Below are 124,525 nucleotides of genomic sequence, written 5' to 3' on the forward strand. Positions count from 1 at the left end.
TACAGGAAAGATGCTACAACAGCTTTTGAAACCACACCCCATCTGATTTATAAACAGTGAAACTCAAATTGACGCACTAAAGGAGAGAATCTGATCAAAACATAACATGCAATACCTCACAGATAAAAAAAAAAAAAAGATCAAGATCACACCCACACATTCAAGAAGAGTAAACATCTAGAATCAGAAGCATCTGGTAAACGGTTAGATGTGTATGTTCTTTCATAAGAGCAGATAAGGAAGACACCATGAAGAGAGAGTAAATGTGATTGTTCCCCTGAGGGCGAGCAGACCTCTTGTGTATATTGTAATAATAATGTGGTATTTGCTGTCACGCTCTGATCAGCAGATTTCACACAGGTCTGACGAGTTACAAAGAGAGATACCCTGAGAGAGATAACAGGATTTCTAACACGAAGCTTCCGGAGAAAAAGCACTGATTAATAGGCTCAGATACAGGAAATGATTCTAAGAACTTACTGGAACATAAAGAGATATACAAGAAAACTGTTTTCAGACACTCTGTATAGACAGAAAACTTTCTGCATCAGAGAGACTTTCCTGCTCACCTGTCCACTCCCCAGTGGCTCACACGCCAACTAAGAGCTGGGACAGATGAAGGGAGGCAGGGCACATATAGGACATAGCTCTTTTGTTGCAGAGGCTTATTCATTATTCACCTGATCTGAAAAACAGACTGCAAACCAACTGCACAGCTGTCATCAAGCAACAAGGCGTATACACAAATTATTCATGACTCTGCAAAGAAAAGGCAGCAGAATGAGAGGAAAATAATAACAAGAGACATCAGCGAGGCAGCTGACAGGCTGGGGAGAGCTGACAAGCTTCCTCCTGAAGTGCCAGCCGCTGCTACACCACACTTCCCCCGGACCGCTTCCACACGCCGTGTGGACTTTCACAGGGTGGCATGTTTGCTCATGACTTTTGTATTGTTTTAGAGATTTTTCACAACAAGAAGCATTTTATTTTAAAAATGGGCTTAGGTGACTTAGTTTAGTATCTTGTGATGTTGCAGTAGCCTGTCTCAGCACAGTCGCCAGAAGACAATGTTGGGATTGGGTGTTTCTGCAAACCACAGATATGTTGCATTTGCTTCATACGAATCATCTTTTTAAAAGTGACTTGGTGATTGAGCTGACTTTGTCATTAGGAGGTGGAGGAGGTGGTGGATGGCCTGACACCTTGGCGAGATTCCTGCCAAGCTGCAGACCACTGTTCAACACCAACAAAGTTTTGATTTAGCAAGTGTAGCAACTCCTATCAATGAAATAAGCTGCTAAGAGGCTGAGTAGGCTGGAAATCCATACTGAAGTCCAGAGATGTGTTTTATGGTGTTTATGAAAAAAACAACTGAGATAACTAAAGCAAAACAAGATGACAGTTGTCAGTCAAGCTCATTAATGAGCAAATGTAAGGAGGTATTGTGTATTGTATACGGTGTATTAGCACCTTAATGTGTACTATTTTTTGTGTATGGTGTATTAGCACCTTTATGTGTACTAGCACCTTGATGTGAACCAGCACTTTAAAGCAGCTGTGTGGAACTTTTTACCATTTATAAAACTGTCCCTAGTTTGTATCACCCCCCCTTGAAGATCCGCATATTTATTTGAACCCAACAGGGACAAAAAAGCCTTTCTCTATATGGCTATTTAGCGTAGCCTCGGTCGGGTCGGACACAGCGGAAGTCAGCAAACCAGAATACGGCACCTGGAGGCAGAAGTAAGTCTGCACGCCCGCAGCGGCCCACAGCCATTAAACCACAGAAGAAGAAGGAGCCGTGTTTACGAGTAAGATTTAAGAAACAGGCTAAATGACACGTAGTAGGGAGTACTGAATGATTTCGGACACATTGCACACTCTTGTACAGTAGGTGGTGGTATGCACCTGGAAGTTGTTTGTGATCCGCCAATAAATTGAGAGAAGAAGAAGAGCCGTGTTTACAGAGAGTGTTCTTCGAGTGAGTGGTACGCAACAGGCATTGCTGAACACATAACAGTTTTACCAGATGTGTCTATAAGGACTTGGTTGTATTTTCGATTTCATGGCGGATAAAGAAGGAGCACCATCTAAAAGAAAAAGAACAAAAGAACCGAAGAAGGCTAAACGGGACAGTGATAGGGCTTGAGCCCAAACGCGTGTAAACCTCGGTCGGGCATTCACCAAGTGGAGAGAGCTGTGAGATTTGAAAGGTTTTAAAACTGATCCCAAGTCGGCCCTTTTCCTAATCGACAGGTATGTAATTTCTGTTTTTATTTAGAGAATATACCGCAACTTGTTAGACGTTGTTTCACTTCAATATATGACGACATGGAAGTTAGAAGCAAGCTAAATGTAACGTTAGCTGATGTGAACCGCTTTTGTCTAGTAACGTTACAACAAATGCCACAAAATTATCTGTGACTGTGACCATGAACACAAATATACAGCAGGCAGTTGTCCTCAGTTTATAAGAAATTCAGAGCACCACCAGAACATTTATAATTTTCCTCTCGCTCTCCAAAACAAATGCATGCGGTAATTGCCGGTTGCAGTCGAGATTTTACGACACCAGGCTGTGGGTGTCATACCGCTTCAACCAAAAGGGGCACTATAATCAACGAAAACGGAAAGTTCCGCATAGCTGCTTTAAATATGTACCAGCACTTTAATATGTACCAGCACTTTAATTTCAACTAGTAGGCATGGCAAATTGCACAGCTCAGATGAGCAAATATCTTTTTGCACATTGGTCCCTATCTGGTTACCAGTATGTTTTTAATGCTGAATGTTTTACTGTCTTTTACGTATTTTTGTTTGTATGTTTCTTCCTGTTTATGCAGCAGTACCCTGTCTCTAAACCAAATTTCTCCCAAGGGAGACAAATAAATGAACTTTTACTTTGAAATGAAATATTACATGTGTGATTACGGTCAACAGAATATATCAGAGCAAAAAAACTCCCCCTCTTTGTCTAAGAGCCGCCACGCCAGTGAATGAACAGGTCAAATAATGAGAAACTACACCCCTGTACCTCTGCATATGTAGCATAGCTGTGGTTTGCAGAACTGTACAACACCATGTACAATCCCTCCGTGAATGTGAACAGGATAAGCAGTTCAGAGAGGTGATTAAAAGTCCAGTGTGTCGGAATTGGGAGGATATATTGGAAGAAATGGAATACAACATAAGTTGTTTTCTTGTGTATAAACACCTGAAAATAAAAATCATTGCAGTTTTTTTTTTACCTTTGAATGTGTCTTTTATATCTGCATAGGGAGTGGGTCCTCATCTACGGAGACTGCCATGTTGACTATATATCGGCCACCACAGGTAGCAGCCTCTCCGCAATGAGTGGAGTCGAAAAAAGGTGAAACTGCTCAACTGTTTTCACTGATTGTTATGGAGAGAAAGAGACCTCTGTGGATAATCTGGCTCTCAGTAAAAACCTCCTGAATGTATAGAGGAGAATACAGATGAACACACATTAAGTTACAAAAGAATAAAGGTGGGCACCCATTAGCAGGTGCTTGGGTAACAGCCTGTCTCTAAGGTGTCGAACGGCATAGGATAAACACTGATTTGTAATGTGAAACTGCTTTGTTCAGTGTTTTCACCATTTCATTCACCTATTTGTTTCAGACAGGAAGAAACCTCTGTGGATAGTTTACTCCCTCTTAGTAATACCACGAGCTGAGATGGCTAATTTAATTTTCATGCGGATGTAGCTGTCCTCTTCACTGAGCTTGATATGTGGCACTCATTACAGAACTGTTTAGCTGGAATCAAAAACTGGCTAACAACCATTTTTCTCCAGTTAAATCTGGACAAGACCAATACAGTCGCCAGAATAAATGTTGTCGGAGTACATTTCTGCAAATCACAGATAAGTTACATTTGTATGTGTTACATGTGATGGATATGTTGAAAGTTAACATTTCTTTACATTTAAATTTTTAATTTTGTCTTGTGACAAACTTGTGGTTAATGTGTGGTTGGGAAAATATCATGTTTGAGCTTGAAATATCTGCTTTGGTCGCTACAAACACGGCTGGACATGTCCTAAACTGGTCAAACTGTTAAAAAATACCCACTTTTGTCAGTCTCAAACAAGTGGGAATCTCAAGGGCTGAAAATATGAAGCCCAGACAGAAGTGCCAAAAACTGCAGTTCTTTGAACGGCCAATTGAAGCTGGCTCCAGAAGTGGGTCAATCCTCAAAGAACTCCATGTTAAAATTCATACAAAAATGGTTTTGGTCTCTGCATCTAATTTCCCTCTTAATGACAGCTGTAGAGGGGGTGAAATGTTGTATAACTTTCCCCATAACATTTTATCAAGGTTTAAAGTTACGCATAATTAAGGGTGGGCTGCTTTGAGTGACAGGCTGTCTGCTCATAGTGACCTCAGATCCACCCCTCACTCCTCCACAGTGCCAGCATCTCGCCCTAAATATGGTCACCTCTGGCTGGTGACGACCGTAATGCTGAACTCGAGGCTTCAAAAAGGGAGTCCACAAACAACATGCCGAGGTGCAACGCCTTCCAGCATCTCCTCCTCCTGATGAGAAACTCAAAGTACTAATGTAACATATCCGTGGTTTCCAGAAACGTATAATGCCAACATTTATTCTGCTGACTGCCCTGACAAGACAAACATTCTTATTAACTCTCACCACATCTGACCAGGCACTGTAGCTACAAAATGTGGTACAACATGTGATCCCAGGCTAAACTTTATCATCACCAAGTTTCTAAACTAGTTCAGTCATGATTTTATCAAATGAGCAACAAGGCAAAGATGTCAATCTACACTTAGTTTTGAGGACACAGAAACACTCATACACACCGTCAAATTTTTATCTTGAGTTTTGCAACAGAATTATCACCTGCCTTAATCAGAAAGCCTTCGACAGCCTACATACTGTACAGACCTCGGGCTTTTAAGTAGAGCTAAGAGACGGGCTTATTACACCTGTTTCAGCTTCTCTGCACTGGCTGCCAAATTATAAAAGGAAAATAAGGAATTACAAAGTGTGATGTGAACTTCAGGGTTTTTAGCATATTTGCACTGACAAAATTTCAAAACCTTTCCATTAATTTTCAAGGATCTATGATAAAATTCCCGTGACCTCTCACAACATATATGTACATTAACCAAACTGCACAGTGTACTAAACTCCAAATGTCATATGAAAATTTAAAAAAAAAATCGTTTTAAATGTCTAATAGTTGGTTATGTTCTTATTCGCTTTAACTACAGGCACAGTCAATACATATATATAAAAAAAAGCATTTATTTCAGTCTGGCATTGGCTTTCAAGCATGAGGGGAAACAACCTGTTGTCGCATGTGGTTGGCTTTAGAAAGAAAAACAGGGTATGGCTTTACAATCATACAGGAAGCAAACACAGGCCTCCTGGGTGAAAGTCAGTGGTTATTGGACGCATCCACCATCCCTCTCAGCCACCCTGCTCGGACTTTAGCCCCCGTTACTGTACGTTCAAACCAACAGCAACCAGAGCTTCCAAAACAATGGAAGTTATTAATTTTCAATGACAGCCCGGCGACTTGGGGGACCTGGTCGTCAGCCGCTTGTCTTGGGCAACCAAAGCGACCGGAGCAGTCCAGAGGAGAGTTAAAACTAGTTTAACTTTATGGTAATGAGCTCTGATGTGGTTCGGCGACAACCAATCGGAATGCTGACGTGCTTCGATGAAGCGGGTCCCAGAGAACAAGCCATGGAACTTTGGTTCCTGCAGCACACAATATCGAGAAGTTTATTACTTGCGTTCGTGCCCACTTAGTCCTTTATAATGTGTCGCTGTTCAGTTACAGAGACCAAAATAAAAAGAATGAGGCTTGGGGCTGCATCGCGGAGGTAGTTGGTTGGTCTGGTGAGTTTTAAAGTGTGTAATGTTAGTAATAGAGGAGAGAATTGTAGGCTTTATTGTTTAACTATGAGGTGTTCTATTTCTGTTTTCTGTTCTCATTGACCAAACATAACTTTCTGTAGGCCAACTATGAGCTTTTTGACTGGACAACCGCAAGCAGCAACTACGCTGCTTTCAAGCCAGTAGTGCGCTTTGCGGCTCCTTTAAATTGACAAGCACGATCATACGTTCAATGATTCACGTGATGAGCGACTAGAGCGACCAAAGCTGCCACAAATATTTTTGACAGTCGTGCTTCTTGGGCGTCCGCGAGAGACTTTGGCTCTTTGGAAGCTTCTGGTTTGAACATACAGTTACACAACAATGACGACAGGCTGCTTGTCATGCAGACGTGAAAGGGCGCCTTTTGTCATCAGTGTCTGATGCTGGAAGTCACTGCCAAAGCCCTGGTATGCGACAAACTTCGGAATGAGACTGGGCTGTGAAAACGTAAATGGCGCTATCTAAACCATTGTTTGTTTTGTCTGTTCTGGGCTACTATAGAAACATGGCTGTGAAACATGGCGATCCCCGTGGACAAGGACCTGCTTCCTTTGTAGATATAAGCAGCTCATTCTAACGTAACGAAACTACAATGATCCTTATCCAAAAGTTTTAAGGATTTTTATGAATGACTTTTCCAGGTCTGTACAATGAGATTTAGAATTTCGATGACTTTTCCAGTTTTTCCATGACTGTGGGATCCCTAGGACTTGTAAAGCATCACATGTCCAGGCAACTTACCACTCTATTAAATTTTGCAAAGCTCTTTTAAATTGCTTCTCAAATCACAGCTTTTTCATACAGCTTCCTTTGATTTTACCGATTCCATCCCCCATTGTCTTTGAAATTATATTTCTATTTTGTATTTTTGTTTTGTACTTGTTTGTTTTGACTCTATGTTGTAGGTAATTGTTGTTTAGAAAAGCGCTCAAAAACTTAAGTTGATCATAATAACTACTATTGCTTGTAAAAATGATAATAATCATCATCATCAATAATAATAATAATAATAATAATGTTCTCAGCCCAAATGACACATACATGTAGGCTAATGCAGATGTGAGTCTGTGTGTGGAGGGGATGGACACTGTTGATGTTTTCAGTTTTCAGGCCTGTTTATAATGGCATGTCCCAAGGTGTGCATGTGTGTGTGATTCTATGACCACACACACACACACACACACACACACACACACACACACACACACACACACACACACACAGACCAGTGACATCAGAAAATGGTGAAGGCCAAATGAGAGCCGACATTTTTCTCCGGCTGCCTTGAAAGCTTTCCATTAGCCAGGCTCTGTTCTGATGGTCTGGGGCCCTGAACAGCATGAGTCCATGGGGGACGGGTGGTGGTGTGTGTGGGGGCTGGCTGGGATGGGGACCCACCAGTTTGATGAAAGAGGTGGGGTTGGTAAGGCTGTCCGCTCATTTAAAGACATGTTTATCTGGTTCATTAAGCATTACATATCACTAGACAATTTGGATGTGAGCTGCCACTCAGGAACGAAGAGGCCGCTCTGCAGACACTCAGTCAGAACTTGTGTCTGTGTCACTCCCTCCTGCTCTCTGGGAGGTTTTACACATATCATTTTATATTCTGTAGCTGAACAAAAAGAACCTGTGTTCAATCCTTTTACTGCCTCTGCTCCTAAACCGCGCTCTCGCCTTGCTGGCCTGTTTCGTCTTTTATCTGAAGCGATGTCTAATAACATATGAATCCTGAAGGTGACATTAAAAGGATCCACTCTTGCTAAAAGGCTTGATAACAAAAGATTCTCTTCTCTTCAGGGGAAAGAAAACACATGAAAAGGGAATCTTCAGTGACAAGGAAGAGAGCTTTGTAACCTTTTAGTGAGCAGTTGATATTCTTGTTCGCTCATAAAAGGTTTTTCATCGCTGGGAATTTGATGCGTGGAATAAGAAGCAGTGAGATCTATGCACAAATCTTTGCATGCTATACAGTTAATGTGAGCATACAACTGTGTGTCACTGTAGAGCAGCAAACTACTCAACTAACTGCAAACTAATATGATAATCCGTTTGGGTATTTTCTAGTTTTCTTACTCCTCTATGACAGTAAACTGGATATCTTTGGATTTCCGACAAAACAAGACACTTGAGGATGTCATCTTGGACTTTAAGGAAACAGTAATCAAACGTTTTTCACCATTTTCTGACAGATTACCAACTGAACAACTTACCAGTTAATCAGGGAAAAAATAGACAGAGCGATTGACAAGAAAATAATCTTTAGTTTCAGCCCTAAATTATTAGAATTAGAAGAGACTCTTAGGGCTGGAAATTGAACCCAAATACTGTCCATAGCATTTAGTATTAAAACAAAACAAAACAAAAAAAATCCTGCTCAGATTTTCACTTTTTTTTCCTTATTCTTTCATCAGAGAGGTTTTGATTTAATTAATAATTTTGCAGATTTTAGATAGCATTTTTTAAGGGAAGTACTTGTACCACTACTGCTTGTGTTCAGAAAACAAACCTTTGAGAAGTGTGGCTTCTTTAATGACATGAAAAAGGATTTTGGGCAGGTAGAAAAGTAACATTTTAGTATCAGTACTAGAAGTGAGGTTCTATATCTCCAATATGGAAAATGAACAAATGACAACAAGCCCTGAATACACTGTGAAATTCAGGAAAAACTACTTGAAAGCACACCCAATATGGAGCTCTCAGTAGTGCTGGTTACTCTTATCCTACCACTCAAATGTTTAAATGACCATGTACATGTAAACTGATATTGATTTTTTTTTAGGATTAGTTATTAGAATCAGTTATTTTGAAGAACGCAGATGGAGTCGACCTTTAAATCAATTACTGAGAAATGGACAGAGGATGACAGCTGTAAATCTGCCAAGAACAGGCCGTTCTCAAAAACTACACAGGAATGGCTTAAAAAAAAAAAAAAAAAGCAATGTTGATGTCTTGTTGGCCGGATCAGTTCACAGTCCAGGCCTCAACTCAATCGATGATTTGTGGCTGGACTTGAAAGGCCGTTCACTTCTGATCCCTATTCAAAGTGACAAAGGTTGAGCACTTTTGCAAAGAGGAAAAACCCAGTGTCCAGATGCATAAAGTTGATAGAAACATATCCACACAGACTTAAGGCTGTAATTGCTGCCAAACCTGTATGTACTGAATACTGACTCGGAGTGTGTAAAAACTTATGCAAACATGTATTTTGTATTTGTAATGAATTTGGATCACTTCGTGGGGATCAGTTTTCTGGTAGAGTTCAAACACATACGCTTGCCCTGGCGTGCTATTTGTCCATGTGTGAGGTTGTTTAAAAGCATTTTAAATGACAAGGTTCTACCAAAAATGCATGTATTGGGGACGTTCTGAGCGTACATCTGGATAAATGAGACTTGGATCATACTGCACAAGTTGTGTAAGAGTTCGTAAATGGATGTTTTAATATAATTTTGTGGTTGTTGTATAATTTTTTATCCCAGTAAAGGGTTTTTTTGGGGAGTTTTTACTTATCCACTGAGGGTCCAAGGACAGAGGGATGTCGTATGCTGTAAAGCCCTCTGAGGCAAATGGTGATGTGTGATATTAAACTTTATAAATAAAAAAGAATTGAAGTCCCCCTCGCACTCCAATTCACCAAAATGTTCTCAATTTTTGGATTCACGATAGAGGCATGTGAGAGAAACAAAGTTTCTTTCACAAATTCAACATAACGTGGGGTGAGTAACTTTCACAAAGAACTTCCACAGAAGTTAACCAACCAGACAACCAGAACAGGTGTCTAATTGAGACAGGTGTTAATTTGTCAAAATGTGTAGCTACACCGGGCTAATAAAAGGGACTGGGCGTTTAATTGGGACTAGGCTTTTAATTGAAGTTTTATGGTAAAATGATAATTTTGTGGCATTTCTTTGATTCAGTGTTGTAAAACAAGAAAACATGAACACTTCCAAATGAATGAATACCTTAAAAGGGACTCTGTGCATAAATAAATAAACAAATTATGTACAGAACAACCTACTGTTGTGTAGCCAAAATGTTAATGAAGTAGTAAGATGTGTTAGAACAGAGGGATGTTTAGTGCCTCTATCAAATAAACATTGCGGCCTATATTATCTTTGCAAACAGCATATGATTTGTGAGTGAGCATGGCAGCACGGCATGTTACTTTGTGATACAGTCATCCCCTTAACCAGGCCTGATTGCGGCTATGAATCTTCCTAAAAAATTCATAAGATCCATTTCACAAATGACCAAGCCAAGCATGTGCCTGTATCCAAATAGCAAAGAGAGAGCGAGGCGAGGAAGATCTATAAGAGGAGCCCCGCAGCCAGAGGAAGGAGTACAAAATGACAAAGATTTATTCTCAGCCATGATCAAATATTTATGCTGAGGCATTCAAGTAAAGTTACTTTTTGTGTTCTGATTTAATGAATGATTTGAGCAGTGGCAGTGCTGGGAGGCACAGATGTTGGGTTTGCTGAAGCCTGCGCTAATGCCCATTCAGGGGTCTGTGTGGTCATGTGTCAGACTGCAGCAGGATCAAAGCAGAGTAATGACATTGTGGGGATCACAGCATAGAGGAGTAGGATGGTAAGTACTTCCACAGCCCCAGAGGTCTACACTGGGCCACGGCTGGGGAAGATGAAGCGAGAAAGGGGGGAATAAATACTAGATTAATATGTTGTCTTTGCTGGAAAATCCTGCAGGAGAAAAAGTGTTTTTATCGACACTTTTTAGTTGATTACCTCGTTTTTTCCCATTAATTAAACATACTATAGCCCACATATCTTTAAAGCATAATGTTAACCCAGTATCTCTAAATCTTTTTATCGCGTGCCAGTACGTTGCCAATCACTCCATTAGACCGAGCAGCTTTACAATACGTCTGCATTCGGCGGGATTGATCCAAAATGACAAAGCCACAGTCAAAGGAAATGGATCCCGGCAGTGCAGTGACTCTCCCATTCTCCCTCTGGCATCCTCTGAAACATTAATGACCCCAAGCTGAATCTGATCTGGCCTCTTTGCTCAGTGTTTTATCTTTACTCAGAACTGTCTGCCCACCAATAACATTCACCTAACATCAACTGAAAATAAAAATAAGGAAACATTTAATCAGTTGCATCAAAAAAAGATGAACAATTCTTGAGAATTGGGATTAAACCTTATTTTTGGGGATTTTTTTTTATTTTCATTCTTCAATTAGCCTGGGAAAATATATTTTAAAAGATCAAACTTGTGATGGGCAAACCTCCCACTGATTTATTGTTTTCTTACATAGCATACCTAATAAATGTCAGAGGTAAGATCTGATGGAGCTGACGGTTTAAAGAGTTATACATTTATATATTATTTACTGATTTCACGGCAGTCATTTTATTTTTCAAAGTTGCTAAGAGTTCTGTCAATGATTATTAAAATACTTGATTTTTAAACCATAATTCTTATTGGTTTTGATTGAGAGTTGACGTGTTATGGTTGAGACACACTCCATAGCAATATTATTTAATTCATTTATCATTAAATAGAAAGCTGACCAGCATTCGCGCCTTTTTGGAAACCAGGAAGTGAGACAAAAGTCTAAGGACAGGAGTGATATAGCTAACTTTTTTTAAATTATTATTATTCCTGATCAAATTATTTTTTTATAGAAGTCTAACGGAGTTGACAAAAATCTGGGACACATCTTCAAAGGGCCAAAATGTTAATTAAAGAAACAAAGATGATTATAGCAGTGGAATTGTAAATTTTTATCTGGTACAAGAGTATTTTCTGACACAGGCACTGACAAGCTTAGAGGTTAAAAATGAAAGCAGGTCAAAATATTTTAAAAATCATATTTATTTCATATAAACTAATCCTTTAAAAAAAATATTTCACCCCAGAATTCAAATTTGTGTGTTGATATGAATGGGTGTGCTTGTAAACGTCAGGCCAATTTTTAGGACCAAAATTGAAATTACGGTAGGTTTAAAATGAAAGACAAATAAATAATATAGTGTCTCAAAGACATTCATAACTAGTAGTGAAAGAAAAGATTCCACATGAAGTTGTAAAGTCTGTAAATTCAAAGAAGGGTCCGGATCAGATGACCTGAAAGGAAACTGTGTGGGGGCAGAATGTGCCAGGAGACATCTGTGGCAGGTGAAATAGAAGTTCTAACACTTGAGTGAACACTTAAACGGATAAAGGGAGTTTTTAAAAAAAGGCTAAAAGCTTCCATCACGTCCAAACAAGACATTGGTACCCCAAACACAGTGTGTCAGCATCTTTAAACACCGGAGAGAAGGGGGGATGACAAAATCGTTTTGACAGCCAGTTCACATGTAACATCTCCGATTCGTCCACCTTGGGGAGTTGCTGGGCAGTTTTACCCCGCTGCCGGGGGAAACCAAGCCCCGTGTGTGATAGCAGAGTGGGCAGGGCTGAGCTTGTGCGCCGCGCCACGCGCTGCTTATTGATCAGAGTCAGACAGGGTGTCAGTCTCCACAGCCCAGAGATACAGCAGGCAAGCAGTAGTTATCTGTGTCTATTAAGGCGTCCGCTTTGTGTGTATTGATTGGGAACAACTCGACACTGGGAATTGTCATCAAAATGCCGATTTACAAAAGGCTGAGCAGGCGGCGGTGAAGTCTGCATGGTCCAGGCAGTATGGATTTGTTGCTGCAGTTAACCCCAGCGGTGCTTAATGCCAGACAGATGCTGCAGCTCAGGACAGACTAAGGCGTCCGGCCTGGGCCTTTGTCTCACCTTGGGAGCTTTCACCTCACAGCACACTGGTACATAAAGCAGCTTTAAGCCATGTTGAAAGATGTGAAAAAGACTGCACTACATTATCCCTACAGCCTTTCCCAGAACACAAACAAAATGTTCACTAAACACGCTCACACACTCAGACTGCACCCGCACAGCCCCTCCCTGCAATTGTTTGCTACAGGGGCAAAGCTTTTACAAAAAGGGGCCAAGGTCAAGATTTTCCCTTGTGAGACCCCCATCTCCATTAGCTCTCAGTTCACTGGGGTATCTCTTTCCCCCTGAAGATATTAAGATATTCCACCTCTAAGACGCCACTTCCAGACTCGCACCATCGGTGAGAGAAAAAGAAAAATAAGACAAATGCCTGATGTAAACACATCCATGTCACTAGGACACAGACTTTCCCACTTACTGCTGTGATATCTAGCCACACAGATTCAGTTTTATCTGCAGATGCTTCTTACTTGAGAGTAACATCCTGATCCAATTATTCTATATGGGAGACATTCTGTGAGAATGTAATTAAGTCAATGTTGAGTCAAGAGAGTTATCTTACATTATCTTCAGTGTCATAACTATGTGCAGTACAGAGGCCACTTCACTAACAAAGACACAGGTGAACTCATTTAAATTAGCATTGCGCGTAGCATGGCAATCACATATTTCCTTAGCAACAAATTCGCATTTTTGGCAGTACGTGGGATATGTAGACAATGTATAGTTTCCTCATCAACAGATCATACCATAACTCAAAGTATCAACATGAGAATATAAAGAAAGAAGGACTTACACAGAACATACAATACTAAAACCGGTTGTGGAAAGCATTCAGGTACTGCATGCAGTTTTGTGGTACTTGTAATTTACCAGTTACATCCATTTATAGCTACTTTATGCTTGAAAAACATTTTGCATTCACGGCTATGTTACATTTGTACATTATTATGTAGCAAGTATGTTGAAACTTTATGTTTGTCTCACTAAAAAACACCCACTTTTGGTGGCACAATCACCTGGCAGCCGTGTCACCTACAGTAGTTGTCACGCCATCCACCATGCCCTCCACCTCCCATAACAAAGTCAGCTCATATACTACATATACTACACTTTAGAACCGCTGATATGATAGGTATAAAATGTACAAATATAACGGATCTGTGGTTTGCAGAAATGTACAATGCCAACAGTTTCTTCTGGCGATTGGGCTGATACAAAACCTACGATCATCCTATAAATATGATGCAAAATGACTCAACAGTATGTTAAGTAGTTGAAATTAGTAACAATCTAATAATATAATAAATAACTTTTCCCAATGATACTCAAGTATTTCTATCTGATATTTGTGCTGTTAAGTAAGATTTTGAACGCAGGAGTTTTGACTGTAATGGAGTATTTACATAGTGAGGTACTGCTACTGAATCTGAATACTTCTTCCATTACTGCTTGTGGATATATACACTTACAACTTAACACCATGATGGCTTGAATGATATTAAATGTAAGGTTGTTTTTTTTTTAGAATTTAATAGAAAGCTTTTTGTGGCTTCATAACAACTGGGGTAAATAAGAAAATATCTGTTCTGTGTTATTTGGCTGAACCGAACATTCAAATCCATTCGAGATCCTTTAGAGCAAATCGTAAAGCAGCAATCACAAAGCAAATCTGGACCATATAAAAAAATATCTTGAAATCAAATTCATGCCCGGCTCAGAAAGCAGCAGTGAAGCTGAAGCAGGACCCGAGGGAGAGGCCCTAAACATGGCAGTTTTTCTTGACAAGCACAGCGGGGCCTGGGGAGGTTTTTGGGCAGACAGGAGAGCTTGCAGCAGTCTGCAGAGGCCTCGGGGGGAAGCCGGCTGGATAAATAGTTCACTTAGAACCTCTTGCTCTCTAAGAGGTCACCAAGGAAATATGGGATGGAAAGGGGAAAATGGAGAGGCTTTATCTCGCTCTCATAGGATTGCTGCTTGTTTGTATACTAGACTGCTCCATAAATAAATACTGCACTATCTGCTGCACGACTGAAATGATACAGTCAGCCTTGTTCATTCCTGCTTTTTTTTTTCAATAAAAGAACAAACTAATGTATCATGTGTTCTATAAGGACGTCACCACGTAATAAACCTTAAGATAAACCTCTACCTTCAAATTTCATTAGAGAGACGTACATTAAAAACAATTTAAACTATGACCCTGACTTCATCTACTCGAGCTGGAACTAATGCAAGACTGTCCTACACACACCTTGTTACACTGTGTTGTTGTCGTCCAGCAAATTAAATATAAATGGAAATGTGATATCAGTGACCTGAGATACACGTATGCCTCTGAACACTGCCGACCGCTCCCCACATGCCTGCAGACTGTCATACAGTATCTTCACCTGCCCTGAAGATTGCTCAGGATATTCATTCATGGAAATCGATACTTCAGTCAGAGCTTCCAAATAAATTTACCTGCTACTCTTAAGATGAATTACAGGTGTAAAGCAGCAGATAGTGAGTCAGATTTCACACTGGAACATTTTATCTCCTGACACAATGATACAGGTAGCAATATAGATTAACAGTCTCACTGTATGTATGCCATTAGCCACTGTTGTGTTGCTGTTTGTTTAAGTGTTTGTTGTGTTAAACAGGGACTTCACAACACAACTAACAACTGTGTGAGCCAATCGGTGGGCTCACATTCAGTGGCGCTGCTCACGATTGGGCAGACGAGTGTATGGGCAGGAAATTTGACACCGTGGAGATCACTACTGTGCAGACTCTAGGCGTTTCTCAATATGCGTTCTTGCCTGTACTTGTGTTCTTGCTCTGCCCGCTCCATCGGGGATGCATCAGGAGGTGACTTGTGTGGACTTTTGACAGCCAGTTATCCCAGAATGCATTTCTCACAGACCAGCGGGATTGGCAGCCGTCCTTGGGAGTTTGTACTCCCGAGTCGAACTTGCCAAGTCCGAACTCCCAAGTGCGCAAATCCGAACTTGGCATACTTGGTATTGAGAAACGCCTTCTGGCTCCAAATGACGTCACCAAATCAAGATGGCAGCGGCCATATCCGGGATATTTTAGCTTCACTTCTATACAGTTGGTCCATCTTTATATACAGTTGGTCCATCTTTATATACAGTCTATGTTCTGGACCCTAACACCTCACCCATGGGTCATTTCAGACGACTGAATGTAGGCAGTATTTTACTCTTACTGTAGATTCTTACAAAAAAAGCTAGGTTTTTATATTCTATTTTTATTTTGATCATTACTGTGAGCAAGTTCTTATATTTTGCACCTTACTGTTATGTAGTTTATATTTAGGTTCATATTTGCTGTACGTTGCCTTTCCTACTTTGCTTCAGTCCTTGTATAATGCATGCTTTGTATCTGCACTCCTCTATCTTTGTGTTGCAACTGCTGCACAGCAATTTCCCTCTAGATAAATAAGGTTCTGTCTTATCTTAACCATATGGGATCTGCCCTCATGACTGCATAGATTGTTTTTCTTGACACATGACTGAATGCTTGATGAGCAGCAACCCAAACATCATAGATGTAAGACATTGCAAAAAATACATATGTATTGTAAATTCATTCTAACTTTGATGTCACTCATGTTTTTGTTTTCTGGGATTTGGGCTGTCTCTAAAGATGTGACCAGAGCTCTGTTTAAAGTCCAAAACTGACAACCACATCTGGAACTTCAATTATCTCGTTCCCATGCATTGAGAAAATCGTGGCCATGGAATAGGATCTCATTTTCACACACTATTTATTTATGGCCATGTAATATTTTATTTTTTGCAGTTGTCGCCAGGTGGGTCTGAACTTTTACCCCTACATGTGCAGATAGTTCTTGTACTGAAGTAAAATCTTGAATGCAAGACTTTAACTTATAATGAAGTATCTTTACATAGTGGTGTGCCAACTTTTACTGAAGCATAAAATCTTAACACTTCCTTTTCTACTGTCTGTGTGTCCATTAGATGATGAACCCACAGATTCACCGGCCCTCCTGACAAACAGTGCCCTCCTGAGTTGGACATTGGTCATTGCTTTTACTCATTCATTCAGGCACTTGGATTCCTTGTACTGAAAAATAAAAATAAGCCAATCAGGGAGCCAATACCTTTGCTAAGATAACGCAGTGATTTTAATGTAAAGCTGAACTGTCACTTTTTCTGGCTTGTTTTCAGTATTTTGTAACCACCACTACAAGAGCAGCAGGAGTTAGATTTCAATGAAAATGATTCTGATAATGATAAAATACAATACATTTTTGCCTTTTTTTTTTTTTTTAATTTACATTGTCAAATAATCTGTCCATTATTTTCTTGAATAACTAATTAGTTGTTGGGTCTATGAAATGTCAGAAAATGGTGAAAAAATGTCAATCAGTGTTTCCCAAATCCATAGATGACATCCTTAAATGTCTTGATTTGTCCACGACTCAAACATATTTATTTTACTGTCATAACAGAGCAAAGAAACCTGAAAATATTTGCATATTGAAGAAGCTGAAATCAAAGAATTTCGGCTTTTTTTCTTTAAAAAAAAAAAAAAACTCAAAACGATTAACAGATTAGTTTGCTTTTTTTTTCTTCTTTTTTTTTAAGTCAAAGCCTACTTACAAGCTTTTTTCTGGGCTCTGAAAGGTCTTCATCTTCTCAGTAAATTCAATGAGCAAAATCTAATGAAATGAAAGTAACTTGTATTTTAACTTCATCAACACAATTACAAAATAACTTGTCTAATTTGATGTATCAGATAATCTGCCCTGTATAAAGCAATTGAAATTACAAGCAGACATAAATAATATCATAAACACATACTGATCCTATTTACTTTGGTATTTCCTCCACTGTCGAAGCAAAACCTCATCAGCCAGTAATTAAGAATGACAAAATCAGGGACAAACATGGAGTGAGAAGCAGTGTGTGCAGTGTTTGCTTTGTGGCTTTTGTATAAGGCTTTCATCACACAGCAATACAGAGAGCAAACCTGATGCGGCAGATGTTGGCTAAATCCGACCGTTCAAACACGCTTCTCTCCCTATTCATCTAAAATCAGGACTTGAGCTGCTCCCTTACTGAGTCTGTTTGACTGGAGCAGGAAGTCAGTGATTGTACTTCTATTATATTACGCACACACACCCGAACGCTGGGAGGGAAAAGATGATCCGAGCCTTTGAAGCCTTTGTGTTTACACAGAGGAGCAATGTGTTGTCATTAGACAATCATGGAAAGGCACTCTTAATCCTTGTGCTTCTCTGTACAACAGGCTCTTCCATTTAATTATAAAGGGGAGTCAGCATGCGTCACAGGTGGATTTATTTATTTTAACTTTGGATTAGTTCAAGATCAAGCATTGAAATATTACTCCCTATACTAAATAAAAAGTGACGCAGCCACAAAAATTTGAGTTCCACAAATATTCTTTTTCTCTTTAAACATCTTAAAATATTTTCAATGCAAACAAAATGCATTTTGCATATTCAGTATTTACAGTTGGTCAAATAAAATTACCCTTATTAATTATCGTACAAACTGGAGCACTTGCCTGAGAAACCCCTGGATGTCAGATGCACTTTCCAGGAATTAATCGAGCACTTGTTATCGTGGAAAAAAAGTTTAATAATTTTGAAATGGCCATATTTTAAAGACCTAATCAAAAATATGATCAAGTAAACCTTAATAATGTAATTATAATCCAATTACACATTTCAAATGTTATCCGGGTTGATTATAAATACTTATTATTTGTCATCTCATTACGTGATCCTGGCTACATGTAATCTGTTACAGTTAAAGAATTTAAATACCCCAGTAAAATAAGTGGCATATCCCCACCTACAGCACAGGAAATCAGTCACATATTTCAGTGAGTGGATGTGTTAGTGGGTAGCAGAGCGTGCTAGATACAAACACATTTAGTGCACTTTCACTGGATTACTCAGCTATTTAGAGACGGGTCCCTGGTGCAATATATTTGGGGTGTTTCCAAAGCGTGACCACCTCTGCGCTATTTATTCTACAGAACTGAAAGCACTATTGGACTGGATCCTTCCAGACACTTCCACGTTTTTCTGTGACCACACAGAAGCGCTCTGGTTTAATCCTATTACATGTCAAGCACAAAGGGAGATAAGAGGTTTATGTTGGGGTTCCATACAGACCGAATCTGTCTCTCTCCCTCGGGACACCGAGAGCTTCACATTTGGTCATTTTGATACTGCCGTTGACACTAGTTCTTACAGCTGCCACAGCGTCTGTTGTGGAGCGTTAAGAATAAAGACATACTGATAATAGGATTGCCTGCGCGTGGAGGGGAAACACTGATGATGATGAACGAAGATCAGGTGAATGACATGATCCAGAGATGGGTAAGTAAACAATATTCTATCACTGTAGTGCAATTTATCACCTGTCATAATGATACCTCAGAGTGTGACCTTCACGTGAGGGGAACTTTTGAAGGGTACACTTTTAAGAAATCCATCACCCATTTCGATAAATGAGTTGATGGTGTCACACTCAACAAGAACTGGTATAAGATTCTATTGAATTAAAGCGGGGGCAGGCAGTTTTGGGGAAAAGGCCCCTCCCACCAGACGAGCACAGGCATATGCACACGCTTCATACAGTAACCTGCACGAGTACTTGTCATTCATTTCAATCGTTGCGATGCCGTTCTAAGGTAGCAATGCTATGAGAGATACCATGCTGTTTTCCTTGCAAACTTGTAGGCCTGTAAAGATCTTTCAGAGAACACATTGTGATTGAGTCTCTTGCTAGCTACATAAACATGAACTTGAATTAGCTGCAGCCACAAGCCTTTGGCTTCGGTTAGCAGAAGGCTAAGCTATTAGCAATAGCAACCCCAGGGTCTGAGCAACAAAGCCAACGGCAAAGTGCCAAAAACTGCAGTTTCTCAAATGGCAACTTGAGGCTGGCTCCAGAAGGTAAATTTGTGAATCCTAGGATGGTGAAGGAATGGCCCTTACTCTGCCTCTGACTGGCTTAGCCTGACATTCTTACCCTAACCTAACCAATCCCACTCCAAACAGCGAAGGCAATAAGTACAAGCCAATCATAGGGAGTGTAGGGTGGGTCATTCCTTCAGTATCCTAGGAACTGCAAATTTGCCTCCAGAAGCCAGTCAATCCCCATAGACCCCATGTCATAATTAAGGGTGTGGCCACTGTGAGTGACATCATCTCGGGCTCTAAGTCAGATCCATCCCTCGCTCAGCCACAGCTCCACCCTGTTGTCCAAATATGTTTACTTCTGACTCCAAAAATCCAAAATGGTGAAGGCATATCGAGGCTTTAAAACAGGAGTCCACAAACTAATTGGTGATGTAACAGTGGCGATGACATTTTCTTTCATTCAGTTGATGGTTTCATTAAGTTCAATGTCAGAGTCTCTTTTAGATCATTTTTAGTTTGAACTGAATCAGACTTTCACCATCTGAAGGGACACGCACATGCATCTGCATTTGTAGAACAGCCAGTGGGTGCGCAATCTTTCCAAAATGACCGGTGATTAGCCAAAGTCTCCCATCAGGGGCTAGATTTTCTAAAGCCTAAAAAAGACAAGCCAAGACAGCATGCAGAAGTTTTTTCTCAGACCACTTTAATTACAATATGCTCCAAGTTTATTATGGAGTTTTTGCCCAATGATGCCCAAAACACTTTCTACCCCAGCTTTCAAATTTTGTTTCATATGGTTTATGCTCAGAATGAAAATCTGCGTGATAAATAACAGGTGTCCTGCCTCCATCTCATATTTAGCGAAATACTCCAGAGGACAAATTGAAGCCCGAGGACTACCAGCAGTTCAAGAATTTAGGATCTGCCTGTCTCACCCAGGGTGACAGCGCTCAACTACTGAAATTCCTTCACGATGAGAAAAACCAGGTATTTCTCCTCTGCCAGATCTGCTTTATTCTCCACCTCGACTCATAGAGCTCACACCTCACACATATGAAGTGACAGTGACAGTGTTAATCTGTCATACAGCGCTTAAAGCACATACACAGTCACACAGCAGCCTCCTGAGCAACAACAGCCACATACTGTATCTACCGAAGCGAACAGCAGCAGCCACTTCCCCACTACCAAACTATGCTAAACATTAAAATGCAGCCACCACTCTGTGCCTCTTGACCCGAAGGTGTGGGGAGGAAACAAGCGGATATTCAGTCAGATTTCTCGCTCCACTGATAACCCTCTTCAATATGGCACTCCTCTAAGTGCCCTTGGTTGTCCCATCTCTCCACGCTTCACGTAGTCGTGTGCAACGTACTTTTAGAAGTATGCGTCATTTCATACACCTTCTTCTTTTTGAGGCCAAAGCAATCTCAAGAGGTTCGAATGATTGATTATCAAATGAGAAATCCCTGGCTTTGAACGTAGAGAATAAACCCTGGACATTGGGGGAGATACTTTTAAAAGCCAGAGCACAACCAGTAAACTGCACAACCCATCATGTATGTGTATGTGGTTCTAACTTTTCTTTTCAGCAAAGCATCGGAGACTCTCAAAATGTAAAGTCAAAAATAGATATAGTGTTCTGTTGGTACATTTCAAATCAATAAATTCTGCTCTTGTAACGTGCGGAGACTTTCATTGTTTACTCTTTTGTACTTAGGGGATTGTGAAGTCTATGGGCTGTGTGCTCATTGCGCCTCTTGTAAATGAAGTGGTTCAGAAAGAGAAGAGTCTTGATCACTGCCAGGCTGCCATCACACATCTGACCAAGGTACGTACCAAAAATTCACCTATACAATGTGACATGATCCTTTCTATACATCGTGTACATAATGTTTAATGTCTGTTCTGTCGTCTAGACATGCAGACCAGATGAACTCCTGCATAGCTTGCTGGCACTTGTTGAAGACATTGATCCAGGCACCATTTCTGAGACCATTTTAGCCCTTGTTCCACATCTTCAAACAGGTGACAGAGCTCTTGATTCAATGCTATTACTTACTCACACTCGCGCTTTCTATGACACCTGCAACTCTTGAATAATGCATGAAAACAGTTTACATTGTCCTATGTCAATACTGTGTATTATACCAACAATTTAAATACTTTACAAAGTGAAATATTGCATTTGCTCATAATCTCTATATGTAAAGGACCATCATGCAAAAACTATCACACTCGGAATTTCTGAAGACAGAGAGACATAAAGAAATGTACGAGGGCCTATAGCAACTCTTATAACGCATACTGCAAGTGCTTATACTGCTTAAAAAAAAAAAAAAAAATATATATATATATATATACATATATATATATATATATATATTTATATTCCTTGATATTAGCTGCCAAAATCAAAAATAAATGACTCAATGAAAAAAATGTAAATGCCAATACATGTCCCGAAAATAGTATGAAAAATAAATGTAAGCATTGATGAAATGTAACATAAATTGATTATGTTTTAATTTGCGTCTTTATTTATTTATTTACCGTATTAATCCCCTATTGGTGTACCTTCCTATTTTAATTGTTTATTTATTTTACATTCTTTTTTTATCTAATTTAAAATGTATTATTTATTATCATCATCATCATCATCATTATTATTATTATTATTTTATCTATAATTGTATTTATTTTTCTTGCATGTACCACCTATCATGTTCCTAAAACTTATCATTTTATTTATACAATTCTTTTTGCATTTCTTGGTCATTCAAAGTTTGGTCAACTGACAGCAATGTTTTCTTCGAAGGGCAACTTTTCCCCAGTTGGTTGACTGACAAATTCTTCCTTTTTTGGGGGGGAAAATAATGTCATATTACTCTATTTATCAAGTGATTTACTAATTTATTTCTGCAACAAATATATCTAGGAACATTATTAATCATGCAGCTCAATGGATGCACTGTAGTTGTAATAGTCAGTTGCCAGTTTATTAGGTAGAGGAGATGTGTTTCTGGTAGTTAAATGTGGTGAACAAAATAATAGACACACCTGTCAGTATAATGCAATACAACTCACCAGCAGCACAAACTGCAGCCTCCAACATGACCATTCAGTTGAATCAACACCTTTCAACAAAAACTAAACATTACGACATTCATGAGGGGAGGAGTGTACCTAATAAACTGGCAACTGAGTATAAGCTTATTAAACATCTATATGTGTTCATTGATAGTTTACTGCCAATCAAGAGAATACAGTTGTTTAAAATATGGGGGTTGGCTCCCCCTGCTGCACACTGACACTAACAACAGCCTTGTGTTTTGTAAAGTGTTGCTTCAGCTGGATGACAGAAAGGCAGCGAGTGTGGGTTTGGTTCTGGCCGCCCTGCAGAAGCAGCTGACTCGCCTGCCTGTGCCTTACACCCATCGGCAGGCGGAGGCTGATGAGCACGGTCTGTGTCGCTGCTGTAATGCCTTGGCTGCGTTTACGAAGCCATTCATTGAGGAGGTGAAGAGGAAAAATGGAAGCTATGTTGCCACCTCTGAGAATGAGGAGCTAAGGACTGAGCTGCTCAAGTTGTAGGTTTTTGTCTCGGTTTTTTTTTGGGTTAAAGGCAGAGTAATGGGATGTTATTAAATTATTATTGGAGATATTTCATTTGTTTGTAGTTTTTCTATCTATGTGTCAATCGTTGTTCATTTTTAGCAATGTTTTAGTTTATTTTTTTATTTTTTCTTCCAGCTATGGTAAGGAAAAGCTAAACGAACTTGACCACTTTTCATATGAAGTTAAAATATTAATCTTACAGTAGAAGTGTCAATGACAAAATAATTAGAAAAGGCTATGGTTATGATTATCTGCAGCTGCATGAGGAGCTTGAGGGACCCTCTGCTCGAGGCTGAACTGAACCGAGACAGAAAATCGTCACTGTGGCTCTTTGCAACAGAGATAATGGTATAAGCGAGTTTTTCCTATTTTCTATCAAAGGGCAGAAAGCAATTGAACAGTAGGTGGTGTTTCAACAGGATTTTGGCACTTAATTTCACTGTGCATCACAGGTCACACTACCTGCAATCCAAGAGTCTCTGTCAGAGCTCCTGTTCTTCAGCCCTCTAAAGAAAAGCCCCCAGACGGACGACAGTCAGTCAAAGGAGTCTAGAGCTTGTCTGGCTTATCTACTGTTTGTCCAGCTTATCACCATCGACAGCTTTCCGGCAGTATTCAGGTGAAATACTGAAAAGCCATAAATGTGGTCAGCTTGATGTTCATTTTGTTGTCCTGTGACAAACTATTTACATGACACTGTTTCCTTCTGTTCCAGTCCTGTATTCGTTCTTCAGTGCAACATGGAATACATCAATCACCTCCTCAGCATGTATGCTGTCAGTACAATATGAACTGAATATAAATTCCTGTTTCAAAATGACTGATTTCATCGTGTATTTTTGTTTCTTTAACAGCAAAAAGGAATCACATTTGCTCAAAGGACTGGTAAGGCCACATCAATGTGCAGAAAGTTTTAGAGATGAATGAAAGCAGAAAACTGAGGGCTTACTTGGGCTTAATTGTGTATTTTCACTCAGGCGCTGTATTCAAAAAGCCTGGAGAGCGTGCAGGACAACAGCCTTCCCGTGAGTCTACAGGAACTGAAGAGCTTCTACAGTGTACCACAGGTAAGACAACCACACCAATGCAATGTGGGCCAGCTGGCACACTGATGTACAGGTGGAGATGATATGAATTCATAAACTTTATGAGTAATTTTGACCTATCTGTGACTTGATGTGTGCTTGAATTCACAGAGCCTGCGGCAACTTCTTACTGACTGCCCAATGCAGCATTTGGTGAGTAGAGGGCAATTATGCTTGATGAGAGGGATGTACTCTACATCTGTGAAACACAACAACTCGTTGAGTTTTCTTTTTTTTTTTTTGTATGATCACTGCTTCCCCAGAGAGAATCTGGACTACAAGTTCTCCAGCTCTTCATCAATAAATTAGATCTCGAAGCAAAGCACAAGTTCTTCAGGTGAGAGACCAAATCTAACATTCATGCATATGAATAAGACTACATGTTCCACTTCACATTTAAAATCTACTATATTTTGATCTTTATAAGTTATCAAACTTACACAGAATACTTTTTGGTATCTGTTTTATATTGTATTTTTAATACATTCTTCCTAGTTTAAACTGCAGCTGTTTTTTTCATCATGCTACAACCTATTTTCCAACTTTTCAACAATACATCACATTTAAAGGGTGACTTTTTCCAACCTGGACCCTATTTTCCCATGTTCCTCTGTCAAAGTGACTAAAGTACTATTCGGACAGGATTAGTTTTACATATGGATGTGGACTAATGTCAGTTTACCACAGGATGTCTGTAATATAAATGTCTGATTCGCACGGGACAAGAAATCTCCGTAATTCTACCAGAGATGGGAGTGGTAACTGCGTCGCGTCACCTCCCTGTCGGCATGTGCGTGCTACGTTGCTTCCTGTATGTGTTACATTTACGATAATAATAATTAATGATTAGCCCAATGTGAAATATTGCCCATGATCAGGATTGTGTGTACACAACGATTCGCAATATGGATTTATATTAGGCCTACCTAACACAACCAGAAGTCTCGTGGCTCTGAAAAGTGCTTTCTTCTCGACCTTTTTGATTCGTCTCCCACGTAGGGCTATGCGATCATTAGAAGAATGTCCACTATCACGACTGTCGACAACACTGAATGCTTCTTCAAGCGCCTCCATCATCAAAAAAATGCGGAAAACTAGTTGTAAACACGGGAAAATGGTTGTAAACAGGACGCGACAAAATATTTACATACATTTTTACAGAGGATTGCGTTCGTACAGGATTAATATTACCCAAGGTGTTTTCTCCAGACCGTTTTACAGAAGGTAAAAGTAATTTTTACTGACATTATCCATAATGATTACAGACATGGCGCATTCGGACAGGACTAAAATCCCTGGTAATAATTACTTAACCCCACGTCTCCACGTTAAACTAATCCCGTCTGAATAGGGCTTAATGGGAACAACAGTTTTTTAAACTGGTCTAGTACTGAGTGAGACAGCTGCAGTCAGCACCTGCAAAATAGGCTGCAATCTCTGCGGACATTGAGCACCATCAATTAACATCTACTAAAAGTGCTTGTTTTTGCCACTGACGGGCTCGGATTGTTGTTGTAAGTGTCCGACATCAGTATGGAAGGGATTTCTACACAGATAGATCTTTCTGTTAGAGTAAGATCCTTTTTGTTTCAGTCATTTTAGTGTTGAGAGCCAGCACATTATCACCTCTAACTGGGTGCATTATGGATTTATTTCAACCAAACCACAGTTGGTGACTGCTGGAACAGTGCAGAGACAAATCAAGACAGCTTTCAAGAGTTTCATTTCGCATCTGTGGACTTTGAATGAAGTGTGTTTTATGATGATAAAATTACTGTTTATTTCAATAGAGTCTGGTGGGTTTGACAATAGCGATTTCAGGGCCATTTCTGTTTTTTTAAAAAAGCATTGTACTCTTTAGAAAAGAGGTCTATCTCTGTAGAGATACGTCCATAATGTTGTTGGACACTTAGAATACCAATTTGAGCCTGTCAGTGACAAAATCAAGCACTTTCAGTGGATGTAAATGCCCCGAGTTGAGACACTGCAGCCTGTTTCGATACTGCTACTGCAGTGGTCTCGCTTACTACTGGACAAATTTTAATAGCTGTTGTTACAATTAGTCACTTAAAAACAAAAAAACTGTAAAATAGGGTCCAAGCTGAAGTACACCGAAGTTACCCTTGATTGTGCTCCAGTGTTAAGCTGTTGGGCATGTTTTAACATAATTTGACAGATTTACCTATATGTACATTTCTAATTTATATTCTATCTTTATTTGCTGTGTTCTTTTTCTGTACCTACATCTTATCTTACACTGATTTGAAAACTATTAAGGAAACACATATTTTCCGTTGCAGGTGCATGTTAAAAACCAGCAACCATGCGGGAGTAGAGAGTTACATAGTGAAGAACATCAGGAGTCAAGTTGAATTTTCTATGGAGGTGAGGTGAAAGAAGACTTGGGCTTACAAATGTCACATGGCTATATTCTGTAAGAATTAAGAAGACCCTGCCTTTGTATTTGATGATTTTATTTGGAGGTGTTTAATCTTCATTTGCTCCTCCAGCCGGGTAATGCCAATAAATGGTTCCTGGGGGAGGAGTTTCTCTCGTTGCTGGGACTGGTTTTCTGTTTGCCGCAAGGTGCTGAGACTGATTTACTTAACAATATGGACAGGTAAGGAACATGTACAACAGCTTAACATTCAGACATGCCAGCGCATTTGTTACTTTTAAGTCTACACCAGGTATAATCCATTAACTACAGAAAACATAGAGTTACCATTTTCCAAAGAATGCCGCAAATTTTGGAGGCTTTCTGGCTATCTGAGACACGAATTGAGGACAGCCACCAAAGTCAGACATTCTTCAAATTTTACACATAAGTATTTTTATTTAGTCAAATCACAAACCACATACATGAAAATGATGCCAGCTCTAAATATGCATCTCCAATATGTTTCGTTCTACGTTAGAGATATGGAAAATCAAATGTACAACTAAAATAAAGGCTACATTTCATGTCATATGGAGCTAAATTAATGTAGATTTGGATGTAGAAACGTATGTGGCACTATCCATTTCAGCTTTATTTAAAGGTCAACTCCATCTGCGTTCCTTTGTGGGTTTTTCTAATGGAAACACCCACTCAGCCATTAACGACAAGCAGCTATATAAGTTAGAGTGCTGATAATTATGGTAACTGAAAGGTTAGTTCAGATTATTTGAAATGGGGTTCTCTGAGGTTCTTATCCATTGTCAGTGTATTACTTTGAGTAAATGGCAGTCCAAATGTTCCCAGTTTGGAAAGGTGGAGGGAACTGAGGCAGTTATATTGCTCTCTTTAAATCCGCCAGACTCCTTTGACAGAAACAGTAATTTTAACTCACAGAACATGGGAGTTGCTGGTCTGCCGCTGCCTCGATTAATTAGTTTGTTAGTGTTATTGTATTACTTTCGGATTCAAACTTGGCATCAACAGCTTTCGTGCCAGTTACGGGGTCGGAGGAATATAGCTAATTTGGAAGACTGATAACACACAACTCTTAAAGAAGACTTGGCTTAGTGACAAAGACGCTAAAACAAGTACTTCAACCACTTGATTGTTCAGATTTGAATACATAAGGAACACTGCTGAGGAGAAACAGAATGGCATTAAAACCTCATAAGAAATAAACAAAAAATAATGGACCTACACTTTAAGTTACAGACCTCCGTGGCTACTTTTACCATTTGCAAAACAATCTCGACTTTCTAGCAATTTTGCTTACTGAGACTTAAAGACAAAGGTCTGACATTGTGACAGCTGGGACACTTCATCCAGACTGAGCCATGAAGCAATGCCCTGTCTTTGTTCATCCAGGATAATGGAGAGTCTGAATCTTCTACGCTACCTCGTCATCAGAGACAAAGAACTGAGGAGCAATGTAAGTCAGCCTAATTCAGTACTTTCACTGCCAGCCTGGTTAATGCAGAGAGCTGATGATCTACTCCTCCTACCTACAGACAGCTGTGTGGGAAGAGCTGTGCAGGATCAAAGACGAATACCTAAAAATGCTGCGTGTGTGTATCAGCATATCAAGAGGATATCATTCGGCTGAACTGAAGGCACTGAGGGAGGATCAAAAGCTAAAAGCAAGAGGTAGGCATTAGCTTCTAATCTGTAGAACAAAATGACTTTGGAGTAACCTTGCACAAATGGTGGAACTATCTCTATTTCCCTCCTCAGAAGCCAGAGATGCTGCCAGATCCACCAGATTAGTCAAAAGCATAACAGTGAAACATGAGAAAGTGTCCAATATGTCCCCAGAGGTCCAGAACCAGGTACGGAAACGTTCTCTCCTATAATTTATATTTTAATTCTGGCCTTTGTAGAACCAGCACACTGACTATTCTCATGCCTTGCAGGTGTTGCAGAGTGCTTTGGTGACATTTGACCTGATGGAGAGTCTTATAGTCCGCATCGAAGAGATCGCAGAGGAAAAGCTGAAGATCCTAAACTAAATCGAGGTGCTCAAGTGTCACTTCAGACCGCTGGGCTATTTTCAGAAATGCTGTTTTAATATATTTGCTGTTACAAAAAACACTTGTTGAATAAATTCTTTTTTCTACACCAAAGTTTTTGTAAGAATATAAAAAATAGATTAAACTGTGCTAACATATTGAAACACATCTTTTAAACCTGCTTTTGTATATTTTCCAAGTAAAGCTTGTACTGGTTAGCATCAAATAAAACAACCCAAGTGTTAAGTGTGTGGAATAAATGCTGGATCATATGCTTAGCTTTAAAGAATGTCTCTTAGCATCTCCCACACAGGACTGCTTTCAATGATGTGAGCCCGAGCCAGAGACATCCGGTCACGGATACTGTCCACGTGGGGCTTACTGGTGGCCTGCAGATAAATGAGCCTTGGCTTACTTCAAAGTGTCATCAAGTAACAACAGCATGCCTAATTTGTTATCCAGAATTACCAAGTAACTTGTGTGCACTGCCTGCTGCTGCTATCTTTACCTTGGCGATTGTCAACATTCCTTTGACAATCTCAGCATTGTTTCGCACAGGCAGGATCCTGAGATTGCTGCCAAAGAATCTGAAAGAGAAAAAAAAAATATTATAAATCTAAGAATCACTATGACTATGTAATGTTTGTGTACATCAAGCAAAACAAGGGTGACAACTTGAGGAAGTGAATTCGTAAAGACACAGCACAGCCATTTATCTACCTGTGCTGAATCACTGACAAGATTTCCAACTCCTTTTTCCCATTAAAGGGGGCGTACAGAAGTAGAAAGCTGTTCCGGTGTACTTGCACAAAAGTTTTGATCCTCTCAATGAGTCCAGGTTCCTCAAAATTCTCCAGGAGGTCTTGAGGGTCAACCAACAGAAATGCCGTACCTAGGCAAGTAATTAATAAATATCTCAAATTAAAAATGCAAATTACAGCTTAAACGGATCATAAAGAATATGCACCATCTAAGTTTTGAGAAGGATGCAAGGGCAGCCTATCGAAGTATTACTGTATGTTATATACTGGGTTTAATCATGTGAGGCAAGTGTAGTGGAGAGGGTTCTATAGGGCAGTGGTTCCCAACTGGTGGGTCGGGGGTTCACTCTTAATAGACCACAAGTGACTCACTTGTGAGGTCTGTAAAAAACACACTTTATTTTGAAGTACATTGAAAGAGAAAAAGAAACTAGAAAGAGACATAACAACAACACAGACAGCAGGAGACTCAAAACAACCACAAAGACAAATGAAACACACAGAAACATAAAACCACCACAAAGACACACCAAACACACACAAAAATCACAAAGACACACCCAATGACTACAAGACACACAAAACAACCACAAAGATACACCAAACAACTACAAGACACACAAGGACACACCAAACGACCACAAACCACACAAAACAATCACAAAGACACACCCAATGACTACAAGACACACAAGGCCACACCAAACGACCACAAAGACACACCAAATGACTACAAGACATGCAAAGACACACAAAACGACCAAAAGACACATCAAACAACCACTAGGATATACAAGATGACTATAAACGACGCAGTTTTGTGTCTCCTCCAGACTGGGTGTCTTGCTCCTACATAGGTGTGCTGGGGGCCCCTTAAACGCCTGTGCCCAGGGGGGCCCCTTGCCTTATAGTCTCACCATGAGTTATCTACAGCAGGTTTACCTGACAGAGGGAAAATGAAGGCTCCGGACTCAACACTGTCTGAGAACCTGATTCGGTGCTGCTGCGCGCTTAGCATCCTGCCCGTGCCATGGCTCTGGAAAAACGAATACAGATAATTTTACTAACGCAGATTCTAAATTCAGATAAAAGCCAGAAAACGCTGAATGAGTAACGTTAACATTTCACCAGCTGTCATTACCTGTACTCACGTTGTGTTTATGGTGGTTGTGCGTTAAGCTAGCTAACGTCAGGTAGCTAGCAAACATTGTTCACGTTAGTTATTGAATCGAACAGTGTTTGAGACGTTAGCCCTGTAACGTACCTGGAGAGAGGTGCTGACTATAACCGTTGTTTTCCACTGAGGAGTCGTTTCTTTGTGTGTTTCCATCACCAACCGCTCACTGGAAGGGAAATTAATGGCGCAGTTCTGATAATGACAGCGTCAAACTCAACAAACTGTATTTGGCTTTGAGCTCGCGCTGCATCATTCGCACGAGACACCTGTGTACGCAGCACGAGCGCCTGTTTTGTTAGTTTAACAGAAATCCACTAGAGGTCGCTGTGGTTTAATCCAACAATGTTTATCTATCTATCTATCTATCTATATATCCATCTATCTATCAAATAATTCAATTCAAATAGCTTTATTAGCACGAACAAATATATTTTTGCCAAAGTATGTCTTAAAAAAATTAAGATGAAATAAAAATAAGTAAATAAATACAAATAAAAATATTAAATATGTATCTATCTGTCTACCTACCTATTCAGTTCAAATAGCTTTATTGGCATGAACAAATATGTTTTTGCTAAATTATTTCATAAAAATTAATAAATAAAAATAAAATAAATTAGAAATAGAGATAAATAAATAAATAAATACAAGTAAAAATATTAAATATTTATCCATCTTATCTATTCAATTAAAATAGCTTTATTGGCATGAACAAATATGTTATTGCTGTAATTGTTATTTTATTCATTTATTTATTTTTTAAACAGACCGAGTTCATTCATAGTTATTATGTTATGGAGTAATTATAGTTTCTTTTTTTATTATTTTGTTTTTTATTTTTGTTCTAGTTTCAATTTAGTGTTCCAGATTGGGTTTGCTCGTTTCAGTTTAAATTTTGTTGTTTAAAAATATTGGTTTTAGTTTAGTTTGTAATACTTAAAGTACTAGTTTTATTTCATTTTTATTTATTTATATTTAAATAACAAAGGGTCAATATGTTTTTAATTTTTGTTTTCAATTTTGTTCAATGCCCTTCACTTTCCGGAGTGTCTTTGCTCATTTCAGTTTATTTTTAACATTTTTAAATATTTAGTTTTACTTTAGTTTTCATTAGTTTCAGTATTAGTTTTATGTATTGAATTTTTTTATTATAATATAGGAGGTATTTGTCGGGGGGAAAATTTAAGCAGTTCAGAATAGGCATTACAATACACACACAACACTCTGTGAAGGCCACTGACTCAGTCATGTAGACATCCCATTCTCAATAAATACATGCAGCAATTCCTCCTCACTGTTGTGTTGACAGATTAAATGAAATTGTCACGGACTAAAATACAGATCTTTCTTTCGTAGATGTAGATTGTGGGGGGGTGCAGGGGACACGTCTTTCTCAGTATTTAAAATGTGTATCTGTCTATGCAAAAGTAGCAGAGGATTTTTATTTTGACAAAATTGCAGACATTTACAGCATAAATTGATGGGCTACTATGACATGTCAAAGTGTCTGCTGTGAAAAAGGTCAATGTTGAAATGAAACCTATATCAGTGCGGAATGTCTGTGTCCCCCACCCCTTAAAAGACAACTCCTCTATGACTTGACAGTGAGGACCACGTTTCATTTTTTCAAGAAACACAAACCTTTATTTCCAATATGACACTAATGCAAGCCAGTCGGCTGATATTGTTTTTTCTTTAAGAAACGTCAGTCCACCATATTATCAGAAGACTGCCATGAGAAAGAAATGATTTTTCTCTTACTCTATTCTTTTCTAGAGCTTCGAAGCAACATCAATTAAACAGTCAGACATACAAAAATATCAGCATGCATAACAGCCCACTTGTGTCAGGAAACAGTCCACTGAGGGCATCATGAGGAATGCAAATAAGCTGCTGCAAAGTCCAGAGTTTTTGCAGAGTCCAGGAAAAGAGACACGTCAGGACAGAATATGGTTATAAATTATAATAAATTAAGACAAAGTTGATGTAAATACGTTTAAAGTTCCCAGAGAAGGTGTCAACTGTCCGGCAGGCTCTCCTCTGTGCAGTCAGTGATGTGTTTCCAGTTCCACGATGGTCCACTCCCCCTGTGGAGATGCAGCGTCTTCTGGGGAGAAGCTGGTTACTGTGATGCTGGTGGAGGAGTCCTCCATGGGTGAGATGAGCTCCGCCCAGCGTTTGAAGGTCTCCTTCTCTGGGGACAGGAAGGCCTGCGAGTCCAGGCAGTCACGTGACAGCGACAGTGTTTGCTTGATGAGATACTGGGCCAAGTTGAGCTCCTCAGGCACGGGGTTTATGACGCCCAGATTGGACTCGTGGTCCGAGAGGAGCTGCCTGAGCAGGCTCCAGTCCCGCTCTGCAAACTCATTGCTTTTGTCATCGTCCTCTCTCTGCTTTTCTTCCTCTGCCTTCAGTTTTACATTCCTGTCCTTGTCCGAGCAGTGCTCGAAGGCTTCTCCCACATCCATCTCGTAAATGGGAGAGAGGGCTTTGGATGGCCGGCGGTCATGTTTGCAGGTTTGATCCAATCTGTCACAACCATTGTCCCCTAAAAACAATTGACAATACTGCAAAATGACAAACGGATTCATTCCTCCACAGTTCTTTTTCTTTTTCATTTCAGAGACTAGTCGCTGCCTACTACAATAAAACACTGATTACTGAATGTTTACCCTTAATGCAACTGTGTCCCTTAAAAGATATTCCATAGGGAAGTTAGGTGAGGACAGCAGTGTGAAAGCAGTGACGTTATGGTTGGTTAAATGGCGATGCCAATTTTAAATTCACCAGTTTGAAATTCACCAATCACTTCAAATATGGATATCAAGGGTATATAGTTGCCTTAAAGGCAAATGTGCACAGAGGAATGCATCTCTTTATCCACCTGTTCAAACAAAGTAAGCCATGCATTGCCAGCACCAGTGAACGTTGCATTTTGTCAGCAAGTAACAGTGATATGTTTTGAGATTTACGTGCAGGTCTTTGAGCGGGCAGACCTAATGAACAGACTGACATACTGTCACAGAAACCTAAAAAATGCAAGCAACAGTGCTTTTACTTAGTAGCACAAAAGATGGCACACCACCATGTTTCTTTTGACATTCTTTGTGTTTTTCTATTTTTAACAATTTCAAAAAAGGCAAAAGATGAAGTAACTGATCACTGTTTGATACTGAAAACAAAATAATTTACATGTCTGCATGGGGATAGACCCTCAGTAATGGTGCAGCAGGATTTCTTTTTCTGAATATGACAGTGAAAAAAGAGAGACATGGCAGGACTATGAAAGCTGCTCTAGAGACACATCACACACTTCACAAAGAAGGCTACTGACACTACACAAACCTACTGAACAAAAGCTTGTAGACAACAAAACACGGTTCTCTTTAAGAGTGGATGTCTATGCATCTAGACATAAGTCTACTGGGTATGACAAAAGGTGATGGATAATGGAAAAAATAAACAAAAATGAAAGAGGGGAATGACAAAATAACGTAAACAGCATGCATGTGTGCAGTGCAAAAATAACAACAAACAAAAAAACTCAGGAACAAGTACATTCTCCAGTAGAAATAAAAATAAACAGCAAGGAGATGCAAGGGGAAAGTTCCCCAGTATAACACACTTTTCTGAGAAGCAGTGGCAGTTTAGTGTCATCTGTGTTGTACCATGTATTTTACCTTGATGTCAGGTAACAGAAATCTCAAAGAAATCATCACTAGCTTGTAATTTACCTGAACACAAATTTAAAAAGGTGCTACATATACACTTTAACATCAACACATCTTTTAACATTTATTTTGACATGTTGATATAATTACTGTAAACTAAAGGACCATCACTGAGAGGTCGAGCAGCATCGAGTGACGCCACCTGACAACTGACACAAGGTCCAGCTTGTGTTTCTTATCATGTTTGTTTTTCGATATGGTTTAATGAATGAAAAGCCAAATAGATTTATCCTTTAAAATACAGCAAAAGGAAAAGCAACAGTCGTAGCAACATTTTCTGAGCAATGCAGTTTATGGAAAACCCAGTTGCTAGAATAATGTTGACGCTGTATGTTTCTGCAAACCACAGGTTCCTTACATTTGTACATTAGGTGACGGATACGTTGAAACTTTATTTTTAACTTCATTTTAATGTGTGATTTTGTTTAGGCACAAAAACCACTTGGTTATGGTAAGGGAAATATCATGTTTTGGCTTAAAATACCAAGTGGCGGTAGCACAATCCACACTGGAAATGCAGCAATGACTCGGTAAAAAACAACCATTTTTCGAGACACTATTACAGAAAACCCAGCGATGAGTTGGTAAAAGCAGCCACATTTTGTGGCACTATCCCAGTCAGAAACGCAGTGTTGTCTTTGTAAAATACAACCGCTTTTTGTGGCACTATTCAGGCTGAAAACAGCATTGTGTGTGTAAATAAAGACCGCTTTTTGTTGCACTACCCCAGCTGGAAATGCAGCGATATGTCAGTCAAAAACAACCACATGTATGGCATTATGCTGGCAGGAAATGCAGCAATGTCTCTGTAATGCCAGCCAGAAACGCAGCAATGTCTTATTAAAAAATACGCTTTTAATGACACTATTCTTGGTGGAAACACAGCTATGGATCGCTTAAAAAAGCCATGTTTAATGCCTAAAAAGCTGCTGAAGATGCAGTGATAACTTAAGCTAAAACACAACCTCTTTTGGCCCGGCAGGAAACGAGTGATGTCTCTATAAAAAAAATGATTTTCCTGCCACTATTCTGGCTGGAAATGCAGCAATGTCTCTGTAAAAAACAACCGCTTTTCATGACACTATCCCGGCCAGAAAAACACAGCCAGAGGTCCCTCAAAAAAAACTTGTGTGGTGCCTAAAAAGCTGCTGGAAATACAGTGATGTCTCTGTTAAAACAACCACTTATCGTGCCACTATTACAGCCTGAAACACAGTGACGTCTAAGTAAAAAACAACTGCTTTCTGTGACACATTCCCTGTGGAAACACAGCTACGGGTTTTGTTTGTTGGTCTTGAACTTTAATCTGCAGTTTGCCCACATACTACGTACTTTAAAAATGTTGATATGAAATAAAACATACAAATGTAACATATTTTCTTCTTGCAACAGGGCTGAAAATTTTGTCTAAATTTCAAGAAACACAAGCTTCATCACAACACTATGAGACATAAAGTGATCTCAACGATGGTCACTGTTAAAGTAATTATACCGACGAACCACATTTAATTTGGCGATGATATATTGATGTTAAAATTATATGTAAAGCACCTTTAACTATGTCAAATTATCTATGGCTTAAAAGGGCCAAAGACTGTTCCACTGCATAAAAGAAATGACAAAAATAATCAAAAAATCTTATTTTTATGTACATAAAAGTGCATTGGTATATCTATGTCACAGGCCTTGTCACAAGGCAGATTTCTTTTTGACAAATACAATTCTATGATCAGTCTTAGTGAAATGTACACTGCTTTCCCCTTTTTTTGTGTAAACTGAGTTACCGTGGCCTAAACGCCTCTGACTAAAGGTAGTTCAGTTGTTTTAAATGTACACTTTAGGTTATTTGTTATGATGAGACCAATCGCCATCTTTAAAAGGATATGGATGTTGCAAATTCAAATTTACAACAGCTACACAATCGATGGGTTGAAATGAGAGGAAGCTTCAGCTATGAAAATATGATGATTTCATTTGAATTTGAACTTGTATTTTTAATTAGTTACTGCACTATATCCTTTTTTCTGAAAGAGGGATAGGTTTATGTTGGATGTAGGTAAGGTCTAGGAACCAGAGCAGAGGAGAATGAATCTTGCAGGGATAAGCTATACCTTCACTGATGGAGTTTGGGGGTAAGAGATGGCTTTGGGGTCTAGGAAGGGTCCGTAGATCATACATTACCTGCTGGAGATTGTGCAGCATGTACAGGAGAGTCCCCTGTCAGCTGAGGCTCATTTAAGTCTAGATGTAAATCAGCTTTCTTGCTTTCAGAGGGATTGGGGTGATTTTTGCGCGGCGCTCCGTTGTATTGTTCAGTGTGCCGCAGATCCAGGTGGCACGGGCGCTCCTGGGGAGGGAGGTCTCTAGTGTCAGCATCCAGGAGAGGACCACTGGACTTCACTCCATCGGCCTGGATGTGATTACTCTCCTCTGGCATGGGCTCCTTGATCTCTGTGAGGAAGATGGAGGATTTTTCTTCCTGTTCCTCATCGTGCTTTGTGTCTGCGCTTTCCTGATGGCATGGTAGATGGTTCTGTTGGTCACCTGAAGGGGCACAATTGGACTGAGGAGCTGCGGCGTCAGACTCGAAAACATCACAAGGAGTCACAGCGTCGTCAGGCTGCTGAGGTGGAGTTTGGATGCCGCCCTCTTCTGAACCCAGCTCCTCACACTCGTCAACAGAGAGCAACACTGAGCGACGGAAGTTGGAACTCGACTGGTAGTCGGGCTGGTCGTTCTCCTGGTCCACACCGTCGTCATCAAAAGCAAGATTGACGATCCCCTGAAAGTGTGGCGAGGGCTCAGTTGGCGGCACTGAAGCCTGACCTGGAATCACCTCAACTTCAGACCTCTCATCTTCCGTTGCCTCTTCATCTTCGTCTTCCTCTTCCTCCTCAGAGGAGAAGAGCTGGTGGTCGGGGACGCTTTTTACAGTCACAGTGGCCTCCACCTCTGAGTGCTCCTCCTCCACAGGGATCTCGTCTCTGTGCAACCAGGAACGAGGACGCTGCCTAACTCCCTCCTCCTCGCTGGTGGTCTCAGCGTCTCGCCCACGCAGCCGCACCTCCACTCTCAACCCTGCGCCGCTTTCGTACATCTTCAACTCCTCTGGGGTGCTTGTGTCGCTGCTGCTGCGGCCCAAGAAGTCGTGGCAGCGCATGGTGCCGCACTTGGAAACGCCTCTGTCGTTGGAGCAGTCGTCATCTTGCGAGCCTCCTGCGTCATAGTCCTCCGAGCGGGGCTTGATGTCATCAGAGGAAGTGGTGTGTGTGCTGCCAGTCTCGGACTCCGGGCTGACCTGATGGTGAATACCGCTCCAAGAGTCTTCTATGGGAGTGTCAGTGCTTCCCATGCTGCAGGGGGTGTCTATGGGGTGTTCGGTGTCTTTTGGAGAATTTGGGGAGCTGACCTCCTGAACCTGCCCTCCACTGATGTGAGCAGGGATGACATTGCTCTGAGACTGTTTCACTTTACTCCCTTCAGTCTGTTTGCGAGTGTCTGCATTGGCAGCTTTGACACGGGGGATGCTGTTAGCTGCTGGTGCACTGTTAGTGTTTTCTGACTGTACTTCAGTCGTCTGGAGACTCTTCTTCGGGCTCGATTCTACCTGAAGGCTGAGTGAATCGCCTTCGCCCTGGCTTATTGGCTGTGCTGCAGGCTGGTCAGAGAGCGCTATCTCTGTACTGTCTTTACAAACTTCAACATCACCAGTGTTTTCAGTTGGAGCAACTTCAGTTTTACTGTCTGTATTTTTACCATTCGCTACCTCTTTTCCTTTAGTTCCTGATTTCTTGGAGGCTGCTGAGGTTTTGGAAGCTCCTCCCGATTTTGGAGAAGCTCTCTCCGCAGATAATTCAGTAGTACTTTTGGGCTTTGGTCCAGACTTGGCAGCTCCTACGCAAGATTGCTTGGCGGGGGCAGAAGAGGCTTTTGGTGGTTTAGCACTGGATTTAGTCGAGGCTCCAGTCCCCGGAACGGGCTTTGTGATCTTCTTTTTAGGAGCTTCACTGGCTGCTTTGTCTGGTGCTGAGGATTTCGACCCGTCCTTGCTGTCTTCTTTCCTGGGGGAAGCTGGCTTCTTCATAGAGGATCCATGCTTTGAGGCTAAAGCAAAGACAGAACAAAACGTTAATACACTGCCTCCGTATACTGACAGACGTTTGCAGACGCTGAACATCTCACCATGGTGTTCTGGTGTGCCTCTTCCCTTGGTGTCTGCTCTCGCTGCTGCACCTCCAGTAGATACTTTCTCTGCAGCACCAGACTTGCTTTTGCCACCGTCTCTCACACTTGACTTATTGGTAGGACTGTGGTTGATGAAACAGACAGGAGACACCATGAAACAACAAAGTGACCACAGATGCTTTCGCCACAATATCCCCAATAATTAATACCTCTGGGATTTCTGAGAGTGTTGCAGGGAAAGTAAATCGTGAATTAATATTTAGCACCAGCGGGGGGCAGCAAAGTTTCTTCTCCCATTTTGTCAAGGACAAGCCTCTGAGACATGAGCTGATTATCAAAGAATTTCGAGTTGTTACTTGTGTCCTTGAGAAGGATGTTCTACCCTGGTTTTTAACAAAATATACCAGAGGAACAAGAGAACAGAGAGCACGTTTTCTTACAGTTTGAGATATGCTGTGTGCCCAAGGTTGATGGATTTTTTTATTACCTGACATCTTGGTGAATTTATCCAGGGCAGGATCAACCTTAGATTATGATGATAGTTTATTTAATACTTGACATACAAACGATTGGTCTTGCTACCTATATTTAGGTTAGAGGGTAGTTCAAGGTTACCTGTTCTCCCAGAGCATCTTCATGTACACAGCCAAGAGCTAATACAAATCCTGAAAAATTAAATTTTGATACTATGCATATACATATATATATAATCTGTTAACTGCACCATCTGCTTCTTTACAAAAGAAGGCTTTCCAGAGATTCAGCCGAGATGTGTTTTGTTAGGCTAGCAGCTATTTATTGGCTCACTTACATGGTTGCTTTCCAGGGAGACTGTTAAATATTGATGTGCTCCCACGACAGATGGAGTTTGGATGATGCAGATTGTAAAACGGATATTTTTAACGTCTTTGAAGGACAGATAAGAGGCTTGTCAGGAAACGCTACACAGCTGCTTTTAACCTCCTGACAGCCACATGTGGCCTAAAAAAACAAGCCGGTGATGCTGTGCTGCCACACTCATCTTAATTGCCCTACATTTACATCACTGAAGATGCGGTCTGAGGTGTGTATGTTTTGCCTCCTTGGCCCTGAATGCCTAAAGCTAATGGAGCTGGGCATATCGGCACTGAGCTCATATTGCATCTTGGCCTGGTCATGTTAAAAGGATGGATTGGATTCTCATGAGCTCTCTTTGGGTTACTAAAATGTTTTTGCCCTTCTGATATATATTCTGTATTTTGAAAGGTGCAAGTCAAGTTCAAGTCACCTTAACCATCCTACATGTTTTTGTAGGCCACATTTTCAGTCTCATGTGGGTGATTTACTGTCCAAGTATTATCTATACGTAACTATACAATGCTCTTAAATTATTTGGGCTTGTGTCGGGGAAGTTATTAACAACCAAAATACGCGCTGGATCATTGACCTGCTCCTTAAACCCTTGAAGACGATCTCCCAAAACTTCACTTGGGTTACATTTTTCAAAATGCGGCAGAATGGCTCCACCCCACAGGAATATTCAAGGGAACGTTGACAAGGACATCACTTGCAATTCACTGAATGCGCAACAAGTGATGAGAACGAAGAAACTCACCTGCTGATCTTTGTTGCATCTGATTTCTGAGGAGGTTTTGTCAATGGGGATTTGTTCACCGCCTTAGCCTGGTGTTTGGGCTTTGCACCTAAAACACAGAAAATGAGCCACATGCACAGAACAGATGTTTGTCAGGGCACACAGTTTACACAAGGATAAAGCAAATACATAGTGGGATACATGTAGGTTAGAGTAATATGTGCTGTTATTGTGTGAGGTCACATCGCAGATGTATAGTAAGCCACTTTCAGGGTGGGGTACAGGGACATATGCTGTGCTGAGGCCCAGTTTACCCATGAAAACTATGCTGGATTTCCACTGCACAGTACAACACAGCTTGACTCCACTCGCTTGAAACCGTTCTATTTTTGGTTTTCCCTGGGCAAACGTTTTGGATAGTACCTGGATCTTTTTTTGGTACCACCTCAGTCGAGTTTCCAAGCGAGATACTACAAGGTGGAGTTAATCACTAGAGCGACACGGGACATCCTGCACAAACCCGCCATTTTAAACAACCAAGCTACCGCCGTTAGCGGTCACAATGTTTTTAATCACTTGACCCAGATCTTTTAAAAAAGGCAGCTTCCAAAACTTCACAGAGAACAACTGACAAAATACACACGTTATCTGTTTGGTTGCTGATGAAAGGATCCAGCAAGAGAATACACTGTGTATGTGTCATGTTGAGGATGATGTCACAACAGTTTCACGTGGGTTCGTGATCATGATCAGCTGGGCTTGTTCACAGTGGACGCGGAAGTTCTACAAAGCACACCACACAATTTTCCACGGAGCACTGCCCGCTTTCTTTTCGGCACCCAATTGGGCTGTTCACACAGGACGCTCCGTAGCCCTACGCACCACCATCTCTTACTCTGCATTGATAATTTCAGTGTCCAGGCTATTTTTTCCGCAAGCCACGAGTGAATCTGGCCAGAAAACACACTGATAATGTGATACGAACATTATAAAAGTATGTTTTATATGACAAAGATTGTCTTAATTCTAATAAATTACAGAATATGCATCCCATGCTTAATTATTCCACATATTTGTCGGCTGTGTCTAAACGGAGAGTGAGATAGACACACACTCACACAAGCAGACAGAGACGGAGCCCTACGTGTGATAAAAAACAGAGCAGAGGAGCAGAAGCACTCGCAGACCGGCACGAAATGTGTTTCTGGTGTGAACAGCCAGGCGACTGCTCCAGACTGCTCGCACAACAACTGACATATCGGGGCATTTCCATGTCCAGTGTGAACATGACACAAGAATCCTGCCCACGTTGAGGGAATACTATCTGATGAGGGAAACAGAATTCGAGTCAAACTAAACCACGCAGTGAAAATCTGTTCTAATATCAGTCGGGATTACCCCACCTCCATCTTCCCAACAAGAGCTCAAAGTGATCAGTCACACCCCCTGTGTGACAGCTGCATAGGCTTTGACCTCTGCTGTTCTGCTGAGAGTTTGTACACTGATACCAGCAGGCTGCCAAGGACAGTTGATGTGCTTTGTTTCCTGATAAATCAATATTCATACATGACACTGCCCTTGTCTTCCAAAAATCCCTCCTGGCCATGAAACAACATTCATCATACTAATTAGTCTGCAGGTCCTTTCATACCTCAGCTACAGCATTATGCCTGGAGCTGACTCCCCGACACTTCAGCTTGGCTACAGTGATGCCCTACGATGTAATTGGTGTCAGTCACAATGATGAAATGTAAAAAAGTCGATAAAGAGAGTAAACCTGGAACAGAGTGGGTGTCATTGCGAGGGCTGCTGGCACCGTTCTCTGGCGAGGCGCTGCCCGATGTGGATGTAGCGCTGGGCTGAGCCTGGGCGGTGCCAACAGTGCTGTCAGCCTTTCCTGTTGAGCTCTTCTGAGCCTTCATTACCCCCGTCTGGCTCGCAGACGTGCAGCTCGGCGGAGATGTTTTAGGCCGTGCACCTGGGTTTGGCTTCTTCTCTTGCTCTCTAGCTCCATGAGAGCTTCTGGGGCCGTTGGCGCTGGCTACATCCCGCCTGGCCCCTGCAGCTCCTGTGCCATTGACAACTGGTGTGCCAGCTGATGCCGTCTTTGCTTTTGCTGCTACACTCCGGTCTCCTGGCTTCTTCACATTCTTTGCTTTGGATGAGTGACCGTCTCCTGGTTTGTTAGCTGTCCCCAGTCCATCAGACTTCATGGCTGATGCAGCGCTACGGTAGGAGGAAGCTGTGTTTTCGGACACCCTCTGGGTCCTGTGCACAGGAGGACTCTCAGGGGCAGATGAAGGGCATTTTACAGCCCTTGACTGCAGAGGAAAAAAACAATGGATTCATTAGCAAATAACCAAAGTGCAATCACATGAAACTAAATAATACTAGTGCAGATTACCACAAGCAACTGGAGCAAACTCCTAGAAAAAATGCTGACTAACATCACATGAAAATCTACACAGTCCTCTGAGATCTCTACAGTCTGTGCTAATAAAGCCAAGTCCACACTAACATGTTTTTATTTTAAAAGGGTTTTTAAAATAAAAATGATCTCTGTACACATGACTATGTTGGCACCATTTAAGAAATAATCTCCATCCATACTAACAAGACTACAAATGCATATCACATGACCATTTACATACACTGGGCATGTGCATACCAGTGTAAACAAGAAGCAGATTGTCTACTTTGCGACAGAGATGGCAAAAAGTAAGACCAGTATTTGCTTGGACCGCTGCTGAGGTCGAGTATAATGTGGTTAAGGAGGCGGTGTCTTTAAAAAGCAAATATGGTGATATATCAGAACAGTCCTGGGAGCAATATCCATCAGCAGAGAAAGCCATCACGATGGGGAAGGAGTATCGTTACTTAAACAAGAAGGATAAAATCACAACAGGAATGATATATATATATATATATATATATATATATATATATATGTCTTTGCTTTACACGCCACGGCTGATAAGACCCAATTAGGAAGTGAACGTGGGTGTCTGTGTCATCATTTTCAAAAGTCTCCGTTTCCACTCGTCAAGACTAAAATGCAACCCCGGAGTTTTCAAACTAAAACAGGGTCAGCAGCATTTCAACTGTCACAGTTTTAGAGATTCTGGGATTTCAAACCGCCAGAGAAGTGTGGACGCTTGGTGCAAACGTAGCAATAGTTATGCATTTTAAAATTAAAACATATTAACGTGGACATGGCCTCTGACAGTGGACAGAGGAACAGCTGATTTCTAACTTTCAAGGTTTTTTTGCAAGTTAATAGAAAGAAATGGGTCCTTTTTAAGTGTGTTATTTTGTAAACTTCTGCAAATGAACTAAACAAACTGGAAACTCATAAGTGCCGTTTAGTGTCAGTGGAACAATCACAGCAGTGAATTGTGTCTTGCCGGTTCAGAGACTCAGCACAAAAAAAGCCTGAAGACAGGCACAGTCCTTGTTTTGACTGCATCAAACTACTTCCCGAGAGGTCTGCTGGAGCTCTTAACCACTCATGCCTAACATCTTGGCAATCCCTCTCTGGATCACCTCAGCCGGGCTTATCTTCACCATACATCCGTTTAGAGAGGCCCTGCTGCTCATTTTATACGGTCAGGGTGGGGCATTTATGACATATGGCATCTGATGGCCACACACTGTAATCACTGTCAGGGATTATACAAACTTACATGGATTTCTCTGAGCTATAAAAAGCCTCATAAGTTCACAACATCAGCTAAAGTCAGAGATGAGATGAGGTTTTGTTTCTGAAACAAAAATAAAACTTTAAATAAGAGAACGAATGTTAATGCATGGTTGATTATGATGATATTACCTGTGAGCTAGTGAATACAGGCTTTTTACCAAGTCTCCGATTGTCCCCTTTATCAATAGCATCTGTCAAAACAGCATAAAAGGAAGATCATCAATTAGCCAGTTAGTATTTTGCCTGCAAAACACAAAAAATCCAAGAATAACACAGATGAAAAGGGCTGCAACGATTTTCAAGACGCTGCCTCGGTCCTTCTTTATGCGAGTGAGAGGAGCCATAATTTTCATTCACAAATTCTCATTCCCACACCCTCTGTTTACCCTCTGACCATTAGGAAACAAACACTGAATCAATGGTTCGATCCATCAGGCATGTCTAACAAAGACTTTTCCATATAAAGCACGACCATTTCTATACCTTACACAAGAGCAATTACAGAACCTAATGATTTATCTTGTTTAATCAAAAGCAAATGAGGTGAAGTTTTATCTATTATAGGGCTGCAACTAACATCTATTCATCTGACTGTTGTTGTCTCGATCAACTGTTTTGTCAATAAAACGTCAGATAACAGTGAAACGTGCCCTGTGACGTCCAAGGTGACGTCTTCAAATGATACGTGTTATCTGACCATCAGTCCAAAAATCCAAAGTTAATCAGTTTATTATCATGTATGACAGAGAAAAGCATCAAATTCTCACATTTAAGAAGCATGAAACCTGCAAACGTCTGGCTTTTCTACTTAAAACGTTACTAAAACAATTATTCAACTATCAAAATAGCTGCCAATTTATTTTCTGCCTATCAATAAATCGGCTAATCGTAGCAGCTCTACTCTGTTCACTGAAGAACATTTGTTGTGTTTGCATGTGAGACCCAGAATCCAATTTCAAGATTGCAAGAAATGTACCAGTAATGGGCACACACTGATACCAGCCACATAAATTATTCATGCAATGCATTTCAACACATTACTTGCTCAACAGTGGGGAAACAGCATATTATTTGCAATCGTGGAGGCTTGTAATCATGTGCAGATCCTTAAAGACACGAATCCAGCCTTTCATTCCCACCCTTTAAATCAAGCATGGCGCGTCTGGTGCATTTACCATGTTAGCGTGCACTCATCTGCACAGGACTGTTAAAAAAAGGTGCTCACATACAGCAGAAATGTGTAAGAACAGCACTGGCTACACAATAAATGGGTTAGTAGTGGACACGTAGCTGTGTAGGAGGAAAGTGTTAAATCAGCCAACAGCATATGCTCCAAGGGCTTTGGTTCATCTCTAATGATGCAGAGCCACTGCCTCAGCACTAGGCTGGGTTAGGGAGGAAAAAAAAACACATCCACACAACTGCAGCATGAATATCCTGTGTGGGACTAGAAAGAGGGAACAAGGATTTCCTTCCTTACCTGCCAGTATTCTCTCTCTGTGTTTGGAGGACAGGGTCTCCCATCCCTGCGTGTGGCGGACCGCGTAAAAGGTCTGAAGCAGAAAGGTCCACAGCCGAGCACGCAGCGTACAAATCTCTTGCCTGAACGGCTGGCGGTAACAGAGGAGAGAGGGAGAGAGAGGAGAGAAGAATGGAAAGGGGTGCGCTACAGCACAAGCGAATCAGCAGCTGCTTGAAGAACCTTTCACCATGGCAACAAATACCCCTCCCTCCTCCCTCCCTCCCTTTCTCTGTCCCTCCCTCCCCCTCTGTCTCCGTTGCAGAATCCACTTGAGCTCCCTTGAGCGAAATCGGTGATGTCAGCGGCCGCTGCCCATACTCCTGTTTCCATGCCTGATTATAAAAACAGGGCTGGAAGGTGGGGCGGAGCCATCTCTACCTCCTCCGCTGCACTGACCACACACTCCTCGCCAACAGATAGCACAGCCAGATTAGTGAAGGCCACTGGCACACGTCACAGTCTCCCTCGGCCTAATCCATTCTGCCATACTGTACGGTATTTACAGGGGTTATGCGCTTTAACTCGTGCAGCCAGGTCACTTTCCCCTGGAAGTCATCTCACAAGCTGCCGGCTGTAATCTGTTTGTATGATTTAAAATTCTCTTCAACAGACATGAACACAGTTTGCTGGGGACTTTACTGCAAGGTTTAGATTTATACTTGAAATGCCAACATTTCAATACTTGTTGATGCATCAACTTGTGATCACAACACAGTCAACATTCATTACAGTCATTTCTGTAGCCTATCCCAGCTGACACTGGGTGAGAGGCAGGGTACACCTTGGACAGGTCGCCAGACTATCACAGGGCCGACACATAGAGACAGACAACCATTCATACTCACAATAACACCTACGGGCAATTTTGAGTCACCACTTAACCTAACCTGCCTGTCTTTGGTCTTTGGGAGGAAGCCTGTAATGACTGAAAGTGCAAGAGGTCACCACCATTAATATGATGACTGACTAATATATGTTATAGTAACTCTTGTCTACCTTTTCATACCAAAGCCAAGCAGCATCACCCCCATGTCACATCCCGCTTCCCGCAAAGCCACGTTGGACGACTCATGCTGACCCATTCAGACAAACCCTAAACACATATTTACCCCGAGGCCCATGCTTTGCTCTGAAATGCCAAGTAAATGTGAAGATTGCTCTCCCGCAGCTGTATGCTACCCTGCATCCAGAATGAAGTGAAGCACATGATGATACAGAACACGACGGCACACAGTGGTTGTTAGAAAGGGTTTTCAAGGAAATCTAGTTGAAGGAAAGACAGAGAGCAAATATTTCTGACAAAAAAGTAAAGCTGTGTTCACACCTGAAGTTTTTTTCCCTTTGCCATTAAATAATACTAGTCTGTATAGAGTTAAAAAAGATGACATGGCATTTCCAAGTGGTATTATTGTTAGCGCTGCTGTTGCAAAGACAACCAGATCGCTTCCTGTTTTCCTCAGAGCCAAATACCAACAACAACATTTTGTTTTCCACAGTTACTTCGGTTGTTCCAACGTCCGCCATTTTTGCTACTGGAGATAGTAACTGCAAGAATATCTTAGAATAAAGAGACTCAAAACACATAGGATTGGACATCCTTCAATGACACTCTGGTAACTGGGGATATGCAGCATGCAAACCAGAGACTTCAACAAAGCAAGCTGGCTAACTTCTGGTTTAGCCCGACGCTAACTTGAATAGGGTAAAATAATCAACTTGTCTTGTTCTTACAGACTTTCAAAATGAAATCGGTCCTAATTTATCAAATTCTGACAACGAAACAAGTCATTCTGTGGGGGTTGTGACACGGCAAAACAACTTGCTCGCATACATAGCTCAAGGTCCACTCACTAGCTTTTCTACAGAGGTTTCAACTGCATGTCAAAGTCTTCTCTGCAGGAGTTAAATAGTCGGAAGTTATTTTCTTTGGGAAACCCACCACTGCTGATCCAATGCTCTGATCTCTGACTGAGGTTAGATAGTTGGAGTTAGTCAGTCCAAACTTCATCCACTGAGGAAGATCAGGAGCAGCAGACAAAAGCCCTGGCAACAGCTAGCAAGTGGACACTGATTTGTTGGATGATTTTGATTTTGTGATTTTGCAGCCAGTTTGCTTAGACGCAGACCAAATGGCATCGTTCCAACTGAGGTCAATGATCAGGACTAAATGAAAGACTGCAGGTGTGAGCACAAGCTAACGGTCACAATATGATGTCTGTTCTTTGAAAAGACAAAGACAAAGAATCTGCATCATTTACCTCCTCTTGTTTTTGCCCTCCCCGCTCCAGGAGAGAGTCCTCTTCTGCGTCCTCTCCACACAGACAGTACACAGCAGCGAAAAGATCACAGCAGTTGTCCACAGTCACACCTTCTCTGATGGCTGAACACAGCTTCTTCAACAACGTGGGCTCACGGGTAAACTCTTCCCTCTGTAACAGCATGACACGGACACGGAAGGGCAAATTCACACCAACACCATGAACTGCGCTTCACACTTCACAATTTTTCATATGCCATAGTATAAATCTTGCCTTTGCACTAAGAATACAGACAACTAGTATATATGAGTATCTCGCAGTTGTGAGCCTCCGCAAACCTGTCTGTGAAACCATGGATGCTTTGACCACTAAATTCTAATCAGTTCATCCCTGACTCAGAGAGGATGTTTGTGCCAAATTTGAAGAAATTCCCTCAAGGTGTTCTTGCGATATCACAGTCACAAGAATGAGATGGTGGCCACCGTTATTAAAAGAAACTGTATCTGTGATTAATTTTGCTCTGTGTTAAATCAAAAAGAGATAGTCTCGTTCAAAATATACGCTCACAATAACGCGTGGCATGACGATGATATCATCTGGTTACAATCATTGCTGCCATGATTGGTGGAAAGTCTGGGGTTTTTTAATGGGTTTCATTTATCACCAATACCATGAAGACATTAATAATTTTACTGTAACTGTGTCTGTTAGCACTGTTCTTTGTGAACTGGATGGAAAATTGCATGGAAAGGGTCCAATTTTGAACCAAATGAATGCATATTACCTCATTTACATGCAAATAGCACAGGAGCACCCCAGCGCTATTTGCTTAGCACCGCAGACAGGGGTCCATTTCACCAATTGCAGGTGCTTTAAGAGTTACACGTTCTCTTTTGGTCTGATTTGTGCAGGTTTAGCGTCCATAAACAGCGTGCAATCCTTCGGTAAATTCACCCATCAGAAAACCATAGACACCTAAGCTGAATCTGTGCAAAGGTCGTGCATTAGCATGGCTACACCAGCCCCTTACCCTGCGAAGGTCCCGGAAGGCCTGAGTGTGGACGACTTTAGGGAGATGCTGGACAATGACGTGCAGGCTCGCCTCCTGCAGCTCTGTGGCAAGACTCCTCACCTGTTGGGCCCACTTGACTTCTGGGAGGCTGCCAATCAGCTGCTCGGTGCCACAGAGCATTGTTACAGCGTTCTGCACAGTCTGAATGGAAACATCTATCAGCTAAAGAGACTCTTTCTCTCGAGGTGAAAAGATAAAATAAAGTGGAATGAACACAGTTCCATATAAAAGCAGTCTGTTATCCCTGCCCAGGACCTATCGATCAGTGGAGGGAGTCCCAGGATTGTGTAACGGTTCTTGGCCGGCTCTGAATCTCAATACTTGCCAAGAGTGAACAACAGTACATTTGTCTTGCTGTGCTCACATAATGCACTCCACCTCTTTGATAGTGATGAAAGACAGACTCAAGATTCAATTATCAATTACAAGGCTGGATCACTCGCCATCTGTCTGCATCCACATCATATTCCTAAATTAGTCTGTCTTTAATAACTGAGAATTTAATAAAGGTCATCTTTGATTAAGTTACGTTTGGATTTCCTTCCTGTGGAAAAACACTGGAGAACGGGATGATGATATTTGTGCAATTACATGAATACAGTACAGCTGATGACTGTGGGAGGGAGGAACTTACCATGGTTTCAGTTACAGCCGTTAGACAAGCGGCGTGAAGCTCAGGGGACAAGAGGGAAAAGTTTCTCTCACACCAGGTCTTCACATAATGATCAGCAACCCACCTGAAAATACACATTGTATTGTATCTGTATCTAACTTGCTTTTGGGTCATAATAGCAGGACAGTTCAGTTTATGGGCAATTTGACCATTTCCCCTCTAATCAGTCTGACAAACTCTTGTCTGCGATTCTGCAGCGTAACCCTGAGGAGTCTCGGCTCTGAGGCTCTGAGGCTGAGCTTTGCTTGAGGGAACAGCAGAGTGAGTGAGGATGAGAAGGTCAGTAACGCACTGCTGCACAGAGCAGCGCAGCTCGATTCACCGTCATACTCGCGTGACTCATCAGACTCAGCAGAGACAACATGGCACACACACACACACACACACACACCACTTCAAATCAGAACCAGCTCACAGCCTCAGCCACATCCTATCCTCCTGACCTACATTCACACACTTCTTGCTTGCTCACTGCAGTGTGCCAAGCGTGCAGAGGAATCAGCTACAGGAGAACTCCAAAGTGAAATACTGTGAGTTTGTGTGCACACACGTGAATAGGAAGGAAAGTGATAAAAGCTGTGCAGCAACCTGAAATATAAAGACGTGACAGGGTACAGGCAAGCTTCTCGATGCAGTGAAATATACTGGTGTCTGTTACTAAATCTTTTAAAACGCCTCAACCCTGAAGAGTGAGTCACTTCATTTAAATACATCTTTTTTTAATAAGTAGATGAAAGTTTTTCCTACGGAGCCTCCAGAATAGTTCATTTAAAGGATTTGGAACATCTTTTACATTTCAATCGACGGAGTGGTGCATTGGACCACATTAAAGCAAACTGCGTTACACAACTAACCACAACCCTAGGCTACTTAATAACACTGAAGCATCAGCCCACATGTTGGTTACCTAGCAACAAGATGCTGATGTAACTTGCAGTGACAGGTTGGAATGTGTGGTGGCATTTTTTTTCCCCAAATTACATTACACAAGCAACTTTTAAGGTCAAGTTTGACGAAAATTCTAATTTGGGGACCATCTAACTAAAATGAAAGAGTCTCTGTCTGTCTGTTCTTTAATTTCCTTGACAGCTGTTCATCCCATCGACTTCACACTTGGCGGGTGTATCGCTGAGAAATGAAGGATGTGCAGCGTCAAGTGCAAGCTCTTGAGATCTATGGGATATTTTTATCAGTAGTGCGTTACTACTGCCAGAAGCACACACTGTGTCGTGTTTCGAGAGGGGAACCCTGTTAACTGTTACACCGCCGGACAGCATGTTGGGTACAGCCCACTCTCTGTCGCTCGCTACAGACATAGATGAAAAGAGAACTGGATACAAAGTTGGAGGTGAGGTCCCATGTAAAATTACCAAGTTCTTCCGCATCACTGGGCCCATAGAGCAGGCATACTAGAGACTTCTGCCAGCTGAGTGGCTAACTTTCTGTTTAGCCCTCTGCTGACTTAAATGGATATAAATTGATTTAATCTTCTAGACTTTTGAAATGTTATCACCCCAAATGGGTCATATTTTAATGGTGAAACAAATCATTTCAGGTTGTGACCCTCAAAAAATGTATCCACTGATTTACAGGCGTCTCTTTCCCAATTTAAGTCTTTGGGAAAAAGTCATGGTGGAACAGGAAGTTGTAGTTACACAGTTTGGCCACTACGTCAAATTGGCCAGAGCAGTACATTCAAGAGCAGATGACGCAAGAGAGACTGGATATGTTACATTTCAGCAAACTCAAACAATTCAAGCGTCAGCTATGTAACTCTCAGAATGCATCCTTTTGTTTCAGAAATTAGCCTGGTCCCAAATAGCTAGCTGTTAGCAAATGACACATATGCTCTCGCGCTGCTAGGGTATGCAGCTATGGCACTTGGCTAGTGTTGAGTGTGAAGTTGTTTGGATGAGTGGTCCCTCAGAAGCTGCAAGCAGCAATACCAATGGCCAGAGCTGGGCATTACATCTATATCTTGATATGAGACTAGATATCGTCTCAGATTTTGGATATTGTAAAGTTGTAGGTTGTGTCTCGTCCTGGTTTTAAAGGCTGCATGACAGTAATGTGATGTAATTTTCTTAACTTACCAGATTGTTCCAGCTGTTCTATTATTTGCCTTTAACCCACTTAGTCATTATATCCACACTACTGATGATTATTTATCAGAAATCTCATTGTGCAAATGATTTGTTAAAGCACCAGTAGTCAACCCTACATTATCAATCCAATATCAACATTGTGGTATTTGGTCAAAAGACATTGTGTTATTTAACCCTATGAGCCCTAGGCCTTTTTTGGGGTATTTTTACTGCCTTTACTTTTAAGCTCATATCACAGTCATTATAAAGGCTACACATGTTATATCTTGTTTTGTTTTTTCAGGACAATCTGGGCTATCCAGATTTGCCATCATTCCATGTCCTTCCAAGTGCCTGTATTTTATATTAATTTTTATATCAATGCAAAAAAAACAAAAACAAATCTGTGTTACTAAATTCTTACATTTTTACATGTATCTCACCATAGCAAGTTGGAAGTTGACATATTCTGCCATATTTAAAGAGGGGAGACTATCTGGAATCTGGCAATATAAGAACCATGATGGCCAGGCGGACATGATTGCCAGTATTTTTTCATTATTGCAAGAAATTCCATTGACTCATTCACAAGTCAAAAATGTGTTTTATCTGAAAGAAACATGCAATATTTACATCTAAGATCATAGAAAAATAGTCAACCAAGTGCAATGATGTCCTCCAAGATAATATTTGCCACTTTGTTTGCAGTTTTTTTTATGTTGTTTTTCAGTTTCAGTTGGGGGTGGGGGTGGGAGGGCGTGTCCCCTCAATGTATATGGTGACTACGGCCCTGTAATGCATGCATAATTAGGCTGCAGTTGTCTGGGTGCGCAAAGGTGAAGTGCGCTGGTCTCGTCACACAAAGTTTGATGGAGTGTCAACTGGACAATATGGTCTCGTCACACAAAGTTTGATGGAGTGTCAACTGGACAATATGGAGGTATTTGCATCTTGAAAGCTGGACTACAAGTGTGGATAGACAGGGAGAAACACAAGCAAGCCTAAGACGTGGTAAGATACGATATTCACTATATGAAGTGACTGATAACAAGATCTGTATAATGGATTGTAAAGAAATTCGCCAGGTTTTTATTTTGTAGACAACTGGTCTGTATTTATAGCGTGATGGGATGACAGCACAATGATGTGTGTGATATCACTGGAAAGCTCTGGTCCTGCGCTTTCATGTGATATGCGTGGCATTCCTGTGCGAGCCTGCATTCACGAGTAATCCATCCAACAGTAATGTGTGTGCAAAGCTGTATGAAAGCTCTGTTATACATAATTTTAGTGTAACTTCATTGTTTGTTTTTTTGTTGTGAAAACATTGGACTACCGACAAGTGCTTGGTCTTGTCGGTAGTCCAATGTTTTCACGTAGCTTCTCACTATGACGAACGGCCGCAGAGAAAATCCATAGAGAAGAACAGATGTGAATTTGGACGCACTATGCGTCGTTCGGGCCCATAGGGTTAATTTCCGAACAGGCACTTTTTGCACAGGCACTGCACTAGTCAATACAAATGTCATCACTTTTCCGAATGTTTATGTACAGAATGTAGTTTATATTACGAAGCTGTAACACGTTTATAGAAAAGAAACACTCACCTCTTACACAACATGTGGAGGTTTTGAAGGCCTAAGGCGTGTGTGAGGGACAGACACTCGAGAACTGTTCTTTGAACCCCATCAATTGGCTGCTAAAACAGAAGGAAAAAAGAAAAAGGGGCATTTATACTCACACAGTGATTTGTGATGCTCTGAGACACAGACTGGCACAAACACAAAAGGTGTTCAGAGAAGTGAAACGACTTCATTATTGACACTGAGCATGCAGGCACCGTACAAAATCAACAAGTGTAAAGCCAAAGGAATAAAGACGGGATTTGTTCTTGGTGTTTTCAGCTGTGACGCTACACATACTGCTATATCACTGCTGTTTAGGACAACGAGGGACCACTGCACTGAAGATCTGACATGCCCTAAATACGAACATATTAGTAGAAAAATTTGCACTATAATTAACAATCTGTAATATTTGATTGCATTCAAAGTGCAAGCAAACACCCTATGTTGAAAGATGAAAGGTATTTACTAGTTTTCCTTATGTATGGCTGACCTTTGGGAAGAAGCGACAGTAGTCTCGGGTCAAAACCATCTCCACCACGTCTTTCAGCCCCTCTAAACCCAACATGTCTGCTGCCAGCACCACCTGACTGTGGAACAGGAGACATCAAATACATGTCAATTTGCTTTCAGAGCCTGTCCTCTAATTTTGGTCAGTCTGTTCACATATAGTACCTTGCACTGGCTCCAGGTGGCAGATCCAGAATGGCCCCATACATGAACTGGAGCAGGATCTCCATCTCATCTGGCCCTAAGCTGGAACGGTTAACAAAAGAATCTGTTTACAAGCCATAACATACAGAATTGTCTCCAAGCACAACCTAATATTATCTCCGTGAATCCAGGCACACAGTGTAGATGTATTTGTCTGTGTCTATACTGCAAACACAACTGAGAATGCTGTAGACAAAATCCATATATCATGCACCACTCAATCCACGTGACTGCAGCCAGAGGGCCACTTCACAGGTTTCCCCCCCGCACGTCAACGCAGCAGCTCTACATTCTGACAGCCGTGTCTTCCCCTGTTACCCTCAGATCAGTAATGCCGAGGCGAGTGTCACATCTCCCTGGAGGAAAACATGGGCTTCATTTGCCTTTACCCGCTCTGAAAAGGATCCGCGGGTGGTGGTGAAGGGCTGGGGGTGGTGGGGGACTCCTCAGCAGACAGTGGATGAGAAGACATTCATGTGCCTCAGAGAGGAAACGCTGCAGTCTTACTTGGTAGAAATCCAAGCAAGCCATTTGAGATTCCGCAGGCTGTGTGTGTGTTTGCGTAAAACATGGCATTGTGAGTGAAACCCCACACTGTACAGAGACCTGAATAATTAACGCAGCAGATGCAGTAAATCAGCTGTACTGTTCAGGAATGAAATGTTAGCATTGTTAGAGCAGGAGTGGTGCGTTATTGATCCATGTGACCTGCTGCAAGATGATGACGATGATGATGCTGATGCACCAGTCTTACCCTTGCAGAGTGATGCACTGTCTGGAGCTCTCCATCCAGCTCCCACTCAGCATAGCTCGGAAGTACTGCGACCGTGCACACAGGATTGCCCTAGAAACCCAATAAAGCAGGCAGTTGCATGTCAGAGACACACATAGCATTTTAATATTTCACATGTCATCTGGCGGGCTTATGTGTTCTTAAGTGGCTTTGAAGTGACAAGCAGGAGGACAAAAGAAGTAGAAACAGTCTCTGGAGACAATGTTTTTATTCTCCCTGGCCTCTAAAGACTGTACTGTCACAGATATGGAAATACACCTCCTCTGAAGTGTTTATAGTACTTAATTAGCTCTAATAAAGGACTGGTGATATTCAAAATCCCAAAAAAGACCAAAACCAACAATAAACTGATCCCTCTAATGAGTATTATGTGTGTCTGATGTTCTTCTTCTGTGCCAAAGAGCTCCGCTGTTGTCCAAAAACTTTCAAACAAACATCAATGAGCTTCACAGACGCATAGGGTGACATAAATAAAACATGGCTTCATGGACATATCAAGCATGGTACACTGGACTGGCAACACGCACCAAGCAAAAACAGAAAATATTTCACACTGGAGGCAAGCAATTACAATAATACAATTCTTAATATAACTGTTCTACATGTCCATAAGGTCCAGGGTGGGAGGGGACCAAAGAGAGGGGTTCAGGGGTGGTTACTTTATTTGTAGCCCCTTTATAGTCACGTTTAAATACCAATAAAAACTGGTCGCAAAAAATAAATACAACACTGTAGTTTATTTTGAGTCAATCACACATCCACTAACCTGCTGCCAGAAATACTGAGCAGCATGCCAAATGTGTTTTAACCTGCAGCTGATAATATTTTTTGACAAATGTATTATTTCCCCCTGTTCAAATAAAGATTTAAGGGTTCAGTAGGAACCATCTGGCTTTAGGCCACACACTGAAAGTAACAAAAAGAAAAGTATTTGTTTTGTTTTAGTGGAATATATTGATACTTTGAATATACTTCAGTGAGTTGAAAGTCAGTCACAATAAGCCTGTAGTATCAACTTTGTGACGCGGTTTCCCTCTGCCCTGCCTTACACTGGGGATTGGACTCCTCTCTTTCACCCTTGAACTGGAAGCAGAGATTCTGGGCCCATACCTGTGCTGATATTTAAATTAACAACATGGCTGATCGATGAAGCCAGCACAGATTTTTGTCTTCTTGTTGTTTATTAATCATTCAGCGCACCGCCTCTTCCGAATATTTATAATAAAAAGAAAACCAGAATAAAATTATTGTAGTTATATGCGTCTGCACACCAGTAAAGTTTATCACTTACAGTTTACATTCACGTCTCTGAAAACACGGATGCTTCACACACATCTTCCCCCCGGCAACACGGACGATCTATACAGTCGACACAGTTTCCAGGTGGACACCCAAGATTAGAGTCACCAATTCTGTCTTCATGTCTCCCCTTCTGTTCCTGAGATATGACGCTGAATAATGTGCAGAAAAGTGCTTTTGCAGAACATTACGATGTCACGGTGAAGTTGACTTTTGACTCTTTGGATATAAATTGTCATAGCTTCATCATTAGACATTTCTGTGAAAATCTGTAATAATTAGTAAAGAATTCTTATGTTTTTTGCACACAAAAAAACCAAAAACATGTTTTGTGAGGTCACAGTGACCTTGACCTTTGACCTCCGACCACCAAATTCTAATCAGTTAATCGTTGAATCCAAGTGGACATTTGTCCCAAATTTGAAAAAATTTCCTCAAGGTGTTCTTAAGATGTTACATTCACAAGAATGGGACGGATGCAAGTACTTCCCAAAAACGTAATGCCTCTGACCACAGCTATCACCAACGACACCTACTTCTTAGTAAGATGCATATTTTTCTTTACATAGATAAGCACATTTGCCTTGTTGCAGCTCAGTCTATTTCTCTTCTTATCCAACATGTGAGACACAGAGCTGATCAGCTGCTCACTGACAGAGAACTTGAAAACAAATCACATATGCGTACGGCACTGTTTCCCTCTTGAGTCACGTCAGAGTCAGTCCAGCCAGTGGTTTCTTTTCTGAATCAGCAGCTACTGTTGTCTGAGTCTGACCAAAAATAACCAACACAACAATTAGCCTGAGCAAAACTGATGTGACACAACAGATAAACATCGGCCACTGCTATTGGTCTTATTTGCCGATAGGCTGATGGCGGTAAACAGGGAATTTCTGGTGATATTGATGTTTGGCAAATACGTCTGTGCATCTATAATTGAAGGGGAAAATAAATCTTTAATCAGACTTCAAGTGTGCGTGTTTTCATACAGGGAGTTTCCTACGGATAAAATCCTTTATCACAGTATTTTTACATTATGATACGTGCTATAAATATATATCATGGTAGAGTGATATACTTCCCAGAAATTAAACTGAGAAGCAATTATAGATGAATAACAACATGGTGAATCAGCCTGAGGCAATAATGAAAAACTCACATAATGTGATCTTATCTTTAGACGAAGAACTTGATATCAGTAGAGAAGAATATCGTCTGGGGATCACTATCAGTGCTATTAGAAAGATCGTCTTAATCATTTGTTATGCACTGCGGGTTGGGGGGGGGGGGTGCTTGACATATTTGATCTCGCTCTAAGATTCGATTTCTGATAATAAATGTATTTATATCATATTCAATTCACTGCCAAGCTCAGTCCGCACCCTATGATGTTCAGCCAACATATTCCTTTCTGAGTAAAATGACTAGTCACAGTTGTGAGCGACAACCTTGGAAAGAGGGGAGTCTTCCAGAAACCCACATGAGGTTTCTATTTTCATTATCAGAAATGATTTCTCTTCGGAGCAGTAGGAAAACTTTGACTGCATTTTCATCCATCCTGGATTATGGTGACTTTCTGTACGTGCGTGCATCAAACTCACTTTGAGTGAATCATTCATCTCTATGTTTAATTTTAGATGTTGGATTACTAACTGGATGGACCTAACTGAAGACATGGAGACAGATTCACATGTACCTGTCCATCTTAACAGTCATTCTTGGTAAACTTTCTGGGGAGCAATTAAAAGAGGCAGTGGGCCTTATGTCAGAACATTCTCATATTATTCTAGCTTTTTTTTTTCTGTGCAGTTTACTCGCACAAGTGTCTGAAGTCAGATTTACCAAATGCTATTAACTGCACAAACCTGTCATCTTGGGTTACAGCCAGAACAGTGTAACTTGTTCATGAGGAGGTGCACGCTTGTGTAATTTGATTGCCAGCAACTCCCCTAAACTGCTGTAACAGGCTGCCTCTTCTGCTCTGTTTGTGGGCAGGGACCATTCATAAAAATGTGTGAAAACTACCATCACACATTCAAACCCACATTCAAAACATGCTTTGTTTGTTTCTGTTAGAAATAGTCAAGGTCTCTGCTTTATGCCTCTGAGGTCCTTTGTCATTGTGCCACATATAAAGGACATAAATGTCTCTGTTGTAAAAGGGATGATGTATCTCAATAGACTTTAATATATTCATAGTGCAGAGGGAAGTATGGGCGTCAGGTTGGAGAAGCCCTCGTCCAGCCTCTGGGTGGGAGCTGCAGCAGCTAACACGGTGCTGCTACAAAGATCACTGCTGCAGAGCAACCGAAAAATAGCCCAGCTTCCTCTCTCTGACAAGCTATCACTGGCTGGCTGCTCCCCTGAGCATGAGCTGGGAGAAACCTGTCTCCATGGTTACCAGCGGCTACTACTACCTCTGCATCAGTGAATGACCACCCACCGCTGCCCCACAGTGGTACGAGTCAACAGCAGATGTGCGACCTCTGTGGTGTTTCACATCTGGTAAATGTGACTGTGATGTATTGAATTGAACATGCTCTTGCCATAGATGGCAGCTATGATGGCATTCTTAAAGGGACAGTTCAGATTTTTTAAGTGGGTTTGTGCGAGGTACTTATTCATAGTCGGCACACCCTCAGTTTAGAGAAGCAGGCAGGAGTGCCACCACGAAAGCTTAACAGTGTACTGTTATGGACGGGGGCAGCAGCAAAACATGTTTATGCCACATTGCTTAGCTTATGTGGCATTACTCCCACCTGCTTCTCCAAACTGGGGGCGTGTCAACCACCGTCTGTAGGTAATACACTGACTATAGATAAGTACCTCATACAACCCCACCTAAAAACATCTGAACTCTCTCTTTAATAAAACCATAGACTGCATAAAAATAATGGACGTGGTCGCTGTGACGTCACCCATTGGTTTATGGACTCCTGTTTTGAAGCCTCGAGTTTGGCATTCTGGCTGTTGCCATCTTGGATTTTCTGAGCCAGAAGTGACCATACTTGGAGGACAGGGTGAAGCTGTGGAGGAGTGTGGGGTGGATCTGACTTATAGACTCAGACAGCCTTGATCGTGTGTAACTTTAAGCTTTGACAAAATGTCAACGATTAGTTTTACGAAAATGTACAGTTGTCATTGTGGGTAAATTAAATATAGAAAAAAAATTAATATAGAAATCAAGGACTGTTAGGAAGAGGGATGCAATTAAGCGTCCGCCCCTTCGCTAGTCAGCACCAGAAATATCAGTCAGTTAAACCAATTAGTGTTTTACTCATATACAATGCCGCTTAACTGTCATGCAGCCGCCTGCCACTAGTAGGTGCTACAGAGCCGTAGCAGCAGTTTTAATAATTTAGATGTTGTTTTATTAACTTTAACATGAATTGCTATCATTTCTGTCGGCTAATCTGGAAGGTTCATTGTGCCCCACATTTCAGAGGCATTTTATTTATTTTAGATGTTATTTCAGTGGTTAACTTTTGACTGCGTTGCCGTCATGTTCACATTCACACCGCAAGGCACAAAGTGTCTCGTACTTGTGTTTTCCCTTTTTTAGATTCGTTGACTAGTCTCAAAGTTTTTGTTTAGTCGACAGGGAAAATAGTCGCCAGGAACATCCATAGTTAGGAACTGTTAGGAAAAATGCCAGAGGGGATGGTTGGAAAAATATGAACTTAGAAGTATAAATGTACTGAATTGTATGGACTTGGAGGTGCAGGGGTTTGGACAGTATATAAATGTTTGTATTTAACCGACTTGTACCAGGCGGTAAACATGTTTATTTCTGCTATAAAGTTTGGGCATTTTAACATGGGGGTCTATGGGGATTGATTCACTTTTGGGAGCCAGCCTCAAGTGGTCATTAGAGGAACTGCAGTTTTTGGCTTTGTGTTTTAGCCCTGGAGGTTGCCACTTGAATAAAACAAAAAACTGCCTGTGCTTTTGGATTCCAGCTGTTTGAATAAGATGGCGAGAGGCTCTACCTGTGGCAGGAGAAGACCTGCTCTGCTACTTGGATGGTGATGTCACACTGCTCTCCCCTCTGGTACAGATCCAGCAAGTCAGCTCCGAGGCCCGAGGCTGGCTCGAGAGCAGCATCTGGAGTGAAGTTGAGAGGGATAATGAGGGAAAGTCTGTGAGTGTGAGACACATAACACCAGTATTTGAAATAGCAGAGGTAGCTATGATTAAAGTGCTCAACTAAAAATATTCCAAATATTGAGAAAAAAAAAAAACTTAAAAAGGTATCTGTAGCATGGACTCGCTGCAATTAGCAGTAACGATAACAGGGATCCAAATGAGATTAGGTCTTAAGTGGATTATGGCTGAGATAACAAGATGTGAAAAAAGAAGAGGGAGGGGGGGCAGCTGAGCAGCAACATAACCTGGAATAAACCCTCCTTGGAAAATGTGTTCATCTGTTTACCTGAGTCAGTGGAACTATGAAGGTCTGCCGGGTCGGGAGCAGACGGAGTACTTTCTGGCGCTGAGCCTTCAACGTCTGGGATCATTTCAGCCGTGCGCATGCTCTGGTCTGCTGTGTACACTCGCCTGCAGGGGGGAAACTCTAAAGGTTAATTAAAACTAGGCCGTTCACACTTATTTAAATTACAATCTCATTTGATGCACTGTGACTTCAAAGATACAGAACGCCAGCCACAAGCTTAACTGCACAGAATATTCTGTTTCTCCTCAGTGAAGCATTTTATAGTCACTGGAAACCTTATAATGTTACTTAGATTTAAATAAAAAATTAACGGTCCCAGAGGGATATTTGTTTACAAAGCCAGCACACAGAAACACACTGATATACACAGTGCTCAAAATCTTTGTGTATGTACTCATTCATCAAAGCTCACAACAGTGTCAACGAGGGAGATTGTTCATTGAGAGACTTTTTTTCCATATTCCATTTTATTTCTTCTCAAATTCTGTGTTTTCTGCTTTAATTTTTCTAAATTTCTGCATTATTCTTTATCAAAGGAAGTGCTTTTGGCAGGTATATAGACAAGGAAAGGTTGTGTTAGGGTAGTGCATATTTATTTTGTAACACTGGGTGGTACTTGGACTGTAAATAAACTGGGTTTATTACTTATTTATTGAACTGGGGGGTAAACAGACTGTGCATTGATTTATATAAGTTGTAAATACATTTGGGAATTTGTTGAAATAATATATGAGTTAAGAAGAAATGTAAGAAAGGGGTAGGGACATAAGTTTTACCTACTCCTTTTCAGAGACTGTTGACTTCATACTTCCTGTGAATATAAATATATAAATATAATATAAATTAATCTTATTTTCTTACATGCATTTTTACCCTTTTAACACCTTATTTGGAGAAGTAGGTGTAGTCATGTGTGTATCCTGGGCTGTTTCAATGCATTTATAGGAGGTATCGGAGACTCGAGTGACACTAGCTGCAACATCAGACGCTGCCTCTCGACCACCGCAGAAGCACCGGCAGACAGGATTTGATCCAGCTTGGCTGACCAAGAAAAAGACCGCAGACAAGTTAACACTAGCTGTCACTCAAATCTCCACAGCTGAGGTTTAAGAGCAGATGAGCTCAGTCAGCTGGCTGATAGTATTTACTGCCCAGATGTAACTTACTACTGGCTGCGGTGTGTGTGAAGACGCTGACCCCACTGTATTCTGTGCTGAGGACAGAAGCAACGTGCTCGTAAATGACAACAAAATAATCAGGAGCATAGGTTTTTCTGGCCTTTTGGCTGAAGCACTGTGAAACTGATGATGGTATGAAAAACCCTGACTTTTATAAACTGTGAATACATTTTGGCTAATTCCACAGTATTCTGTGTTTTACTGCAGATTCCAATTTACTGTCAAATTCTACAATTGCTTCCATGTTTTCTGCAACGTGGAAATCATTTAGGCCGTCCCCAGAAAGTCGGATATTCGAATCATCAGTCGCAGACCCCTCAGCTGACTGAGATTGCTTCAAGTCAAGCAGTCGTGTTTTGTTTTTTTTCTGAAATCAGCCTAGTCAGTGTGCTGTGCAGTGTTCTTCTCCTTGACACAGACAGCTGCAGACGCGCAGGCAGCTGCACAGAGAAGACAGGCTTTGCAACATGAGGCTCTGAGACAATATTAACTTCACTCTTCTGCTGAGAATTGGTGAATTTACAGCTCACAGCAACTAATTACCACAAAGTCTGGCCTATGATGGTGCAAAAAATGTTGTTGCACATTTCTGACCCGTCATTAGTGCAGTTAGCTTGTTTGCTACATTACGTGAATGCCGCTATCACCCTGGATGTCCTGCTGTTGATCCGGTACAGCCCTAGAAATGATAGCGCCCTATTTAAGTCTTCCGTATATCCACCCAGATGGGAGTAGTGTGAGGTGTTCATTGAGGGGGTGATCAAGGTTATTTGCTTTGGTAAGTGATAGACATCTGATGGCTGGTTTTTGGAGGTAGTGTGTGTGATGCTGTTCAGTGTGTTTTTGTTGGAGATGGTTAACTAGTGAAGAAGCAGGGGGAACAGTACAGCAGGATGGGTTTAATCAGGCTTTGGTAAAGCAACAACAGGAGGTGAAGGGGCCAACAGACAGTGCTCTGAGTTTGCGTATGACATGGAGTCTTTGCTGGGATCATTTATGGATGTCAGTGACGTGTTAAAACTGAGTTAATAGTCTGAGATATTTGAGGCTGTTAACCTGTTCTACTGTCCAGTGCGGGGTGTGTTTGATGTGGTTATAACCAGCTTTCTTGTCTTCCTGAAACGCTGAGCACCTCATTGGGATTTGACTAAAGTTTATTGTCATTATTAATCAATCTGTTGATTTTTTTCCCACAATAAATCTATCAATCGTAACATGTAAACACTTTTCCAGGGCGTAAGTGGATTGCTTAAGACACGGCAGCCTCCCACCAGCAGTGTCACTCGGTGGTAACAAATTCAGCATGAATTCATTTTTAATAGGATCCCCATAACTGCCAAAAAAATCTATTTCACCTGGATACCTGAACTCAGCAAAGCAGCAGTTCCCATGTGTAAAAAGAGCTTCAAAGTAACTTTTAGTCTCCACGGTGGTGTAACTTAACAAGGACGACTCTTTCTTCTAGCCCTAATTATAAACTGCTAATGAAGCAAACGAAGATCAGTGGATCTCTAACAGCCCAAACTGCAAAGCCTTAATGAAAACTGCTACACTTTAAAACCTAAAGATTATTATAAAAACTTATATACATGTATGGATCAACACTGACATGAAAATGTTTTGTGCGATGTATTATTTATTAGCTGCAGCAGATGTATTGCTCCCTGCAACAAACATGCAAACACCAGCAAATCCTGCAGATGAAAGATGGTGTGCTAGGCGCCCTCTGTCTGATAGTCTGTGAAACTGTAACACCATGTTGTCTCCTAACATCCACTACAAGAAAGCAGATGCATGAGTTAAGGCTTCAGAAAGCCAGTAAAGCTTTCTTCTACAAGGGCAAATAGAGGTTGTGTAAATCCCCCAACATGGAAAAAGAAACAACAAATATAAGCTGCAATGAGCAAAATAGGAATCACTTGAACCCGCTGCCTACCTGAGGAAATCTTTTAACCCGGACAGCTCGTAGCCAGACAGATGAATGATGGCAGGATCTTTGTGCATCTGTCCTTGAAGGACATGAGGAGCTCTGGCCAACAGTATGGCTCTGTGTGCCTGGAGCGAGCCTGAGCCAGCATAGAGGGAAACATCTGCCTCCAGTTCCTCCTGCAGCAACCTTGAAAAATACATTTTTAAAGAAAACAATGCACATATATGCCATCAGTGTGAATTAATAATAACCAGACAAGAGAAAAACAATACAAAACAAACTAAGGTTGGAGCAAAGTTGGCGAATTAAACGTACATTTAAAAGCCAACATAGAGAAAAGACAATAAACCAAAACCAACCTCTAACATCTCTGAGGTTCAAAGATTAATCTGATGGCCTATTTTGCCATGAGCACAGTCCTGAGGCAGCGAGTCCATTTCTTCTCCCCCATCATTATCTCTCATCCCGCCTCAACGACTGATCTGGGTGACCCAGAAATCAGTCCACTAAAGACCAATAGGGCGGTATGAGTTCACGTGATGGTACTATGTCCGTAACTCTGATGAAAAGTGCCCAAACTGGTGAAGCACTAGTGCACAAAGGACTCTGTTTAGTGATCCAGCTGAACTTCAGATTTTGTTACTGCCTGCATCATTTTCACTGGAAGGACACAGTGTCCCCCTGCAGGGCTCCAGGCTCTGGGACACTGGGACCCATCTCCAGGCAGGATCAGTAATAAATAAAGCAGCCAACTCAGCGTATATTTTATACACTGTATCACGTCCATGCTACTTTATAAGTAGCATACAGGGCCTTTCATGAGCTCACTGATCACATTTAGTTTCACCGGATTGTTTGTTGAGCTTTTGTTATGCTAATCATTAATGATGATGTATTATAGGCTACAGAACACAAAGGGTTAACTTAAATACCACATGACCTCCACCACTAACACCAGGGTAAACAATACAACCTTAATATATTGATATAACTGAAACTTATGACGTTAGGTATGGTAAGGTAACATTAGGCAGCAAATAGCTTATGTACTAACCTTATGTGATGCTGATGTAAGCTTATGTTACTGTACACTAGAGGTTCTCAACCAGGGATCCGGGGACCCCCAGGGTCCTCGGGGGAGTCCCAGTGGATCCCAATTTGGGTTAATTTACACTTTTTTATTCACTTAATTCACTACGAAATGAGTCCAAAGTGAGTGAGAGTCATAGGTTTCATTTTCTCCACAGTTATCCGCCCAACTGTAGTTGACAACTATAGAATTCTGACTGCGAGGTTGAGAACATTAGCATAGCTAGCTAATGTTAGCAAACTCATGGGGTTAATTCGAAAGTTATTTGCTGCTTCACATTACGCCACCTGACTTTGTAAGTTAGTTATGTTGAAATATTAAGGTTGTATTGTTTATCTTGGTGTCAATGGTGGAGGTCCTGTGGCTGATTGAAACTAATTAACTCATGCTATCATAACCTGACGTACAAAATTCACTTCCTTCTCCAAGCTCGGGACCACAAAGGGTTCGAAGGAGGACATGGGCCTGAGCCTGGAGCTCTGCAGCTAGACCCTTACCCTAGCAGGTCAAAGAGCCTTGCACACAGATATGTGTGGGCCAGCTAAAATACCAAACATGTTTTAAGAACTAATATACACGTACAAGATATTCCAACTGTTGAAATTTGATTTGATTTTTGCAAGTTTTGGGCGTTCTGCCACAAATCAAGCACCAGGTCAGGGACTCATCAGGACACATTAGCCTTTACACTACAAAAGATATGTGTCCAATAAGTCTCAGACCATGTTGGCATGTAGTTTAAGTAATTGGATCACAGTGTGTCGTGGTGATAGTTAACACTTGCATTAATCACTGTTTGCATGTGATCTGATTGCCCAAAATGCCTTGGGTCATGGAGACTGACTTCCTGGTCAACTAACCAACCTAATCAACTGCACAGATCCAACTTGTTTCTTTTCTAAAACTGACAAAAAATATCTTAACTCAAGGTCCAATTGCTACCTTAAATCCAGAGTTTTAAACCACATCTTGCAGTCTGTCTCAGCAGAGGTTTACATAATCGAAATAGAGTTAAATGTGATAAAAAGAAGGAAAGGTTATGTAAAAAGGTAATTTGCATGACAACTGAGGAAACTCAACCCTCTGAGGAGGACTTTGTGGTGCAGTTATTAGAGGGATAATTTAGAAATGTAGTTACATAAAGTTCACAAGACTCACAAGAGACAGATTAAGTAAGAGTGTTAAAAAGTTTCTAATGTAAGCTTGCTTTTAAGAATTTTATGTGTCAGGTAAGGACTGCGATAAACCCAGATGACACCATCAGGGATATTTTCAAACTCTGGAAAGCTCCTCCAGATCCACAATAGAAAAGCTGAGTACTACTCTTTGTGACAAGTAAACTTAATTTAATTTACTTAAATGTAACTCTGATGGAGGCAACTTAAAGGTCCAGTGCGTAGGATTTAGGGGGATATATTGGCAGAAATGGAATATATTACATACAGTATGTTTCCTTAAGAGTGTAATCACCTGAAAATAAGAATCAAATGTGTTTTTGTTACCTTAGAATGAGCCGCTTATATCAACATAACCATAACAAGCGTGTACTCGTCCACGGAAATCACCATGTTTAAACAGAAGCCCGAAAACGGACAAACAAAACGCTGGCTTTAGATAGGGCAATTCGTATTATTGCGTTGGCCACCCTAGTTAGCAGCCACTCCACGGCAAAATTGTCAAAAAACACTGATTTTTTTTAACGTCAAACTGCTTTACTCAGTGTTTTTACCAGTTTAAATCACCAGGTCCGTTTGTTTTGGAGAGTAACAGCCCTCTGCAGATAATTCTGCTTCTGGTAAAAACCTCCTGAACAACTGGATCTTAGGGCGCATTCACACCAGGATAGTCCGGGGGACTCGGTTCAATTGGGCGGGGAATGCCGAAAAATTTCACACCTTCATTTGGTTCGGTTCACTTTCACACTGTACTTTTTAAAGTGGACCAAACCTCCTGGACAACATCACGCAGTTGCAACAGCTGCTCATTTGGGGGCGGTATTGACCAGGAAGAAAAAAAGCATGAGGAAGAAAAAAACCCAGCTCATCGATTGGCCAGGACTGAAAACGTAAATCCATCCCCTTCAGCCGGCTGGGTTCACTTCCTCTCTTTGGTTCGCCGGATAGTCCATTTGCATTTCCCACTGTAAGCGAACCGCACCAGGTTTAACTTGCAAGTGAACTGAGACCCTGGTTTTCAAACGGATCAGGGTTTGCTTGTTTGGTCCGCACCAGAGTTCGAATGAGCATTCACACCACTCCAAACAAACCGCACTATCCATGGAAGCGGACCATGGTTCGTTTAAAGCGGACCAAATAGCGCCAGTGTGATTACGTTATCAAGTGCTGGGCTAGTGGCCTGTCTCCAACATGCCAAACAACATCAAAGAGACAATGATATGTAACGTGAAACAGTCACTCTGTTTGTTTTGGAGAGGAGGAGACCTCTGCAAATAATTTAGCTCATGATAAAAACATCCTAAACATCTAGATGAGAAATAAGGTGAGCGCACATGACGTTATCATTTGCAGGTGCTGGGCAAGCGGGTCATCTGTAACTTGCCCAACAGTATCACAGAAACACTGACATGTGTCATGCAACTGCTTTATTCAGTGTTTTTACCGGTTTAAGTCACTTGGTTTGTTTGTTAGCTGGTTGAAATCTGCAATCTTCACTGCTAGATGCTACTACTGATCTAGTCTGGTTTATGTGGGCAGTAGAGATGCTGCTGAGCCTTTTTCACAGAGACATCTGTATTTTCACCAAATCTCAATCTGTCATCAAACACGGTTCCCAAGTATTTGCAGGTCTGGGCGATTTTCACACTTGTGCTATGAACGACTGCTGGAGGACTGTGTGTGTGTGTGTTTTGGTGAGATGACAGCAACGATCCTGATAAACTGGATCTGCCAGAGGGTTCTTTATACTGGTTCAGTGTTACTGACTGGATGATGACAGACCATTCAAGTGCCTTTAAAAGAAGCTGCACACAGAGATCACAAAGTCTTTGACAGCCCTGTATATCCTTGACCTCAAAGGGAAAACTTTAAGACACAGGTCTTTGTTATTCACAGGGTAGGGTTAGAAAAATGTTTTCCCAAATGTGTTTATAGTAATATAAAGCGTGACCTCTTCATTGTGTGGCTGAGACAAGGGCAGAAAACAACTTGGAAATACCTGCTGTTTGCTGGCAAGTTGGCAATGCTTGGCGACTTCGCGTTTCTCACTCTGCATGTGGGATTCCACTGCCTTGATCCCCATCCTGAGTTTCAAAAACTTTTTGCGTAAAATACACCAAGTCTCATATGCACTGCCATGAACTGGTTTCAGCCCTGCCGTAAAAATCTTGGTTAAATAGGCAATTTTTTGTTGAACATGAACTTCCCAAAAACCTGCTTCCCATGTCTTAGCATTTGTAAGACTTTTGAAAGATTGATTTAAAACATCTTAACATCATAAGGCCTTTGTTTTAGATTCATAAATTTGATGTCTTTAAAGACCTTTAAAGGATCTTCTGCAGGAACCCTGAACGTTTAACCCCGGCCTCTGAAGTTCAGTGCACGCAGTCACATGCCTTACCTGTTAAGGTCTGCAGATAAAGCAGATGATAAACATCTCCTCAGCTGCTCTTTGTATTTGCGCTCTTTGGCCTGGAACTCCCTCACAGCCTCCGTGGTGATCATGGCTCATTAGGTTTCCTAAGACAGAGACAAGACAGAGAGCTCAGCCTCGAGAAGAGGAGGGCTAGATAAAACCCAGTGGTGTGCTGTTTGATCATTTTGAGGACGCAAAATAAATCAGACAGGTCATCTATAAAACTGCAAAAGGAACAAAATGTGATAAATATGCTTGTACCGCTTTACAGACAGTACATGGTAAGGTGCTAAAAGGGGGAGGCATGTCAGCTATTGTTTTAGGCACTGGAAAAGGACTTTTGTTTTTTATGTTCGGGGAGGGGTGCACGCATTTTACAGGTTGTATTTTTTATTATTTTTTATGCAGAATTTGTTGTTTTTAGATTTGCCTTTATTCAAAAGGACAGCTTTGGCATGAAAGGGGGAGAAAGAGAGGATGACATGCAGCATAGGGCCGGCCATCCATCCATCCATCCATCCACCCATTTTCACCCGCTTATCTAGGGCCAGGTCGCAGAAGCAGCAGGCCAAGTAAAGCACCTCAGACATCCCTCTCCCCAGCAACACTTTCCAGCACCTCCTGGGGGACCCCAAGGCGTTCCCAGGCCAGATGAGATATGTAATCCCTCCAGTGTGTTCTGTGTCTGCCCCTGGGCCTCCCACCAGTGGGACGTGCCCGGAACCCTTCTAACAGGAGGTGCCTAAACCACCTCGACTGACCTCTTTGACACCAAGGAGCAGTGGCTTTACTCCAAGCTCGCTCCGGATGTCCGAGCTCCTCACCCTGTCTCTGAGCCTGAGCCTAGCCACCCCACGAAGGAAACTCATTTCGGCTGCTTATATCCACATTCTCATTTATCACAGCCAAAAACAGTAAGACAGAAATTATCACTGTATTTTCAAATTCCCAACAGTCCTGGGACACATCATGTGCGACAAATGCTTCCCTCAGAATTAAAAAAAACACACAAATCTGAGATTAAAATAATTATATTTCATCAAAATCATTTTATTCTACATTTTATTTAAAATTTGGCCAAAAATAAACTGTTCAAACAAAAACTAACCAGCATGCAGGACAAGTGAAAAAACCTTTCTCAACTCCAGGACGTCATCCTAAACTTTTAATTTTCAAACATCAAAGGGTAAGTTTTAATATCTAGTAACTAATTTATGGTGGAGGGAGGGTCGTGCATTTCCAGCAGGCACTCATGGAGGCTCAAGGAAAAATATTTGTAGCTTTAGGGAGGGTAAAAAAAAAAAGTCACACCACAGCCACCTTCCTCTGATAAGTAAAGAACAGTCCCTAAATCTACCAGCTTGTACCATCACATTGTAGATACAGTTAGCCACATCTGATTCCGTTTTTATGCTTTAATATTCTTGACTGCCATGTTGCCAGCTTCACCTGGCTCTCCTGGGTGAGGTGACATGATTAAATCAGCAACCACCACCTTTCACCACACACTCACTCACATTTAACACCATTGTAACCCGGGGAGGCGCTGCTTACCAGTATGATGTAAATCAATTAAAACGGGAAGACACGGGCACGACTATTTAACCGTAATGTTAGAATTAAAACAGCTTCAATGATAGAAACCCGGCTTCCCTTAGCCTCCAGGGGAAAACACCACTGATACTGCCACCAAGAAGAACCAGTTTATCTCTATTTTAATATAAGTTTAACGTATCCTAAAATAAAACACACTCAGGTATACTCACACACACATATCTATGTTTATGTGTGTATTTGCTGTGTCTCTGTCGGACACGGTTTTAGCTACAAGCTAAATAACATTACTCTCATTTTCCTCTCGTGGCTAGCATGCTAACGCTAGCTAACGCTGGCGACCGTTACTAGTTAGTTCTCTGAATGAACCTTGAACCGTTAATAACCGGCGATGAAAACAAACCTGGAGAAAAGAACCGCAGCCGTTAACTGTCTGTTAGTGTGAGGTTCGGTACCGGGCATAATTACACTATCTTCGTTAACGGGCTGAACCACTGACCGATGTTGTTGACATCACCGCTGCACGCTGTTCGCCGCCCCACTATGACACGGTTAGCCAAACGGAGAAGGAGTGGACATGTCGTCACAGCCCGGAAGCAGCGGGACATGCGCAGTGCGAACAAGGAAGGCTTCGTGCCCTCTCAAGTGATGCTTTCAGGTGCTGCGCCTGATCTCGAAATTCTAACAAACTTCGAAAATAAATTACATTAATTAAAAAATGACATGAACCACAAAAAAAATAAATTAGATGATAAAATAAATAAATACGAAAATAGGATATAAATTAAAAAGATAAAATAAACAATTCAATAAATAAATATTAAGATAATTAATAAATGAATATAATTATATTATATAATTATTATAAATATATGTACATATATAAATAATCAGGGGACATTGAATAGAAGAAAATTACAATAAAGATATGAAAAAATGCTATAAAAGCATCATAAGAAGCAGAAATAAGAAGTAAATATGAGTACAAGGCATGTAAAAATATATAAAAAAATATGTGCAATGTGCTGCAATGTTGACACAAGTATTTGAATATCTAAAAAGAATATATAAATATGTATAATGTGCTGACTATAAATGACAAAGCTGTATAAATTAAAGAGCTGTGCAATTTTTATAAGTGGTAGCTGTGTGCATAAACTTGCAAAATATGGTCCAAAGAATGTATAAAAAGTGTGTGCACTGCTCAAAGGTGCCTTTTATTTTAATCATTCTATTGTTGTGTGAAAGCTACACTGAGAACAGACAACTAAAAAGCTTAATCTGTGGCAGTTGTGGCTCAGAGGTAGAGCAAGGTGTCCACTGAGTGGGCCCCGGTTCCTCCACTTTTCATGTCAAAGAATCCTTGGGCAAGATACTGAACCCAAAATTGCTCCCAGTGGCTGTTCTGTGTGAATGGGTGAATGTGGCGTGTTGTGTAAAAGCGCTTTGAGTGGTCAGAAGACTAGAAAGGCACCATTTAACATCTTTTAATTTACACAGTGTTACATAAAATTATGTTTCAGTCTCATTCCTCTATTTTGGATAAATCAAAACAAAGACTTTATCAAAAATAGCTAACAATTATAATCATCCTTGCATCAATCTTTGTAATATTCTATTCTATTTGTCACACACTCTGCACAAATGTGCAGCTTTTTTTATTTTGAAACAGATCATTTTTTTTAAGTGAATGTAGTGAAAACCTACTCGGTAATAAACCTTGTTCTAATTCTGACTTTCTTTTTATTAATTTTTTTAAGAGTCATAACAAATACCAACCAAAATATGTGAAACTAATCATATTTCCGACTGTACCTGAAGGCAGCAAATGGCTTGCCACGAACTGGCGTTGATGTCATCGTCCTCTCCTACACCATTACCCCTAACCTATGATGTCAGTGCAAACGGGACTGTAACTGTTTGGATCAGCATTACAGAAGCAGAAACACAAAAGCTGTCAAATTCTGCAGGGTAGTGAGATCCACGGCAGAGTGATTTGGTGCAATAGTGGCACAACTTTATGATAAAGCATAATTTAAAGGGGTTAAACTGAAACTTATGGGTTTTAATGGCTAATAAAGACTTTGTTAAAGATGTATAAATAATCAATTTTTGCTGGTGTCAAACAGACACACTCCTGAATCACCTGCATCTCCTGAATGATGTCTTCTCTAAATAGCTTTGCAGTGATTGTGTGTGTGTGTGTGTGTGTGTGTGTGTGTGCTGGCACAGCACTAAAACCTGTTTATGTAAGACTGATGAAAACACACATCAGTGTAATTCCACATCTACATTTCTGTTGGCATATAACCCTTGTTGGAAAGTTATAAATATGACTCTAAAATAAAAAATATCAAAATGTTTCTTCTACAGAGGAGACCAAAAATAACCAACGTCAACTGCTGTGTCACTCTGTGGCTCTGTGCTATATTTAACAGAACATCATTGCTATTTCTGGTGTTTTTCATCTCTCCTGTGTGAAAGCTTGAAGTGACTGTTCGGAGACAGTGCATAGCTTTGAACACTGTTGTTATCGTTGTCTTAAAACAGGTCAGGAATGATAAAGAGAAGTGTAGTCCAACAGATTGACACTCAATTTATTTATAAAATCAAATGGTGTAGACTTGGCTCAGTGAATCTTCAAAATGCAGTGTGTAGGAATAGATACAAAATAGTACAATAGTCAACCATCACTGACATTTCTACACAGGAAGATCAAAATAACAACATTCTCTACGTTTGAGCAAGTATCTCTGAGGAAAAAATACAAAAAAAAGAAACCTCCTTTAGACAGCACTACCTGATAAAGGGAGTTGGGAGAGTCATGGCTCCCCAAAGGACTGTGCCCAAAGAAGAGTGGAGCGACCTGGTGAAACACACAAGCAGACGACGCCACATCCCAGTCTCTCAGGACAACTTTACACCGCGACAACTCCATAGTTAAAAGGCACCACACAATACAAGTCACGAGGAGATTTTTGCCACACATTTGTAATGCTGTAACTGACAAACTTTAAGGCGGATGTCATGTGCAAAAACATCTTGAATATGTATCACACGTTCTGCTCAGTGTCCTCTCCAGGTGAAGTGTGCTTTGATTCTTTCCTTTACCGCCGACTTCTTTAAAAAATAGTTGAAATGTGAAAGATTTAAAGAATGATTGCATTATCACTATGTTGCTTGGTATCACAGGCATATTCCAGGCTTCCAGGTGTGGCAAGCGAGAGGGGGACAGTGGAGGGGATGGAGGAGGCCCCCGCTGTGGGTTTAGTTCCTGTAGCTTTTGCGTCCCTCTCCCTCCTTGAGAAAGGTCCATATGAGAGTGTTCACAATGTCAGGCTGGTCCTGCTGCAGCCAGTGACTGGCTCCAGAGATGATGTTGAGACGGAAATGGTTCCGGATGTAGAGGCGGCAGGCTTCGGCCATTTCCTGCTCCAGGAAGGCATCCCGCTCACCCCACAGCAGCAGCACTGGAGACCTGACGTGGTTGTGGCTCAGAGGGAGGGAGCTAAGGAGACAGAGGGAAAAAAAAAAAAGATAATGTATGAAAGATTTTAAGGGGAAAATGTACTTTAAAGGGACAGTTCACCCCAAAGTCAAAAGCACATATTTCTTCTACCTGTAGTGCTATTTATCAGTCTACATAGTTTTAGTTTAAAGTGCCAGTTGTTGGAGGTATCGGCTGTAGAGATGTCTACCTTCTCTCACTCCGGGCCTGTTTGCCCCTGATGTTAGCATATGTGTCCTTGATCCAAACACAAGTGGACAGCTGAGACACACTGCCATTCACACCTCTGTCTATCATGCGTCTCCAGCTCCAGCTGACTACTGCTGATATTACTTATGCTAGAAGATCAAAAGGCCCGGTGCACAGATATTACAGTCACACTCATGCCAGCCAGTGTGTCGTCACAGCTGGAGATACCACTGTCAGCCAACCCGGTGCTTGGGCAGATACTGCCGCGTCAGACACTGACAAAAAACTATCCTCTCATGTTTGCATGATGCGCAGCCAGGCACTGTCAGTGTGTAATGGCACCTGATGACGTCAGGGGGAAACCTGGCTGGACAACAATGTAAGTTAAGGGGGTGAAAAGTCGGGACAATTTATTTTTTTTAATTTATTTATTTATTTAATTTATTTTATTTCATTTCATTTTAATTTAATTGTATTTACTTTATTTGTTTTTATTTATTTTTGCACACACATATAACTGCAATAAAAATCCGAATAGTAAAAAAAAAAATGTCAGAAGAGGCCATTGGGCCACACGGACCTCACCTTAAAAAGAAAAACAAACAATAACAGAAATGGAGAAAAATAAAATAAAGAGCAATGAATTTCATGTTACTTTCCGTCTCACCCAAAATGTTCCAAAGCCGGCTGCAGCCATGCACCACCACTCTGGACAGGATGAGTGGAGATATAAATATAAAAAGATGGGTGGATGGATGTTTCTGTGTGTTTATGTATTTGTGTCCCTGGTGCTTAGGTACAGTATGCGCTTGTGGAGAGACTAATTGGGCATGGGTCAGTGATATTTCTTTTACGTAAGCATATAAAAGCTATTCTGAGAGAACTCATTGCTTGAGAAGGGAGCAGATGGTGCGCTCAGCCATGCATGTACAGCTCACATGTCAAAAATACATGCACTGATATTTTCTTTGATCTGATTCGTGCCTATCACTCTGCTTGTCCATCTCACGTGTCAGAATAAAGGTGTATGTGAAGGTAAATATTTGACAGCACTGTGGCCTTGAGGGAGAGATTCAGCTTCCTGTCCTTCAGAGCTCTGACAGTAGATGGTGCTACTAAATTTGCATTGAGTAAGAACATTATATAAGCTCTCCATTTGCACAACACGCAATATATAACATAAAGTTTTTGAGAACTACACATCATTTAGACTTATACGTGGCTGTGTGATCACAGTATAGAATAACCAACCGTGACCAAACTCTGATACTGACTACAAAGTAAGAGCTGCAGTAACAGTGAAATGGTCTCCTATGGCAACAGCATACCTGCTCCTGTCACTAATGCAGGTCAGATATGATTCACTGCTATAGATTAAACTACACAGCAGTATGTAAAAATTAAAATTAGCTCCAACTATAACAGTAAAAATGGTACCTACACATAAATGTATCAGTGATCATAATTCCATTATAAATATACATAATATTACTAACAGGGGATGTTTCTTTTACTACTTAATTACTTTGACTTAAGTCACTAAAGACACTTTCAATGCAGGATTTTTACTTACAGTTGTGCTCATAAATTTACACACCTGATCATGCAGGCCTATGACGAAAAGTACACCATCCCCACTGTGACGCATGGAGGTGGGTCACTGATGTTTTTGGTTCCCTGTGCCTACAGTGTCCCAGGGAATTCAGTCAAAATTGATAGCAGAATGAATGAAGCTTGTTATCACAAAATACTAGAGGACAATTTGCATTCTTCATTCTGGAAGCTGCGCATGGGACGCACTTGGACCTTCCAACATGACAATGATACAGTGGCTACAACAACAATAACTGAAGGTTCTGGAGTTGCCATCATGGTTCTCCTGACCTCAGTAGCATTGAGCTACTTTGGGAAGATCTCAAACGTGCAGTTCATGCACGACAACCCAAGAATTTACAGGGCCTGGAGGCTTTTTGCCAAGGAAATTGGGTAGCTTTACCACCTTTGAGAATAAAGGGCATTGTACACAACTTCTGCAAAGACTGCGAGCCATCATTAATGCTTAAGAGGGGCAATACACACTATTAAGAATTAAGGGTATGGACATCTCAGTATTTCTTTGTTGCTATGTTTTTAAATTATTATACTATTCTATTCTATTCTATTCTTACAATTTAATCTGAATCCCATGAAATATAAAAGAAACATGTTCTGCCTGGTCACACACTTATGAGCAGAACAGTACAATAGAGTATTTTTTAACTTAAAGGGAAACTGCGGTATTCAATCTGGACCCTAGTTCCCCATGTTTGTGTGTGTAAGTAACTAATGGGAACAACAATTTTTGAAACTGGTCAAAAAGAGCACTGCAGCTGCAGTGGCGAAACAAGGTGCAGGTAAACCATGCAAAAACAAGTAAAGTTCGCACACCAAAATAGCTCCAGTGAAGTGTAATTTATTTAAAGCATGATGTTTCATGACGTCATGCTTTAAATAAATTATACTTCACTGGAGCTATTTTGGTGTGCGAACTTTACTTGTTTTTACATGTGAACTTTTTTGGTCCAGCACCCAACCCTAAACTGGGTAAGATGTGAGTGTTGTTTTTCCATTTTTGGCAGGTAAACCGTGCACCATTGATTTATGTCCACAAAAAGTGTTTGCTTTGGCCATTGACAGCCTCAGATTGTTGCTGTAAGTGTCTGACAGCACTACAGGAAGGACCCTACAGAGAAACGAAAGGGGCTTTCACACCGCCGTGCAGTAATTTGCCACCTCTAGTCATTTCAATGAGGGGAAGGCAACAGAGGGGAAGCGGTTTCAAGCGAGGTGGTTAGGGTATAAAGCGGTTGCCGCCCATGTGCACGCACACAGATTTTGCTCTGCTGCACTGAGTTCACCGTATTGAACTTGTGATGCTTGCTGCCTGGTTTTAGCCCATCAAATCGCGGGCATCACGGAATTAGAAAGAAGACAAGATGAAGGAGCTGAATATATTGGTGTCTGAGTACCTGGATTTATGGCGCCAGTGATGTAGCTATAAGGACATCCAGAAAAAAAACTGGGCCCAGAATAAGAAGAAGAGCCTGTTGTGTTCGAGCACAAAAAGTGTAACTTAGTGTTATCTATAAGGTTTTTAATGTCATGTCAAGTAAAGATCGGTTCATATGCATGTTTCTACACCTCTTACTCACCCACCAAGCGAGAGAAAACATACCTCATAGCCTGTTGCACACTGTTTCACACCATTTTGAGGAAACATGCTGTTCAAACTGGAAAGTGTTACGAAATATGATCACTGATTTATTCATGCCACTAAACTGAGTGGACTGCTGCCAACCCAATTTCATTGTGTTTTAATATGCAATGACAATAAAGTATCTATCTATCTATCTATCTATCTACAAAAACAGTGCGCACCTCATTCAGACTGAACATGTCCTTGCTTACAAATACTTCTTCCACTGCTGCTATTTCTAAATCTTTACAAAACTTCACAAAAATCTTTGACACAATCCATCTTTTGGTCAGTGAACTGCTCCCCACCTGAAAACATTCCTGTAATAGTTGAGCGCTCCAGTCAGAGCTCCTGGCTGTGAGAGCGCATACAGATAGGCCTCCAGGTCCTCTGCAGTGAGCCATCGGCCTTTCCTTCCAATCCCAGTGTTGCGGCTGGTGAACAAGGCCTTCAGAGCCTGCGGCAGACAGAAGCAGACACTGGGGTGAATTTATGTGTCTGGTACAATTTGCTGTAGAAAACATTTACAGAAGGACGTCCGTGGTCACTGTGCTGTGAGTCAGTAAAGGTACTTCAGCTCTCATGACCTTCAGTCACAGCTCTGGCACCCTGACTTACTGCTGGCTAGACAACGTGACATGCTGTGCTTTTACTTTTGAAAACTCCATTTGCAGACAAACTCCCGCACTCTGTCTAACTTGCAAAAGAAATGCATTGTGACATTTCAATAGCTAGACCTTCATCAAGTTAACAGTTCTGAAAACTCCAACACACGCTTGAAGGAACTTTATCCAGTCATGTAATCAGTAAATACATAAATTAAATGAACACTTTGCCTTGCAAATTGTAAGTTACTTAGAGTTAAAGGTTCTGTATAAAACATTCAAAGCATTAATATAACAGCAAATCACAATTTGCTTTGTAGTGTAGTAATGGCAGCCTCTGAGCCTTTGTGTTCTTTGTTGTGGTAGATGGTCCAGCCGCGTGTGCATGTTACTGCATGTGAGTCCCTGCGTGTGTATCGTATTGGCTAGCTAATCGCCACCACTCTGCACTGTGCTCATATGGCAGTTACTGCTGAAAACAGTAAGCATCATCACACAGCCTAAGTGAAACGACCACCCTCCCCATCAGGTTAACATCATTAGCTCTGTCAGCACTGTTGCCATTGTTAGCACTGTCTGTGCTATTAGCGCTGTTAGCATTGTTAGCTTCTAGCCACTGGCTCAGCCACCTCCATGTTGAGAGCCATGTGCAGGCAACCTCAGCTCAGACTCTGAATCTATGCTCTGAATGACGTGTGCAGCTCTTTGGGGAAATTAAAGCTGAACATTTCGGGAAATATGTTTATTTGCTCAATTATTAAACTATAAATATGAAACTACTGCCAGGAGCCAGTTGGCTTAGCTTAGCTTAGTTAAGCTTATTTTAGCTTAGTCTGCAACTGGATATTGGACTTCCTCACAAACAAACCCCAGTTAGTTCAAATTGGTGGCCACAGCTGCCCAACTGTAGTTTTGAACACTGGGGGCCCCCCAGGGCTGCGTGCTCAGCCCTCTCCTGTTCTCACTTTACACCCACAACTGCAACCCCTGACTTGGAGAGAACTCTGTTGTGAAGTTTGTAGACGACACCAGCACCATCGACCAGATTATTTTATTTATATTATTGTTTGTTTTTGCAGTGACAGTGCATAATTACAAGTAACTGCAACAGAGTTAGCTGGTGGCAAGATTGCATCCGTTGTCCCTGGGTGTGTAGATATCAAAACAACAACAGCAGCAAATACAGCACAGAAGACACTGCGCAATACATAAAAGAGAACAAATAATGATGAGATTTAGTATCGGGAGAGTGGTGCACAAGGAACAACCTACTGCTCAATGTCAGCAAAACCAAGTAGCTGATCCTTGATTTTAGAAAAAAGGAGGCAAAGACTCACACCAACGTCTACATCAGTGGTGCTGAGGTGGAGCAAATAAATAGTTTCAGGTTCTATGGAATCAGCACCACAGAGAACCTGATAGGGTCATCTTGCATCTGAAACAACAGAAACAGCTGTATTTCTTAAAGAAATTTCCATGGCAAGTTCTTGGTAACCTCTCCAGAGGAGCAACAGAAAGCACCCAGGACAGGAGGGCTCTGCAGCAGGCGAATAATTCTGCCCAGAACATCATCCACCAAGCAGCAGTGAGATCGGTGAGGTGGGGTGCCTGCACAGAGCCCAAGGAATATTCAAAGACAATAACCCACCCAGCAACAACCTCCTCACCCTGCTGACGTCTGGCAAGCAATACACAAGTATCTACTGCTGTACCACTGCACTACAGAGCAGCTGCAAGACTCCTCAACTCCTCCTCAGTAGTACTTGTTTTGGATTATTTACACGTAGCGTAAAGGAGCTTGCATTTTGTTGTGCATGACAGACATGAGAGTGGTATCAATATTCTCACCTGACCCTCAACACGAAAGAAAATTAAACTTTGCATTAAAACTGTAAGTAAACCTGCCTGTTTCAACATCATGAATATTATTGATTTTGAAAACCACATTTTAACATATACAAAAATAAAAAAACGTTAATGCCTCATTTGCGACAAAATGTCCTTATCCAGTTTAGCGTATGATTTGGTAATAAGCTATAGTTTGATCCCTTTGTTTACTACAGCCTCTCTCACAGCAGGAGGCTTCAGTCACACTGATGCAAACCCTAAAAATAGCCTGACACTGTAACAACATGGAACACACACCAATGCACATGAACACACATGCATACGACCCACACACAGAGACGCAAGCACACACAACCTTGACCTTGAAACCGCTTATGCCCACACACAACAGACCACCTTGAAATCATTGATGGAGAGCATGAGCTCCGGGAAGCGGGGCAGCTGGAAGAAGAAGAAATGGCTGGACTTCAGCAGCTGGCTCGGGTGACGCAGAGCGTAATCTGGAGGAGAGGAGAGGAGAGGAGACAAGTTCAGTTGTTCGATAGTAATTAAAGGCCAAGTTTGCACGCGCTGCGGGGTCGTGGACGTGATGACTCTCAATGACTTTGCCTCTCTGTTTGCACCAGTTAAACCAGCTGTTCCAGCTTCACATTAGCCTCCTGTAATTAGCTTCTCATCATCTTTCCCTTAAGGCAGAAGAGGATTTGCCAGCTGGATGCAAACATGGAAGTAATGAAGTAATAATACTTCCTAATTAATGATAATAATAATTATGCTAATAATCCGAGGGCCAAACCAGAGTCTCTCAAATTAGTATGAAGAAAATTGGTTTTCTGTCATTACATAAAGAAATATACGTGGAGAGCCAGTCGTCTGCACATAGTGAAATCATACCTGTGAACACAGAAGGATGGGGGCTGTTTAGGACGATGAGTTTCGTCACCATCTCTGGGTAGTGAATGGCGAACAGCCACGCTATGGTCCCACCCCAGTCGTGGCCAACAAGGCAACATCTGTTGTATCCTTGAAAAAAAAAACCAAGTGGACATGAGACAGTGTTTTGTTGTTGCAGCACCGTGTTGTTTTGAATAGAGGCTGGATGCTCATGCTGCCTGTTTATTAAAGCATGTCAGTGCCAGAAAATCAATACTGTTCTCACTTCTTTATTGCTGGCTGCATCCCTCAGAGGACATTTACACCCATCAAATGGATGTATTTCATGACATACAGCCAAATTCAGATCAAGGTCAGGGCATTCGTTTGAAGGATTCTGATCACATTACAGTTCCCTTCGAACTAATCCCCTTACCTTTGCTCGCACCATCGACACCCACTGGTATTCATCACAGCAGCTAGCCTCATCTTAACATTCAGGCAGTCGCCAGGAGAAAATGTTGGCATTGTACATTTCTGCAAACCACAAATATGTTGCATTTGTAGCTTTCATATGTATTACTTTAACGTTTCTGAAGTGACAACGTGATTGGATGACACCTAGAAGCTGGAGCAGAAGCCTGCCAAGCTGCAGACCACTGTTCAAGACCAACAAACAACAAAACTGGTTGTGTTTTGGTGACCCTAGCTGTTTTTCAAGCGGCTTTTTAGGCACCAAACGGATGTTTTTTAGTGAGCTATCACTGTTTTTCCTGCAGCTTTTCAGGAACCAAACGTGGGTGCTTTTTAGTGAACCTTTGCTGTTTTAAAAGTGGCTATTTAGGTACCAAACATTTGTGGTTTTCAGCAACCTATCGCTATTTTCCTGCAATTTTTCAGGCAGCAATTTACGTTGTTTATTAGCAACCGATTGCTGTCTTACAAGCAGCTTTTTAGGCACCAACCATGGGTGGTTTTTAGTGACCATCACTGTTTTTCCTGTAGCTTTTCAGGCACCAATTTAGGGTGTTTTTTCAGCAACTGGTTGCTGTTTTACAAGCATCTTTTTAGGCACCAACCATGGGTGGTTTTTAGTGACCTGTCACTGTTTTTCCTGCAGCTTTTCAGACACAAAATGAGGGTGTTTTTTAGGGACCCTTTGCTGTTTTAAAAGTGGCTATTTAGGTACCAAACATTCATGGTTTTCAGCAACCTATCGCTTTTTTCCGGCAACTTTTCAGGCACCAATTTACGTTGTTTTTTAGCAACTGGTTGCTGTTTTTCAAGCGGCTTTTTAGGCACCAAACATGGATGGTTTTTAGTGACCTGTCACTGTTTTTCCTGCAGCTTTTCAGGCACCAAACATGGGTGTTTTTTTAGCAACCCTTTGCTTGTTTTAAAAGTGGCTATTTAGGCACCAACCTTGGGTGGTTTTTAGCAACCTATCGCTATTTCCCTTCAACGTTTCAGGCACCAATTTAGGGTGTTTTTTAGCAACTTGTTGCTGTTTTATAAGCAGCTTTTCAGGCACCAAACATGGCTGGTTTTTAGTGACCTGCCACTGTTTTTCTGTAGCTTTTCAGGCACCAGTTTGGGGTGTTTTTAGCAACCGATTGCTGTCTTACAAGCAGCTTTTTAGGCACCAACCATGGGTTTTTTAGTGACCCTTTGCAGTTATAAATGCAACTATTTAGGGATCAACCATGGGTGGTTTTTAGTGACCATCACTGTTTTTCCTGTAGCTTTTCAGGCACCAATTTAGGGTGTTTTTTCAGCAACTGGTTGCTGTTTTACAAGCATCTTTTTAGGCACCAACCATGGGTGGTTTTTAGTGAGATGTCACTGTTTTTCCAGCAGCTTTTCAGGCACTAAACGTGGGTGTTTTTAGCAACCCTTTGCTGTTTTAAAAGTGGCTATTTAGGTACCAAACATTCATGGTTTTCAGCAACCTGTCGCTTTTTTCCGGCAACTTTTCAGGCACCAATTTAGGGTGTTTTTTAGCAACTGGTTGCTGTTTTTCAAGCGGCTTTTTAGGCACCAAACATGGATGGTTTTTAGTTACCTGTCACTGTTTTTCCTGCAGCTTTTCAGGCACCAAACATGGGTGTTTTTTAGCAACCCTTTGCTTGTTTTAAAAGTGGCTATTTAGGCACCAACCTTGGGAGGTTTTTAGCAACCTATCGCTATTTTCCTGCAACGTTTCAGGCACCAATTTAGGGTGTTTTTTAGCAACTTGTTGCTGTTTCATAAGCAGCTTTTCAGGCACCAAACATGGCTGGTTTTTAGTGACCTGCCACTGTTTTTCTGTAGCTTTTCAGGCACCAGTTTGGGGTGTTTTTTAGCAACCGATTGCTGTCTTACAAGCAGCTTTTTAGGCACCGAACATGGGTGGATTTTAGTGACTGATCACAGTTTTTCCCTCAGCTTTTAATGCACAAATTTGGGGTCTCTTTTAATGACCAGTTGCTGTTTTACAAAAGGCCTTTTAGGCACCAACCATGGGTGGTTTTTAGTGAGCCCTCACTGTTTTTCCTGCAGCTTTTCAGGCACCAATTCAGGGTACTTTTTGGTGACCCGTCACTGTTTTACAAGCAGCTTTTTAGGCACCAAACATGGATGGCTTTTAGTGACCTTGCGCTGCTTTTCTAGCGGGGATAGTGCCATGAGAACTGCTTTGTTTTTTTTACTGAGCCATTGCTGCATTTCCTGTGCCATGAAAAGTGGTTGTTGTTTTTTTACCAAGACATCACTACATAATCTTTTCCTACCCATAACCAAGTGGATTTTGTGCGTAATCCTATACATGTTAACCACAGCATTGCTGAAACATAATGTTCCAACATATCCACTACATAATCATGTACAAATGTTATGTATCTGGGGTTTGCAGAAATGTACAATGCCAGCATTTATTTTGAAAAAAAGGCCATGGCTGTTTCAGCTTTTATCAATGGAAAGGGCAGTGTTACTAAAGGCCAAATCTCAGATTGGTGTAGCACCATTAGCTGACTGTGAATATTGTTTATAATGTGGCCTATGTGGGCTTTAACTGCTGGTGCAAAAAAAGCTCTGTGGTCCAATCACAGATCAGAGTACAGCAGTTATCATGTCATCAATGCAAGCCAGCCACACTGAGTGAATCTTTTGCACAGCAATATGCATTATTGAGTACTTAGCTCCTGAAAGCCTATTAAGAAATTAACTATGACAGCTAGAACGATAAAAGGAGCTGCAAAACATTAACTAGACCTCTTCCAAAAGCACACTCTCAGAGAATGTAAATATTTAATAAGGAATGTGTTCAAAAACTGCTTGAGTGTATTTATAGACATGATGGTTCCTTTGGGCTGGACATGGACCAGTTATGGGACCATTTAAAGCTGCATTTTTTTGGTAACAATTGACCTAATGACTGTGTAATGTAATGACAGGTGTTACTTGTGGTGATGAGCCCACAGAGGAAGGTCACTCCTGGGCTCTAGAGAGCATTTTAGCATCGTTCAGCTCATCGATTCAGTTTTTCAACAAACTCAGCTGTGTTTTCAGATGCAGCATGAAGATGGTCCACTAACAAACGGGAGAAAGACAAAGCCAGCAGCTGGCTGGTGAACACAGAGGAGCATTTAGCCGTAAACAGGAGCTGGTGGAGACCAAAAACAGAGCTAAAAGGAAAGGAGAGTGATGCTGTTGCGGCGCGCACGCACTCCTGAGCACCTAATTTTCAGGGCATGACGGCTGCGTCCTGAGGTAAACTGAGTTCAACTTTTGGAACTCAACTGGTCATCAACAGCTGTTTGATAGTTCACCTCATAGATCTTGACACACTGCTTTCTCCTACATGAAAGTATATGAGTCACTTTTAATGATAAAAAGTATAGCATCAGTTTCGATATATCGGCGTTTCTAGCTGTGTATTACTTGGTATCAGATCGAAATCAGATTTTGTGGTATCGCCCACCCCTAGTAATTAGCACTACAACAGTAGCTGTGACACACTTGGATATGAGGTGGCAGGTGTGAAGGAGAAAACAAAGATGGAGCCTCAAGACACGATCTACTGTTCTGTCAGAGAAATTAGAAACTAACATTTCAATGCTCAGGCAGGTTATCTTGTACAGTATGTTGCAGGGCTAAATGAAAAATTAAAAACTGTCACACACTGGCCAGTAAAAGAGCAAAAAAAGTCACCCTGGCTGGATAATCATTAGGGGATGCTGGTGTGTTCAGACAGCCTCAGGCTGGCTTCCTGCTAGTGTTAGCATGCAGTCTGTGGGCTCTGTATCTGCACAACATCCCATGTTCAGTCAGAATGAGTCACAGGACGTTTGTCATGCCATGCTGCAGGCCTGAGGGCTGTCCACAGCTTAAGACTGATAAACAAGTTTATTTTTGACTCAAGACACTGTCACAACAGTGTGCACTGCTTTGAGTTCATTGAAGATTACACACCACACAGTTCCCCTGCGTTCCCTCACCTAAGTACTCCACAATGTCCTTGACGTCGGTGACCAGGTAGTCGAAGCGATAACTTTCAGTGGACAGTGGCAGGTCGGACTCCCCGTAGCCCCGCATGTCGATGGCCACCACACGGAATTCGCTCTTGAACTCGCGCAGCTGGTAACGCCAGGAGAACCTGAGGCACACAAACAGATGCAAAGATGACTTATGTCCTTCATTTCTTTGAATATTGTACAAACTCAAAGAGAGAGTTTGTTTCTTCCACAGCAGCTTACCCTTTTAAAGGGGTACTACAGCAATTTAATATGGCACAGTATCATAGAGTTGGGGAACCCACAAGAAACTAGTTGGAAAAAAAAGGTCAAAAGCCATGTGGCAGCAGTGCAGATATCTTGAGTTTTAGTCCCGAAACACTGGTTCCTACATTCCCCATAAAGGAATTCAATAGTGTCTGCAGATAACTCTGATACAACCCAGTCCCCAGAATAAAAGTTGGCATTGTACATTGCTGCAAACCTTGGATACTTAAGCAGATATGTTGAAACTTCACATTTCAACAATGCTACGTTAATGTGTGATTATGTTTGGCAACAAAAAAACCTCAGTTACAGTGGGAAAAGATCATGTTTTGTCTTAAAATACCCGGTTTTGGTCGCCCAACCCCTGCTGGAAACACAGTGCTGTCTCTGTAAAAAAACAACCGATCTTGTTGGCAATATTCTGTCTAGAAATGCAGCAATGTCTTGATGAACAATAATGGCTTCTGGAGGTACTATCCTTACTGGAGATGCAGTGATGTCTTGTTAAAAAACAACTGTTTTTGGTGGCACAATTCCAGCTGGAAATGCAGAGATGTCTTAGTAAAAAACAATGGCTTCTGGTGGAAAATTTGGGCTAGAAATGCAGCAATGTTACAGTAAAAAAAAACAACCACTTTTAGTGGCACAATTCCAGCTAGAAATGCAGCATTCACTCAGTTAAAAACAACCGCTTTTTTCGCACAATTCAACTTCAAACTTAGAGATGTCTCAGTAAAAAAACAATGGCTTCTGGTGACAAAATTCTGGCTAGAAATGCAGCAATGTTATGGTAAAAAACAACTCCCTCTGGTGGCACAATTCCAGCGAGAAATGCAGTTATGTCTCAGTAGAAACAATGGCGTCTGGTGGCACAATTCCAGCTGGAAATGCAGCGATGTTATAGTAAATAACAACCACATTTAGTGGTACAATTCCAGCTGGAAATGCAGCATTCACTCAGTTAAGAACAACCTTTTTTTTCACACAATTCCAACTTGAAACTTAGAGATGTCTCAGTAATAAACAATGGCCTCTGGTGACAAAATTCTGGCTAGAAATGCAGCACTGTTATGGTAAAAAAACACAGTTATGGGTAATAAAATACAACCAGATTTGTTGTTTGCCAGCTTTACAGGCCATTCACCTTCCCTTCCACCCTAGATGACCAAGTCAGCTTACAAACATGTAATCAGAACTACGCCACTTTAGAGTCTTTGATATGATACGTATGAAACATACAAATGTGGCGTATCCATGGTTTTGCAAAAATGTACAATGCCAACATTTTCTCCTGGAGACTGGGCTGCCTGATGACATCACTAGCGGTATTTTTCAGACTTTAGAAATCTCCCTTCAGAGCCACACAGCGCATTATCTATACAGCTGTTTTCTCAGGCTGAGTTGTGTTTCGCATGATGATTAAACTGAACTCGATGTGCAAAATTGGTGAGATAGTTACAAACTAACTTTACAAACTTTTTTTAAAGCTAGCACTCAGCTTGTTTTCCAGCTGAGTGAAGGTCACTTCAGTATAATAGAAGCTGTTTTAGATTCTAATCCACCCACTGATCATGTGGACTGGGATGACTTCCTAATTGAAGATCTTGTCTGCTGTAAAGGCTCCTCATCAGGACTGAAATCCCCCTCCTCCTCCGCCTCCTCCCCCTCCACCTCCTTCTCCACCTCCTCCTCCTCCTCCTCCATCAAACCAGGGAAAGCAAGATGCAGAGCTCTGACTGTGATTCTGATGAGTCAGTGTAAGATCCCAACACTGAACTCTCAGATCTTTGAATATAGATGAGGTTTAAAGCAAAGTAAGCCCCTCGGACCCCTCCACCCTCCCTCTGACACACACAGGCACTCTCCTCTTTCTCATTTCTGAGCGGGAATTAACACATTTTCAGAACGTGTTAAGTGTTCTTTGCAACCATGTCACTCTCAGCACAGTTCATCATTCCCGCGAAGAATGCGGGAAGTGAAGCAGAAAGAGCTCCCCTCTTCCGTTAATTAATCCCTGTCCTGTCAGCAGCTTAGATAGTATGTTAGAGATATGGACCAGGCTTACAGCTCTTGACAACCTCTTTGGCCCCAATCCAGGAGCCACGCTCAACACCGTTTTTCATTCCATATCAGGAGGAAGAGATCTTAAATGCTTTGGACCCTTTTCCCCCGATGGCAAATCATGTCTGTGAATGAGGACTTTCCACTGCATGGCGTGGATTTGTCTCTGCAGAGATTTACCAGTACGGCTGAAACATTAGAGCCAGGGACTTCTCATAATCTGGGGAAATTTCAGAGAGGTGACCGATGTAACAAACACCAAGCGACTGAGCAAACAGAATCTCAGTCTGCTGCTGTAGTGAAGAGGAGCTGCGACTGTTGCCGCAACCACAACTCACCCACCATCGTGATTTCTTCAGACTTACCAGAACTCAGGGAAGCCGTGTAAAAACAGCATGAGCGGCTTTCCTCTCTCCCCAGCGGCAACATAGTGAAACCTAAGGCCGGATTCCTGAGGGGGAAGAAGACACAAAAACATCATGCAGACGGTCTTATCCAAAGCCACTTAGCGGAAACAACAGGAAACAAGTCAGCGTTTTAAATGATTACCAGCTGCATGGAAACAAGTGGGTAATAATTTAATTATGAGGAAAGCAATACAGTAATAACTTATTTACTTCTGACTAAACACACAACAGTGAATCACAACCTTGTAATACTGTGCATATTGGACGAGTCACTCCTGTGAACGTTGCTGCAGAGTTCCAGTCAAGACCTCTTTCAAAAAATGGTTGCTGACACATTAAAAATACCCCGCTTTGAAGGATAACGTGTGTCTGATATAATCTTTACACACAAAAAAACCCACGAAACTCATCCTAAATCTATCCACTTCTTGAACTTGAACGCGATGTGTCAGTGTATCTGCTGAAAAATAATGTACAAATGTAACACATCAGTGGTCTGCAATGCAACATTTTTTATTGCGACTGGGTTGGAAAATGTGCTTATTCTGGGGTTACTCTGAGAGGATTAAAATAAACATTCTCTAAGTGGATTAACGACACGTCTGACTCATACTGTAAATTTATTAAGGTTGAGGGTGTGGTAATATCATAAAGCATACAGACTCAGCTGTATATGTTAATTTATGGGCCCGTGCTCTGAGAGCGGCTGCACCAACAGTTTATTTGAATTGCTTAAAGGTCCAGTGTGGAGGCAGGAATTGGCAACCACCCTGACAACTGCCTACCTGTAGGTGCGTTCCCTAAAAAAACAAAGCGCCTTTGAATGCTGTCACTACGGTCCAGGGCTGTGATGATGGGCAGGTACTTCGGTGAGTATTGGAAGCGCAAGCTAGATGGCGCCCATAGACTGTGAAAATGATGGACATAGCCGCTGTGACACCACCCATTGGTTTGTGGCATAGATGGCGCTGCGTAAATAACTGCATAGATTTCTACATACTTGGACAATTTACCAGTCATCTGAAGTTTGGTGGAAATGTTATCACTGGCCTTAGAAGTTGCTAGCGCTATGTTCTACATCTCCGGGTATTCTGACACCAAGGTTATCAGCTCCATCTTGTCTTCTTTCTGCTTCCATGATAATAATAATAAAATAAATAATAATAATAATAAAAAAAGTGCTGGGAAAAGATCCCCTGGACCCCCCTGACAGGTCTGGGCTGAACCCCTGATGTCCTAAAATCCTAGAAGCGCCCCTGCGCACATGTGCAGGGCCCCTGACCTCTTGTCGTTTTGCAAAAGGGGCCCCCAGACAAAGCAAGTATCCCTGCTTTAAGATTGTGTGCCTCAAGTTTGTAAAAAAAAAACGCACTTTATTTTAAGTACAGTGAATTTCTGGCATAGAGCTTTTATTTTGAAGTGCTGTAGAGTGAGTGAATAATGGACACCTACTTGAACTAATGACTAAGGAGAAATCTGGACCCTGTGATTGGACCAGTTGGGAACCACTGGGATAACTGTCCAACAGAGTACACAGCAGTTAAAATAAGCTCACCCTGGACTAGCTATAGCATTAATTAAAATACATCTTACATGAAAATGCATCAATAATCAGTCCAATAATATCATATGCAGTATTTTTTTTCTTACAGCACTCCTGTACTTTCACTTTAGCCTTTACTTTAAATGTTAATGTTGCAGCATCTTTACTTTCCTCACCTACATAAACGATGTGAGTGATTCCTGCATGGTTTGGGAAGGTTTTTTTCATGACAGACATGCCTCTGTATTTAATTACATAATGTTGAGCAGATAGGTTGTTGGAGGCTGGCACAGAGAGACGTGAGGCGGAGGAGCTGTCCTTTCAGCACCACCTGAGCGCAGCGCCTGCAAACCGCGATCCCACCGAGAAAAAGAGACGTCTCAACAATAAACAGACGCCTCATGATCCGCTCAGAGATCAGGCCTGTTTGTGTTTGTGCACGACGCGACACGACAAGTGAAGGTGTTGGAGCATTTTACATGTCAACATTTTTAGCATGCAAAAGAAGCATACACACACACAATGGGCTTTCAGACACCTTCCATGTCCAAGTGCATGTGTGCCTTACCTTGATCCTAACATAACAGTGGGTTCCCAAGGACGTGTCATTCAGACAAGCCGGGGGAGTTTCACGAATCACCCATTGGAAGGTTGTTGTCGGCCTTAAGATGATGCTCCACCAAAGTTTCAGCAGGGCTACGATGGTGCAAAGAGCACAATAACCGTATATCAATGACCAATACCCCAAAACTCTGATTTTCAGCGCAAGTCTGATTAGAAATATCAGCAAGTTGTGGAGCACTCTCGCCATCTTTACATTGCCGCAGGAAATCAATCCGGATCAAGTTACCTATTGATCTCTCTCTGTCAATCGCTCGTTTCGGTTTAAACACAGCTCCGACAATGCCGTTGTGTCGTTACCAGCGCATACGCACGACTGTCTGAAGGGAGGATCCCAACAAACGGTTGAATGGGACGGTGGCAAGAGCATCACGTCAGATTTCACGCTTGCGTGTGACAGCAGCGGTCGTTAAGCAGGAGACGGTGTTGTTGACTATACAAGGCAAGTCCGAAATCAAGCAACGAGCCACTCAATGCGGCTCCTTTACAGCGATTTGAGCACAGCGGAGAGGCGCAGGGAGAAAGCCTGAAAATCACTGCAAAGCACCGGAGGCTGCACGCCGCTGTTATGGCAACAACACTGTATTTAGAAGGCAGCATGCACGTGCTCATTAGTCCACTGAAATATTCCTGTTATATTATCAATCCTCTCACCAACCAGCTCTTAGACAATATGCTGCAACACGACTTAATAAGCAGGTATGGCTGGTGCTGTTTGGGCAGCGCATTAATATGTTAATCAGCTGTAATGCGGTCACAGGTGCGCCTTTATCAGGCACCAGATAACAGCCACACATAATAAAGACTGTTAACCAATTTCAGATTAGCCTAATCCCTCACGTGACTGGATATGTAACGGATTAGGATCTGAGTTCAGAGCTGACATATGGAGCCCAGGAGCTGACCAAATGAAGCACAAACTGAATTCATTAATAACTAATAAGCCTAAATAATTCAGTCTGGTTAAATTAAAGGGAAACCTCAGTGTTTTTTCAACCTGGACCCTATTTTCCCGTGTTTTGTGTCTAAGTGACCAACAGGGACAAAGATGTTTTAAATTGGTCCAGTATTGATCAACAGCAGCCTGTGGGGCATGTTCGCCAAGTCAATTTATGTCCATTAAAAGTGCTTTTTTTTGCTACTGACAGGCTCAGACTATTATTCTAAATGTCTGACAACATTATGGAAAGGATCCCAACAGAGAAAGACCTTTTTGTCAAAGAGTAAAATCCTTCTTGTTTGACCAAATCAGTACCGAAAACGCTATCACCAAACCAACCAGACTGTTTAGAAATGGCCCGAGGAACGTAACAAAAATCAAAAATCCCACTATGATTGAGCATCTGTGGGATGTGCCGCTACCCTACCTTGCAACCCACAGGATTCAAAGGATACACTGCTGACGGTCTGGTGCCAGACACCACAGGACACCCATAGAGGTCCCAGAGGCCTCAACAGGTCACAGGTTGCCGAGGCGTAGACACAGGATCTCAGGGGTACCTGCACGTCCTATGAATGATTGATCGGATTGGGATCAGGGGAATTTGAAGGCCAGGTTGGCACCTTGAGCTCTTTGTCACGTTCCTGAGCAGTTTCTGCAGTGTGGCATGGTACAGTCTCCTGCTAAGGGGGCCACTGCCATCAGGGAGTGCCGTTGCCATGAGGGGGATACTTGGTCTGCAACAGTGTTTAGGTGTACGGTGTTTGTCAACTGGCATCCACATGAATGCCGGGACCCAAAGTTTCCCAGCAGGAACTTGCACTGTAACAAGATGTAACAAGATGATCAATGTTAATCACTTCACCACCCCTCCATGGGTGGTGGTGGTGGTGGTGGTGGTGGTGGTGGTGTGTCTTCCTCAAGGTCAGGTCCTCCTCAGGCCTGGGAGTTGGAGGGTTCTGCGCAGTATCTTAGCTGTGCCTTGGACTGCACTCTTCTGGACAGAGACCTCAGATGTTGTACCTGGAATCTGTTCGAGCCACTCTGACAGCCCTGCTCGGATCACCACTGTTACCATTACTCCCCACATCTTTTCCAGCTCCTCTGTCAGCCCTTGGGATTTTTCAAGCTTCTCGTGTTCCTATATATACCCATGTTAGAAAATAAGCTGAAGTGCCCTTGGATACCGCATCCATAGTGGCCTTATGGTAGATGAAACATGACAAAGTGTGCCCTCTGGGGTGGCTCTAAATGGAAAAGACATGATAAAGAGCCCTCTGGGGTGCCCCTCCAGTGGCGAAAACAAAATGAAATGCCCTTTATGGTGGCCTTAATGGAGAAGACAGGATGCAGTGCCATGTATGCTGCCCTACAGGCTAGAAAACTTTCTGCATGCTGGTGCCCCCTTTATTTTTTTTTTATATCCATCATTCCATCAATATATCTTGAGAGAACCGTGGCCTCATGCCTCATAAAGTGATGCAGATCGCTTAGTGAAAATAGCTTTATTACTTTGAGTAAAAAAAAAAAGAAAGAAAGAAAGAAAGAAGAGGAAATAAATGCTTATTTATTCAGCATATATAAACTGTAACATACAGAACATGTTGATAGTCTCCAAAAGCAACTTTGGAACAGCCAGAACTGTATGAACAACAAAGTGCAGTGCATGTGCAGTACAGAATGATATCTAAAAAAAAAAAAAGAAAAACAAAAGAAGAAGTCGTATGTGTGTGTGTGTGTGTGTGTGTGTGTGTGTGTGTGTGTGTGTGTGTGTGTGTGTGTGCGCAACATCAACATATAAACCAGTGTTTTGCCTACATTTAGTATATTTTTGAGTCAGGATCACCTGAAACATGCTGGTTTATCAAATAAGATAACGTAACAGCAGACCTGAACAACACTGCACATTTCAGCAAACAAGACATGGTGGCATTTACAGTGTATGGATACATTCATTAGCTTGTCGTACACAACTGTCAGCTATAGGAGTCATCCAAATGTGAAAAGAACAGAAAAAGACGCGCACACAATATTTGTTTCAGGTTCCAATTTTTGACAGTGCGTCACCCCAATCATCTCAAATTCAACAGTGCGTCAGTGCAAACATTTACCATCCATTTCAAATACAAATGAAGGGCAACACCCGTTTATTTTTTACTGAATGTTTTTTCCCCCTCAATTAACATTTATTTTCTAATCTCAAGAACATACATGAGGTTGGTGAAGTTGTCTTTTGTGCCCGAGAAAGAACCAAGAGCTCCAGTTATTCATACAAACAACACAGAAGTACTTTTTTCCAAGTAAATCCCAGTTTCTGTTCAGTCCAGGTTCAGCTCAAATGTGGTCATTATGTCCCGCTGCATAGTCATGTCAATGCCAGACATCTGTAAAGAGAAAACAAACCACAGATGGTTGTTTAAACCTCATTTTACTACAAAAAACAAATTAGCCCTAAAGCATGGATGAGGGTACTCACAGCCTCTCGCCTGCGACGTTCTTGCTCCCTCTTGCGGGCCATCTCTCTTTGCCTATCGACTGAGGACTGCGTGGTTAGAGGTTGGGTTTCTGTGGGAGACTTTGGCTTATGTGTCTCAACGTCTTTAGGCGCGTCGAGGACAGCTTCTGTACAATCAGGTGAATCAGGATCCTCCTTAATAGGTTGTGAATTTGTTTCTGCTTCACATGTGGCTGGCAAGCTAGAAGGAAAATGACCGTATTAACTAAAATTAATTCTTAAAATCATCCACCAGGCTTTAACAGAGAAATGCTCCTTTGGTTTATAGGCACTTTTTCAAAAACTGGGATTTGGATAGTCTAAATTATGCTGAAAAATGTAGTGGCATCTTTTAAACCTTGTCTAAGGGCAGCATTTTTAAGCTCGACTCCACCTGTCCTGGTTTTTCAAATGGAAACACCCACTCAGCTGTGGGCAAAAAGCAGTGACGTAGGTTAGAGTGCTGATAATAGTAATAATAATAATAATAATAATAATAATAATAATAATGACCAAAAGGGTTTGTTCAAATTTTTTGAAATGGGGTTGTTTGAGGTTTTCAATCCATAATCAGTGTATTACCTACAGTAGACCTTCCAAACCATGAAAGTTGCTTGTCTCCTGCTGCCTTGTTTGGTTACTGCGTGACTTTTGGATGTGAACTAACGCGGCATTCACAGCAGTGTATCATTATGCACCCATACCAGTTAGAAGGTTGAGACAAATACTCGAATGAAACAAGTATCATCTGAGTAAAATGTGTCAATATCGGTTCTCAATCGAGCAGGGTTTTCTCCTTCCTCATGCTTTTTTTCTTCTTCTTTCTTGGTCGTATTGGGCAATACCGCCCGCAAACGAGCAGCTGCTGTAACTGCGTGACGTTGTCCAGGCAGTTTGGTCCGCTTTAAAAAGCGCAGTGTGAAAGGGAACCGAACCAAATGAAGATGTGAAATTCTTCGCCATTGCCCGCCCAATCGAACCAAGTCACCCAGACTATCCTGGTGTGAATGCGCCTTAAATCTTGAGATTGTTTTGTTAATAGATTTGTCCTATATAATAAATATAACAACTTCTGATCAACCCAAATCAATTTCAAGCTTAAGACAGATAAGACTTTGCAATAATTTAACTGTACAACACTCTTCTATCTATGCTTTTAAGCAGTGTCTGAGCCCCATTTTAACATCAAATTTCACTTTCCGTGTGAGCACCAAAATACAGAGAAAGCTTGCATAGCATCAGCTAACTACTCTAAATAACACAGTGCCACAGGAACAAAATTGGTTAACGCCTTACTGTGTCATTGGAGCACTAAAAAAGGTTGAGGCTGGTTAAACTTTTCGTCAAGCACCATCAGCAGCAACATGTTTCAGGTGTCAATTTGTAGCTTCATGTCACCAGCTTCCATTGAAAAGAAACTGTAGTCTGTTGCTGTGTCGCTCTTAGTCTGAACGCAGCATTAACACAATTAACACAAAAGCCAAAGAAGGCTTGGCTCAGTCACGAAGAGGCACATTAGGGGGGTTTTATATGAAGCAACATCAACATGCAGAAACCTATGTCTGGTCGGGTGGGAATTGTTTTAGTAAGGTCTTGGGAAAATAGGATTTTGACACTAAAATATATGTACTTCAACCAAAATTTGAATATTTGGATTTAAATACATAAAGAAAATGATTTAAAACCCTCATAAATAATACATTATGGACCCACTTTTCAATAAAGAAATTAAATTCAGAAGTAAATCTGATGTATTTGCTGAATACCTGCTCTTTTCAGAAACCTCCTTCTCCTTGTTGTCCTCCATCTTTTTCTTCTTTTTCAGTGCTTTTTCACGCTCTTCCTTTTCTATGGCGGCCTTACGGAACTGCTGAAAACTCTCCTTTGAGGACTTGATTGCAGTTGCAGTGACTGACTGTCTCACCAGTTTGGCCCAAGACTCAGCGTTTTTTAGAACAATGTCCTAAACAAGATAAATCACCATGTTTACTTACAATCCATTTCCAGTGTGGTGGGAATTGGTGGCACCAACTAGGATCATCTTTAAAGCTGCGTTAACTGATTTCTCTCCAATAAAAAGGACAGAAAAACATTGTCTTATCAACTGTGTCCATCTGCTGTAATTAATCCTCATTGGTGCAACCCTCCCTCGGCATCCTGATCACCAAAATCATTCAACATTCCAGGAAAATGATGTCAACACTTGTTTGTAATTATAAACTCAGTTAAACAATGCTAACCTTTTTGGGATGTTTTTCCTCTTCAGCAGATTTACTTGCTTCATTAGTGTAAGGCACATTAGTCGGCTGACTGTCGGGAAGATCCTCAGGGTACCCGGAATCTGGCAGAATTACTTTCAAAATAAGTGTTCTGCTTAAGTATTAGTTATTTCAAAATAAATGCTGATGTAAAAGTAGGCGCTCACCTAGCGACTTACTGGACGTGGTCTCATCTTTGGACTGCAGTGGGCTGTCTCTCAAAGGGGACAGCACAGGGCCTGGCTGAAAGTTGACATTTAGTTTTAACATTTAAAATCTTCATGTCCTTCTTCATGTCATTTGTAGATATATTTTTAGACATTTTTCTGGGGCTGTCGTATTTTTTTAATGCTCTGCAATGAGAGCGCCGCGTCTTTACACTCCGCTATAAACAGCAGCAGCGTGATAAGGCACTGGGTGTGAATTCTGCGCCTAGTACTGCCAGTTTGGCCTTTTTTTCCTGGAGCGCTGAGAATGTGAAAATGTCTAACTTAAGGTAAAAACACCGCGCCCATCACTGTCACTTCAGCCATTAAATCACAGCAGAGGAGGGACAAATACCACAAAGACAACCGTCACATCCTACATGTACAAGTGCTGATGAACAACAACGGAGGTTAATTTCCCGTCACTCAAAGCAAGTACTCTGCCTTGTGTTGAAGTGTATACGTGAGGATATTTGGAAACATAGCAACCAGACACAAACAAAGCATCTCAGCTAAAAAAGCCGCACTTCCAAAGTGCTCTCAAACGCTCCCAGCTCGCCGTTTCCTGAGGAGCGCCTGGCATTTCCAGCTGGGAAAAAAACACTTTGGTGGACACGGCCCCTTCAGAGTGCTCTGTAAATGCAACTTGGCCATGTGTATGATATAACAAGAGCTCAACAGCTACCATGAAGTGTTGATTTTAAGGTTATTCACACTGTAAAAGGGGTAACACATAGAGCCTTTTCCACTAAATAAACATGGGTTGTTTGATCTCATTTATATGCAGGTCATTTAAAAAGGTACAGTCCAAGTGTTTCAGTAGAAGTACCTCAAATCTCGTGGCAGCCCAGTCCAGCAACACTCCTGGAGAGGCCATGGGGGATAAAAGCGCAGACAAATCTGCCAAACAATAAAGGACAGATATTGATCAGAGGCATGTGAGAAGAAAGGAGCTACTGTGCGCTTATAAAAACGTACAGCATGAGCTAGTGCACAGTAAAATCAAGCTAGGGCAGGAAGAAGCAGCATGAGATGGAGTGAAATAGGGGCAGTAATTGACTGGTCCCTTCCTGTTCAGCTTCATTAGAACAGAGTGTAAGTGAGCCAGTTTTCACTTCCTGAACTTTTGTTTCTGAAGGACACTAAGCATATGGGGCAATTAAAGGGGAACAGGCTGCCTGGGCTGAACAGGCGCTGGAAGAGGTTTACTTGATGTGGAGCTGCATCAGTGAGGGAGGAATAAGGAATCTCAATGAGGTATTTGTTAAAAGAGCTGACAAAGCTGATCTGAGAGTGTGAGTGAGGGTGAGTACGGGGTTTTTGGGGAGGTATTAATGCTGCTCTGGCACAAAAGGCTGGGAAAGAAACAAGATGATAATGCAGAACTAAGAAAAACAAACACGGGGTTAATGTAAACAGTCTCACCTCAGCATCAGAAAGACAAAAACGTATGTTCATTTGAAGTGATATCAAGTTGAAGCAAAAGGTGACCCAGTTTTTCTGAGCCCAAGGCTTACACACTTCCATTGTCTTAATGAAAATCACTATTTTAAAATCATCCTGTAAATTTAACATGCATTTCCTGCCAAACTTCGATTCTGCCTTAGTGTAGTGACAAGAGGACAAATGTGAGCAGTACCTGGTGGTGATAGAGTCAGCCCATCACAGGTCTGGTCTTCACTATGGTGTGCTGGGGGGCCTTTGGTTTCTGCTGCCGACGACTGCGCAGCAAGAAGAGGCTGACAAGTGTTGACCGAGGCTTTTGTCAGATCTTTTGTCTCCGTTTTCTGCTTGCCACAGGCAGCGTGAGTCACCTTTGACTTAAGAAGAAGGGACATTTTTACTTTTGATTGTAACCAGCATGATTACCTCATCATGAATCTCTTGATTTCACTGAGCAAATACTGAATGTATTTACCTTCTTCTTCACCTTTTGGCAAGAGTCTTTAGTTTTTGGCTTCTTCGTTTTTGGCACTGAAAGACATGCACATTAATAATTCACAGTCTACAGAGTGAGGAGTCATAATAGCTCAGCTTTCTGCTAACTGAAGCCAAAAGCTCACATCTGCAGCTTATTCAAGTTGATATTCATGTAGCTAGCTAGAGCCTTGAGTCACATTATGTCCTATGCCTCGCTATCCGCTACTACAGACCACCTCGCCGGGAGGAGCGTAGGCAGCAGTTCCGGAGACAAACCCCCAGTTAGCATCTGCAGCAACTAGAACTCAGCCAGCAACTGGGAACATGACATGTGCACCTGTTTCATGTGGACAGAGCATTAAAAGTTGTGTGTGCAATTAAAGGATAACTTAAGTATTTTTCAACCTGGGCCCTATTTCCCCATGTATATGTGTGCGTATGATTCATAGGTACAACTCGTTTTAAAATTGGTTCAGTATTGAGGGAGGCGGATGCAGCCGGCAGCCGCGAGGTAGATATGGGGGCAAATGCGTCCCGTATAAGTTTGCGCATTAAAAGTGCTTTTTTTCGCCACTGACCGGTTCAGATCACCAGTGCTATCTCTGTAAATAGCATACTAAGCGTTTCCCTTACCCGTCACTTCCTCCCGGCTGTGTGTGACGTCATCTCGCGAGAGCTTTGCTTGTTGCCGGAAGAAAACAACAATTCTAGGTATCAGTATTGCATGCATCAAGACATATTAGTTATACTTACTTGATGGATAGTTGACCATTTGGTCCCTGTGGTTTTGGCCGCCTCCTCCAATTTATTTTGGGCACATGAAAAAAGGTATCCAGCACTGCCCTGTTGATCAGAGGGGGGAAATCCTCTAACATAGTTACACAGCGTTTGGTAGTTTCTGTATCATCCCAGGACACATCGAGACCATGAATATTGGGCAACAGGTCCCACTCGCTGCAACACAGACATTCTTCCTCTGTGGGCATGGAGTCACAGCAACCACAGGAGCACCACCAGTCCTCAGAGATTCGCGTTCGTGCAGCCGCTGCTTCACCCTCGTCTGCTCGTTGGCCCTCTCTCTATCCTCGTCTGCTCTTCAATTTGTAGGAGCTCCTCGTCCGTATACTCGGGCTCAAATAAGTACGGGCGGCCATCGTAATAAAAGGGCTCATCTTCATTCTCGAAATTGGGTAAATATGCAGCCATGATACGGATGCAGTAAAACTCTCAGCTGTACTCCGGGACAACCAGCGCCACTCTGTGCGGCGCTCAGCATGGCTCCTCTGTTTTCTTCCGGCAACAAGCAAAGCTCTCGCGAGATGACGTCACACACAGCACACAGGAATTGAAGGGTAAGGGAAATGCTTAGTATGCTATTTACACAGATAGCACCGGCGATCTGAACCGGTCAGTGGCGAAAAAAAGCATTTTTAATGCACAAACTTATACGGGACGCATTTGCCCCCATATCTACCTCGCGGCTGCATCCGCCTCCCTCAATGCTGAACCAATTTTCAAACGAGTTGTACCTATGAATCATACGCACACATACACATGGGGAAATAGGGCCCAGGTTGAAAAATACCTAAGTTATCCTTTAAGTCTGACTCACCAGATGTAGACTGAGACTATAAGCCTGCCACTGGGCTGCTGATTTCAGCCAGCGTTCTCCCTCCCTTCCGCTATATGCCTGTTACCATTTCCAAACAACAACAACCTCCAAGCTAACAACTTACACGCTAAACACTAATTTCATGGACGTTCCAATCTATTCCACATTACTAAAGCTTCTCTGATATCGTTGTAATAATGTTCTGCTAGAGCTACATAGAGCCATCTGTGGTTTCAACTGGTCTGTTGAGCTCCTCCCGAGCTGAAGTACAGTCAGGCTTCACCTCTAGGGTTACGATCATCAGATTATGTTTGTCTTTTCTACAACTTAAAGTTGAATCATGCGACTGTTAATGTTTTTGTGGCGTTTTCTTTTGCAGAGAAATTTTAATGACAGTGCTCAGCTCCCCCACATGCAAATGTTCCACCAAAACAAGTTCACCCCTGACACTATTTTGCAAGAGCACCATCGCTGCATCCTGGTGAGTGCAGCCCAAGATGACTGTGATTGGTTTAAAGAAACAAAAACAAGCCAGTGTGTTTTCCCCCCCGCTATAGCAGAAAGATAATCGGTGATTCCAAATCCTTCTCTAGCGCTGACACAATACTAGTGTAAAATAGACAAAGACCAAACACCTGATGAATGTGCAAAAACATAAAACAATTTAATATGTGGTGTGCAACCAAGAGACAGCTTTGAAAGGTAGAGGTAAGGCACCCAGGTGAATAAATGACCCACAGCTTATTTCTCATTTTAAGGAAGGAGAGTGGAGAATGGTGAACCAAAGGCAGGTGAGGGTATAATGCTAAACAGGAGAGCAGCTAACCTGATTCAGAGTCACTGCTATCAGAAGTGCTAGAATGACTACTGCTGCTGCTGCTGGAGCTGCTTTCAGAGCTGGACGAAGAGCTGCTGCTGCTGCTGCTGTCACTGAGGCGTGAAGGGCAGCCGAGGTCAGGAGCCGCCACGGGTTTAGCTGTTCACAAAAGAGAGGTAAAGTGTCATTTTTACATTTAATGCCTCACGAGTGGAAGCCCAACTGTGACAATTACATTGCTAATCAAATTCAGATTTTACCTGATTGCTTTTTTTTCTTAATTGAGTGCTGCTCTTTAGCAGCAACCTGAGGTGTCCTGACATCCTTTAGTTTTCCAGGCGGCGGTCCTTCTGTGGGCTTCACCTGCTTTTTTTCTGAGGACAGAAGAAATAATAACCCTACATTTTTAAAAAGGTGCATTTGCTGACAGGAAGATTAAGCAAAGCAGGACCGAGCTGTACTTACGGCTAGTTTTCTTGTTGCATTTTCTCAGACATGCTGCAACAAACCTCTGCAGGGCTCTCAGTGTGGAAGGCTTGAGTATTTCAAAGTCAACCTCAATATCCTCGAGAGATGATTTTCGCAGACAGGACTCCCTGGCATGAATGATCTTCACCAACTTGCCCAGTTTGTCACCAGGCAGCTTGTTGATGTCTATTTTCAACTGCCTTTTCTCCTCGTAGCTCACCGGTGCTGATGAGACCTCGTCCTTGCATTTCAAAGGTACCCCATGAATATTGTGTCTGTTGCCATGCCTAGACGTACAAATGAAACATCTAATGTTAACGTTAGCACATGGGGAATACTCAGTTTAACATTAGTATGACATATAAACCATATTAAGTGGAGCTTACTTACAAAGTAGAGATCTTGTGGTTGGCTTTTTCTACAATAGATTTGTACTTTGATGACTTGTGTTTTAGTCGAGCGATGTCCTTCTCTTTGGCTCTCTTTTCCTTTTTCAACTTGTCTTTCTTCTTCGGTTTCAGCAGGGGCTCTTGGGCAAGTCTCTTCAGCTGGTCGCTGACAGCTTTCAACTGCAAAGCCAGCCGTTAATGAGCCAATTAGGTTAAAATGCACTGAAGCGAATAACTGCTCAAAAGCCATTTGTACTGTTACCGGCATGAATACACCCACCCGCTCCTCTAGATTGGCCAGCTGCACGGCCACCTCCTCTGATGGACTCTCCGCCTCTATGGAGCTCTCGGTTTCAGAACTTTCTGAAGTTGACACACTTCCAACTCCGTCTCCTTGTCCCTTGTCAGCTCGATGATGAGGTATGGAACCCTCTGCTTCTTGGGGAACTTTCAGATATCGGGCCTCAAAAACTTCCTGTTGATAGAAACAACTGTTTTTTTGCCATTTGCCAGTATTAATTATCTAAAGCCTACTTCATTTCTGATCCTTTGTGTATTGTTACCTTTTGTGTTCACGTATGCCAGCTGTAATATGGCGTGCAACACTGGAACCAATCCATATTGCACAGTGTTGCCAACAATCAAACAAATAAACAGTGACAGTTAATGATATCTATATTTACAGCGTGTCTACGTTGCCAAAGAGAATAGAGACACCTTCCCCTACAAAAAATGTCACTATTTTAGCAACATTTAACAAGTGCACCACACCTATGAAGTGCTACTGTTGCTTGTCAACAGCATTTACAGCATTTATAACCTCTCAGCATTTACACCTCGACACCATTAACACCTCTGCGTTTCGTTTATTCTGGGGATTTAAAAGGCTGTTCAAACCTTCCTGCCACCACCGTGTCTCAACAGATACAATACTAAAACACAAAAGAGCACAATTAAAAACATCACATAAAGTAGGTAACAAACATAACTTATGGTACCATGTGGAGTTTTTGACCACTAGTTGTGCTACGGAGCAATGATGTTAGGTATGTGCCGCAGTTTTGTTCTGCCTTGTAAGCCTGTTTGGGTGTCTATTGATGTATGATGCTAAATTAATATTAGAATACAGACTCACCCCCCAAAATCTGAGTAGATTTTTGTTGTTGGACATAATTTAATCAATCTAAATGTCAATATGTTTCAGCACCATTTAGTTGGACATATTTCTCAGTATGGCATTATGATGATCAGTTTGAGAATTTATCAGGAGTCATGTAAAAGTCATCTGAAAATTGGCAGGCAAGTCTAGTCGCAGCCATGCCAGCAGTCCAAAGAGCAAAAACCTAAGTGTGTCATTGTAAATTGATGATCAAAAGATTTGCTAGCTTATCCAAAAAGTGTAGCCGACAAGAATGCGCATCTGGCACATAACACTCGGTGTGAGGCAGGTCTAAAAAAAAAAAAAGAAAAAACACTTTTAGGGAGTCCTGTGTCAACAAAGGCAAAGCATGCCAGCGAGCTCAGGTGAACGTACACAATGTAGGTTTCAAATTCTTCTGAAAACTGTGTTAGCAGAAGCTCTATGATGAATATATTCAGAAACACACTAACTATAAAACTAGCTTTGTTTATAATAAAACTCCATTTGGTACCTTTTAGTATTGCCATACTGATTGGACAGAACAAAAAATAAAATAAAATCTATACCTGCAGCTGTCTCGCCATGTAGACGACCTCATGCGATGGTGGATTGTATTTGTAACAGTTGGAGAACATCAGTCGGACATCAGCAGCAAATTCCTTTGCATTTGTATACTCCCGTTGATCCATTTTTTTCTGAGGAGACGAAACATTATGGAAAACTCATCTGACTTATATTCAAAATAATGTGTAATAATTTTCATCGTCATATTCATCTTACCCTGATGGTGCTCAGGTCCATCGGCTGCTTGATGATGTCATGGTAGTCGTGCAAGCCCAAAGCCACAGCATCAACGGGGGTGTAAAAGGGCCATGCATATGGGTAGTGTCTCTTGGAGAGCATCTCCTTCAGGATATCGTTACAGTATCGGAGCTGCTCGGACAGTCTGACCTTCTTGCTCTCTACGGCAGGCAAGTCTTTCTTTGGAGCTTTGATCGGCCTTCTTCTGGAGAATAATGTACAAGGTGCTGCATGATCCCCACAAGCAGACACCTCGTGACTGGTGACAAGGGAGGTGGTGGAGGTCGTGGGGTCTGCTTTCCTCTTGAAAGCTTTTTTAATCTGAATATTTAGAACAAGGTTACAGTTACTAAGTTGGATAAAGCAGTGGGACAAAGAATGTACAATTTGCTAATTTCATGCAGATGAGAAATTCTGTCTAACACGATAAAGCATTTATTGCACACATCAATAGACTGACATGCAAACCACAGAACGAGCTACTACTGGTGCATTGGACTCAATCATTGATTTTACCTTGTAAAAATTGGGGGAAAAAAGTTATTTATGAACTAGATTTTCTCAACAGCATATTCTGGTTTCTTTTCTTACTGAAATAACGAGCCAAACAACCTCTTTCCTGCAACGTCTCAAACCCTTACGGTCAATTTCAATATTTAAAGTCAGTATTTAAACTGTGTAAGTGCACCTTACCGTTACTGCATCAATTTGTGCAGAGAGCTGGATGGGTGGGATGAATTGAGGCACATCTGGTGGAATAACTGTCACAGTCTGCTGGAGAACAACTTCTGACACAAGGGATCTCTGATGTATTGCACCTGCATGACATGAGGTCAAGTGAGTACATGCACAAGAATCAGATACCATTTTAAAATTGGTAAAATTAGGCAGCACACTTCTTTTGAACCAGCGCTTGCACTGCAAAGTTCTAACATGGCAATATTTGGAGGTGTCTGGGACATTGTCAAATACACCTGCAGCAATCATTAAATCATGAAAAATCCAATTACACAGAGTAGCCCAAGATTTTTAAAAAGTAAAACTGGCCCACATCTTAAGAGACTGATGCTGCGTGAGATACCTGCATTCATCTTTTTCCCTTTCACTGGTTCCTTCGCAGTGATTGCCGTGACTTCCCACTCTTCCTTCGGCATTTGGGACACTTTGTGCAAAAAAAGCTTCTCCAGGGTCTGTGCCATAAAAACAATGTCATCTCCAGGCTGTGGAAAAAAAATGTATACATTAGAATTAAATAAAAGCAGTCAATGTAGCATGTACTCTTATGGTAACCACAGAAATGTTTTAAATTGATCTTAAGCTCTGTGGTGACCTAACAAAACATCTTTTTGGGTGGGTAAGAGTAGCTACCTCATTTGCATTACAGTATGACAGAACAGCAAGAAGGGTTTGTGAACGATATGTCAGTTCACAGACCTACTTCTGCCCTACAAAACCTCCTCACAACTAATTTTCTCTATGTCTGCTATCTCTGGGTGGGCAGTTTGAAATGCCCTTTGCAGTATGTACATGTTGGTGGGTTACAAATAGTGTCCTCTTACCCGATTGTACACGTAGCAGTTGGTGAACATGGTGTTGAAGTCTTCTATACATTCAAGTGCTTTCCAGTAGTAGTTGTTCTGAAGACGCTTCTTGATAGTGCTCAGATCCATAGGCTTTGTAATAATGGTGTAATAATCCTTAAAGACAACAAACACATTGGCATGAATACACCAAAATCTTTCCCTCCCACATCACAGTCTAATGGAAGTTATCCACCAAGACAAAGCCCGCTGACTGCCCCTAATTTGAGGTTCAAACACTGAAATACGATTGTTACAATGAGAGTGAGAAAAAAGCAACACATGTTAGAGTTGTGCTGTGATGCTACAAAAACTACTGTATGACTTACTGGGAGATGCAGCGCCACTGCATCAACTGGCTGGCGAAAGGGCCACGAAAAGTTATGCCTCAGTAAAGCTTTGATCACCACCTTCTCCAGGTACTGTAGCTGATTGGTTACACGTCCAGGGTTCTTGGGATTTATGACCTCTGGCGGAGGGGGGTTTCCACTCACAGTGGGACAGACTTTCACATCAGACATTGTGTAGTCCAACAGGCCATGAAGGGGGGAGCAGTCCGTAGTAGGCTTTGCTGTGACTTAGTGTTCATCACACATTTTCCTGAACAAGGAGTAAAGAGCAGTTTCCAGTGCTTCAGTGAAGAAGTAAATTGAGGATAACATTATGAAAACAAAAAGTAATTCAGTTAAAGTATCTCTTCTGTCTTTATGCCTTACATCTGACATCCTTAAACCTGGGGCCTACATTACCTATAATACAACCTGACCATCAACAGTTGAGCTCATCATCCATATGTTAGCTAGTAGCAGCTAATGGTTTTAATTTACTTAATCCCATATAAAAACAAAAATCATTTATTAACCATTAATACATGCTAATAACATGTATGTTTCTGCAGGGTCAAATGTGTATCAATCCACAGCAGAAAATAGTCCCACCAAAAATGCAGTATTTACTGCTGTTTGAGTAAAGTTTGCTAAAAACCACAGTGCCCAGCTGTCTTAAAAAATAGCTGATGAAATGAGGTTTTTGTTTTAGTTACGGGATATGCCTTAATTATGTCTGTGAGTTTAACTGCTTCCTGTGAAAAACCGAATAGCTATCAAAGTGTGTCTAAAAATGTCAGTCAAATGGACAGCAACACGTACATAGGAGTGCAGTGGATGCTCAGGAGCATCTTGCCTGCTAAACATGGTAATACTGCCACCTACAGCATCTCTCACAAACTTTTCCATTCCGCATTTTAGCCCAGCAAAAAAAAAAAACCAGACCATGAAAGACCCATGATTCTAACGGGCATTTTGAATATTTTAGATGGTAAAGCACTAAAGTATTAACAAATATTCCATGCCACACTGACCAAGAGTGTTTTTAAATTGTTTTTTTTTTTTGTCAAACATACCACTTATTTTCATTTCAAACCCCATCTCATATCAATTCACATTGCAAGTTCTGTTTACTTATTTCCATTTTATTTTTTCGTTTTAAAAGGATAAATTACAATACTTTAACACAATATTTTTCGTGAAGTCAAGCACATTTTTGTGCTTTTGTTGGGTGCATATGTAGGCACAAAGTGAATTTCAATACCATATGACCGATGCAACTAGCAACTAAATAATGACCTCCTTTACAGTCTGCCATGTCATACTTATTTAATTACAAGATTGAAGGTCAAATGCTAATCCACATTCATAGTCATTTCACACAGGAAATCATTATGCTGGTAAAGCATAGTCATGTTTTTGGACATACTACAGCTGAAACAATGGCTGACACAACAATTATAAGGAGTATAGACGTAATAATAATAATAATAATAATAATAATTCAGTTAATTAAAACAATAATGAAAATAATCATATGTTGCTGAACTTACAAAGTTAAAACAAATTTAAGGTGTAACACTATCCTACTATCGATGCATGACATGCAAAAGGTTGTTTGTTGTCTGTCTGACAGAAACAGCTATCCAAAGGTAGATCCAGATCAAATAAATTACCCTTTAAGTACTGTTTAACTCTTACGATCCAATATTCAAAAGTAACATAATGCAACTAAGTAAATAAAGTGTTCGACTCTACTTCCAGTTGAAGAATCAACACACCAACTGTTTTAACCACACCAAGATGGTGTGATTGCAAAAATATGCTGTCAAGGTTCAGCAGCCTCAAAAATAAAATAAAAGATCAGCCTAATTGATGAAGGTCATCTCTTTTGGTACATATTTTATTTTTAATATCTTAATTTTGATATCTAAAGTACTAGTGTTAAACGCTGTAGCATAAGGCACATTTTATTCTATTTTAACGTAAATTTAATTTCTATTTTATTGCTTTATATTTACATACTTTTATTCTTACATCTTATAATAGTTTATTGTTTACATCAGCACAACTGTAACGAATCATCATTCACTCGGGAATCAATAAAGTATTTCTGATTCTGAAAGTGAAGCATCACTTTACCTGCCTCAAAAAATGTTCATTTGTGTTACCAGTAGGCTACAGCTTAAACTTCTCGCTAATTATTAAATTCATCATACAATGAGATGTGTAAGGTGTTGCAAGCATGGCTGAATCTAAGATGAGATAAGCCTTTATTGATCACCAGCAGGGAAACTCAGGTGTTGCAGCAGCAAGCACAGATACGCAAAGTAAAAAAAATAAAACAAAATCAGAGGTAACTGCAACTAGTGTAGAGCAGAATTAAATTCTTAACTATACAAGAGCATTTAAAGACAAGGTTTTGAGGTGAAGTGACAAGTTGCACTGTATGACTGTCTGGTATAATAAGCTCATAATACACATCTTGTTTCCTGAAATTAGTTTTCAATTGTATCGACAGTCTAGCTCCAGAGCCTCCTTACAGATTTATTCAAAGACAAGCGTGAGCAGTGTGAATGATTTGATGAATTGTAAAGTACCATATCGTAAATCTAAATTTGGACAATCAGCTTTTTCCATAAAGGGCCGTCAACTCTGGAACATGTTACCCACTGCAATCAAACTGATTACAGATTTAGAAACCCTCACAACAAAGGTCAAGTGCTGGCTGAAAGCAAACCAGAGCTGTACCCACTCTCAGCCAATTGCACTTGAACATCTGAGGGGTATTAGTGTGAGTGTGTTGGTGTACTGTGGTGTGTGTATTGTAGTATGTGGATAGTGGTATTTGTATTTTTATTGTGGCTTTCATGTTTAAGTGTATTATGGTTTTATGATGTTTAAAACTGTAGAACTGTAATAAAATTGTAGGCCTTGGGACAAGAGCGGAACATTAGCAAAAGCTATAAACTCTGTGCAACCCATCAGCCCCACACCCTGTATTGGGATGTTATGTTAAATTGCATCGTCCTTATCAAATACATTTAAAAGAAAAATGTATATTAGAATAATATTTACGGCATTCACAAGTATTTCACGGGCGATTCAGGGTGATACAATGTCAAAATCAGTTTGAACGTGAGTATGACTGTGTCAAAGCATGTCTGCATGCGGCGGCTGATGACATCTCTGGCCAACACGTGAAGCCACCACCACGCCCACCGGTTAGTTAAACAACTTACATTAGCTGAGAGCATGTCCACATGACAAACGAGGGGGCAATGTAGCTAATATTTCGCTTTAAAAAAATTCTGTAAAGTCAATTTCGTCCGGCGAATTCTTTAAACGACACAACGGTGGCCTACGCATTTACGTTAGCTAGCTAACATTTGAAATAAAACCTGCTAAACGTCTCTGAAGGAATGCTAACAGGCGACTTCGGCTGCTTTAGCCTGCTTGCTAGCTAACTGACAGCCGGTATCACAATAAGTAGGTTCTTTAACCTTGTCTACAGTTGTATTATTTTTGCTTTATCTACCGTAGCACAGGCGGGTAACGTTACAGCTTACCGAGTGCGTTTTCACCGAATAAAGACGTACAGCTAACGTTAGCATAGCTAGCCTCGCGTAGCTAATAGCTAACGTCTAGCTAGCGTTAGCCGTTAAGATGTTAGCATAACGGGCTCCTTGCCAACTTATAACACTTCTTGCAAATGTGTCACCCATCGGTCGAGTCACACAAGCTACCACGACGTGAGTTTGCATTTTTAAAATAAGGCATTCAGTGAGCATTGCCGTGCTAACGTTACCTTACGAGGTATCACGGGCTCTTGCGTTCAACCCTTCAGCGGCAGACGTCTCTACGGCAACTGCCTCAAATTTATACCCCTGTGCACAAGGCTCCAGAACTGATTGGCCACAAGTCTAACTACACGTGTTGCACTTTGATTTTCTGCACAAGAAAAGTTGCTCGAAACATTTACTTTCATGCAAAAAAACACAACCCACTGTGTGTCCTGCAAATGTGTAGCTGCCTGGGTTTGTAACGTTACTTAGACATTTGTGGTTGAGTTGTTCCAAACAAAATGGCAACTCGGTGTCACGGAAGGATCCCGGAGGGTAATCGATTGATGAGAATACAGACCGATCGGTGCAAAGACACCAACCCTGCTGTAAATAATGTCACTAGTGTAGTTTGTGTCTCTCCGCACTGGCACTCAGTGCCTGTGACTGCTAGCGGCGGAGCTCTGTGTGTGTGTGCAGCGACAGGAGCGGAAAACTGGAGTCTGGGCGGAGCGGTGAGTTCACGTGCTGACCCAGAAGCGGAAATCTCAGTTACAATGAAAACAAAAGCTACAAACCCCTCTCTACCAGGAGAATTACTATATTGTTTATGTAATATGGCACGATCATGTTTCCCTTTTGCAGTTTATAGAAAATAACACGCCACATTAACCCTTTAACACCTGTATATATGCGTTGCATTAATGCATATCCTTTTGAGCCACCATCTCTTTGCATTGCACGTTCTTTTTATTCTTAATAGGCCACCGTGAACGTTTGCACATCCCCAAGCAGTGGTCAGCAACCTCAATTATCAAAAGAGCCATTTTTGACCAAAAATAATTTTTAAGCAAAACATATTTTAGCCTTATGGTAACCTCTCTCGGCCACAGCCAATTATCTGCCTCCATCTAACCCTATCCTCTGCATGCTCTTCTCTCACACCAGCTCACTTCATGTCCTCTCACAACATCCATAAATCTCCTCTTTGGTCTTCCTCCAGGCCTCTTGCCTGGCAGTTCCAACCTCATGTCCAAACCCTCTCAGTCTGGCCTCTCTGACTTTATCTCCAAAACATCTAACATGAGCTGTCCCTCTGATGTACTCATTCCTGATCCTAATCATCCTCGCCGCTCCCAAAGAGAACCTCAACATCTTCATCTCTGCTTCCTCCAGCTCTGCCTCCTGTCTTTCTTCAGTGCCACTGTCTTGTACACCTTTCCTTTTAATCTTCCTGGTACTCCTCTGTCACACCTGACACTTTTCTCCACCTGTTCCAACCTGCTTGCACACGTTTCTTCACTTCTTTTCCACACTCTCCGTTGCTCTGGACTGTTGACCCTAAGTACTTAAAATCCTCCACCTTCTTTATCCTTATGATAACACTGTGTATTAAATCTAAAGTAGCCTATTGACATTGAATGAGCATTCAAAATATGTTTGACCACAAGATGGCTCCTCTGCAGTGGGCTATTTATGATTACTTGGTGTACTTTAACATTGCAGTGCTGGTGGTGACAGCAAACTAATCTATTAAATGAATTTATTAATCCTATTTTAATTCACTTATGGCACTAATTTAGACATAAAATTGCAAACAAAATCAAACTTTTTAGTCCAGGCTTCTTGAGGGCCCCCCTTCCATTGTGGGCCCCAGGTAATCAGTTCCAGTTTTCCACCCACTACGACACCCCTGGTTGTTTTGTACTCTGTAGTCATTTTGTGTCTCTTTGTGGTTGTTTTGCCTGTTGTAGTAGTTAGTTTATGTCTCTTTGCAAATCCTTTGCATCTCTTTATAGTCATTTTGTGTTAATTTGATTAACATTTTGCAAGTGAAGGCCAGTTGCCCTCACTGACACTGTGGGCCCTTGAGCCTTTGCCCGATAGACCCGTTCAGTTATCCATCCATGTCTACATTTATGTTTGCTGTCTACACACCACAATACCAAGTCAATGTGAAAATGTACTAAGCAAAAAAAAAAGAAAGAAAAAAGATTCTGACAACAACAACGCATCACCTCCTTTATAGCAGGTGTTTTCCAGGACTTTCAAACTGGGAAATTTGAAACAATAGAATTTATAAATATGACCAACATGTAGAATCACAGAAGTCTGAAGAATACTTTTTATTGTAGCCTATGGGATGAAGAGTTGTGATCATTAAAATGAGTGAGACGTGTGGATTTTACTGAGGTAACTTGAACTAGGCATGAGTTTACTTCCTGTAAGATGGAAATTCAGAATAAATTGTGAAAAACTCAGCCTAAGTGTTAGTGTCTGTACAAATTAAGGACTTTTATTGTGCTTATGATGGAATACAACATGAGGAAAACATAATGGTGTGAACAGTGGACTAAATGTACTACATGCATTAATCTATACTCTATGTAAGAATTGGTAAACTAAAAAAAATATGCTGTATTGAAAAGACACACTGTTTCCCCAAATTCTCCATTGATAAATTCCACAAGAAAAGTAATTTCAATCCCAATTTAATATTCAGTTTCTTGGACCTTGTAGCCCTACCATAAATTAAACGTGGAAAATGTAATTGCAACACATTTAGACTGATAGTTGTCATCTTAACGTCAGTGCAGCGCTGTCCCTTCATCGTTCAACACGTTTTAGAATTTAGATTCAAAATTAGTTGCTTTATGTTGTAGTAAAAGTGATTTATTTTGGTCATTTTTCCAACTTATACCAAATATACACAAGAAAAAATAGTGTTAACAATGATAAATCATTACTTTTTGAAGCAGTGACACCAAAGCAAGTTTCAGCTTTAAATATCCATACTGTTTACTGTAAACACAAAAACATTGTGAAGACATTGCACTTTTGAAACATCCAATATTGTGTTCTCATTAATATTACCCTCTTGATCGTTTACACTTTTTGTCCACAAGATGGCGCCATGGGCAAAACTGTGGGCCCACTGCGATCCTGCAGAAGATGTTTGATTGCAGAGGCCTGTGGAATCTTGTTGTGGTTTGTGTTTTTGATTCCCAAATGTGACATTTTTTGCAGTTTTATAAACAAGACAGATCTCATCGTGACGTGACATCGTGTTATTTCACTCCCGAAAGCAAGCACAGGAAGCGGTGTAGACTATCATGAAGGGTTTAGTCTGTCTGTCATATCCAAGGACCAACTTCATATCTCTGCATATTCAGGGGAAAACATGTCACCAATTTTATAGCATGAAGATTTGTAAGCTGTATATAATTCAGTCAGTGATAGCCCCACATTTAGTGTCGTATTGTGGCGAAGCAGTTCATTTTCCATGTCATACTCGGGGTGGAGGGCAGTAGAGATAAATGAAAGGAGATAAGGCCATTATGACGAGCACAATAAATAAAAGACAAAGTGAAAGGAGATTGAGAAAGTGACAGGAATGGGTGGTTAGTCAGATTGTCAGATTTCCTAAATGAGTTCTGACCATAAATACTGACTCAGTGTCTGTTCTCCTGACAATGACAGGAAGCTTGTTCAGAAGGGAGGAGGTCATAAAGGAAAAGGCTCTGCCCCCCGATGTTTCTAATGTGAGGAGGAGGAACAGGTATTTGTTTTTGAACGAAAAGATATAAACTTCTCAAACCAAGTGAGGGAAACAAGAAACGCTTTACTACTGAGACCGGTATTATTGTACTTGAGTATTTCAATTTTATCTTACTTTATACCTCTATAACTACAGTTTATGTCACCTTAATTTAAAAGTTAATCTTCATATCAAGACTGCACGTACAAAGCCTGCAGTGACCTTTCAAAGTCTGATGCATTTAGTGGTCTAAGCAACCCAACAGGAAATGAAGTAGCTGTAAGTGACTACACCTTTAACAGCTACTGCTTGCTTACGTGATAACACGTCAGTACTTATTCATCCAGCAATATGTTCTTGCATAACAAGTACTTTTACTTACGTGTGACATTTTAAAGACATTTTGCAGTCAACAACTTGCAATGACAGATTTTTATAATGTGGTTTTGCTGACTTCAGCACAGGATCACACTTCTTCTAACATTGCTGCTACTCATCAGTGGTTTAATGTTATGTTCTGGTACTTAAGTATTTTTTGGAACTACCTGTACTATACTTGAGTTTTTATATTTCTGTCATCTTTCCCTTTTTATACTACAAGACCTAAATAAAATGTATACTCTTAGTCCAGTACATTTTCCCTAAGTGTCTCCGTTACTCACTACAAAATAGGGATGGAAGGGAGGAGGGAAGGAGGGAGGAAGACGGACAGACGAACGAAGGGAAGGCAGGAAAACACTGGGTTTTGTTCTTTAAAGCCTTCAAGTTGTGAAAAAGATCTATTTTTTCTTCAAGTGTAATGTAGGTACAGTAAATTGAAGGGTAAGTATAGTAAATATCAGTTAGTTTGACTCAGTTAACATTGTAGTATGTCTCTAACTTCAACCAAAGTCAACTTCTGGTAAGATATTCGTAATATTACTCAAGTGTGGCTTTCCAATACTTCATCCACCACTGCTACTAATGCTCGGGTGAAGTTAAATAATTCGGGACACTTTTTGGTAGCTTACCAAGAAAACCACCCAAAATTCAGAAGACTACCTTGAGTGTTACTTTCAGAGCTTGTTATAGATCTCTGCTAAGTTTTTATAAAGAAAATATGTTGCCAAGTAAAAAATGAACACATCAAGAGTTCCTAATTCACACCAATGACATGTTCAGGTAAAATGGGACAGTCATGTTTGCTTTTTAAATGGTTAAATCCATGTATTAGTTCAGTCGTTAAGTCGTTAAATCATTAATGTGACCTAACTATTCATTAAAAAAGATAATTCTGCCATGCTGCTTTTGTTCTTCTGCTCCCTGTTTTATTGGGTGACGTATTATTGACAGTGAACATGCGTGTGTGTGTGTGTTTAACAATAGCCCTTACACACAGACCAGGCTTTAGGGCAGCAACGAAGTCCCTTCTTGATGCCCCCTTTTGAATTTTTACACAGAACCAAACAACAGTGGAATCATGTCGCTCAGTGTGTGATCATAGACTGCATGGCGGCATTACAGGAACAAAAGAGGCATGACGGGGGTTATGTGTAACACAACAGCATCAGCCTCTAGTGTGATACATAACGTGTGACGGTCAGTGCTTTATAAATAAAAATGGCAATAACAATCATTTATCATCCCTGTTATAAGTTGGACGATCTTGTCCTCTGCTTGGAGGGTAAGGAGCTCCTGGACCTCATTGTTTTCCCAATCTGCAGACATTTTCAGCAGCTCTTCTTTTTCTTTGAGTTAGCTGCTAACTGATATCACCTACTTTTAAAATCTCCAGGTGGTGGGCTGCATGCATAACACGCCGTCAAATCAAAATGTCCATCCTGCCCATGGTCCTGTCCTGCTAGCTGTCCCTTTCATATAGACATCATTTTGGTGCTGTTACTACCTCTGCTGTCGGCGTAGACAACTCTGTTCCCCCATTGCAAGATTGTACCTTTTATACAGAACGGTGAGGTGTCATAATGGTGCGAAATTCCCACCTTGAAGAGGCAGTGTAAAAGAGGCTAATGATGACTAATCCTGAACTATTGCGGCTGACATTACATGGATACTGCTCTATCCCTCCTAGTTATCTCAGACCAATTAAAATAATTGTTTCATGTAAACATTTAAAACATCTGTAGTAACAATGCAATAATATGTTTGGTGATTGACTGCTAATAAGGGCCTAAGATGTATAACCATATTGGTCCCATTTTACCTGATGCCCTAAATTACCTGACTCCACCCTCTTACACCTGTTAACAAAATGTAGACTGTCTGAATCCCTCAGTGAAGATTATCTGATAAGAAATATGCTCATTGGGCCTCTCTGTCTAAGTATAACCTTGGACTACATCATCCAAAAGAGGGCAACAGAATCCAAATATTTATGTTTAGCAAATAATTACATGGCATGTTGCTTGTTCAGGACGAATGTCTCACAGTTGTACACTGAACAAAAAGGCAAAAGCATCACCTCTGTTTTTGCTCCCATTTTTCACAGGTTTAAGTTAAAGATCTAAGACTTATTTATACACTCAGTCGATATATTTCTCTCAAATCTTGGTCACAAATGAGTTAAAACCCATGTTACTGAGCACTTCTCCTTTTCCAAGATAATCCATCTACCTGACAGGTGTGGCATAGCAAGATGCTGATTAAACAGCATCATTACTGCACAGGTGTGCCTTGGGCTGGTCATGATAAAAGGCCACTCTAAAATGTGCAGTTTGATCACACAACATAATGCCACAGATGCCGAGAGTTTTGAGGGAGCGTGCCACTGGCATGCTGACTGCAGAAATGTCCACCAGAACTGCTGCCAGTGAACTGAATGTTCATCTCACTACCATATGCTGTCTCCAATGTCATTTCCCTGAATTTGGCAGTACATCCAAACGGCCTCACAACCACAGACCATGTGTAACCACACCAGCTGTGGACCTCCATATCCAGCATCTTCACCTGCAAGATTGTCTGAAGCCAGCCTTCTGAACAACTGATGCATTTACCCTCTGGAGTCCGCCGGTGTGTCCAAATCACATGACTGATTTAAGATGACGTAGCAGGTAGACGCAGCCTCACTGAGTCTCCGCCTCAACTTGTGTCGAAAGTGCGAACGTCAAACTACATACCTCTTTTAAATTGTGTTGATAGGCCAAGTAAAACCAGACTTACGATAAACACTTTACACCATGCCTTTTCCTGAATATTGTCGTCATGTTTGATGCGCGTTTGGTGCAGGAACAAACGGTAACGAAAGTGCTCGCAAGCAGAAAGTGCTTGCAAGCAAAAAACAGAAAAAAAAACATGACACCCCCTTTCCGATTGGTGGTCTTTTTTGTATGATTTTAGGTCTAATGTGTTAATACAGTGTGTCAAAATGAAAAAATAAATTTAAAGTCACACAGGTGAGGTTGTGCTGAAAAAAATGACACCAAACAAGGCAAGGTAAACAGTTTTTAAGGTGGAATTTAAAGGTACAATCGAAAGTAGTCAAAAATGGCCAGTTATACCCTTGACCACAAAGGGTTAAATTATTTTCACAACTAAAGAATTTCTGCACAAACAGTCATCTGCCTGCTTGTTGTCCTCACCAGGGTTTTTACCTGACAGCAGTTTGTCATCGTAACCGACTTGTGTGATTGTAATGTATGGTTGGATGTACTGCCAAATTCAGGGAAACAACAGTAGAGACAGCTTATGGTAGTGAAATGAACATTCAGCTGACAGGCAACAGCCCTGGTGGACTGTCCTGCAGTCAGCATGATAATGGCACGCTCCTTCAAACCTTGCAACATCTGTGGCATTGTGTTGTGTAATCAAACGATAACCAAACTTTTAACTCATTTGTGACCAAGATTTAAGAGAAATGTATCTATTGAGTGCATACAAAAGTCTTTGGAAGCAAAAAGTGTTGCGTGGATTTTTTTTCCAGTTGTATTATTCAGTTTATTCTAAGTTTAATATGCTGAATTATACAGTAACATGAAGACACTCAAAAGTCAAAACGTGGTACATTTCACCCACTTTGCTAAGTATATACTATATAGTGAGCAGGTGGTAAAGCATATGAAAATCCTATATTCAAAATTGACTTTTATATAAATGAAAAGCTGTAAAAGACAGGTCTAGCATGCTTTACACAGATAGGGATCTGTTATTAACTGGCTTTCTCTCCACTAAGTTTACTCTTAATGTGCCCCATATGTTGTTGGTAAAAGATGGGGAGTCTGTTCAAATAACTAAAGATGTTTGGAGTGGTCTAGTAGCATGTGGTTTGGTTTTTAAATGAATTAAAAGGAGAGTCCGCATTTGAATAGAATTCAGATGTGTTCCTGCTTTGATTTAGGGCATAAAATCCACTATTACATGAAGAAAAAACTTGCAACAACCAAAATCATCTCATCTTTCCTGCTACTGATAGGTATTTTAAATCAAAGTGAGCACATGTGAGGAACTGTCCTGGTCCATTCAGAGTCGTAGTGTTGTACCATGAGCCAGCTGGAGTACAGTTTTAACTCTGGATTTGCCTTTTTTTGTGGCATTTGTGTGATTGAGAAAGCATGAGGCAGCAGATCCCTCTTTGCTCTGGCCATCTGATAATTCCCCTGTAACTTGAGTCAGCAGCAGTCCAATAACAGTCCCTGCCCAAATCAATTTAGAGTGTCCCTAAGATGATGCTGGAACAGAGACAAAGAAAAGGGGATTCTCACAGTGATGACAAGTTATTCTATTCATGAATTTTTTTCTATTTTTTTTGTTTACTTTTACTTTATTATTCTTATTATTATTCAGCCCAGTCACCAGAGGAAAATGTTGGTATTGTACATTTCTGCAAACCACAAATATGTTACATTTGCACATTTCTATGTATCATATCAACGTTTCTAAAGTGACGTCGTATAAACTGACTTCATTGGGAGGTGGAGGGGATGGTGGATGACATGTCATGACCACTGCAGATCATTGTTCAAGACCAACAACAACAACAAAAACTGGTGTTTTCATTCATTTCAGCAATTCATTACTGGGTTTCTAGCGGCTTTTTAGGCACTAAACATGGGTGTTTTGTAGCATCCTGTTGCTGTTTTTCCTTTGCTTTCCAGCAGAGATCATGCCACGAAAACTGTGTATTTTAAGCCAAAGATGATCTTTTACCTAACCCTAACCACGTTAACCTCAGCATTAAAATGTGAATGTGAAGTTTCAACGCACAACAAATTTAATAATAGCAAATTTAATGTATCTGTGGTTCGTAATGCATGGATGGTTTACTGAACTGGCCGACCGGGCACAGGCCCAGGGGCCCAGTGTTAGACCCACCCACCCACCCACCCTGGCCTTCACATGCAAAATGTCACTCATACTACCATGGAAGGAAGAGGCTCAACATGACCATGGGGAGACACAAAAAAACATGAAAGAGATGCAAAACAATCACCAGACACAAAATGACACAAAAAAGACAAATTTACTTGAAAGAGACATACAGTTACCCCAGTAAGACACAAAACAACCACAAGGAGACAAAAAATGACCACAGAGAGATGCACAGAAACTACAAAGAAACGCAAAATAACAACAAAAATGGGCAAAACAACCACAAAGAGACACAAAATGACGACAAAGAGACATAAAACAATCACAGGGAGACAGACTGATGCTTAGCAGCACAAAGCAACCAAAACAGGTATAAAATTACCTCAGTGAGACACTAAATTACGTCAGAGACCCAAACGATGACAGAAAGACATATAAACACCACAAAGACACACAAACAGTAAAAAAGGACCCAAATCAACTCAAAAATACCTCAAAGAGACACAAAAAATGACCACAAAGATACTGCAAAGAGACACAAAATAACCACATAGAGACAAAATGACAGCAAAGAGACATAAAACAATCACATGGAGACACAAAATGACTATAAAGTAGCACAAAGTAGCCAAAAAAGATACAAACTTAACCCAAAGCGGCATAAAATTACCTCAGTAAGACACTAAATTATGTCAGAGACCCAAACGACTACAGAGAGACACAAATACCCACAAGGAGATATACGGAGACAACAAAGACACACAAAACAGCAAAAAAAAAGAAAGAAAAAAAAATCACATAAAAAATGCACAAAACAACCACAAACAGACGCAGAATCACTGCAAAGTCTGCGTGTCTTGCTCCTGTGTCGGAGAGGTGGTGGGGCCCTTTGCATATCTGCGCCCAGGGGCCCATTGTCTCATCACGTATTTTCTGGCGATTGGGTTTAATAATATTAACTTACTTTCTACTGTTTTATCACTCTGTAAAACACTTTGACTGTTTTTAATGAGCCCTTTAATGCTCTAACGTTGTATTGTAACATGTGATTCTATTTTTATTTCATTCTCCTCTTTATTGTGGCTTGTGTGTGGTTTTAATGCATTTCTTTGCCCTATGTAAAATACTTGCTCTGCATTTGAAAGGTCCTATACAAATAAAATGACCCTGCCAAAGAATACAGGATAACTGAATGTGCTGCTGTCTTTATGGAACTACATTACAGTTTCTAAGTTTAATTACATTCATTATGAGAAGTCAAACGCTTACTTATATAAGCCTAAATTGTCTAAAAATGCAGCATCTTTACGAGCTGCAATACAACCCAGCCAGATACTGAGATCATTTGTTATGTGCAGTTGGCATTTGCACTGCGTGCAGCATGATACCTCTGACAGAGCATTGTTGGACGTGACAGCTCGTGCAATCAACTGGGTCAATACAAACTCAAGAACTCCTCTTACGTTAATGGAATGTGAAGACGCCTCAGATTTTGCGTATCTTTGATGCACTGTTACGCTTTCTATCCCCCTTCCTCTCAGCTGCATTCACAGCCCTAACACAGTGTAAATAAACAAAGTGGAACACTTTAACGGAGACATGCATATGTATGAGATGTAAAATAATTTGATCCCTTTGAGCGTTTCCTTGTCAGCTCTCAAAAGCGGCACATCAGTGTGTTTTTGTGTGTGTGTGTGTGTGTGTGTGTGTGTGTGTGTGTGTGTGTGTGTGTTTTCCACAACAAAAGTTTCCTTCCTTCTTGTCACAGGTGCCATCTCATTAGTGGTAAATCACTAAGCTGACATTTATGTTGTACCCAGTCACACGGCATCTTCTTTTCAGTGGAAGTCTGATGTCACAGCGAAGCCACGCAGTGTTTGTTCAGGAGGGTACGAGAGATTTCACACACAGGAATCAGTCTGCATGCAGTTTAGTGCTTGTGATTGGGGTTGTGGGGTGGTGACGTTAAAGTGTGTGACAAAAACGACTTGTGAGAGCTGTGAAGGGTATCTTACATCGTAATATTAGAAGACACCCAAAATGTAAATATGGGAGAAGCCTCATGTTGTGATTACATGTGCTAATCTCTCTCAACTCCTCATCACCTAAAATCAGAAACAATAATGCACAAAAGGAAATGTATAGCACTTATTTATCACAAAGGAGGTGGAGTGAACTTATTATGGAGAATAAATGAATTTATTGTGAGTTGTTTTGAGCGAAACCTTCTGCCAGAGAATGTAATATAATCCAGGCAAGTGCTTTCCTGTCTCCGAAGCCAAACATTACTTTAAAGGGGAACTACGCCCATTTTTGAAAATTCATACAGTCACACAGTCCAAAAATGTTCACAGACATGAACAACCCTCTCCCAAATCCAAAAAGCTAGAGAGCTACAACTCAAATTTGTGATGTCATACTGTATAAAGTCTGAGACTGCTCCATTGACAATGAATTGGGAAAGACGTTCTCGATGACACTGAGAGCACCCAGGGGAGTGTTATGAGTACATGGATACATTTGCTGTTTTTAATCTGAGAACACCACAATGGAATAAAGCTCATTTGGGTATAAAAAAAGAAAACAAACATTCTGTGGGTCCATAAAAACAGGCTCCCATTCATTGTCTATGGAGCAGCTCCAGACAACTATATGTCAGTGTTTCTCAAATTTATTGCAAAATTCAACTGGCCCTTTTAATTTAATTTCATTTCATTTAAAAAAAAAACAGTTTGAAAACCACTACCCTATAACATCACAAGTTTGAGACTCACTTCTCTGGTTTCTAGCTTTGAGAGAGTCACTCGTGTTCACAAATATTGATTGAACTTCCCAGGCCATGGAAATAGAATATTTAAATTCTTATTTTAGGTGGTGTTCCTCTTTAACCGTAAAATAGACAAATGACATAATCCATAACGATATACTGTAGAAACATGTCTTTTAGATTGGTTGATTGTGCTTTACTTACTGAACTTTCTTATTTTACCAACACATTCTCACCCTGACCTCGTCACATATCGACGTTTGGTCATGGACCTTCCACGCCCAGATGATGTGAAAGGTGCCCTGGGTGTATTTACATACAGTCTCTTTCAAAATGAATTCACTACGTCAGTACAACAATGCGAGATGACGGTTTTTTTTCTCCAACAGCTAACGCACATGGTGGGGTTTAGGCAACAAAAACACGTGGTTGGGTTCAGGAAAAAAGAACAGGGTTTGGCGTTATAATCTTACAAGACACAGACATGGCTCTCGTGGGTGAAAGTCCGTGTTTGTTGAACCCATCCTCCGCCCCTCCCGCCCGCCCTACTCAGACTTTTGCTGCCTTAACTTTCATTCTTGTCTCACCATGTTTCCCCCTGATGCCACCGAGTGCCGTTTTACTATAACTGCAACCGGCCACATTAAAGGACGGCTTTTTTTGTCTGTGTCTGACGCCGCAAGTCACTGCCCAAGTGCCGAATTTCGACAACTTTGGAGTGAGACCAGGTTGATTTTATAGTTAATGTTTAAAACTATCTGATGTGCATAGAGTCATACCAGTAAAGTTCACATTAAAGTTTCACAAAAATCCTGTTTCAATGTGTTACTGCCCAGTTCAGACCAAAGATTTGCAACGAGATGAGTTGAAACAAGCAACTACTTGTGATGCGCCGTTCTGCAACGTTCTAAAAAACTGCTGGTTCACACCAATGCAACTAGATGAGATGATGTATCATCTCTATGCAACAACTCTCTGTACTTTCCTTTTCATTTCCAGTTTTATTAGACTTATTTTGTGGCTGAATGTAATTTGTAGCTTCTTAAAATATGAATGAGGATAGTGATAGTGAGATACTGGCTACAGTTGCATTTGTAGTGATGAAACTAAACCAGAGGGCTCGGCGGGGACGGAGCACCTGCAGCAAGCCAACACGCCGTCTGCGGTAATTGTTCTTTAAATATGCTACTTCTCCTTTTCCTTTAAAGGACAGATATAGAGCTTTAATTTGAAGGAGTACTTGACTGTAAGAAACAAAACATTTACTGAGAAAACTCAAGTTGAAAAACACCGCACAACGGGGGGCCTGTCAGCAGCCAGTGATCGTATCAGGGTGGCCATAGCCGCCCCCCCCACCACTTCTTGGTGGTGCCACTGCCCATGAAAACAAAATATGTCAAAAATATGTCATCGGGCAGATTAGCATCTCTATACTGTCTAGGAATATGTTTTCTGTTTTGGCCCCTGTGATGGTTTGGTGACTTCATCACTTTCACTATTGTATGTTAGAATATGTTCTCTCCCATAACCCCTAAGAAAGAATAACAAGGTAAGAAAATCTTACATAAATAAACAAACAAAAACAAATGTTTGATACAATCTTCCTTGTTGTGACCCGACAAGATCGGAGGTCCTTTAAATAACAGGCACTTTAGATAACACCACAATGTAAAATCCCGCCCCTGTATGTTAAAGTTCTGCAGTCCAAAACTTATTTAAGTGTAAGTATCAACAAAATGCACTCAAGTGTCAAAAGGTTAAAGTAGTCATTATTCCAAATGGCTCCTTTAACAATCTAATTACTGTCAAAATTATTGTGACTGGAACATTATTACTGATGCATTAGTTTGTAAGCAGCAGTTTAATGTTGAATCTGCTGAAAGTGACACTAATTCTAATAACGTCATATACTGATGGTCACTTAAATCCAGTTAGTTTTTTATGGCACTTCAATTTAGGCTGTATGAAATGTGCTGTACAAATAAAGCTGCCTTGCATTGCCTGCCTCAGCTGAGGCTTAAAAATAAGTGTGCAATGATTGGTAACAAGACTCTTGCCTAGCTAGACACCCCATAATCTGGCATCTAGAGCCCTCATATAGATAGAGATCACTCTATGGGCCCTCATGTGAATAGAGTGACCTATATACAATAACATATAGGAAGTTTGGTATTGAGTTGCACATCTGTCTGCAAGGTAAATGGAGACTGAGTGTTAAGACATTTCAGCACACAGTCATGCATTCTTAACTTTGGACTAAAATATATTTGATAGGCAATGTTGGGGGTAACACGTTACAAAAGTATTCCTTGTCCTGGTAATTGGTACATCTAATCCGTTTATTTTGCTAACCTCAACATTTGTTTATTGTGTTTCATATCACAGGCCCACAAATATTGATCCATATCTCATGATTATTAGACTTTAATCCTCAGCCTGACCCTCCCTGTGTCCAAGGATATTCATTTATTTAAAAATATCGAGGCTATTTATTCGTTCTTTATCATAGTTTCCATTTTAATACAAAGTGGTAACCACTGTATGTGAATGCATGAATGGGTCAGACCTGTGCAGCACTGGATTTGAACTTAGCTGTAATGAACTGGAGCTTCTGCGCTTGGATTGTCCGCAGTGAAACAACATGACCCTCATCCATTCATAATGCCTATTCATTCTTCTGAGGTCGAATCCACGCCGTAGTCTACACCACAGCCTGACGTGCACCTTCCCAGAAATGTAACTACAGGTCGCGTCGACACAGACCTCCTGTCTATTTTTGTAAGCTGAAGCCATTTCCCTCAGTGGAAACAAAACTTTCATTTACTTAAATTTCACAGATAAAAAACGACGAGTGTGAAGATAATAAAGCCTCTACAAAAAAGCATTTTAAGTCTTGTGTGTGATTTATCCTGGCTTCACATGAGTAGAGGAAATCTCCGCTCGTCGCTAGGCTAATCTATACAGTGTAAAATGCCATAGGCTTGTGCTAAAAATATTAGCATATTGTATTTGTTTGAAAAATGTGTTTAGTACAGTTGTTTTGTCAGTGAACCTTGTGAGCATCTAGGTTTTGGACCTTGTTCACTTTTGTGTTGGGATCGGCTGCAGACTGAATTAGCAGAGCTAGCTACCATGTTCTTTTTACATGTTTAAGTGTATTGTGCCATAACAACCACTAGATGGCACAAAAATGTGTCCACGAATGAGGACAACAGGTCTAAGTTAAGTAGAAAGAAGTATAATGCTGCATTCCAGGCAAGTTTCTGAGCCCGTAAGTCACCACTTCAAGTCACGACCCACGACTCTGTTCCAGGAAAGTCACGCCAAACTGTCAAACAAACATGGCGGACCGTGCGGGGTTTATGTTTGTTTACGATCACTTCTGTTGCCAAAGGTGCCTGTTCCCTGCTCATTTGAGCGAAACGGAGGAGAAAGGGCGCAAAAGGTCACAGATGCTATTATACTTTATATTTTACGTTATCTGTGTGTTTGGAAGCATATTTTGTATTGATTTATTCTTGCACTGGATAGAGCAGTTGCCAATAATGCGTTAACATTAGTAGATTTAACGTTAACGTTAGAGCAGTACCTTACTTTAATACTCCATGGGGGCTGCCATTGTTGTTTAGAGGGCTGTGTGATGTCAGAGAGCGTAACTGGGAGTACATCGATCTGGTACGAGTTCACGGTGGTAATGGTCTGTCCATATAGATCTTACCGCTAGTAAGACGGTAGGAAAGACGGGAAGCTGCGCAAAATTACACAGCTACACAACATGACACGCCTCTTGTATGTACTCAGAGGACTACGAGTTTCCAAAGACTGATGAAAGCAAAGATGGCTGCACCCTATATTTACCATAAGTGACTCTGCTCTTTACTATTATTTTTACTGTTTAGCAAATTTGAGTCTTCATTTTAATTACTGGCACACATTATAATGCCTTATTTGGAATGCTTTATGATGTTGTGTATGTGTTGTTTATCCGTTGGTGCTGGTGAAAGTAGCTAGCAGTGTTGCTAATAATAAAGGCTCCGCGACTGCAATAGCGACAACTGCTTTCTTGGAGGCATCCGTCTTTGTTTACGTTTAGGTCACAAATGGTACAAACGCAAACGGGGAAGCATATCGCCAATTCAAACAGGAAGTTACGACATTTTACGACATCATCTTGAGTCTCACCGCTTGTAGCAACGTAAATGGATCACAGCATTAGTTACAGGTAGAAGGATGTAAAAACACGGGTTACAGGTTGCCTGGAACGTGCCATAAGGTGCAGTAAACCCAAAATGTGATGACATCATTTTAGGACACAGGGTCTTGGGTAGAGTTGCCACCCGTCCCGTTTTTCCCAGAATTGTTCTCTTTTTTCATCAGCTGTCCCGGGAAAAAAAAAATCTCTCCCGGGACACAATTTGTCCCGTTTTTTGTGGAAAATGCAGCAGCAGCAGGCCAAGGAGTCCATCCAGAACGACGCATAGTGCGTCCAAATTCGCACCTGTTCTTCTCTATGGTTTTTCTCCGCGACCATGCGTCATAGCGAGAAGCCACGCGTATCACGTGAAACAGCAGAATCGTAGCTTTCCGAATGTTTTCACAGCGAAAAAAAATGATAAAGTTACACTAAAATTATGTATAACAGAGCTCATACAGCTTTGCACACACATTACTCTTGGATGGATTACTCGCGAATGCAGGGTTGCACAGAAATGCCACACATATCACATGAAAGCGCAGGAGCAGAGCTTTCCAATGATACCACACACATCATTGTGCTGTCATCCCATCATGCTATAAAT

At 41.2% G+C, this 124,525-nt stretch overlaps 5 protein-coding genes across 8 annotated transcripts; 1 reads left to right on the plus strand and 4 right to left on the minus strand.

The window, feature by feature from the left end:
* The first annotated feature begins 18,861 nt into the window (after window positions 1-18,861).
* LOC126396680 (glomulin-like) lies at window positions 18,862-28,972 on the plus strand. Its single transcript, XM_050054911.1, has 18 exons — window positions 18,862-19,075; window positions 20,486-20,611; window positions 21,345-21,455; window positions 21,544-21,652; window positions 22,965-23,214; window positions 23,500-23,590; window positions 23,695-23,861; window positions 23,958-24,011; window positions 24,097-24,127; window positions 24,220-24,309; window positions 24,439-24,480; window positions 24,591-24,664; window positions 26,628-26,712; window positions 26,838-26,947; window positions 28,133-28,196; window positions 28,276-28,411; window positions 28,499-28,593; window positions 28,678-28,972. Exons 1-18 carry the CDS (start codon window positions 19,031-19,033, stop codon window positions 28,771-28,773), a joined length of 1,776 nt encoding a protein of 591 aa, XP_049910868.1. The 5' UTR covers window positions 18,862-19,030; the 3' UTR covers window positions 28,774-28,972.
* Window positions 28,973-29,039: 67 nt separating this feature from the next.
* LOC126396681 (protein SPO16 homolog) lies at window positions 29,040-30,903 on the minus strand. The gene is made up of 5 exons (XM_050054912.1): window positions 30,799-30,903; window positions 30,477-30,570; window positions 29,494-29,665; window positions 29,282-29,360; window positions 29,040-29,162 (listed from the first exon to the last, which is right to left on the minus strand). Exons 1-5 carry the CDS (start codon window positions 30,862-30,864, stop codon window positions 29,055-29,057), a joined length of 519 nt encoding a protein of 172 aa, XP_049910869.1. The 5' UTR covers window positions 30,865-30,903; the 3' UTR covers window positions 29,040-29,054.
* A 1,424-nt stretch (window positions 30,904-32,327) lies between these two features.
* btbd8 (BTB domain containing 8) lies at window positions 32,328-70,289 on the minus strand. 3 transcript variants are annotated; one of them, XM_050054830.1, is made up of 19 exons: window positions 70,236-70,289; window positions 68,168-68,286; window positions 63,508-63,687; window positions 60,373-60,497; window positions 59,930-60,044; window positions 54,603-54,692; window positions 53,810-53,890; window positions 53,628-53,724; window positions 53,117-53,208; window positions 49,387-49,489; window positions 48,711-48,893; window positions 47,681-47,851; window positions 45,381-45,510; window positions 44,030-44,091; window positions 41,978-42,521; window positions 40,222-40,309; window positions 38,625-38,749; window positions 36,624-38,546; window positions 32,328-33,259 (listed from the first exon to the last, which is right to left on the minus strand). In XM_050054830.1, the coding sequence occupies exons 2-19, from the start codon at window positions 68,269-68,271 to the stop codon at window positions 32,760-32,762; spliced, it is 4,713 nt and encodes a 1,570-aa protein (XP_049910787.1). In that variant the 5' UTR covers window positions 68,272-68,286; window positions 70,236-70,289; the 3' UTR covers window positions 32,328-32,759. The 3 variants fall into 3 exon arrangements, with proteins under 3 accessions (XP_049910787.1, XP_049910788.1, XP_049910786.1); XM_050054831.1 differs by having other exon boundaries at window positions 53,117-53,205; window positions 70,140-70,275; XM_050054829.1 differs by having other exon boundaries at window positions 70,140-70,275.
* A 1,795-nt stretch (window positions 70,290-72,084) lies between these two features.
* On the minus strand, window positions 72,085-89,857 carry ephx4 (epoxide hydrolase 4). Its single transcript, XM_050055029.1, has 7 exons — window positions 89,331-89,857; window positions 87,178-87,263; window positions 84,470-84,627; window positions 80,016-80,144; window positions 79,518-79,621; window positions 76,977-77,125; window positions 72,085-73,244 (listed from the first exon to the last, which is right to left on the minus strand). Exons 1-7 carry the CDS (start codon window positions 89,571-89,573, stop codon window positions 73,004-73,006), a joined length of 1,110 nt encoding a protein of 369 aa, XP_049910986.1. The 5' UTR covers window positions 89,574-89,857; the 3' UTR covers window positions 72,085-73,003.
* Window positions 89,858-91,907: 2,050 nt separating this feature from the next.
* brdt (bromodomain, testis-specific) lies at window positions 91,908-110,204 on the minus strand. 2 transcript variants are annotated; one of them, XM_050055947.1, is made up of 20 exons: window positions 108,144-110,204; window positions 104,339-104,609; window positions 103,989-104,126; window positions 103,511-103,649; window positions 103,123-103,247; window positions 102,409-102,750; window positions 102,195-102,323; window positions 100,768-100,962; window positions 100,489-100,667; window positions 100,096-100,385; window positions 99,891-100,004; window positions 99,640-99,789; window positions 97,200-97,255; window positions 96,921-97,101; window positions 96,111-96,181; window positions 95,243-95,318; window positions 95,058-95,158; window positions 94,584-94,780; window positions 92,800-93,019; window positions 91,908-92,707 (listed from the first exon to the last, which is right to left on the minus strand). In XM_050055947.1, the coding sequence occupies exons 2-20, from the start codon at window positions 104,528-104,530 to the stop codon at window positions 92,642-92,644; spliced, it is 2,961 nt and encodes a 986-aa protein (XP_049911904.1). In that variant the 5' UTR covers window positions 104,531-104,609; window positions 108,144-110,204; the 3' UTR covers window positions 91,908-92,641. The 2 variants fall into 2 exon arrangements, with proteins under 2 accessions (XP_049911904.1, XP_049911903.1); XM_050055946.1 differs by having other exon boundaries at window positions 100,096-100,406.
* Between the last annotated feature and the right edge of the window lie 14,321 nt (window positions 110,205-124,525).

Source organism: Epinephelus moara, chromosome 10, assembly GCF_006386435.1.
Source record: "Epinephelus moara isolate mb chromosome 10, YSFRI_EMoa_1.0, whole genome shotgun sequence".
Lineage (NCBI taxonomy): Eukaryota > Metazoa > Chordata > Actinopteri > Perciformes > Serranidae > Epinephelus > Epinephelus moara.

What these genes read in the sequence shown, in the direction of transcription:
- LOC126396680 (XM_050054911.1), top strand. Translation starts at nt 19,031, where the DNA reads ATGATGATGAACGAAGATCAGGTGAATGACATGATCCAGAGATGG. An exon ending in AGGACTGAGCTGCTCAAGTT is followed by an intron (nt 23,215 to 23,499) that starts GTAGGTTTTTGT and finishes GATTATCTGCAG; the next exon opens with CTGCATGAGGAGCTTGAGGG. An exon ending in ATCAATCACCTCCTCAGCAT is followed by an intron (nt 24,012 to 24,096) that starts GTATGCTGTCAG and finishes TTTCTTTAACAG; the next exon opens with CAAAAAGGAATCACATTTGC.
- LOC126396681 (XM_050054912.1), bottom strand. Translation starts at nt 30,864, where the DNA reads ATGGAAACACACAAAGAAACGACTCCTCAGTGGAAAACAACGGTTATA. An exon ending in CTTCATTTTCCCTCTGTCAG is followed by an intron (nt 29,666 to 30,476) that starts GTAAACCTGCTG and finishes TTACTTGCCTAG; the next exon opens with GTACGGCATTTCTGTTGGTT. An exon ending in TTGTCAGTGATTCAGCACAG is followed by an intron (nt 29,361 to 29,493) that starts GTAGATAAATGG and finishes TTTCTCTTTCAG; the next exon opens with ATTCTTTGGCAGCAATCTCA.
- btbd8 (XM_050054830.1), bottom strand. Translation starts at nt 68,271, where the DNA reads ATGATCACCACGGAGGCTGTGAGGGAGTTCCAGGCCAAAGAGCGCAAA. An exon ending in TCATAGTTCCACTGACTCAG is followed by an intron (nt 60,045 to 60,372) that starts GTAAACAGATGA and finishes ACTTCACTCCAG; the next exon opens with ATGCTGCTCTCGAGCCAGCC. An exon ending in CGGCTGTAACTGAAACCATG is followed by an intron (nt 48,894 to 49,386) that starts GTAAGTTCCTCC and finishes GTTTCCATTCAG; the next exon opens with ACTGTGCAGAACGCTGTAAC.
- ephx4 (XM_050055029.1), bottom strand. Translation starts at nt 89,573, where the DNA reads ATGGCGAGAGTGCTCCACAACTTGCTGATATTTCTAATCAGACTTGCG. An exon ending in CACGGCTTCCCTGAGTTCTG is followed by an intron (nt 84,628 to 87,177) that starts GTAAGTCTGAAG and finishes TGTGTGCCTCAG; the next exon opens with GTTCTCCTGGCGTTACCAGC. An exon ending in TATTACAGGAATGTTTTCAG is followed by an intron (nt 73,245 to 76,976) that starts GTGGGGAGCAGT and finishes CTGTCTCCTTAG; the next exon opens with CTCCCTCCCTCTGAGCCACA.
- brdt (XM_050055946.1), bottom strand. Translation starts at nt 104,530, where the DNA reads ATGTCTGATGTGAAAGTCTGTCCCACTGTGAGTGGAAACCCCCCTCCG. An exon ending in CACAAATTGATGCAGTAACG is followed by an intron (nt 102,751 to 103,122) that starts GTAAGGTGCACT and finishes CTAAATATTCAG; the next exon opens with ATTAAAAAAGCTTTCAAGAG. An exon ending in AACCACAAGATCTCTACTTT is followed by an intron (nt 100,407 to 100,488) that starts GTAAGTAAGCTC and finishes CGTTAACATTAG; the next exon opens with ATGTTTCATTTGTACGTCTA.